This window comes from Megalobrama amblycephala, linkage group LG1 (genome assembly GCF_018812025.1).
Source record: "Megalobrama amblycephala isolate DHTTF-2021 linkage group LG1, ASM1881202v1, whole genome shotgun sequence".
NCBI classification, from domain to species: domain Eukaryota; kingdom Metazoa; phylum Chordata; class Actinopteri; order Cypriniformes; family Xenocyprididae; genus Megalobrama; species Megalobrama amblycephala.
Genome location: NC_063044.1, coordinates 36597264 through 36741442, shown reverse-complemented (window position 1 = coordinate 36741442; position 144179 = coordinate 36597264). Strand labels below are relative to the sequence as shown.

At 40.9% G+C, this 144179-nt stretch overlaps 1 protein-coding gene and 1 pseudogene across 1 annotated transcript; both read right to left on the bottom strand.

Moving 5' to 3' along the window:
* Nucleotides 1-38388: 38388 nt before the first annotated feature.
* LOC125245631 lies at nucleotides 38389-49327 on the bottom strand (annotated as a pseudogene).
* Nucleotides 49328-66341: 17014 nt separating this feature from the next.
* Nucleotides 66342-101495, bottom strand: LOC125245621 (GTPase IMAP family member 8-like). The gene is made up of 4 exons (XM_048156291.1): nucleotides 101470-101495; nucleotides 101274-101345; nucleotides 73344-73973; nucleotides 66342-67519 (listed from the first exon to the last, which is right to left on the bottom strand). Exons 2-4 carry the CDS (start codon nucleotides 101299-101301, stop codon nucleotides 66543-66545), a joined length of 1635 nt encoding a protein of 544 aa, XP_048012248.1. The 5' UTR covers nucleotides 101302-101345; nucleotides 101470-101495; the 3' UTR covers nucleotides 66342-66542.
* Nucleotides 101496-144179: the final 42684 nt, after the last annotated feature.

The following is a 144179-nucleotide window of genomic DNA, read 5'->3' as shown; positions in this document are numbered from 1 at the left end:
CCTCGCGCCATAACAAAAACAGAAACACCCAAAGAGGGAGGGAGGGAGGGTGTTGGGAGATGAGGATGTGGGGAGGGGTGGAGAAAGTCGAGGTGACGGGATGGCAGCAGCAGGCAGATTTGACCGTGGAGATGTATGCAGGTGGTGGTTCTGGAGGCGGATGGCCAACCTGAAGGGGGTGGAACAAAAGTCCAGGGTGGTGCAGGTGGCGTGATCCAAAGGACAGGCTGATGGTACCCCAGTGCACAACCAGAGCTGTGCTCCACGGCCACAGCTGGATGACATCATGGTGATGGCAAAAGGTGATGTCAACGTGGGATGTGGAGCCCACCGTGTAGCCAGAGAGCCGATGATGCATCAGGACACTAATGACCTTGACGACCGCGACAGAGCCGCAGCGACGACCCCCCGAGGTGGAAGCAGGGATCCGGAGGGCTGAGGTTGAGCTGGAGCGACCGAGGGCGGAGGTGGAGTCTGAGGGAGGGCGGAGCTAGCTGCAGCCAAAGGGGTGGAGGGCCGGAGGGCAGCGAACGGCCCGTAAGTCCATAGCGTAGGTAGAGCGAAGTCCGACCGAGGCCGAATGCCCGATGGTCACTGCTGCCATCAAGGGTGGAAGGAGCACAGGCGTGGGAGTCAGGACGTCGGGTCGAAGTGGAGTGGAGCATGCGGAGGCCGGACGCGGAGCCACGGGCTCCCGAAGCCCAGGAAGAGGTGACTCCCAGCAGTCCAGCGGTGTAACCGCGCCACTGAGAGGTGGTAGAGGTGGAACAGAGGGCCTGATGGGAGACAGCGAATACAGGGTAACAGAACTGGTTGGGGACTGAAGAGGCTCTTGAAGGGTAGTACATAAGTCCACATGAAATTAAACAGTCTCACAGTCATTTTGGAGAGGTGGTGGGAGAGGGAGGATGGGTGGGGACAGAGAATTAGGGACATGATTGACAGATTCCAAAGACAATAGTTCAAAAAGTTAAATTTCTCCAAAATGACAGTAGTCCAGTGTAGCATCACGTTGTTCAGCTCGGTCGCTCCAAAAGGCGCTGGCTCAAACGTCGCGGCGGAGTCACACATGTGGCCTGTGGTGGGCTCATGCTGCCGATCCTCGCTGTCTGGGTGGTCTTGGTTGTGCACTGGGTTGTGAATGGGGCTGGCGTCATCGTCGACAGGTCCAACGGTGAGTGGCGATCCACAGGACACCAGCACCCACTCCACGAATGTGGCCAAGCTCCCTTGAGGTCCCTCCCTGGATAACTGCACTCTTGTGGAGGTGTTGAGACCGGTGATCAGGAACGAGCACAGGGTGTAATCCGGAAAGGTGGTCAGTGGTACGAGGTACAAATAATCTGTTAAATGTTCCTCAAGGGAGCGATTTCCCTGTTCAAGGCACATGAGGTTAACGGGTGCAAAGTCCATCGTGCCAACAGGGGTAAGTTTGGCCCGGTCTTCTGTCAGGGTTGCTTGCGCAGGAACACACGACGAAGGAGATTAGATACAAAATAAGTCTTTACGTGAGAAATCCAACAGGTACAGGCAGAAACACAACACAACTCAGGAATGATGAGACCAGAACAATGAACACAGGGAAAACAGGAACTTAAATAAACAGATGAATTAACCAAAATGACATACAGCTGTGATGATATCGTTAGTGTCCATGGTGATAGATGATGGCGGGAAAACAGAACAAAAGAGAACATGTGACAGATGACAACCAAAACAAACAGAAAGTGACTGAGTCTGTGACAATTACACATTCATATTTTTACTCTTATTAAAAAGTTATTATTACAGTGCACAGACTAAATAAAAACACAGTACCAGTCATTGTAACAGTTGGACTAAAAGAAAACCTGAAGTAGATTGGTCTATTCAAATGGCTCAAAATGTATTAAAGGTGCCCTAGAATGTTCTTTCACAAGATGTAATACAAGTCTAAGGTGTCCCCTGAATGTGTCTGTGAAGTTTAACCCTCTGGAGTCTGAGGCTGATTTGGGGCTTGGAGAAGTTTTGACATGCCCTGACATTTGTGCATTTTTCAGTTTTTCATAAACATATAAATGACAAAAGTGTCATTACACTGTATTCAGCACAAACTAGGCTACAATAATATGTGAGGAACACGTATGTACATGTTTGTATTTTTGAAGGAATAACATTTATGCGTGGTTATTGAAAAAACAAAAAAACTTAAGTCACTGAAATAAGGCCAAAAAAAGTATAGTAAATCTGTGTTCACAAGACTTTTGGGTATTGGAGGTTGTAGACTAGAGTTTTTGCTTGAGAATTATGTAAAAATTATACTGCCTACTCCTTCATATAAAACAATATATTGATTTAGTTTTTGTAAGACACTTTTTGTCAAGAAACACAGTATGCGTGGAGGTGTGAATATGCATGAATAATGACTCATTTACACCTGAAAAGACAAAAGAATAACATAATAATGACCTGAAATGACTTGCATATTAATGAGGCCTTTCAGTCAGGTAGGCTGTGAAAAAAACCCTCTATAATAATGTCTCAGCTCATCATAAACAGCAATACTGTGAAATATTATTACAATTTAAAATAATAGTATTCTATTATATTCTTTAAAATAAAATGTTTTTCTGTGATGCAAGTGTCTGAACAATTATGTTACCTCTATGGCATTTCATATAGGCTTTTAGCTTAAAAGCATGCACATTTGGAGAAATATTTATGGATTCTTATATATTTATGTCAATTTTCTATACTGAGAAGTAATATTTATTGTCATCACTATGAGTGCTGGATACTTTGTTTTACACGAATGGATACAATTCATACTTGCAGCCGGAGGGCACTCTCTGTACACCTTTAGTCTACAAATTATTCTAAAGAAGAGGAGGACATTTCAGGAATGGTGTTTTTAATTCATACTTGCAGCCGGAGGGCGCTCTCTGTACACCTTTAGGCCACAAATTCATATAAAGAAGAAAAGAAAACAGGAACTAACTGCATGTCTTCTAGAGATCACTAACCATTGCTTTAACATCCAAATAAACACTTTTCAAGACAATAAATACACGATTGAGACGATGAATGCATGTATTGCCTCTGAATTTGTGTCTGAATAGCGCTGGCTCCGTGGGCGTGGCCGCATTAGTGGATAATGAGCTGAATGAGACTTCTGACATGGCTCTCTTTTCATACAGATTACATAAACACAGAATGTTTGTTTTCGATTTGACTTACACGATTTAAAACCTGACATTTCAATGTTTCCTTAGATGTAAGTGTCATTTTTTTTGTCATTAGTATTCATAAGTTACAGTTCATTTTCAATGTACAGTTTCAGTTTCAGATTGGACTTCGTTCAGAGGGAGAGGAGAGATCACGCATATAATTGATATATTACTTATGTCTCTATGACAAGAAATGACGGAGTAGGGTATATATCCAGAGAACTGTGTTTTTAGCTCCAGACAAATAAAACTGATTGACTTTGGACTCCTGCAGGCCAGACGGTTAATATCTTTGTACTGGAAGAAAATGGATGTACCCTCGAATCATATGTGGGTGAAGGAGATGGCATCATGTATTGTATTGGAACGACTCACTTATATTGTTAGAGGAAAGGGAGAAAATTTTGAAGAAATATGGTCACCATTAACTGAGTTTCTGAGACATTATGTAGGAAATTAAGAAAATAAGCTGACTGCCGAGGTTTTTTTTTTTTTTTTTTTTTTTTTAAATTATCATTGTCTTTGTTACTCTGTTATGTGTGATTTTTTTTTTTTTTTTTTTTTTATTATTATCATTTATTTCTATTTACTTTGGGGATTAGGTTGTGAAATATGAAGCTTATGTCAATGTATCACTTGTTTGTTTTGTTAAAATTCAATAAATATAATGTTCAAAAAAAAAGAAATGACGGAGTATTTTAAGTCTGTTTTACTGCAATGTGAAAAAAATCCTGCAAAACGCGCCGGCGCGTTTTCAGACCTCAGGGAGTTAAACTCAAAATACCCCATAGATTTTTTTTAAATTAACTTTTTTAACTGCCTATTTTGGGGCATCATTAACTATGCACCGATTCAGGCTGCGGCCCCTTTAAATCTCGCGCTCCCTGTCCCCCGAGCTCTCGACTATAATGCAGTGCATAAACAAAGTTCACACAGCTAATATAACCCTCAAATGGATCTTTACAAGATGTTCATCATGCATACTGCATGCATGCTTCGGATCATGTGAGTATTTATTTGGATGTTTACATTTGATTCTGAATGAGATTGATGGTGCTCCGTGGCTAAAGCTAACATTACACACTGTTGGAGAGATTTATAAAGAATGAAGTTGTGTTTATGAATTATACAGACTGCAAGTGTTTAAAAATGAAAATCGCGACGGCTCTTGTCTCCGTGAATACAGTAAGAAACGATGGTAACTTTAACCACATTTAACAGTACATTAGCAACATGCTTGCTTAACTAGTCTGATGATTCAGCTGTACACATCCAGACGTCCTGCCCTTGTCTAATGCCTTGAACATGGGCTGGCATATGCAAATATTGGGGGTGTACATATTAATGATCCCGACTGTTGCGTAACAGTCGGTGTTATGTTGAGATTCGCCTGTTTTTCAGAGGTCTTTTAAACAAATGAGATTTACATAAGAACGAGGAAACAATGGAGTTTGAAACTCAATGTATGTCTTTTCCATGTACCGAACTCTTGTTATTTAACTATGCCAAGGTGTGAAGAGGCGTGTTTGTAAACGCTCTGACACAAGAATGATGGCTCAACCACAATAGCACTTCAGTGCAGGGATTTTTATTTTCAGTTCAAACAGTCCCCAAAGTGTACAAACATCCAAAAACAAACAAACAAATATATATATATATATATATATATATTTACACTGAACTCTTGACCGAAACTCCTTCTACTGAAAAGGTTTTGTACAGTCCACAATTGCACTTCCAGTTATGAAAGAGTGCTGCTCTTATTTACTATAGGCCCCACCCACTTGGGTGAAACCATCACGGAAATACCAGGTAAGTATCAATTTGTCAATCTTCTATGAAAAAAGATACATTACTTATGCACACACATTTTGTACATGTCTACAATGTATACATTATACTTCATTAATAATATGCAATGTAAATATTTAATAAATAAACAACACATAGAACACTCCCCCTTAAGTGTTATGTGGTTGTATGTTCTAGTGGATTTCCATTTTTTTCCTGCATGTTCTTTGGTGGATTATCAAGTAAAGACTATTTATTCTACTTACCTTCATTGTGCGCTTCAGTACAGCCACCCTAATCCATGACAAAATGATGCAATGTAAAGAAAAGAAAAGATTCAAAACTTTGGGTAACACACTGTACAATAATTTTCTATTAGTTAACTACTTTAGTTAAAGGCGCTCTAAGCGATTCAGACCGGAGTAACTTCCTGTTGACGTTCGAAGTGTTGTCAAACAAAACAGAGGATAGCTAGACCCTCCCTCCTACTCCTCCTGGCCCTCCCCTCCGTGCTTCCTGAAACAGTCATGAACGCGCATTTAAAATGTAAGTAGCTTGCGTATTGACGCTGCTTTTCGGTTATTGGCTGGAGCATGTTTATTATGTTAAGTGGTCCAGGCTGCACCAGTTTGTTTTTGATGCCGTTTTCGGAGCTTGTGGCGACTACAGAGACCACGTTTTTTTACAGTGTGTTCAGGGGACAGGCAGCTAGCGGATAGTGAGGAGATGTTTGCTGTATGTGACAAAAAAAAATTGGGCCTAAAAACGCGTCAAATCGCTTAGAGCGCCTTTAACATGAACTATGAATGAAAAATACTTTAAGCATTTATAGTTAATATAAATTCATCCTAGTTAATATTACTTATGCATTATTAAAATCAAAAGTTGCATATGTTAATAGATAATGCATTGTAAACTAACATGAACAAGAACTATACATTTTATTAACTTGAAAAAAATATATTTTTATTGCCTAATGTTAACAAATATTGATTAATACTGTAAAAAAGTTAATGCACATAGTTAGATAATGTTGTCTAATATATTAATTGATGTTAACAAGCGAGACCTTTTGTAAAGTGTTACCTTTTGTAAACCTTTGTTACTTATAAGCTCTGCAACCTTTACTAGCACAAACATTAAACAGGACCAAAAGTTTTCTTCTAAAATCTTACTCCAGCATTACAGTGAATGTAATTTTGAAAAGAAAAAACAAAACAAACAAAAAAATGAATTCCAAAGGCACAAAAACAAGAAAACCAAAATTTTCTGTCACCACCTTTTTAAGTTGTATTAAAAAGTTCTGTTTATGTCAATGTCTCAGAAGCTCTTCATCGGCAGAAAACCTTAAATGTCCATGAAGCTGCGAACCACCTCTACACAGTATGCGTAAATGGACATGTTCCAAAGAGGCAAGAAAGTAAAAAAATAAATACCTGGAGGAAAAAAACAACAGAAGTAAAACAATTGTTTGTAAACAGAGTCAGTCCATTATTATAATTAATTGAATGAAATGCAATAGATATAGATATATACTTGAACTCCAAAGTTTATATACACCTTTGTAGTTGTATATAAACTTATATACACCTACTTATATTCTTATATACACCTTTGTAAGTGTTGTTTTGAAAATAATAAAAAATGAACAAAGACATTTCTGTCGTTTTCCACCACCCTTCTAGACCCATTTGGTATTCCCTAAAGGCAAAGAGTTGCTGATAGTGATTGAAGCCTGTGGCCAAGATGTTTACTGTGTACTGATAATTTCCTCCACTTTAATACTAGTTACAGTGTGAAACAAATATGAATGAATGTCTGAAGGTATGTTACAAGATACAGTACAACTGATCCATAACATGTCACACTCATGTGTTTCAACCGCTGAAAGACGTCAATAAAACAGCTTGTAAACAATGTCACGTAACGTCACATTTACTTCAGAAAAATCATATTCAGCATAAACTCATTAGTCAGCTATAGAGAAGAGCATTCTGCTAAATATATGCACCACGTTACATGTTCATTATAATTTAATTTTACTTTTTTTTTTATAATTCATTTATGTATTTAATGTTTGAATAAATCATTTATGACAGCTACAATTTAAATGTTTATATTAAAAAAAAAAATTAGAGTAGAAATATGATTATGTAATTCTAAAGTTTACATAATCATAACTTTATTATAAAAAAAACATTGAGTGTAATTTTAGTTTTGGATATGTAAATCAGTTAATTTCAACCTTCAATATTATAGTAATATAGTACCAAGTGACTCCCTCTTATAGTTGACAGCATTATTTGAGAGATTTTTTTCCCTCAAGAAAATTTGCCATTTACTGTATCTGATATACATCCAAAATAATCGATATTGAATCGAAATCGAATAGTAAGCTTGTGAATAGAAATTAAATCGAATCGTGAAAATTGTGTCAAAACCCAGCCCTACTGAATACTGTTAGACTTAGCTGAAAAATATAAAGCACTGTTTATTTAATTGGTTTCTTTGTTCGGGCGTAGGAGCCATTATACATGGGGGGGACACGTCTCCCCCACATTTCAAAATCTAAGTTTTGTCCTGCTCACTATTTCCCAATGTCAGATTTTGTTTTGCATTGCCTGCCTATTTCTGCCGATTTCAGAGTCTCCAAATTAATCCATTCTGCAACTTTTAAATGCATAATTAAATTTTTAAAAACGAAATTATAGGCTTAAGTGCAGGTCCGAAAGTTGGTCGTTTTGTCGCTATGGTTACACACAAACGCGCTCTTTTATATGGCAAAAGTGGGAGACATAGAGCAGGGCTCTCAAGTTTTGGAGACAGGCAAGAGTGACATCTCCAAATCCCCCCACCCCCCCCATTAAAAAAAAAAAAAAAAAAACTTTCGCCACCTTCTCTGGGCTAGTATCCTGTAACCTGGCCTCAGGGTGAATGAGATGATGCTTATTAGTTGCCTTTTACCTGACACCTTTGAAAGACAGGTGCAATGATGAATGCATCCACAGTGTTTCCCACAGGATTTTGTGAGACTGTAGTGGGTGGACATCGGTTCCTCTAGGGGGGTCCGGGGGCATGCCCCCCCGGAGGAAAATTTTGTACATTTTAAATTTAAATGCATGAATCTGGTGCATTCTAAGAGCAAAATTAAGTGACTAGATCAATGAACAAATTTGTTCTCTTGTAAACAATTTTGTGCTCTAAAAGTAATTTATTTATTGCTGATGGTTGGGCACATTATTCATGTACACAACATATAGTAGGCTAAATGAGAGTTCATAAGTGGTCAAACATGTAGAGTACACATTTAAACCATTAAAAATATGTAGCAAAAGAGGTTACCTTTGTTGAATTAATTTATTAGTGGGAGTCTGTGACTATATTTGTGGAACTGGTCACTCTTTGATTTGTTAACCAATCCAGAATGCACTAAACACACCACTTCATTATAGATAAAAATAAAAAATGAATAAAAATATATAATCATAAGCTGACCAATAAATAAATAAGTAAACTAGGTGAGTATTCAGCAGCAAAAAATATTCTAGCCTAATTCTTGGAAGAAAAAAAAAAGCTATTGAATGGCTTCAGATGACTTTTAATATAGTGCACGAAAACTTAATTGGTGCTAGTCTACTTATTTTGCTCTGACTCCCACTTTTGCCATATAAAGGAGCGCAATTATCAGATGGTAATTTAAATATCGCGTCATATCCGTATTCATATTTTGAGACTGTGGCGGGACCAATTAGAATGTGGCGGGCTGCCACAGTCTAGTCAATGTATGGGAAACACTGATCCATGGCCAGGATAAATGTGACATGATTTTAAAAGTGACCTATAACGTTGACAATGCAATACACTTTAATTTATTTAGTGCTAATAAAATTATTAAAACTATTTGGAGAGAGAGATGTTTAATGTAACAAAATGTCAGTCATCCTGTGATAGCAAAATATAACTAGGCCTAACGTTAGACTACTTGTTCTGAGCAGGTGTCAATGAACAGGCTGTAAAACTGTTCACACTCATGAAAAACTGAAGCTGATTATCTGATTATCTAACAGCAGTCAAGTTGTCATTGTTTGTGTCAAACAAGTTGTGAATTTGTTGTAACATTAAAACAGGAGATCATGACTTATTCTGTGCTCAAAGTGATGCTCGGAGCTCCAGTGGTTTCCTCTGTGGGTGAACGAGGATGATGGTGAACAATTCCAGGATATGCTTTTTTTTCATTGGTTGTTGCGTTAAATCTTACCAGATACAATAGTGCTATTTTCTCATTGGCTATTGTGTAGCCTCTTTCTTTTTTTTTTTTTGATTGGCTGATAAGTGGCAGGTTCGAGACGCGCTTGATTCCTGCCCGGTTCCATAGAGAGAGCAGCGCGGCCAGATACATTTTGGGCGCTGCGGCATATTAAATATATGATAATTAGTTTTTCTGCGTGAGTCAGAAATACAATGTGTGGCGGGAGTGCGTGACAAAAGACCGAAATGAGTGACTGTCACGCTCAATGCGTGATACTTGAGAGCCCTGAAGCAAAATAAGTAACTGTTAGACTAGCACCAATTAAGTTTTCGTGCACTATATTCAAAGTCATCTGAAGCCATTCCATAGCTTCATGTGAGGGACAGAAGAAATCGATAAGTTCACGGTCAGAAACTCGTCTTCCCTCCGCTGCAGCTGTCAATCATTCAGCATTTAAACAGCGCGTCGTGTTCGGTAACGACAGTCAGCACGGAAACTCTCCAATATTATATATTCCCATTATAATACTTGATATGTAGTAAAGAGCTGTGGATTTGCATAAAATGACTTTATCTTGGTGGAGTTTATTGTTGTTTCTGAACGATGTCATCATATTGGCTACAGGATGTATTAGATCGCACAACACAAGGACTATGAATTTGCGTCACATGCACAATAACTGGAATTTAAAAAAGTGAGAAGAAACATATGATTAATAAAATGTTAGATATAGTCAGATGTACACAGGGATTCTCTTTAAATCTAATTTCATAATACAAATAGTAATTTTAAACTTTTTATTAACATTAGGATTTATAAAATTACTGTGCAAAGTTTTTAGGCTAGAATAATTTTTGCTGCTTAATTATATACTCGCCTAGTTTACTTATTTATTTATTGGTCAGCTTATGAATATATTTTTATTCATTTGTTATTTTTCTCTATAATGAGGGCTGCGTTCAGCCCCGACAAAACGTTGCAAACCGTTTTTTAAACGGAAACGGTGGCGCGTTGAACACCCCGTTCTGACAAGTATAGGTCTCTGCGGAACAAAAGAGGGGCGTCTCCCAATTTTGGGGTGTTTTCTAACTGAGAGAGGTGTTTATAACGATCTAACCAAAAAAGTACGGAAGCCGGGATATGCGTTTTTTTAAAGTACGAAAGGCCATTCATTATTATTTTATTTTTTCCCCTTGTTTTCTTATTATTACAACTACTTTTTTAATGTTTAGATCCAACATTTATGTCGAGATAATGAAAAATAAATAAAATATTGCTGCATGCTTGACTTCCGTAACAGGGAATCTATGCGTTTTTCCCGAGTGCCTGCCTAGATATATGGAAACATTTTACTATTATACATTAATTTATTTTGAAGAGTATGAACTATTTTACAGGACCTGTAGCTTATAGCTCGAGAGGGCGAAATATATGATTTATGCAAGTTTTATTAGCCTACTCCGTTTTTTTAGTGCTAGTTATTTATTTATTTTATTATTATTATTTTGCATAAACTAGCCTACGAATTATAATGACACGGGATGTAATTTTGTCACAATGGCTATATATTTTACATAGACAAATAGTCGTTTGTCTGAACTTATCCGATCGGCGTCATTTGGTTGACATGGGGTGTAAAAATACTAGGCTATAGGCTAATTGATAGTAAATAGTGTTTTTGAACCAGTAAATTGTAGTATACACTGTATATTATAGTATTTACAACACTTTGTTAATTATTGCTACAGCATACTGTAGAAGTTTTTACTTAACTGCGTGTATTGTAGTATAGTTTAAAGAAAACTTAGTACAGTATTGGATAACGTAATTTGTTTATATTTGCCTACTATAGTTGTTATTACCACAGCAATAGCCTATAGAATTACCACAACAAATCAATTCAAGTATGGTTCAAAAACACTATAGTATTTACTATAAATTACTACGGTATTTTATCATCACCTTTACCTTCACCTTCACCTTTTTCACCTCAAATAGTTTCTTAAGCCTGGATCCTTCTTGTGCTACAAGTCTTGTTTAATAATTGATGCTCTTCAATATGAATAACGCAGAACAGGCTCGCGATCAACAGCCTATTTTATTTAATCTCTCGCATGCCAAATTTCACGTGCATAGTGTAAACCTTCGTCATAAAAGCTACAGTATATAGTATTATATATTATATTTATAATATTAAAATGACATAACCACTGCACTATATCAACAGACAAGCAGAGAGATTACGTAGGCTAGACAGTGCTTGTGATATAATTAACTTTAATTTTAAGTGTTTGTTATTTATAGGCTATCAACCACAGAAACACATGACTGCCTCAGCGTATATTGTATAAGTATAAGCTTTATATGCATTAATAAGACTACTGACCTTGTGTAAACTAAAAAAAAAAAAAAAAGTGTTAGGCTAACCTGAAATGATGACTCTGAAGACTTTAAACTTTATAATCATTTTATTGACCACAGACACTGTAGCCACAACCTAATGGCAAAACTAAAACAAATCAAGTGACTAACAGATACATCAAATAGAATAGCGAATGTTAGCTAATAATAGGCTAGTTATCACTAGAAGTGAGTGGAAGATTGCTTTGAGCTTTTTACAACGAGCTAGCAAGCATTTTCACAAACGTTAAACAACTTAAACAATACACTTACATTCATATACAATACGTATCTCTTATTGTTTTTCCGGAAATCTCCCAATCGATTTGAGCAAATCAGGTAAAGAGGTTGAAAAACACCTATTCCCGTGTGACAACACCCCAAAGTTGGGAACCGCCCCTTTTTGTTCCGCAGAGACCTCCTTCTCCGTTCTGATGACGCAAGAGTTGCAACTATGGCAGCTGAGAAGGCCATTCTTTGTGTTCTTTTTGAAGAATTTTCGGAGCCTGATGAAGTCGGTATAAATAGGTGTAATAGCTACTGCAAAATACGCTTGATGTTACAGTCACTGCCCTTGCCGTTCAGAATAAAAGAGAACATCCCAATCCAGTGAAAGGATTTGTGGAAACTTCTAATTATTGTGATACAACACTTGCCTTGCATTTCAGGATGAAAAGACAAACATTTCAGGTGAAGGATAATCCACTTCTTACCTTTAAGACTGTGTTGATCTATATTATTTTTATTGTTTGTATTAATTAGGCTTATCATTATTTCTGATCACTGTTGTTGTGCTTTAATATTGTAATTTTTTATCATTATATAATCAGAGGAGTATAGAAAAGTTTATTAAAGTGTAACTTCACAATGCAACAGCAAAATATATAAGTAAAGTATTTTTATGTTACATTAATACCCAGTGTGCAAGCTGTCTCTTTAATACCGCGTGGCTTATATACAGGTTGCCGCTGATTGGGCTGATATTTCTGACACGCCCACCAAACGAGAGAAAACGCATCTCAAACCCGTTGCACACCGTTTCCAGGAAACGTGTCGTTCAACCCGGAAAACGTAGCAAAACGTTGCGCACCGGTGTGAGCTTGAACGTGCCCGAGATGTTGTGTTTAGTGCATTCTGGATTGGTTAACAAATCAAAGATACAGGCTCCCACTAATAAATTAATTCAACAAAGGTAACCTCTTTTGCTACATATTTTTAATGGTTTAAATGTGTACTCTACATGTTTGACCACTTATGAACTCTCATTTAGCCTACTATATGTTGTGTACATGACTAATGTGCCCTACCATCAACAATAAATAAATTACTTTTAGAGCACAAAATTGTTTACAAGAGAACAAGTTTCTTTATTGATCTAGTCACGTAATTTTGCTCTCAGAATACACCAGATTTATGCATTTAAATTTAAAATGTACAAAATGTTCCTCCGGGGGGGCATGCCCCCGGACCCCCCTAGAGGAACCAATGTCCACCAACCACAGTCTCATAAAATCCTGTGGGAAACACTGCAATCCGTTCCCAAAAGTCATTAGAAATTAGCATTTAAGTGCTTATATATATATATATATATATATATATATATATATATATATATATATATATAATCCGGGGAATTTCCCCCGAACCCCCCTGGCATTTACTGTCCCCCCCAGGTTCAAAATCGCTCCTGCGCCCCTGTAGTTACTTCAACATGAACTCAAGATTAGTTAAGATATGAACTAATGAAGAGTGATCCTTAACTACGACAGGAGTCATAAGGATTCATGCATGAAAACAGAAGCCTTAACTACGCGTTAATACATGTTTGATAATTAATGCATTAATTAACATTTAGGGTAAACTAAATCAAACAGTCTCTATAAGAAGGAATAATACATATTTGGACATTGAAATAAATGTAAACAATTTATTATTGTCAGAATTTAAACTACTGACATCAGCAGCTTCATTATAAACATCACTGAAAGGCACAGGATTAGTTTGTCATTATTTTCACTGATCCTCCTTATCAAACATATAAAATACTAAATACACTAATAATTTATCTTAAAAGGTCTTAATATGTTTTGTGACATTCTTTCCTATCAAACTAAACTACTGTGACTTACATCAGTTCCTGAGGAATCGGTTACCAAAAAAATAACCGAACAGGAAACATGAACTAAGGTCAGGGAACGTTTGCTGGATTCAGATTCAGAAGATCACTCTCCATCCAGACGCAGATCATACTGTACCTCCATTCTCTGACTTTATGAAAAGTCACACAACATCACTTAACTGGGCTGAATACTTATATAGTTGTGTTAGTACAAGTGCATTTGAAAGTAAGTTAATGATAATCATGAGCTGAATTTAGTAAGTAGTTTACAGTGAATTAATTATGATTGTGCCCCCTCAAGTAAAGTCATGACATAAGTATACATTAACAAACCATTAGTTGATGTTAGTATATGCTTAGTTAATAATGAGTTAATTATGAGTTAATTATGATTGTGCCCCCTCAAGTAAAGTCATGACATGATGCACATATCACACATCATTAACTAATATATGAATAAACACTAAGAGTGCCATCCTTATTCCTTTATACCCCGGTACAAAAAAAAACTAAAATAAAAAGTATTTGTATTTTATTTTTATTTATATAATTAAACATATATGGATTTGAAAGCAAGCCATAAACATACCTGTAAAGACACACATAAGGCACATTTACATGTAAAATAGTGCGCGTCCACAAGCTAATGCTAATCAAAGCATATACATTTAAACGACAAAAATACAAATACAGTTAATAACTGCACATAACCTCCTGAAAACCCCAATAAAACATACATGTAAATATGTCTTTAATTATTAATTCGGCTAACCAAAGCAGTCAATATTTATTAGTTTAAAATGCCAGCAACACAACAAACGTGCCAAGAGAACACCTAGCGTGCGCCACTAATGAGTGTCCCGCCAGAAACAAACCCTACATACTTTAGTTCCGGGAATAAACTATGACTATTTAGCTATGACTAAATGTAAATGAACTATAAAAATCAGAAAACAGTTTAGATCAAATTAAATTTATTAGTGGTAGTTAGTCTATTTTCCACTTTTGTTTAGACAGATCTATGTAATTAATGGCTAAATAATCATGTGCCATTGCAATTATTTGTCACAAAGCTGCAGATGGCAGATTATGATATTACAGTGTAAATTATGACAGTATTAAATCACGTTTAATTCAAATTCAGAGTACTTCTTGTTTACTCTTATGGAGGCTGATTTATTTAGTTTACCCCTAAATGTTAATTAATGCATTAATTATCAAACATGTATTAACGCGTAGTTAAGGCTTCTGTTTTCATGCATGAATCCTTATGACTCCTGTCGTAGTTAAGGATCACTCTTCATTAGTTCATATCTTAACTAATCATGAGTTCATGTTGAAGTAACTATTAATTTAGCTATTAGTTCATGATTATTCAAGTACTGTTATTGTAAAGTGTTACCTCACTTGTAGTACACTATGGGTTCAAGTGTACTTGTAATTGTGAAATATTGTAACAACAAATGGGTTTAATTTTGCAACACAAACATTAGTGTCAAATCGGTCATCAAAACGTACAGCTGACAGAAAGTTGTGCCCAAACTGTGCCATCCTCCGACGAACTGTTCTCTCGCACACTCCAAATAAATGAGCTCCGTCTCCAGCGGTGTGTCCCAAAAGGAGCTGTGCCTTGATTACCTGTGAAGTTAAAGGTATGGTGGACGTCCCATCATGTTTGAATTTTCAATTTAACAACTTCAATAGATATTTCAATGAATTGATCACAAATAAATGAAAAACTAAATTCAAGTTGGATCTAAACTTATATAATTTCATTTGAACTATTGATGAAACTTCTTTAAGTCTTCTTTAAGACACTAATTAATGCAACATAAAAATACTATACTTATATATTTAGCTATTGTATTGTGGATACTTTCATAAACCACAAAAATCACAATAATTAGGAACCACAGTTTCCACAAATCCCTTCACACGATATACATACAAAAGCAAAAGTAAAGGCAGGAAAAGAGAGAAGACAAGTAGCAAAACTTAGGCCGGGTTCACACCGCAAGCGGAAGCAGCGCGTGAGCGTGAACTGCAGCTGCAGAGACGCGCGAGTATTCACACTGGAAGCGTTTGTACAGCGTCACAGCAGCGGCTCGAAGCTACATATAAAGTGAGCATTTCTTTACAAAGACAGCTATACATTTTTTATAATTGGTCATTGTTAAACTTGATAGTCTTGAAAGTTTGTTAACATGCAAGGTGTACAACACTCACATATTAAACATAAAATAGCCTAAATAAAAATAAATAAAAGCCTCGTGTCATCCATTGCTGCACACAAATGAGGTAAGCTTTGTGTTTTACATCATCTGACGCATTAACATGTTAACAAGACTGCAAACCCGGCGAAAAAGACAGCAAACTCGGGTTTGATTTGGGTATGCAAGAGCCTATATTGCTGTCTGTGTAATAACTAAAATAATGTTTATATATCATATTTTCTGGCTAGTTTAGTTTAGTTTTCTATAATATACCATACTTTAGCCCAAACTGAATAATTAAAAACAAGTTTAAATGAGTAAATCTTCTATAAATATGTTTTAATATTGATTTTCTTTCATGACATACTTCAGTTCTTGTTAAAACACACGCTATGCTTATTCTGTGCATTTTAAGCACTTTTTGTGTGAAATCATATTTATTTTGTCCATCAAAGGTGTACTTTCACTTTAATTGAGCGTTAGCAGCGCAGCAAAAATAGACCCAGTGCCGAAACGATCGCGGCACTGCTGCTTCTGCTCTGCTCCTGCTCCGCGCTGCCGCGCAGCCTCTGCGTACGGTGTGAACGCTCTCATCTGTTAACATGGGCGCCGAAAAAATACGCTCTGCTGCCGCTTGCGGTGTGAACCCGGCCTTACAGACAGTCTTTGTCAGCCAGCACAAAATCAGTATCACTTTGTCAAGTCAAGTCACCTTTATTTATATAGCGCTTTTTACAATGCAGATTGTGTCAAAGCAGCTTTACATTGATAACTGGTACATCATTTTGCTGCACAGCAGCTCTTAAAGAATAGTGTCAATGCAGGCAGATCAAAGCACTGTTGAATAAATGTCAAGAATACTGTTGAATATCAAATGTCAAGTCAAATGTCAAGTGTCCCCAACTAAGCAAGCCAAAGGCGACAGCGGCAAGGAACCCAAACTCCATCAGGTGACATCAGGTGGCAAACAAGTGGCAAATAGGTGTTAAAATGGAGAAAAAAACCTTGGGAGAAACCAGGCTTAGTCGGGGGGCCAGTTCTCCTCTGGCGAACAGTGCTTTGTTATGAATCAGGTTGCTATCATAAGTCTGATAGGATCACAACATTCAAAGTATTTATTTCAGTTCCATCCAGTTGAGGATCGTATTCATCACGCCGGTATGGATGGTCTGTTGAGGAACTGTGCTACTGGCTGTCGTGTTGATGATGTCTTCACAATGGATGATCTAGTCGACTCGATCTCTGCTGATACTTCAGGGCTGCGTTGTGGTCATGTTATTGCACTGGTCCTCGGTCTCATCTGGATACGGCCCAGATCCGGTTGACTACGGTAAACCTCGGGATAAACAGAAAGACTAATATTAGCGTAGATGCCATTCTTTTTCTGATGTAACGAGTACATCTGGTGTTATAGGAAGTGTTCCCGGTTCCGGCTGACCTAATTTATGCAGCCTAATAATCCTTTAACGGATTTGAAAATATAAATTTATAATGTGTTATGTGTATGCCAGATTAAAGAGATGTGTTTTTAGTCTAGATTTAAACTGACAGAGTGCGTCTGCTTCCCGAACAATGCTAGGAAGATTGTTCCAGAGTTTAGGTGCCAATAGGAGAAGGATCTACCACCTGTGGTTGATTTTGATATTCTAGGTATTATCAGCTGGCCTGAATTCTGAGATCGCAATAAATACTTAAATAATACTTTGTATTAGGTCGTATAACTTATCGCATCTAGGATAGAGAGAAGCGATATTTGCATGAGTTTGCGTGCAGAGTTTGGGTTCAGTGCTGCTGCAGTTCGTTGGCTTCTTCCGTATCCGCGGGAAGATTTGAACTGAGGACTTGACTGTTCATTTCGCTGGAGATGGTCGTCCCGAAAGAAGATGAGCACGTGATGGGAGCGCGGTCGCCGAGACGTCCAGGAGAGACGTGCACGAGAGGGCGAGGGACAGTTGAGAGACAATCGAGAGACAAAGGAAAAATGCTTGTTCTTGTCTTTTATGGACAAACAAGCCAACACGTCTCCTTGGGTGAAACATCCAATGATAGGGGTGCAATTTTGGCACAGTCATACAGGGCCGGCTCTAGCCCTTTGGTTGCCCTAGGCGACATTGCCCTAGCCAACTGTCACAACATTCTTGCTGTACAAAGACATTAACAAGCAGAGAACGGAACAAAATGGATGAGAAATTAATATTGCTGCTCTCCGAAAATACATAGCAAAGTAATTCCACATCCTACTTGGTGGTTGGGCTATGAAAGACCACCTGAAAAAAATAAAGTGATAATGTCTCTAATGCCCTAATAATTGTGAACTGTATTTGTACTCTCAGATGAGCTTGACTAGATGGATTGGGATGAGGAGCCGTGCTCTGTGATGCCCAAACACAGTGGTCAGACCCAGAGATAGAGGACCACACCTATTCAAGAGGGCCGTCCATCACCTGCAGAATTTGAGCTCCTCCACTGCCAGAATTATCAGGCCCTGTTGCAGATAGTATTTTGAAGAGTGATGCAGACCCTCTCTTGTATACAGGGATTCCACTCATTGAGTTTAAAACCCTTGTATCCTGCTGTAGTAAACTTAAGTTCGTAGTGAGGGAAGGAAGAGGTCAGGGACGACGAACAACTGCTGACTGAGTCTTTATTGAGTGTCAAACGGATCAACAGAAAGTCCGTGCAACGCACAACAACGAAAATAAACAATCCACAAAGGGCTTCACTCCAGGTTCGGCATACGTTATTCACAAGGGCTTCACTCCACATTGGGTTTACACCATCCACAAGGGCTTCACTCCACGATCCTCGACTCGACTCAGTCAACAGTTCCCCTCTCTCTCACACACTCCTGCTTCTCACGGCGTTTTATCCTGTCTCCGCGCCAATCACTGGAATGAGAAACAGGTGTTCGTGATTTGTATTCAACCCACTCACTTACCACGCGTCTCCCACTCTTCTCCCCGGTTGCAGACCTCGCTGAACCACGCCCCCCTCGCCACATACCCCCACCGCCCGACTCAGGCCGGGGAGATGTTTGGTATCCTTCATGCGGTGGAGCCACTGCAGGGGAGCGTGGTCCGAACAGAGAGTGAATTCCCGTCCCAGGAGATAATAGCGGAGGGTGAGGACGGCCCACCTGATAGCCAAACACTCTTTTTCTACGGTACTGTATTTAGCCTCTCTCTTAGAGAGCTTACGGCTAATATACAGTACCGGCCGCTCCTCACCCTCTATCTCCTGGGACAGGACAGCACCCAGCCCCCTGTCCGACGCGTCAGTCTGCAACAGAAAAGGGAGAGAAAAGTCAGGAGAGTGAAGCAATGGCCCGCCACATAGAGCAGCTTTTACCTGGGTGAAGGCCTGCTGGCACGGCTCCGTCCACTGGACCGTATCTGGAGCATCCTTTTTAGTTAGATCAGTCAACGAGCTGGTGAGGGCCGAATAATTAGGTACAAACCTTCTATAATATCCCGCCAGCCCGAGGAACTGTCTAACCTCCTTTTTGGTCTTGGGGCGCGGACAGGTCGCAATCGCTGCCGTCTTGTCAATTTGGGGACGCACCTGCCCATGCCCCAAGTGGAAGCCCAGATACCTTACTTCCACGCGCCCAATTGCACACTTCAAGGGGATCTGCCAGTACCCTTTCGTTAAGTCCAGTGTCGAATAAAATCGAGCCGCACCTAGCCGGTCAAGCAATTCGTCCACCCGCGGCATTGGATACGTGTCGAATTTCGACACTGCATTCACCCTGCGATAGTCCACGCAGAAACGAACCGAGCCGTCGGTCTTGGGAACCAAAACTATCGGGCTCGCCCAATTACTGCTGGACTCTTCTATTACTCCCATTTTCAGCATTGCCTCTAATTCGTCCTGAACTACCTTTTTTTTGTGTTCAGGCAACCTATACGGCCGGCTGCAAACAACCACGCCCGGCTCCGTCTCGACATGGTGCTGAATGAGGTTGGTACGTCCCGGCAGGGGAGAGAACACGTCTGCAAATTCTGTTTGCAACTTGGATAAATCAGTGAGCTGGGAGGGCGAGAGGTGATCTCCCCCCGGGACCAGAGCGAGAGATTGAGGTCTTATATTCGCCTCTGGTCCGAGATCATCCTCCCCGCTAATCACCGTCGCCAGCATCACGGATTCTGCCTCATTCCATTTTTTCAGGAGGTTGAGGTGATAGATTTGACGTGCCCCCCTCCTGTCGGTCCGTACCACCTCACATTCTCCCGGTGCAAATTTACGTAAATTAGACCGTCTGTTATACAGTTGGCTCTGTCTGTGCTGGGCTTGTAACAAATTCTCCATTGATAGCCGCCCCAAAGTGTGAAGTTTTGATCTCAAGTCCAGCACATACTGAATTTCATTTTTGGCCTGAGATGGTCCGTCCTCCCAAGTTTCCCTGAGGACATCCAGTACCCCACGGGGCTGGCGCCCAAAGAGAAGCTCGAAGGGGGAAAACCCTGTGGAGGCTTGCGGGACCTCTCGCACTGCGAATAACAGAGGTTCTAACCACTTATCCCAATTTTTGGCGTCCTCTTGAACGAACTTACGAATCATGGATTTAAGCGTGCGATTAAAACGTTCGACCAGCCCGTCCGTTTGTGGGTGAAAGACGCTGGTACGAACCGATTTAATGCCCAATAATTCGTACAGTTCGCGTAACGTGCGTGACATAAACGCCGTGCCTTGATCAGTGAGGATTTCTTTTGGAATCCCCACCCGGGAGATTAAGCGAAACAGTGCATCCGCAACACTCTTAGCAGAAATGTTGCGGAGAGCCACTGCTTCAGGATATCGTGTTGCATAATCAACAATGACTAATGCAAAGCGATGTCCCCTTGCTGATCGTTCTAATGGCCCGATGAGGTCCATACCAATTCTCTCGAAGGGGACCTGCATTAATGGAAGTGGGCGCAATGGCGCTTTTGGGGTGGCCGGTGGGTTCACCAACTGGCATTCACGACAAGACGCGCACCACCTGCGTACATTCTCGTGAATGCCCGGCCAGAAAAATCGGGTCATGAGACGATTTAGTGTCGTTGCCTGTCCCAAATGCCCCGCCATTGGATTAGAATGAGCCGCGTGGAAAAGCATTTCCCTGCGACTCTTTGGCACTAATAACTGGGTTGTATCCTCTTTTGTCTGAGTGTCTTGGGTCACTCGATACAACCTATCTTTTATAATCGCGAAATATGGGTAAGCAAGCGGACGTCCAGGCTGGAGAGGCTGACCATCAATCACACAGACCCTATCAAATGCATGTTTTAATGTCTCATCCTGAGACTGCTCCAAGGGAAAATCATCGCGTTCCGGAAGAATTAGTCTTCCGGCTTCACTCAGATCCCCTGCAGCAGAACCCTCCGGTCTCTGATCAGTCTCCCCCGCCTGTACACGCGCTTGCTCACCCCGCATTCTTTTTCCCCAAGAGGCATCCGAGCACAAACATCCCAATAATTGTTTAAATGCGGGCCAATCCGTCCCCAAAATTATCGGATGCCGGAGGTGCGGGTTAACTGCCACCTCAACACTATGCTTTTGTCCCCTAAATTTAATTATGACGGACATTATAGGATATTTTACCACATCCCCGTGCACGCACCGAACCCCAACCATGCGGCCTGTATCCAATGCCCCAGATGAAATCAGGCTTTGATGGACCGAGGTTTGGTTACAGCCCGAGTCCACCAAGGCCTGATAGGTACCCCCCTTGATACTCACAGGTATTTGGTACCCGCCAGCCTGACCAGGGGCGGCCTGTGGATCGTCTGGGACCCGGATCATCGTCCCGACCTCCATAACCGGACATTTATCCACAAAATGATCCGGGTCCCCACACCGCCAACAGGCCGGCCCAGACCTGCCCGCCGCTCCAGTGGCAGAGAGTGGGCCGAATAGATGGCGTGGAGAGAGGGGAGAAGCAGGAGCGGGGTCCGTCCCGGCAGCAGGGAGTCCCGCCCCCCTGGGCTCTGGGTCCGTATGAAGGTGCCCTCGGGGCGGAACACGAGGTGGGCCGGGCGGACGAGACCTGGGAAGAGGGACAGGTCTAGAGAGAGAGGGGGACAAAAGAGAGGGAGAGAGAGAGGCAGCTGGAAGGGGTTCGCCGTCCCCTTGGCACGCCACCAGATGATCCTCCGCCAGTTGGATGGCTGAGTCCAGCGACGTGGGGCGGTGGCACTGGACCCACTCGGCCGTCTTTTTCGGGAGCCGAGTGATGAATTGCTCCAGCACCACGCGATCGACGACCAGGTCCACGTCGCTTCCCTCAGCCAGCAACCATTTGCGGCACGAGTCCCGGAGCTGCTGGGCCGACGTGAAGGGCCGGCCGGACTCACCAAGGTCGAGGGAGCGGAAACGCTGTCGGTGCTGTTCTGGGGTCCGGCCAACCCGCTGGACGATGGCCCGCCGTAGGTCTTCATAGACCAGGAGGTTCGAAACGGGGAGCTGCTGTGCCGCCACCTGTGCTTCTCCTGAGAGGAGCGGGACCAGCCTCATCGACCACTGGTCCCGCGGCCATTTACACGCCTCCGCGGATCTCTCGAAGAGGTCTAAGAAAACTTCTGGGTCATCCAATGGGCCCATCTTATTTAATGGCAGGTGGACAGGCACAGCAGGCTGATCGATGGGCTCCCGGGGAACCTCCCGGTCAATCCAGCTCCGGAACGCCTCGCGGTCCTCCTGCTGGGTCTGCAGAATGGCCTGGAAACACCGCTCCTGGTCGCCTCTTAACTCCAGCAGGGCCTGGTGTTGTTCGCGGTGCAGGACCGCGAGGGACGCGACGATGTCCGCAAATGTGGCGGAGGACGAAGATTGCATGGCGACATGCTCCCGTCTTCCGGCACCAGTGTAGTAAACTTAAGTTCGTAGTGAGGAAAGGAAGAGGTCAGGGACGACGAACAACTGCTGACTGAGTCTTTATTGAGTGTCAAACGGATCAACAGAAAGTCCGTGCAACGCACAACAACGAAAATAAACAATCCACAAAGGGCTTCACTCCAGGTTCGGCATACGTTATCCACAAGGGCTTCACTCCACATTGGGTTTACACCATCCACAAGGGCTTCACTCCACGATCCTCGACTCGACTCAGTCAACAGTTCCCCTCTCTCTCACACACTCCTGCTTCTCACGGCGTTTTATCCTGTCTCCGCGCCAATCACTGGAATGAGAAACAGGTGTTCGTGATTTGTATTCAACCCACTCACTTACCACGCGTCTCCCGCTCTTCTCCCCGGTTGCAGACCTCGCTGAACCACGCCCCCCTCGCCACACCTGCCTGCAAGTATTTGCCCCTACTTCACCATTCATGTCGGTTGTGGACCGACTAAGGCAAAACTCTGTCATGGCTGATTTAGCACGACAATTTAAAACATCAGGTCAGGTCAGCAAGACTGGTGGAATCTGGACAGACATAATGTCTGAACACACCAAGGATCTTGTTATGTGGTTGCATGATATGTGGTCATGAAACAATCAAAGTGATGTCGCCCCAAGCATTTAAAGAACACTTTTTAAACACAACCTATGTAATTGATTGTCTTGCAGAAAGCCAAAAACCTGGACCCTAGAAGTGCATCATACAGTCACTACTATGCCAACAACACTGTCAAATATTTAGTGGCAGTTTCTCCCTCTGGAGTAAACATGTTTATTTCAGATGCGTATGGTGGCAAATGCAGTGATAGGTACATAAAGTTCCCGGGATACTTCAAACGAAATCGAAGAATGAACTGATGTGACGTAATTTCGAACAAAACATAATAAAAAACATATTTAAAGGTCCCGTTTTTCGTGTTTTTTTGAAGCTTTGATTGTGTTTATAGTGTGCAATATAACATGTGTTTATGTTTCGCGTGTAAAAAAACACATTATTTTTCACATAATTTACTTATCTGTATACCGCTGTTTCCACTGTCATAAAAACGGGCTGATGACTTCCTTGTTCTATGAAGTCCCTCCTTCAGAAATATGTAACGAGTTCTGATTGTGCCAGCGGTTCCTGTGTTGTGATTCGACAGCAGCTCTGAGCGCACCGTGCCCGGAAAAGTCACGCCTCTTACCATAACGTGGAGAGATGCACGCGCTCAGTGTTATTGTAAACATGTCTTTAATTTTACCCTATCAATTTGAGCCGGAATCAGACCCGGTGATTGGACTGCGGGATGAACATAACAGCGTTTCGACGACATGGCGACAAACACACTCTACAAACGCAACTCTTGTGTATTCCTGTGGGCGGAGGTTAGTCAAAAAACTGTTTTAGTGACGTCATTAAAGAAGGAAGTAGAGGGATGTAGTCCAAACTGGCCGTTCATTGTAGGTGACTTCTGTTAAATAAAATATCTCGCTTGGCATTGAACTTTGAGCTTTAAAATTTTACAGATTTTATTTATACTCTAACAACGACATTACACACTAACTAAAGTTTGAAACATGGGATCACGAAGAACGGGACCTTTAAATTAGTTCATGTGAGTACAGTGGTTCAATATTAATATTATAAAGCCATGAGAATATTTTTGGAGCGCCAAAAATAACGACTTATTAAGTGATGGCCGATTTCAAAACATTGCTTCAGGAAATGTCATTGCTCCTTATGAAGGCCTCACAGAGCCATTGGATTTCAACCTAAATATCTTAAGTTGTGTTCTGAAGATTGACGAAGGTCTTACGGGTGTGAAACGACATGAGGGTGAGACTAATTAATGACAGAATTTTTGGGTGAACTAACCCTTTAAGGTCAATCAGCTCTCACTATCACTTCAGTGTGTCATCAGATCTGCACTCGGTTGGTCAATGAAACATAAATTATCAAGTTATAAATTTTGTTTTGATCATTACTAATTTACATTTCAACCTCCCATTTCCACACAATCCACCGCTGCATGCCTATTTATCTAAATGTATAGTAAACAGACTTAACATTCACTGTTTCAGCAGATTCTTCTCAGAGTTATAAAAAGATTAAAATTCAGATCCCCAATCCCTGTGTAAAGAGCATAACTCACGAACACAAGAGGAATATTGCCTCTTCACTCAAGCTTAAGCTCTGTTCACACCGCCAGCGACTTTTTCTGCATGTCACTAGTCTCTGCACTGTGAAGTCGCTTGTGGGCGTTCCTAGTGCTGTCGCTCTAATGTCATTGGTAAAACGAAGAAATCATTCTAATTTGACTAGGAATTAGGTTTAAAATAATTAAAAGTAACTTAGGCTATTTTAGTCAGTTTATTCATATAACTTGTTGATATATTTTTACGTAATCTGTAATATGTTTGAACAAACCTGTCATGAAGCGTAATATCTTCGTTTTCCCCTTCGGTTTTCGAATGAATTAATAAATGAATGATAAATAGTTTCAGTTGTTCCTATAATTATTTTCATAAATTTAGAATACATTTTAGTTCGAGAGTTTTTGGAGAATATCAAGATTAGTGCGTTAAAAACAGTTGTGCGCAGCGTGTTGGATTTCACACACAAATTTATGCGGCTCTTATTGAGACAAAATGCTTTAGTCCCTGCATAATCAAGCAAGACCAGAACAATCGATAATAATAATGACATTTTTTTATTCTTCTTTTACAGACCCAAATTGGACAGGTACAGTTTCATATGTTGTTTCACAAATTAAATGAGGCGATGGACTAACTGTAGTAGGCTATTAGGACAAACAACTGATTTAATTGCAATGATTTGAATTTCAGTCTCCTCCTCTCTTCCAATCCGACAGCAAAGACTGTTAATGTGTCAATTAATTAGTCCTAGCTCTCAGTCGTCGCGCCACGCTAACGACAGATGCATCCCTCACAGGCTGGGGGGTGATCATGAGTGGTCGCTCGACACGGGGTCTGTGGCAGGACCATCATCTCTCTTGGCACATAAATTGTCTAGAAATGATGGTGGTATATCTAGCACTGAGATACTTCCTCCCAGACCTCAGAGACAAACATGTGTTAGTCAGAACAGACAACACATCAGTAGTCTCATACATCAATCACCAGGGGGGTCTGAGATCACGCCCGCTTTACAAGCTGGCGAATCAGATCCTCCTGTGGGCCCAAGGGAAACTGCTATCCCTCAGAGCAGTTTACATCCCAGGGTACCTGAATGTGGGAGCAGACATCCTGTCGAGGCAGGGGCCGAGGCCCGGGGAAAGGAGACTTCATCCCGAGGTGGTGAAGCTCCTTTGGGAGAACTAAGGCGAAGCCCAAGTGGATCTGTTTGCGTCTCGAGAGACGACTCACTGTCCACTGTGGTTCTCCATGACCAACCCAGCACCTCTTGGGCTGGATGCTATGGTACAGCCGTGGCCGAGGCTACCGCTGTACGCATTTCCCCCGATCGTTCTGCTCCCAGGAGTTCTGGAGAGAGTTCGCCGGGAAGGGGCTCAGCTATTATTGGTAGCCCCGTACTGGCCGGCCCGAGTGTGGTTCTCGGACCTGGTATCTCTCCTGGACGGATCTCCGATGGAGATACCGCTCAGGGAGGACCTTCTCTCACAAGCAGGCAGTCTAATACTGCACCCCCGACTGGAGTTATGGAAGCTGTGGGCGTGGCCTCTGAGGGGGCACGTCTCATAGATTCCGGTCTCTCAACTGAGGTTGTTGAGACCATACTCCAATCCAGAGCTCCCTCCACGAGGAAACTCTATGCTTTGAAGTGGAGATTATTCACTTCTTGGTGTGAGAATCATCAGTGGGATCCAGTTAACTGGCCGGTTAGCGCAGTGCTGGACTTCCTGCAGGAGAGGTTTTCCACAGAACCCATCGAAGAGGTTGCTGAAAAATTTCTGACACTTAAGACAGTGTTTCTCATCACCATTTCGTCTCTCAAGAGAATTGGAGACATTCAAGCTCTGTCGGTTGCTCCATCGTGTCTGGAATTTGCGCCTGGCAACGTAAAGGCATTTCTACATCCCAGACCGGGATACATCCCTAAGGTCCTCACTAATACTGCGAGACCTATCATGCTGCAGGCCCTCTGTCCTCCTCCATTTACGTCATCGGACCAGGAAAAGCTTAATCTGCTATGTCCAGTACGGGCGTTGGATGCTTATGTTCATAGAGCCGCCAACTGGAGAAAAGATGAACAACTGTTCGTCTGTTTCGGTGCACCGAGAAAAGGTCTACCGGCATCCAAGCAGAGAATGAGCAAGTGGGTGGTTGAGGCCATCTCACTTACTTATGAGGCGGTCGGTCAGCCTTCACCATTGGCTGTCCGAGCGCACTCTACATGGAGTATGGCTGCCTCCAAGGCATTTAATTCGGGGGTCTCCCTATCTGATATCTGTGATGCGGCAGGCTGGTCCTCACCGCACACATTTGTGAGATTCTACGAGCTAGACCTCGGCTCCGCTCCAGGGGCACAGGTGTTACTGTGAGTTGTGCGCTTCGGCTACACACAATCGGGCACTTGTTACTATGGCGACGTTGGTATGGCGTTCCCATAGCGGTTTTACGCAGCGCGAGTTCCCTTGAAAGGGAACGTCTCGGTTATGTATATAACCTTAGTTCCCTGATAGGGAACGAGACGCTGCGTAACTCTGCCATACTCCCTGCATGCCCAAGAGTGACTTGCTTCAGACTTTGAGAAGCTGAATGACAGTGTTTTCGGGCTGGCTTTATGGTTCCTGGTCAGTGACGTCACCCCGCCTATGACGTTCCGTCTCATGACTGGACAGATTGCACACGTGCTTCAGACGACATCACGCGGAGGCATTCCCATAGCGTTTTTACGCAGCGTCTCGGTCAACTTCCAGTCAACTTTCCATGAATATGCTTTGGCACAGCACTCTGCGAACAGCCAGCTCTTTCAGCAATGACCCTCTGTGGCTTACCTTCAATGTAGAGGGTCTTGATGATCGTCTTCTGGACAAATGTCAAGTCAGCAGACTTCCCCATGACTGTTGTTAATATATTAATTTGTGGGAAGGTGATAAGTTGTGGCCACGAGATCGTTTTGTTGAGGTAACAACATCCTTACGTCATGGCCACGACTTCATTACTTTGAGGGAACAACAATTATTTCTCATGGCCATGAGTTAAATGTGAAGAAAACCTTCATGACCATAGCAACCTGGAATTATCAGAAATGGATAAGATTATAATATTTATTTTTAATTAAGAAAAAGCGCAGAATTAAAAAATAACATTAAACAAAATTAACATGTTAGCATATTATATTGTATTGCATGAGTTGTTGCCTAGATAGCATTCAAATGCCTATAATAAAACATTTTTATCCATCCCATCTCACAGCCTTTATAATCCATTCAGTGTTTGTCTTTATCTATTTATTTATCTTTATTATTATTATTATTATTAAACCTAAATAAACTGAAATATATGTTAAATTCTCGTACATGAACTTCCCGTTCAATTCCCGTTTGCCTACAGATATATAAAAAAAAAAAATCAAAGCTTTTATATAGGCTATATACAAATAATAAACCAAATATTCTTTTAACATAGGCTATAGCTTTTTAATAGTAACGCATTTTTTGAACTTCATTCAAATGCTGTCACGGGCACGAGGGGCTACAAGTGAAAACAGATGCTCATTTAAGCTACTGTAGTCTATTGACTATATAGCTAGAATACAAAAATACAGTCAAAAATATATTGTCAAAACTTTATAGTCTTGATCGTGCATTTACAGTATTTACAAAATACAAAGTTTAAGTAACATACTGTTACAGTTCCCTTGTTCCCCTGGACTCCATTTCCCAAGATCCTCCTGTTCTCCACACCTGCACCCACTTCCCTCGTCATCTCCCCATCGTCACTCATCACCTGCACCTGGACTCTATTGTCAGCACTCCCTATATATTGCACTCACTCCCTTCACTCCCCGTCCGTTCTCTGTTTATGTTAAGTGTATGTTTGGTGCCTCCTGCCTTGTTTCAGTAAAGAAGTATATGTATTGTGGAAATCCGTATCTGCCTCGTCTCTCTACACCAGTACACGTAACAGAAGAACCGACCTTAAACCGACCGGATTTCCACAAGAGAAAAAAAAAAAAAGAAAAAAGGAAAGAACATGGACTCGTGGACTTTCCCCGGCTCCCTGGATCCAGCTCCTCCAACGCCTCTCACCCTAACAGCCAGCGATCGCCTTATCGGGCTCCTGCAGGTAGGTCGTTCGCTGGAGAGGTATGTGGAGGAGTTCGTTGAGCTCGCTTATTTGTCTGACTGGCCTGAAGCAGTTTTGATCTCCCTGTTTTTGGATGGATTGGATGACGACACTATCCGTTTTGATGAACCTGTTTTTTGTTTCTCCTTAAGCGAAACTATCAATTTAATTTTGTGGTTAAATGGCTCCAAATTCTATGTGGATAGGGTTCAGGATAAGTGTTGTCGTCCAGTCCATCCAGAAACACGGTTGGCCGGGCCAGTCAGTCAATCTCCGGCTTCCTCCGCATACCTTTCCAGCGAACTCCCTGCCTGCCCCATGCTGGACCCACATTCCTCTACTGGGCCCAGTAAGCGGAGGAGGAGGAAGAAAGCGGCTCCAGTCTCTCCAGAGCCCGCTCCGGTCTCCACAGAGCCAGCTCCAGTGCCTGTGGGGATTTTAATTGTATTTGAGGGGATGAACTGGCCCTCAGCCCCAGCCGCCGAGCCAAGTTCTCCAGTCTCCGCCGAGCCAAGTTCTCCAGTCTCCGCCGAGCCAAGTTCTCCAGTCTCCGCCGAGCCAAGTTCTCCAGTCCCCGCCGCCGAGCCCGCATCAGCCGCCGCCGAGCCCTCAGCTCCAGTCTCAGCCGCCGCCGAGCCCTCAGCTCCAGCCGCCGCCGAGCCCTCAGCTCCAGTCTCAGCCGCCGCCGAGCCCTCAGCTCCAGCCGCCGCCGAGCCCTCAGCTCCAGCCGCCGCCGAGCCCTCAGCTCCAGCCGCCGCCGAGCCCTCAGCTCCAGCCGCCGCCGAGCCCTCAGCTCCAGCCGCCGCCGAGCCCTCAGCTCCAGCCGCCGCCGAGCCCTCAGCTCCAGCCGCCGCCGAGCCCTCAGCTCCAGCCGCCGCCGAGCCCTCAGCTCCAGTCTCAGCCGCCGCCGAGCCCTCAGCTCCAGTCTCAGCCGCCGCCGAGCCCTCAGCTCCAGTCTCAGCCGCCGCCGAGCCCTCAGCTCCAGCCGCCGCCGAGCCCTCAGCTCCAGTCTCAGCCGCCGCCGAGCCCTCAGCTCCAGTCTCAGCCGCCGCCGAGCCCTCAGCTCCAGTCTCAGCCGCCGCCGAGCCCTCAGCTCCAGTCTCAGCCGCCGCCGAGCCCTCAGCTCCAGTCTCAGCCGCCGCCGAGCCCTCAGCTCCAGTCTCAGCCGCCGCCGAGCCCTCAGCTCCAGCCGCCGCCGAGCCCTCAGCTCCAGCCGCCGCCGAGCCCTCAGCTCCAGCCGCCGCCGAGCCCTCAGCTCCAGCCGCCGCCGAGCCCTCAGCTCCAGCCGCCGCCGAGCCCACAGCTCCAGCCGCCGCCGAGCCAGCCGCTCCAGCCGCCGCCGAGCCAACTACTCCTGTGAACTGTGTTTTTGAACCCTCCAGCCCAAAGACTGTTTCCCCTCCCTGCCTCCCTCTCCCGCCTCCATCCATTTGTCTTTACACTGAACCTCCACCTCAAGCCCCCTCGCCCAGATCTCCACCTCGGACCTCTGGGCGATTTCCTTCACCCCGGCTCCAACCTCCCTCTGCTCCACCGTTACCCATCAGTCCACCAGCTTCACCAGTATCCATCCTGCCTCCACTCACACCTTGTTCACTCGTCAGCCTGCCCTTCCCTCTGGACTTCACTCCTCCGTCTCCGCTCCGTCACTCCGTCCCTCGGTTTCTGTTGGCCTCCTCACTCCCCCCGGTGTTCGTTTTGTTGGCTGTCTTCCTGCTTCCGCTGCGGCCTTCTGGAGCTCCGGCTGCGCTTCGGTCGGCGGAGCCTACAGTTCCGCCATCACCCGCCAGTCCTTCAGCGCCGCCTGGGCTCAGCGGAAATTCGACTTCGGCTCCTGACCCGCCATGGCCGCCCACGGCTCCTGACCCGCCATGGCCGCCCACGGCCCCTGACCCGCCCTCGGCCGCCCTCGGCCCCTGACCCGCCCTCGGCCCCTGACCCGCCCTCGGCCGCCTTCGGCCCCTGACCCGCCATGGCTTTTGGGCCCGCCCTGGAGACCTCCACTCCAGTCTACTCATCCCCCTGCTCCGGTTTGAGGTCTCCAGGGCGCCCGCCCCCTCCCGGTTGTTACATCTACGGCGCGAGGACGCGCCTACCGGGAGGGGGAGGTACTGTTACAGTTCCCTTGTTCCCCTGGACTCCATTTCCCAAGATCCTCCTGTTCTCCACACCTGCACCCACTTCCCTCGTCATCTCCCCATCGTCACTCATCACCTGCACCTGGACTCTATTGTCAGCACTCCCTATATATTACACTAACTCCCTTCACTCCCCGTCCGTTCTCTGTTTATGTTAAGTGTATGTTTGGTGCCTCCTGCCTTGTTTCAGTAAAGAAGTATATGTATTGTGGAAATCCGTATCTGCCTCGTCTCTCTACACCAGTACACGTAACACATACGGTACAGACAAAGGGATATGGGAAATGAAGAGAACATAGAGCAAATATATTTTCAGCCTACAATGAATAGCTAAATGTAGCCTAACTAATAATAATATAAAAATATTAAAGCTGCTGTCCGTAATATTTTTTTGTGTGTGTGTTCAAAATGTACAAAAATTATGTCAATGTACAACATGAATCCACGTGTTTTCGTCCCTGAATCCCTGAATTACCCTGAATCATTATGATACACTTATAATAATTATATTCAGACTATTTTATACCGGTCTGGTACAAACCTCTGCAGAGTAGCACGTACAGTATCTGTGTGACTTTCCATAGACATAAACCGAGAGAAGTAGCTCCGGCTTCAATGTTCTTCCGCAAGACGCATGCAGTTCTGTTTATCAACCGCTAGCTTTATAAAAAAAAAAAAAAAAAAAAAAACGATTATTAAATGGATTTAAAAGACTGTTGGATGGGACTAAAGGTTGGATCACTGGTGGAAAGAGACCTCAATTCCAAAAGAGATTACTGGGCTAAGGTAAATCAAATAAAAGCTAATGAAAAAGGGAAGAAAAATCCAACAAGCCGTCATGTTAATACCTCCAAACCCCTGTCTGGACCAATTCAACATCTTGCACTAGTGCAATCGACCACTCCTCCATTGCTCCGAGTGGTTTTGGGAGTTCGTGGTAAGCAAGTGGAGGCTATTCTAGATACTGGATCCACGTTTACCTTGATGCAGTGCCAGCTGTGGGAGGCATTGGCTGGACCAGGTGAGCCCATGAGACATTTTAATAGGACCTTTGTGTTGGCTGATGGGAAGACACAGACCTCAGAAGGCCGAGTCCCCATTACCTATGAGTGGCATGGAATGATGTGGACAGTTGACACTTATGTGATGGCAGACAAACAACTTGCATTTCCCCTTATATTAGGCTTGGATTTCTTGGGTCAAACGGGAGTGCGATTACATGTGGGGGAGAGAAGTTATGAACTGTGTATCAATGGACGGAGGACTGTGTTTCCATTTCTCTGCCAGCCACTTGGGGAACCATTATGGAGCCAGCAGGAAGAGCAAGTTGTCAATGTGTATATGGCTTTGCCTCTAGAGTCTGGGATGCCTGAGCCATTAAATGCTGTGGAATCACCATCAAAGGATGATCTAATACAGTGTTATCCGAAAGTAGTGAAACAGCTATTGCATGCATGGCCTTCTGTTTGTTCGGACAAGTTGGGAAGGACAAACTTGACCACCCACCAGATTCTAACCACAGATGACACCCCAGTAAGGTGTAAAGCCTATCGAGTCTCACCGCTAAAGAAGGAAATCATTAGAGAAGAGATTAAAAAAATGATCCAAGATGGCATCATTGAGCCTTCGCAATCTCCTTGGGCATCCCCAGTAGTACTTGTGCCTAAACCTGATCAAAGCCTACGGTTCTGTGTTGACTATAGGCGTTTAAATGCTAAAACCCCTCAAGATGCTTATCCTATGCCCATCATTCATGACATTTTAGAATCTATGCATGGAGCACAATATTTCAGCACCCTTGATTTAAAATCAGGGTACTGGCAAGTGGAAATGGAGAAGAGTAGCCGGGAAAAGACTGCTTTTGTCACCCCCTTTGGCCTATATCATTTTTTGACTATGCCTTTTGGGCTGAAAAACGCAGGAGCTACTTTCCAGAGGCTCATGGAGAGAGTGTTGGGGGAGTTGATAGGCAGCATCTGTTTTGTGTATATTGATGATATCATTGTATACTCTCCATCTAAACAGCAGCATCTTCAAGATCTTGAAGTAGTCTTTGGTAGACTCCATAGGGCCAATTTGACCCTGAACTTGAAGAAATGTCACTTTCTCAAGACTGAGCTAAGATTCTTGGGCCATGTAGTCTCAGCAAAAGGGGTGGAAGTGGATCCAGAGAAGACGGCTGCTATTACTAACTATCCCGTTCCACATGATCTTCCTTCTTTGCAGAGGTTTTTGGGCCTTATTGGATGGTACCACAAATTCATCCCACATTTTGCTGAGCTTGCTGCCCCTTTGTATCATTTGCAGCGGAAAAATGTTGTGTGGGTATGGACTGAAGAGTGCCAGCAGAGTGTAGAGAGGTTGAAAGCAGCTCTGTGACAAGCTCCTGTGTTGACCCAACCAGATCCAGGTCATTCTTTTCAAGTACAAACCGATGCTAGTGCTACTGGCCTGGGAGCGATACTTACGCAGAAGATTGGTGAGGAAGAATTGGTTATTGCTTATGCCTCAAGGAGTCTAAGAGGAGCCGAATTAAACTATTCTACGTCTGAGAAAGAGTGCCTGGCTGTGGTGTGGGCGGTAGAAAAATGGCACCACTACCTTGAGGGGGTACCCTTTGTAGTATATACTGACCATGCAGCACTGTCCTGGGCCTTTAACGCTCCAAAGACTACCTCTCGACTCACCAGATGGACCTTGAGGCTACAACGGTTTCAATTCCAGGTTCAGTATAGAAAAGGGAGAATGAATGTGGTACCTGATGCTCTATCTAGGTCCAGCCAAGATCAAGCAATTGTGGCAGCATGTGTACCAAAAAGGACCTCCTCATGGATCTTTGAGTTGCCTACATCGTTGGCTGAAATAGCCGAAGCCCAAGGACAAGATGCGCATGTAAAGGAATTGATGGATAAAGTGGACATGAAGGATGAACAAAGTGATCGGATAAGATGGGAAATCCAGCAGGGTGTCTTATACAGAGTTGTGCCATACGCTGGTGGTGGAAAATATCAGTTAGTAGTTCCAAAGTCCCTTGTCCTCTGTTTCATCGACTACTTTCACAACAATCCTTTAGGAGCTCATCTCGGGAAGATGAAGACCCTATTGAAAATCTTGGAGGTGGCATGGTGGCCTGAAATTCGAAAGAATGTGTGGCAACATGTTAAAGAGTGTGTTGTGTGTCAACAATATAAACCTTCGAATATAAAACCTCTGGGTTTTCTCCAATCAACTGAGGTAAAAGAGCCAGGTTACATGCTTGGCGTGGACCTCATGGGACCCTTCCCGAAAAGTAAAAAGGGTAATATCTATCTTCTTGTGGTGGTTGACTACTTTACTAAATGGATTGAGCTTTTCCCTTTGAGAGACAGTAAGACTCTACGCATCTGTCAAATCTTAAAGGATGAAATTTTCAATCGGTGGGGGGTCCCGAAATACCTTCTATCAGAGCGAGGACCACAATTCCTCAGTCAGCTCTTGATTGATTTGTGTCGGAACTGGGGTGTTACTCAGAAATTAACTACCAGTTACCATCCACAGACAAACCTCACTGAAAGAGTTAACAGGACGTTGAGAACCATGATGGCTTCTTATGTGGGGAGAACCATAAAGAGTGGGACAGGTGGCTGGCAGAGTTTCGATTTGCAATAAATAATGCTAAACATGAAACTACTAACAGGACTCCTGCGGAGCTTACTCTGGGAAGACCCCTTAGAGGGCCACTGGAGAGACTGATTCACTATTCTCCAGACCCGTCTCAATCTTCATACTCCATAATAGAAAGACAACAGCAACTCACTGAAGAAGTCAAACAATCTGTAAGGAAGGCACAACTTAGACAAGCTAGGTACTATAATGCCCACAGGAGAGATGCACAATTTCAAGTGGGAGACCTGGTCTGGGTGAGGGCTCATCCTGTTTCCAAAGCTTCTGAATATTTCTCCTCTAAATTAGCTCCCCGCTGGTCAGGACCAGCCAGGGTGAAGACAAAGCTTGGGCCAGTGAATTACAAAGTTAGATGGATTCATCCAAATGACAAAGAAGACACAGTGAATGTTGTTAACTTGAAACCTTTCTGGGGAAGCATCCCTCAGTAGCCGCTGGCAGGGGGGGGGGGGACTCTGTGATACCTCCATAAAAAAGAAAACATTTTCCAATTAATGTTTTCATGTTTTGATGATTATGATTGTTATGATGATTATTTGTTTATATTTTTGGTAAACTATTTGTTTGTAACTATTTGACATTATCTGTGGGGCAGGGAATGTGATGGGGAAAGGAAGGACTCTTATTGTGAAAGGCCTCTGTGTAAGGGTGAGAGGCGGCCATTTTAAAGTCTGTGGTGGCTCATGAGGCGGCATGCATACTATGCACTTCTTCGCTCCATAGTAGATTACGGATGCATTGTATATGGGTCTGCATCTGCATCGTTGCTAAAGAAATTGGATGTTATTCAATATAGAGCATTAAGATGCATTCTAGGAGCTGCTAAAACAACACCAGTAGCAGCAATGCAGGTAGAGCTATCAGAAATGCCTTTAAATTTGCGCCGTCAAAAACTATCTATGGCATATTGGATAAGTTTAAAGGGCCATAATAATAGTCATTTAGCTAAGGAAGTATTAGAGGAAAGTTGGGAGATTAGACAATTACATGGTACAGGATTTGCATGGAAGGCTCAGGAATGGGCAAAAGAAATGAGGATAGAATCAAAAATATTTGGACCAACTATAACAATATCTCCAATACCACCTTGGTTGTTAAGTGAACCACAAATTGATTTGACAATACATGACAGAATTCAGAAAGGAGAAGTTGGAGGTGAAGTCAAATATAAAACAGTAGAATACATTAATACTGTTCATTCAGCATTTATTCAGGTATACACTGATGGTTCAAAAAATCCTGAGACAGGACGAACTGGTGCAGCATTTTATGTACCAGAATTTAAAAGTGGGAACAAAGCAAGACTAACTGACGCAACTTCAGTGTACACAGCTGAATTAGTGGCCATTCAGATGGCACTTGAATGGTTTGAAGAGGAAAGGTCAAACTCTAAAATGAAAGTTTTAATTTGTTCAGATTCATTGGCATCACTTTTAAGCTTGCAAACCTTTCAATCATGTAGGAAAGACATACTGATTGAAATTTTGATTATTTTATTTAGATTAAGACAATTGGGAATTGTAGTGCAGTTTTTATGGGTACCAGCACATGTGGGGATACAGGGAAATGAAACGGCAGATAAAATGGCCAAGGAAGCACTCAAAGTGGATAATATTGACAAAGCAGTCACTTTAAGTAGGGTAGAAGGGAAGTCATTGATTCAACAAGCTTGTGGGAGTAAATGGCAGAAATACTGGGACTCATGTAAGAAAGGAAGACATCTCTATAGAATACAAAATAATGTAAAACCAAGTCAAATTAGTCATAATATAAATAGAAAGGAATTTATTATTTTTACAAGATTAAGAATGGGGCACACCAATCTTAATGCAACACTACATATCATGGGCAAACACAACTCTGGTTTTTGTAATGTATGCCAGCAAATGGAAACTGTAGAACATGTTTTGATAAGATGTAAAAAATTTGAACAAGAAAGAATGGAGCTTATAAGAGAAATGCAAGCTTTGGGTATTACAGAATTCACAATATACAATATTTTAAAAACAGGAATAGAGTGTGGTAGACAAATTACAGCATTAATGAAGTTCTTAAGGAATAGTGGTTTGAAATACAGAATATAGAGAATCTTCCATGTATCAGCTTCTTTCATACTCCAGCACAGTAGGTGGCGGTATGCACCTTTTCAGTTGGTTTGCAACCCGCCAATAAATCCACAGAAGAAGAAGAAGAAGAAGAGGCGGCATGCATGGAAGACAGGCTAACAAAGGAGTGCCTGGGGTTTTTGAGGGTTTTTTCCCAGTGGATTATCTCCTTTTTCTCCTTTTGGGATCATTGGGGGACTGTTTTTCCTTTTCCTCAGAGGTATTGCCTTAGGAGCCCAGAAAATCCCTGAGAAGCTAACGTGGGTGAGACCGTTGGGGTTTGTTTTTACTTTTTATGCTTCATACAAATCTCCTTTTTTGCTTGGATTATCCTGTTTTTTTGACCGCTTTTTTGGACTACTTTTTTGGACTGCCTTTTTGAACTGCTTTTTTGGACTGTTTTTTTGAACTGCTTTTTTGGGTTGTCTTTTTTTGTTCAGGACTCTGATTGTTGGTGTTCTATGGGACTTTGTAGGTTCTGTTTAAGGCCCTTTTTGATTTAAGGACTCAATTCATGTTATCCTTGGAGTTATGAGGGGTGTATGTGTTTGGAAGGAAGTTTGTTAATACATGCATTGCACAGTGAATGTCTTATGCTTGTACATGTTTTATTAAATTGATAATGTTAAGATATACTGACCAACACTAACCTAATAATAGAACCCCGTGATAACAAGGAGACTTAAAGAAAGAAAAGTTTAACTTGTTACAAGATGTACAAGGCATATTCTTTTAACATTTATTGATAAAATGAATTCAAATGCCTTCTAGGCTGCTAGGCAACATCACACGCAATACAATAATATGCAATGTAATATATCATCATTTCTTAATTCTGCACTTTTTCTTGATTAAAAATACAACTTTACATTGTGGGGCCACGACATAAGGATGTCGTTAGCTTGACAAAATGATCTCATGGCCTCGGCTTATCACGTTCCCGTGAATTAATATCTCATGCCGACGACAAAACTAAGTGAACCAAATGTGTCCCCTCCCAGTCACCGTAGTATACATTACATTTCACAAATGTTGCGGTTTTTGACCAATTTAATTTTTTCCCCATTTTTGTTCCCGATATCCACCCTGTGGGACCAGGAAAGTCCTGTTTTGTTGGATCAAAAGACTGGGCCCAGCTGTTTAAAAAGCTGAATTTATCTCATTTTTATTCTTGTTTTATCAAAACAACATTGGATTGGGTCACCTTGATTCTACATAGGGCTGCATGCCCAACATCACAATGCCAACTACTAGGCATATTTGAAGATCAACAGGTATAACAGTCAGCAATGAGTCCCTTTAAGGGTTTTCATTTGAAGAGACAGCAAACAGCACAATAAAATGATTTTCTTTTTTTAAATTCTCTTTTATTGTCTTTTAAACAATCAGATAATTCATCTGACCTAATACAAAAAACAACAACAACAACAATTCAATTTAACAAGAAATTCAATTGTTAAAAACAGCAGACTGAAAGTATCACAAATCCGGATTTTTTATTTACTTCTACAAATCTACACATACTGAAGGTTTGATCTAGACCAAAAACAAGACTGGATTCCTTAATCCGTGATCTTCCGACAATTTCAAAATATTTCATTCAATCCGAAATCTAATCAAACTATTTTTGTATCAAACTGTACTTCATGTATCTTCATGGGTCATGAGAGAGTTCATGATTATCAATACTCAGAAAAAGTAAAATGCATCACCCTGAAGGGGTTTATTATGCAATAACAACTGTCTTAAATATACCTCAGATACCCAAGTATACATGAGTTTAGCATTATTAACTTTTTTGTTTTCTTACTGAATTACACACCTCTTGTGTTCTGTTAGTTTCTTCTCGACACTGTTTACAGGCTTAGTTGCCTTCACATGCCCACCCCTAGACAACGCTTTCTTCGGAAAATATACAGCGATTGCACATATTGGAGTAAAAATGAAGGTAAGAACGAGTAGACATAAGGACCATAGTGAACCCCAGTATCTTTTCGGCCATACTGTTTGATTTCCCTCTTTGTGTTTCTGTTTGTCTTTCACATCCAATTTCTGCTTCAGAATCTCCTGAATGTGTTTCTCATTTGTAAAGTGTCCTCCATTTTCTGCCACCATCTTCTCTATTTTACTGAGCAGATCTTTGATTTGTGGGAAACCTGCAGAGTTGTTGTCTAGAAAGAAGAATCGGTTTCCACAACTGCATACGAGCGTTTGAAGATTCGGATCACTTTCATGTAGAAACTGATCAATTGTTTTATTTTCCTTCTCTAACTGATCTTTATGGGTAAAGATGATCATGGTATATTTTTCTGTCTGTTCTCCAAACACTTCTTTCAGCTTCTTCATTGTATTTTTCTCCTCATCAGTGAATCGACCAAGATCAATGACAATTATAAAGGCATGTGGTCCAGGATAGGACAATGTAATGAATTTCATTATTTCAGTAATAGTTTCCTCTTCACTGAGTACATTATCAAAAAGTCCAGGTGTGTCGATCACTGTGATGTTTTTACCAAACCTCACTGCTGTTTCTAAATTGCACTGTTTTGTCAGAGACTTTGAACTGACTGTAGATTCAAACACATTTCTGCCAATGATGGTGTTTCCAGTGGCACTTTTCCCGACTCCAGTTTTTCCCAGCAGAACCAGCCTGAGATCTTTCATCTCAGGAATCACATCAATGGCAATTGGATCTTCTGCTGCAAACTCTCCTGAAACTACAAAAAAGCAGAGACTGCATTTATGTGCTGTTTATTTCACCCCAAAATCACACTTCTGGTATTAATTACACAACCTCCTGTCTTCTAAACCCTTTAGACTTTGGTTAATCTTTCAAATTAAGATATTTACAAATTTTTTTTTTTTTTTAGTCAATTTTAAGTCCAGTTAACCATAACTAAAAACATCTAAAAACATCAAAAAGGGCATCATAAAACAGGTATATGCCTGACGAAGGTCACGGGAATGAAACCTTGTGATAAATAAAATTTGATACTTTTGTAAACTTGGATAGGGTTTGGGACTTTCTTTTGATTATGAAAAATATATTAAAAAATCTCTTTTTACCATTCTCTTTGTTGTCACTCCAATTTATTTGTTCCATGAAAAATTTCCCTCTGTTTTCCAACACCATTCCTTCAATCTTCTGCAGTAGTTCTAGTTTCTGATCATCTGATTTACTCTTATTTAAACAGTGAAACTTTCCTTCACATTCTGTCACCAATCGTTGGAGATCCGCATGATCATTGCTTTGTAGATGTTGATCTATGGTCTCATCAAGATCCTCCAGTTCATCTCCACGTGTGAACAGAATCATGATGTACTTCTGAACTTCAGAACCAAATAAGCACTTGATATAATCCAGGATCTCTTCCTCATTTTCCACAGGTTCCTCTAGAGGAACGGTGAGCAGAACTGCGCTGAGACCTGCTGAACATCGAGAAACCAGCTGCTGCTTCATCATCTCCAGCTGCTCTTTATTCAGATCTGGATCCAGTAGGTCTGAACACTCAATCACATGCACCTGCTTCTCACTGGTCTGAGTTACTTCTTCACAAACTTTAGCTTCATTTATCTTCTTATGTTTTTGGACTTCTTTTCTCCCAGTATAGTGTTTCCAGATGAGCTTTTCCCAGAACCGTTTCTGCCCATTAGAAGAATTCGGATCACTGGATCATCTGGACTGAAGCTGCTCGCAGACATCACTGAAAGAGACAGAAAATAAAGAATACGACTGTAATAAGTCAAAAGCGCACAGCAAAAACCCCAGTGTTAAATGAACTTTCCTCAGTGTTTGTGTCCACACTACAGGGTGTTAAAAGTAACACTGAGGATATACTAAAAAAGGATCAAAACAATCTCCATTCACATGGATCCGTGAAAATAACTAAAAAGGCTCTATTTTGCTGCCAGACCAGTAGCTGGCGATGTCACTTTGTCAAGAAACAACCCGTGAACAGTTAAAGGGTTAGTTCACCCAAAAATTAAAATTGTAATTTATTACTCACGTCATTCCACAACCGTAAGACCTTCGTTCATCTTCGGAAAGCAAATTAAGATATTTTTGATAAAAACTGTTGGCTCAGTAATAGAGCTTAGATCGGGCCCAACAAATCAAGCCCGACCCTTCCCGAGCCCAGCCCGACACGTCCACTGTAATTATGAGCCCGAGCCCAATTTAAACCTGACCATGTTTAATGTGTGGGCCGTTATAACCAGGGGCGGCGCCAGATTTTTATTTTTTTTTTACGCAGGTGCTGCTGTGTTATATATCATTTAGGCTACATGGGGGAGCTGCGCAGTTATATATATATTATATAAATACTATTAATAAATGAGCAAAAATTGGCCACTCAATATTAAATATTCAATTACTTTAATTATCATAATTAAAGTTTTAATTTTATTAAATTGAACTAGCACAGCATTCAGCATTCAATCAAATATTCTTAAAGATTAATTATTATTAATAATGTTAATGTTAATAAACTTCAACCTATTGTTATTTCAACATAATATGTGTGTGAGCAACAAGCAAGATGTGCATTTGTAAATTCGGTGCACAGCGTGTGTTACGAGTTTAAAAAGGTGTAAGTGTGACCGCGGCGCGCCGGCGCCTCCATGTCATAATTACATTGTCTGCTATATTGCTTTTTATGTATTAAATCCAGGCAATTGGTTGATGAAAAATGTATTAAAATTAAGATACAATTTATACTAAACTCACTTCTCAAAATCTTTCTTCAAAACAAAACTTAACAAACTTGAAACTAAATGTGCTTATTTAATGGCTAAACACACGTAAGCTACTACAGACTTTTTTTGTACAAATCGCAGCACATTAATTTAATTCTGAATTTTGCACATGTAAGTTGAAAGGCATTTGTTTGTGCATAGTAAAACATATCTGTAACATTTATCAAGTTCATAATTGTGCGTGCATTTATTAATTATTATCTTAATGAATAATACGACAAGGAAGAAGCATGTAAACTGCGTTGTTTGTTTATTAAAATTAGTTTAAAATGTTTCCATACCTCCGATTTTCCTCCAAACTTGCTCAAAGTTAATTCTCCTGTTTTAATTTTTTTTTTTTTTGCTTCTTCAAGCTCCATGTTGCACTTAAGCTACTGAATAGTACAGTACACACAGCAGGTGTGAAGCGTCACGCGTGCGAGGCTGCGAGTGTGAGTGGACGAGACGCTGCGCATGACACGTGACGAGCTTTATCAAGGCACGACCCACGGGCCGGGTCGGGCCGATATTTCCCGCCACCGTCCTTGGGCCGGGTCGGGCCGGGCCGTGTCGAGTCCGGGCTCGGGCTTGGGCAGAGAATCTAAGCTCTACTCAGTAAGGCCTGCATCGCCAGCTATAACATTCCCTTTTTCAATGCCCAGAAAGCTACTAAAAACATATTTAAAACAGTTCATGTGACTACAGTGGTTCAACTTTCATATTATAAAATTACGAGAACGACGACTTTTTATGTGCCAAAAATAACAAAATAGCGAATTTATTCAACAATATCTAGTGATGGGCACTTTCAAAATAATGCTTCATGAAGCTTCAAAGCTTTACAAATCTTTTGTTCTGAATCAGTGGTTCGAAGCATGACTCAAACTGCCAAAGTCACGTGAACTATAGAAGTGTCAAAACTCTTGTGACGTAACGAAAACTGTTTACTGGAATCAAGTGATTTTGGTGCTCTGAACTAGGCAAAAATGTAATCTCGATAATTTTTCCCTTATTGATCGATAATGATATATTTCGATATATAAACCGTTAATGCTGCAAGCTTTAAACTATGACCGAAGCCACAAAAATTTGAGGGGTCATTAATTACATTTTAAAGTATAGTTTAATAACAAAAACATATTAAACATTTGGCCATAAAAAATTAAGACAACTTACTAACTTAGCATGTGACTTTTAATTATAAAACAAGCCCGAAATACACCGGGACTCTTATTTTGAAATGTACTTCAGATTCTTACAACTGTCTAAAACATTTTATATAAAGGCCATAAAGTAGACATTGTAATAATCCATCAACTTGTGTTCATTAGCAATCGCTTGGCATAAATCTGCCCTTTTCATTGATTGAGAATCACTTTGAAGCACTCTGAAGCGCTGTTGCGCGAGCCAGTAGAACGCGCAACAGCGCCGCCTTGTGACTTTGCACATGCAGCGCTCTTTATGAAATATCCACAATATGTGCAGTGCACGTGGGAATGTCAGCGGGAGTAAACAGTTCTGATGCACACATAACCAGCAGGTACGAAACACGTAGGGCGAAGGGAGGTTTTCCACTAGTTAATCGATCACGGGTGGTTTCGTTATCTTGGGCGGATACAAAAGAAAGGGAGGATAAAAATAATAAAAGCATAAATGTGTCTCCAAATATACTTGGGCAGCCGTTACACTTTACTTGGGTGGGCTGCACAGGTATATTATGTGTGGAAAGTTAGGGGTGTAAGAAAATATCGATACACGTGAATATCGCGATATTATGTTTGGTGATACTGTATCGGTTCTCAAAAACGCTGTATCGATATTTATTTATTTATTTATTTACATCCTAGGTTCGTGGGTTTGTGTTCGGTTTAAACCACAGACTGTATAAAACCCATAAAACCCAACCGCTAGATGTCAGTGTTCTCTTAGAATGTAAACTGACGCGTAGCCGGAGTCCGTAGAAGCACGAGGTGCATCAATAGCTTTAGCATTAGCAAACCCAGCTCACAAGACGACAGAATTATTCCGCTCCCGTGGCATACATAACTGAAGTGCGGACTCATTTTGGCTTCAGCTATAAAAAAACCCACTAAGGAGATCGACAAGAGTCAGTTGTTTGCAAAATATGACATGTTAAAATTGAATCTGAGCGCTCACTTTACATCCTGACGCGATCCACGCTGCTGAGAGGCATTTAGATAGAATATGTATGTTATGTACTGCACGTTTTCCTCTCAGTAACAAAATAAATACATAACAAAAATGACAGCGGTGACAGCATAAAGAAAGCATCTGATCATAGCGATATGGATATGTTTGCACCAGCTCTGTTCAGCACTTCAGTGAAGGCACGTTTATTTAAATAGCACTTTATACATTAGACTGCTTTAAAGCAAGCAGCTTTACAGTATTAAATATAAAACACACAGATATTTAGTCATGAAATATGGACTATGCACTAGTTGTTTAGAAATTAAAAACTTTTATACTGTGAACCTTTAAAACATATACACATAAAGAATCCTGCAGTCACTTCACTATTTTCCCTTAGATTGCACAAAATAGTGATTAGTGATATAAATGCAAATGATACTGTAATGATTAAATAAAACGGTTGTTTGTAAGGTTTTATGCATATGGTGGTGTGTTCTTTATGACCGTTTTTCCTAAAATTGCATCCTTTTTCTAAAAAAGCAATATCGCAATATATCGCAATACAGTACAATACATCACAATATATCACAATATATCATATCATAACCCCTGTATCGTGATGCGTATTGTATCGCCAGATTCTTGGCAATACACAGCCCTATGGAAAGTACTGTTATGGAAAAGGTCGGTTGTGTTGCCAGTCTTGTTTTTCACCTTCCGAAGCCATATTTTACAGATCGTTTTAATCTGCGCCTGGTCGCTTTTCAATTAACCAAACCACTGAATTCGTGCTACCTTTTTTGTCGATAATAATAACTTGAGGTCAGTTTCACTTTCGTTGTTGCTTCCACTCATTTTTGTCGTCCTTGTGTCGAGTTTGCTTTGCAAAGTGCCGTAGGAAATTGACTTTGTTCTTTGACGTGAATGTTAAAAGCTGCACACTGATTGGCTGTTGTCGCATTTGTCTGCTGTATGATTGGCTCTTATATTAATCCATATCGACTAAAAATGCCTAGAGCTTATCATCGTTATTGACATATATTTTATCGCGATTCAAAACAAGCACAGCCCTACTCTGAACCAATTCGAAACAAATGATTCTTAAAGCTTCGACGCTTCATGAAGCACTGTTTTGAAATCACCCATTACTAGACAAAAGCTTGCATTTAGACATCTACAGTTTAATATTACCTGTTGAAATATTCTTGCAATATATGTTGTATTTGGTTGGTAAACAAATTTTAAATACAACAATCAACACATTTCTATATTACAAATAAGCATAAAAATAAGTGAAAGTGTTTTGTGCAAATATTTAATATGTTGACAAGATACAAGATCCATTGCAATAATCAAGCAGTAACAGATTATTTTCAGAATCAATTTTATCAACTGGTTGTTACTTGCATCCCAAATTTATATATTTTTCAGGTGAGTGTGAAGGTGATCTGGATGGTTCTGCATTTGCTTCAACATCAGTCATTTATGATGATATTTAGAAAAAAACAAAACAAATGACTAACAAATTTAAGCCAAACAATCCAAACTAATCCAACTAAATGCTCTTGTTCTTTATTAAACAATGTAAACTAGTGTTTCTCAACGGGGGCGGTCAGAGAACATCGGGGGGCGTTGGAAGCAATATTTTTAAAAGGGGGGCGTTCAGGTGTTCTTGGGGGGCGTTCACGAGTTTACACCAAAGATCCAGGCAAGACAAGATTAAACGTGTAATACTTGCAAAAGAATTGCCGACAACATTCTAAAATCTGCCAGTTTAACGCAACATGTAAGCTAGGCTATGTATCGTTTCTTTTGCAACAATTATTTTTCCAGTCATACCAGCGCTCAAGCGCTGACAAGAATTCACGAGCACAAAAATGTGTTTCGCGCTGACAACAATCCGGTGGTGGCTTGAATCCAGCGCTGAACCACGAAGCGGAGGAATGGAAAGTTGACAAGCCAGTAAAAAAGTACTGACTTAAGAACCACTTATATTTTCAAATATTTTCAATAAATCATGTTCCCATTCACTCTGGTGACGAATTTTAAAATGAATGAAACTAAATTCTATTTGTAAGGTAAAACTTTTACATGTTTAATGCCTAATGCCAAAATGTTTTCTTTGTTCACAAAGTAATTTACTGGGCATTATTGTTAACTCGCAAGACTGTAAGGAGAAAATGATAATTTGATGGATAATTAATTTAAATATATTCTGTAATCACATGGTAATTTCGCCGTCACATCTGAGCGCAAAACGCTGCTTGGATAGTTTCAAGATAGGCTAGTTAAAAATAATTAATAATACATTCATAATTTAATAATTGTTCATATGTGTTTATTCTTGTTAGAAGATTTTTTAAATTTTTTTATTTTACTTATTATGGACACAAATTAATCATGACAAACCAAATAATTTTGAATTGAATTAATTATACCATTGATGATAACATAAGCTGATACCAAGGTATTTAAGCCTATAATTATAACATAATTTGTTATGAAAATCATGATTGCATTTTTTTTTTTTTTTCCAAAGTAAGATTAATGTAAGCAGCTTCTTGCAATACTCTCCTAAATGCGAAATAAATCCTAAGTGCACACATTAGCGCTGAAATGACCATATGGCAGCCTATGGTGGTTTTTACTGTCCAGAATTATCAAAGAAATTCAATAGGCAGACGCAGATTATCTTGAGTTTTGCGTTAGTTCAAATGTGCGTTAAGGTGATGGAAACCATTGGCATACTCATGGTGTGTAGTGACCATTTGTGCGTAAAACACCATGGCATTATGACAAACAGCCCTCGACATAGAAATCAGATGTTTAAACTCGTAGCTATTTTGTGCGCGAGCGCGTTCATGTGGAAACTGCCAGTGTGGGCATATACGCGTTTAACCAGTATTTCATCAGTTCTTCTGCGTCCTCACAGCATTTCAATAAAACGATATCCAACAACACAAATAGCTCTCTCTGTAGTCTCAAGTTCCCTTCATAATGCAAAACATGCGACTTGCACGCTTAAGTTTCAGAAAACATCGTCATCGAAGTTTATATGTCTATAATTTATGTAATTATATAATTGTATTCTTTATATCACAAGTTTTCAAACCCTGTGTCACGAGACTTAAAAAATGGGTTGGCATTTTCATAAAAGCATAGTCTAAAATGAATAAATAAACAAAACATTATTTGACTGAATTGACTAACAAAGCGAAAGAAAGAAACTGTGCCCAATAGTGGCCTATATACTGCTGAGTTTGATTCATTTTTGCGAGGCGCGGCGCTCCACAAACAAGTTCAAGGAAAGGAAACCGAGATGGCAAAAAGCGCATCCTGTTTTCTTTATTTTGCAAACGCATAATGTTCTGTTTTTAGTGTGAGTGTATAAAAGTAAACTTCGCAGTATCGAATAATGTCTTAGCCTACTCATATCTGTAAATTACGGAGTATTTAAGTTGTTTCTGCTGGTATAAGGAAACAGTTGAAGTGATCGCGACGGCGCCTTGCGTGCGCACTCAACATATTCATTGCAAACTGACATCACAGCCTGTTCATTGTTCACTGCTCATACATACTCCGTAGTATCCTATCTGTGCCGTTCAGCGTGACCACCGCTGAAACTGGTCCTGCCAAACACATTTTTTTCTGATTTGAAGAGGATGATTTTTTTCGTTGATATTGAAACGGGAGTGAAGTACAAATCCTATTTAACACAATAAATACAAGTTCAGCATCCAAATACATTGCTAATATGGAAACATTTGAATTCGTGCCGAACGAGAGGCTGCTTGAGAACACCGGTTTTTACTTTCAGTTTCTCTTCAGATTAATTCGTTTGGGCTTGTTTATAGCAACTTACAAGTTTTTATTCTTGTTCTGTATATGTATATTATATATTTTAGTATTCTTATGCTTGACTTGACTTGGTTTGGTCGCGTCAATTAAAAAAAACAAAAAAAACTAAACAAAAAGGTTGTTCTTTAAAAAAAAGTTTGACAGCCACCGCTTTAAATGTTGCTTATGTGTTGGAAAACACAAAACCTGGCATGGACCACTTTTGGTGTTATATGAGAGGGGGATCCCCCAAATGAGGTGCCGGATCAGATTTCGGAGGTTCCAGTTCCAGCTTGTCCCGGCTGCCTGCCACTGTTCAGTCAAATCAAATCAGTTATTTGGCTTTCAGTGACATGCTTTTTAATTATGAAAGCTGCAGTCCGTAACTTTTGGAGCTCTAGCGGTAAATAATCAAAATTGCAGGCATCTTGTTCTGTACTCCGCAGCGGTGCAGACTCGAACCAGTCTAATGGTCCCAATATAAATATAAAATACAAACTCTTATTATAGGTGTGTCATAGTGATTCAGGATAAGACAAAAACACGGTTTGGAAAATGGATTCATGATGTAGGCTAATGGTGCTTGGGGGGCGGTAAAGGACCTGGATAATGGACAGGGGGGCGTTGGCCCAAAAAAGGTTGAGAACCACTGATGTAAACAGTCTCTTACCAGGAAGTCTTTTAGGCCTAGTCGCCATCTTCACTGTATCTGAATACAGACTAATCACAACAAGATCAGTAAAATGGTTTCTAGAAAACAAGTACAATTCACAAAAATAAATACAATACAACACAATAACATTTTATTTATATAGCACATTACTGGTGATGACCAAAGTGCTTCACAAAAGCCAAAAGAAAACAAACAATAGAATAGAAACACATAAAACATTAAAGAGAATAAAAGACAATAAAATGGAAAACCTATGGACTAAGGTTAAATAGAAGAGAATACTTAAATCAAAAGATGATTAAATGCTAATGAAAATCAAGGAATATCAGAGTGGATACGAAAATTGACCAAGTTTGGGCGGATCTGCTGTAAGCCGGTAGGCCATTCCATAACTTAGAGCCGATGACAAAAGCACGGTCACCCCTATTTTTAAGTCTAGTTCTAGGAACAGATAGTAGATCAGAGTCCCACAATCTGAGTGATCTTGACTGTGGGGGTGGATGTAGTCATTCAGATAGGTACTGTGTAGGTACTGGTTCCATTAGACTTAAAAACAAATAACAAAACTTTAAAATCAATTCGTAAAGTCATGTATTTAACCGGTAACCAATGAAGCGAGATAAAAAACCAGTGTAATGTGTTCACTTTTACGCTTCCCTTTGAGGAGCCTTGCTGCGGCATTTTGAACTAATTCCAAACATGTGATACATGTCTGAGGAGCACCAATATATAAAGAATTACAATAATCTAACTGGGGTGGTCCAAAAGCATGCATAACAGTCTTGAATTACAAATCTCATTATGTTTGTAATGATATATAATGTAAATATATCACAACATTTACATAAAACACACTATTGCAGGAAATAAGAACTCACCAGGTATCAAGCTGTTGTTCAAAGTTGTTCGGATTTTCTTTCACTTTTGGTTATATAATGAAGATGCTCCTCCCTTCTGCAGTTGCATCATCTTGTTACCTGTAGAGGAGGTGCCTAGTTTCTGCATGTTCTTTTTCTGAATAATTTTGGTCATTTTAAATCTCAGATGAGGGTGATAATGACACTACATTCAAGAAACATAAGAAAGCTTGAATAAACGTAATTAATTTTGTCAATAATAATCTCCCACTGATGCTGTATAGATGTATTCCACTAACAGTCACATGAACAGATTGATAAAGCCTTTATTAATGCATCTCAGTTCAGCTCAAATCGACTTCAGTGCTGTTTGATTTTCACATGGAGAAACTGAAGAAAATCAGATCCGCATTTACATTGATATCAGTTTGATTTACAAGTCCCTGATCTGAGATGAGATTTTTAGATCATTAGCAATCATCCATCTCCCCTTCACACACACACACTCAAACATACACACATTCACACACACTTGTTTTTGTGAATTGTGGGTCATTCCATAGGCGTAATGGTTTTTATACTGTACAAACTGTATTTTCTCTCCCCCTAACCCTAAACCTACCCATCACAGGAAACTGTGCGCACTTTTACTTTCTCACAAAAACTCATTCTGTATGATTTATAAGCCTTTTGAAAAGTGGGGACATGCTGAATGTCCTCATATTTCACCTCTTTTTGTAATACCTATGTCATACCCATGTCATTATACACATTTGTGTCCTGATATTTCACAAAAACAAGTACACACACACACACACACACACACACACACACACACACAACTGGGTAACTATACAAATCTTCAATGAATACTAGATTATAAAAAAAGCTAAAACACTAATTACCAACAAATCTCTTATTACAGAATGAAGTATACCCAAATAAAGTATCAAAGTGCATTTACAGGAGTGGCAGTCATGATTACTTTTATAAATCTTTCTAAAATGTTTTAAACAGCACATACTGAAGGTTTGATCTAGATCAAAACCAAGACTGGATTCCTTGACTGTTCCTGTACATCACCCCCTTTTCAATATTTCATTCAATCTAATAGCTGAATCTAATCAAATTATTTTTGAACAGTTGGGCCCAGCAATTTACAACTGTACTTGTATCTTCATGGGTCATGGGAGAGTTCATGATTATTAATACTCAGAGAAAAGTAAAATGTCTTAAAAAAACAACTATCATCTTGCTTTAACAAAAAAAAAAAAAAAAAAAAAAAAAGGACTCTCCAAAAGTGTTTTAAAATCAAAAGAGTTGTTATTTCACTTCATTCATGCATACAAATAACAAAAGAACTCTTTTGGGGCATTCGTAGAAAACTATACATGTACAAAAATATATGTGTAAATATAGCAATTCGGGGCCAAGCCCCAGAAGGGGCAGTAGCGCAATACGGAGCAGGAAGAGCAAAAACAGCAGAAATTGAATGTACATGCAAAACAGCTGGTTCAGAAGGACAGGTGGAAATGAAATGAAAATCAATAGAAGTTCAGAGAATGAACAGGGAATGAACTAAAAACACTTGTATCTCATTCAAGAGGAATAAAGATTAGTACAATGCTTATTTGGATAAAAAAGGTATCAAAATGACTCATTACACACTATTGTATAAAGGAACCCCACACGGGATTCGAACCCACGACCTCCGAGTCCAGTGTCCATTTCTCATCTCATTGCACCACTGTGCAGGTGAATGTTGGCACACCTGCCGAAGTTCATTAGTTCATGAAAATGAACTCAAAATGAAGAATTTTTATAAAACTGCACTGAATGTTATATTTAATAACTACTTTAGATCATTCTGCAGCTCATCATGCTGTAGCGCAATACAGAGCAGGAAGAGGAAAAACAGCAGAAAATGAACAAACATGAAACAGCTGGTTCAGAATTACGGGCGAAAATGAACTCAGAATGTACATAAGCTTAGATGAAAATGAACACAGCATGAAACAAAAAGCATTTATTTCTAATCCAAGAGGCAGTAAAGGAATCAAAACACACTATTTCATAAAACCGCTCCACCTGGGATTCGAACCCACTATCTTGGGGTGCAGAGCTCATCAGGTAACTGGCTTTACACATTGAGCTACTTGAGGATGCACATTCAACAATCTGTGGAAGAGAACTTTTAGTGTAAGAAAGAATTTACAAAAAAGCATTACTTAGCATGCTAACCATATTAGCATGCTAAGCTAACTTAATGCTAATGAAGCTCATGGTTAACTTGATAGCTGAAGAGCCACATTAAAGAGAATGACAACTGGTTAGCATGCTAAGCAATTAGCATGCTAAGCTAACTAGCATAAGACAACAAACACAAGCAAGGTCACATTCAGAGATGAATATCTTGGGAATGGTAGCGAATATCAAAAATCCGTTCAGTCATTTCTGTGCGGCTCGGTCCAAAGATCACCTGAGCTGATTTTGGACAAAATTGGACAAAAATTGTAGGAGGAGTAGTGAAAAAATGGAATACTGTACTTTTCAAAATGGCCACTACTGTACTGGGTGGAGTCTTAATGTAAGATATTGAATGTGATCAGTATGAAGAGAGGAATCAGTTGTATTGACATTCATTTTTCTGGAACAAAGGGTTCAAAAGTTATAACCTTTACAAAAGTGAATATTTGAACTGGTGGTGGCGCTATAGACTTAGTCCTAGATACTCCAAAGTTGGTCAAATTACTTTTAATTACTATCACTACAAGCATGCCAAATTTGATAATTTTCCTTCTTATGGTTCATTGATTACCATACAGGGGGAAGAAGAATAACTACGAATTTGGACATAAAGGAATTGCATGTGATAGCTTCAGATTAGACCAGTTTTCGGCAGAATGCCTAGAACAGACACAAGTTCTGCATCTTTTCCTGCCACAGTACCTCATGCGGTCTGGGCATGTGTCACACTGAGTTTCGAACCCACGATGCAGAGCATTCGGGATCCGTGGCGTAACACATTGAGCTAATCAGCCATGCAAGTTCATCAGTATGCTAAGCAGAGGTTTCAGTGTGAGAAAGAGTTCACAAAAAAAAAAAGCTTCATAGCATGTTAACCATATTAGTATGCAAAGTTATTTAATGCCAACTAAGTTTTGGTTAACCTGTTGACTGAAGACCACATTAGAAAGAATAGCAATAGTTTAGCATGTTTACTGTGCTAGTCATTTCTGTGCGGAATGGTAGCTCGGTCATTTCTGTGCGGCTCGGTCCAAAGATCATCTGAGCTGATTTTGGACAAAATTGACCAAAATTTGTGGGAGGAGTAGCGAAAAAACTGTTTTTGATTTAATTCAATATGGCAGACAGGTACATTTAAGGAAAATGACAAATGACACATTGTCGGAATCGGCATAAACCAGGGAATAAAATGACATAAAGCAGACAAATTTTGGATAATGTTTTCAAAAGTTATAAGCAATTTTGCAAAAATCATTATATCTGTGGAACACTAGGTGGCGCTGTGCTGAAACTTCTCATGTACCTTCAGGACACTCTGATGGTCATATGTACCAAATTTTGTGATGATATGTCAAATTGTTTAAAAGTTATTGCAATTTATGACAAAATTCAAAATGGCGGACACGTGGTTCATCCGATGTTGACGAATTCGATATCCTCGGATTCGGCATGGCACAGGGAATCCATAGACACCAAGATCTTGATTTTCTAATAAAGTGTTCAAAAGTTATTGGCCAAAATAGCCATTTTTCAGATCTCATGACCTGTAGGTGGCGCTGTTCCCAAATTTGGCATGGAACCTCAGATCATGGTCTTGATCAAGTGTACCAATTTTAGTTTTGATTGCTCAAAGTTTGGCCGAGATACAGCCTCTATAGCAATTTTGGGTCAACCTCGTTAACTTCGTGACATCATAACTTTTGAACAAAGATGAATAAAAAAATCTGTTCAGTCATTTCTGTGCGGCTCAGACCAAAGATCACCTGATCAAAGTTTGGACAAATTGGACAAATTTTGAAGGAGGAGTAGCGAAAAAACGGAATACTGTACTTTTCAAAATGGCCACTACTGTACTGGGTGGAGACTTAATGTAAGATATTGAATGTGATCAGTATGAAGAGAGGAATCAGTTGTATTGACATTCATTTTTCTGGAACAAAGGGTTCAAAAGTTATAACCTTTACAAAAGTGAATATTTGAACTGGTGGTGGCGCTATAGACTTAGTCCTAGATACTCCAAAGTTGGTCAAATTACTTTTAATTACTATCACTACAAGCATGCCAAATTTGATAATTTTCCTTCTTATGGTTCATTGATTACCATACAGGGAAGAAGAATAACTACGAATTTGGACATAAAGGAATTGCATGTGATAGCTTCAGATTAGACCAGTTTTAGGCAGAATGCCTAGAACAGACACAAGTTCTGCATCTTTTCCTGCCACAGTACCTCATGCGGTCTGGGCATGTGTCACACTGAGTTTCGAACCCACGATGCAGAGCATTCGGGATCCGTGGCGTAACACATTGAGCTAATCAGCCATGCAAGTTCATCAGTATGCTAAGCAGAGGTTTCAGTGTGAGAAAGAGTTCACAAAAAAAAAAGCTTCATAGCATGTTAACCATATTAGTATGCAAAGTTATTTAATGCCAACTAAGTTTTGGTTAACCTGTTGACTGAAGACCACATTAGAAAGAATAGCAATAGTTTAGCATGCTAAGCAATTACTGTGCTAAGCTAACTAGTATAAGACAACAAACACAAGCAAGGTCACATTCAGAGATGAATATCTCGGAATGGTAGCGTTCAGTATTCTGTGCGGCTCGGTCCAAAGATCATTAGCTGATTTTGGACAAAATTGACTTTGTGGGATAGCGAAAAAACTGTTTTTGATTTAATTCAATATCAAAGTACATTTAAGGAAATGACAAATGACACATTGTCGGAATCGGCATAACCAGGGAATTGACATAAAGCAGACAAATTACAAAAGTATCAATTTTGCTACAACACTTGGCGCTGTGCTGATGACCTTCAAATTGATGATAATTTTGTGATATATGTCCTTCAAAATTATGGTTCATTGTTGACGAATTACCATTCACAGGGAATCCATAGACACCAAGATCTTGATTTTCTAATAAAGTGTTCAAAAGTTATTGGCCAAAATAGCCATTTTTCAGATCTCATGACCTGTAAAATTTGGCATGGAACATGGTCTTGAAAGTGTACCAATTTTAGTTTTGATTGCTCAAAGTTTGGCCGAGATACAGCCTCTATAGCAATTTTGGGTCAACCTCGTTAACTTCGTGACATCATAACTTTTGAACAAAGATGAATAAAAAAAATCTGTTCAGTCATTTCTGTGCGGCTCAGACCAAAGATCACCTGATCAAAGTTTGGACAAAATTGGACAAATTTTGAAGGAGGAGTAGCGAAAAAAACGGAATACTGTACTTTTCAAAATGGCCACTACTGTACTGGGTGGAGACTTAATGTAAGATATTGAATGTGATCAGTATGAAGAGAGGAATCAGTTGTATTGACATTCATTTTTCTGGAACAAAGGGTTCAAAAGTTATAAACCTTTACAAAAGTGAATATTTGAACTGGTGGTGGCGCTATAGACTTAGTCCTAGGATACTCCAAAGTTGGTCAAATTACTTTTAATTACTATCACTACAAGCATGCCAAATTTGATAATTTTCCTTCTTATGGTTCATTGATTACCATACAGGGGGAAGAAGAATAACTACGAATTTGGACATAAAGGAATTGCATGTGATAGCTTCAGATTAGACCAGTTTTAGGCAGAATGCCTAGAACAGACACAAGTTCTGCATCTTTTCCTGCCACAGTACCTCATGCGGTCTGGGCATGTGTCACACTGAGTTTCGAACCCACGATGCAGAGCATTCGGGATCCGTGGTGTAACACATTGAGCTAATCAGCCATGCAAGTTCATCAGTATGCTAAGCAGAGGTTTCAGTGTGAGAAAGAGTTCACAAAAAAAAAAAGCTTCATAGCATGTTAACCATATTAGTATGCAAAGTTATTTAATGCCAACTAAGTTTTGGTTAACCTGTTGACTGAAGACCACATTAGAAAGAATAGCAATAGTTTAGCATGCTAAGCAATTACTGTGCTAAGCTAACTAGCATAAGACAACAAACACAAGCAAGGTCACATTCAGAGATGAATATCTCGGAAATGGTAGTGAATATCAAAAATCTGTTCAGTCATTTCTGTGCGGCTCGGTCCAAAGATCATCTGAGCTGATTTTGGACAAAATTGACCAAAATTTGTAGGAGGAGTAGCGAAAAAACTGTTTTTCATTTACTTCAATATGGCAGACAGGTACATTTAAGGAAAATGACAAATGATACATTGTCGGAATCGGCATAAGCCAGGGAATAAAATGACATGAAGCATACACATTTTGGAAAGTGTTTTCAAAAGTTATAAGCGTTTTTGAAATAATCATTACATCTGTGGAACAGTAGGTGGCGCTGTGCTGAAACTTCTCAGGTACCTTCAGGACCTTCTAAAGGTCATACATACCAATTTTTGTGAAGATATGTCAAATTGTTTAAAAGATATCGCAATTTATGACAAAATTCAAAATGGCGGACACGTGATTCATCCAATATTGACAGAATCGGTATCGTCGGATTCGGCATGATCCAAGGAATCCATAGACACCAAGATCTTGATTTTCTGACAAACTGTTCAAAAGTTATTGGCCAAAATAGCCATTTTTCATATCTCATGACCTGTAGGTGGCGCTGTTCCCAAGTTTGGCATAGACCCTCAGACCATGGTTCTGATGAAGCGTACCAATTTTTGTTTCGATTGCTCAAAGTTTGGCCGAGATACAACCTCTATACTAATTTTGGGTCGACCTCGTTAACTTCGTGACATCATAACCTTTGAACAAAGATGAATAAAAAAAATCTGTTCAGTCATTTCTGTGCGGCTCAGTCCAAAGATAATCTGATCAAAGATTGGACAAAATTGGACAAATTTTGAAGGAGGAGAAGCGAAAAAAACAAATACTGTACTTTTCAAAATGGCCGCTACTGTAATGGGTGGAGACTTAATGTAAGAAGTTGAATAGCATCAGCATGAAGAGACGAATCAGATGAACTAAATTTAATTTTTCTATGACAAACAGTTCAAATGTTAAAACCGTTAGAATGTTGAAATTTTGAACTGGTGGTGGCGCTATAGAGTTGGTTCTAGAGACTCCAAATTTGGTCCAATCACTATTCATGAGCATCTCTACAACTGTGCCAAATTTCATCATTTTCTCATGTTCCGTTGATAGGGCTGCCATAGACTCCCATTCGGGAGGAAGAATAATAATAAATATAGCTGCAAGCAGCAATTCGGGGCCAAGCCCCAGAAGGGGCAGTAGCGCAATACGGAGCAGGTAGAGCAAAAACAGCAGAAATTGAATGTTCATGCAGAACAGCTGGTTCAGAAGGACAGGTGGAAATGAAATGAAAAATCAATAGAAGTTCAGATGAGTATGAACACAGAATGAACTAAAAATACTTGTATCTAATTCAAGAGGAATAAATATTAGTACAATGCTTATTTGGATAAAAAAGGAATCAAAATGACTCATTACACACAATTGAATAATGACCACCCAACACGGGATTCGAACCCACGACCTCCAGGTTCAGCGTCCATTGCACATCTCATTGCACCACTGTGAAGGTGAATATTGGCACAAATGCCGAAGTTCATTAGTTCATGTGAAAATGAACTTAAAATGAAGAATTTTAATAAAACTGCACTGAATGTTATATTTAATAACTTTACTTTAGATCATTCTGCAGCTCATCATGCTGTAGCGCAATACAGAGCAGGAAGAGGAAAAACAGCAGAAAATGAACAAACATGAAACAGCTGGTTCAGAATTATGGGCGAGAATGATCTCAGAATGTACAGAAGCTTAGATGAAAATGAACACAGCATGAAACAAAAAGCATTTATTTCTAATCCAAGAGGCAATAAAGGAATCAAAACACACTTTTTCATAAAACCCCTCCACACGGGATTCGAACCCGCTATCTTTGGGTACTGGGCTCTTCAGGTACCTGGCTTTACACATTGAGCTACTTCATGACACATATTCAACCTGCCGTGGAAGAAACCTTTTAGTGTAAGAAAGAATTTACAAAAAAAAGCATTACTTGGCATGCTAACCATATTAGCATGCTAAGCTAACTTAATGCTAATGAAGCTCATGGTTAACTTGATAGCTGAAGAGCCACATTAAAAAGAATGACAACTGGTTAGCATGCTAAGCAATTAGCATGCTAAGCTAACTAGCATAAGACAACAAACACAAGCAAGGTCACATTCAGAGACAAATATCTTGGGAACGGTAGTGAATATCAAAATTCCGTTCAGTCATTTCTATGCGGCTCGGCCCAAAGATCATCTGAGCTGATTTTGGACAAAATTGGACAAAATTTGTAGGAGGAGTAGCGAAAAAACTCTTTTTCATTTATTTCAATATGGCAGACAGGTACATTTAAGGAAAATGACAAATGACACATCGTTGGAATTGGCATTAGCCAGGGAATAAAATGACATAAAGTATACATGTTTTGGAAAGAGTTTTCAAAAGTTATAAGCATTTTTGCAAAAAAACTTATATCTGTGGAACAGTAGATGGCGCTGTATTGAAACTTCTCTGGTACCTTCAGGACCTACTAAAGGTCATACATACCAATTTTTGTGAAGATATGTCAAATAGTTTAAAAGATATTGCAATTTATGACAAAATTCAAAATGGCGGACATGCTTTTCATCCGATGTTGACAAATTCTATATCCTCAGATTCGGTATGGCCCAAGGAATCCATAGACACCAAGATCTTGATTTTCTAATAAAGTGTTCAAAAGTTATTGGCCAAAATAGCCATTTTTCAGATCTCATGACCTGTAGGTGGCGCTGTTCCCAAATTCGGCATGTAACCTCAGATCATGGTCTTGATCAAGTGTACCAATTTTTGTTTTGATTGCTCAAAGTTTGGCCGAGATACAGCCTCTATAGCAATTTTGGGTCGACCTCATTAACTTCATGACATCATAACTTTTATTTTACCCATAGGGAAAAAAATTCTGTTCAGTCATTTCTATGCGGTTCGGTCCAAAGATCATCTGATCAAAGATTGGACAAAATTGGACAAAATTTGAAGGAAGAGTAGCGAAAACACTGAATACTGTACTTTTCAAAATGGCCACTACTGTAAAGGGCGGAGACTTAATGTAAGAAGTTGAATAGCATCAATATGAAGAGACACATCAGATGTACTAAATTTTATTTTTCTAGGACAAATGGTTAAAATGTTATAACCTTTAGAATGTTGAATTTTTGAACTGGTGGTGGCGCTATAGAGTTGGATCTAGAGACTCCAAATTAGGTCCAATCACTATTCATGAGGATCTCTACAATTGTGCCAAATTTCAACATTTTCTCATGTTCCGTTGATAGGGCTGCCATAGACTCCCATTCGGGAGGAAGAATAATAATAATAAAAGGGAAAACGTACAATTACAATAGGGGCTACAGCCCCTTCGGGGCTTGGCCCCTAATAAAAGGGAAAACGTACAATTACAATAGGGGCTACAGCCCCTTCGGGGCTTGGCCCCTAAATATAGCTGCAAGCAGCAATTCGGGGCCAAGCCCCAGTAGGGGCAGTAGCGCAATACGGAGCAGGAAGAGCAAAAACAGCAGAAATTGAATGTACATGCAAAACATCTGGTTCAGAAGGACAGGTGGAAATGAAATGAAAATCAATAGAAGTTCAGAGAACGAACACGGAATGAACTAAAATACTTGTATCTCATTGAAGAGGAATAAAGATTAGCACAATCCTTATTTGGATAAAAAAGGTATCAAAATGACTCATTACACACAATTGTATAAAGGAACCCCACACGAGATTCGAATCCACGACCTCCGGGTCCAAGGTCCATTTCTCATCTCATTGCACCACTGTGCAAGTGAATGTTTCCACACCTGCCGAAGTTTATTAGTTCATGTGAAAATGAACTCAAAATGAAGAATTCTTATAAAGCTGCACTTTAGATCATTCTGCAGCTCATCATGCTGTGGTGCAATACAGAGCAGGAAGAGGAAAAACAGCAGAAAATGAACAAACATGAAACAGCTGGTTCAGAATTACGGGCAAGAATGAACTCAGAATGTACATAAGCTTAGATGAAAATGAACACAGCATGAAACAAAAAGCATTTATTTCTAATCCAAGAGGCAGTAAAGGAATCAAAACACACTATTTTATAAAACCGCTCCACCTGGGATTCGAACCCACTAACTTCGGATACAGGGCTCTTCAGATAACTGGCTTTACACATTGAGCTACTTGAGGATGCACATTCAACAGACTGTGGAAGAAACCTTTTAGTCTAACAAAGAATTCACAAAAAAAGCATTACTTAGCATGCTAACCATATTAGCATGCTAAGCTAACTTAATGCTAATGAAGCTCATGGTTAACTTGATAACTGAAGAGCCACATTAAAGAGAATGACAACTGGTTAGCATGCTAAGCAATTAGCATGCTAAGCTAACTAGCATAAGACAACAAACACAAGCAAGGTCACATTCAGAGATGAATATCTTGGGAATGGTAGCGAATATCAAAAATCCATTCAGTCATTTCTGTGCGGCTCGGTCCAAAGATCACCTGAGCTGATTTTGGACAAAATTGGACAAAATTGTAGGAGGAGTAGCGAAAAAACTGTTTTCCATTTATTTCAATATGGCGGACAGGTACATTTAAGGAAAATGACAAATGACACATCGTCGGAATCGGCATAAGCCAGGGAATAAAATGACATAAAGCATACACATTTTGGAAAGTGTTTTCAAAAGTTATAAGTGGTTTTGCAATAATCATTACATCTGTGGAACAGTAGGTGGCGCTGTGTTGAAACTTCTCAGGTACCTTCAGGACCTTCTAAAGGTCATACATACCAATTTGTGTGAAGATATGTCAAATTGTTTCAAAGTTATTGCAATTTATGACAAAATGCAAAATGGCGGACACGTGGTTCATCCGATGTTGACGAATTCGATATCCTCGGATTCGGCATGGTACAGGGAATCCATAGACACCAAGATCTTGATTTTCTAATAAAGTGTTCAAAAGTTATTGGCCAAAATAGCCATTTTTCAGATCTCATGACCTGTAGGTGGCGCTGTTCCCAAATTTGGCATGGAACCTCAGATCATGGTCTTGATCAAGTGTACCAATTTTAGTTTTGATTGCTCAAAGTTTGGCCGAGATACAGCCTCTATAGCAATTTTGGGTCAACCTCGTTAACTTCGTGACATCATAACTTTTGAACAAAGATGAATAAAAAAAACCTGTTCAGTCATTTCTGTGCGGCTCAGACCAAAGATCACCTGATCAAAGTTTGGACAAAATTGGACAAATTTTGAAGGAGGAGTAGCGAAAAAAACGGAATACTGTACTTTTCAAAATGGCCGCTACTGTAATGGGCGGAGACTTAATGTAAGAATTTGAATAGAATCAGCATGAAGAGACGAATCAGATGTACTAAATTGTATTTTTCTAGAGCAAATGGTTCAAAAGTTATAAACTTTAGAATGTTGAATTTTTGAACTGGTGGTGGCGCTATAGAGTTGGTCCTAGAGACTCCAAAATTGGTCAGATTTCTAGACATGACCATCACTACAAGTGTGCCAAATTTCATCATTTTCTCATGTTCCTTTGATAGGGCTGCCATAGACTCCCATTCGGGAGGAAGAATAATAATAATAAAAGGGAAAACGTACAATTACAATAGGGGCTACAGCCCCTTCGGGGCTTGGCCCCTAAATATATGTGTGTGTGTGTGTGTGTGTGTGTGTGTGTGTGTGTGTGTGTGTCATGATCATGAGTTGGAGTGCCCCGTTTAGCCACCAGAGGGCACTCCAACATGGACACCTCCTGGACTCATTATCCCATGTCATTGCACCCAGCTGTTTAGTGCTTGCTCATTAGTTCTGTCTATTTAGTCTCAGTTGTTTCTGTCTTTGTTTTTGGTTTGTTAATCTATGTTACATGCACTTTTGTACCTCTGGCTTTCTGTTTTTGTGGACTGCTTATGTGAGTTTGACCCTTGCCTGTTTTGGCATATACGACTTTGGATTACCCTACAATAAATGCTGCACTTGGATTTGAACATCTTGTCTGTGTGCTAACATAACGTGAGTGTGTGTGTGTATGTGTATATATATATTCTATTTAGATCATTTACCGCCCGCCCGCTCCACTTTCATCATTGATAAAGGTCTTTTATTCATCCAACAAAACAATAACATGAAATCAATAAGAAGATTTCAAGAAGAAGCCATTTCCCAAACCATCAGTTCTCAAAACAAAGACACATTTCTCAAAACTTTAACAATGACAACATTTGGTAGCAAAACTGATGACACACCAGTCAAAATCTGAGAGAGTTGAATGAATAAATTACAAGGAAGACCAATACACTGCTATAGTACTGTATATACTGTAATGAAATTTAGCCAAATGTGCAGAGGATGCTGAATTTACTTTTACTGCAATTGACAGTATACTGCATTGTGGTGCATACCAAGTTCATACTTATTTGTGCATCTGTACATTTCATTCTTAATGCATCTGTACATTTATTTTTGTGTAGTAGACACTGAGCTTCAAAATAATTCCTGAATCCCAGTAAGAGGTATTTTTGTTACAGTGTTATATGAATTGATCTCACTAGTGTTCACTGGGCAGTGCAGTAGTCTGTGTATTTGTTATGTTTTGTGTGTCAACTGAGGCCAAAGTTCGACTTTGTCAGACAAGAATAAGTTTTTGACTAGAACATTTTATTTTGACCTGGAAGTTTGAGCTTTGTGCAAGTTGGTGTTTAGTTTTGAGATTCTGTTTATACAAACCCGATTCCAAAAAAGTTGGGACACTGTACAAATTGTGAATAAAAACAGAATACAATGATGTGGAAGTTTCAAATTTCAATATTTTATTCAGAATACAACATAGATGACATATCAAATGTTTAAACTGAGAAAATATATCATTTTAAGGGAAAAATAAGTTGATTTTAAATTTCATGGCATCAACACATCTCAAAAAAGTTGGGACAAGGCCATGTTTACCACTGTGTGGCATCCCCTCTTCTTTTTATAACAGTCTGCAAACGTCTGGGGACTGAGGAGACAAGTTGCTCAAGTTTAGGAATAGGAATGTTGTCCCATTCTTGTCTAATACAGGCTTCTAGTTGCTCAACTGTCTTAGGTCTTCTTTGTCGCATCTTCCTCTTTATGATGAGCCAAATGTTTTCTATGGGTGAAAGATCTGGACTGGACTGATCTCCTTTAGTGATACAAGCTCAGACTCATTTAGAATCTTTTGATGTTTTTCATATAGTGCCTTTACTTGGTGCCATGACGGATACTGAAATCTTATTTCATTTTAAACAGTATATAGATGACTACTTTCTGGTAATGCAATATTTGTGTACACAATTGTGTATGTCAGGCCATAAATCTCCAAAAACTATGCATGGGCGCTTGCTTTGGTGTTGCCACCTCTCATAGACCTCATGCCACCCCTTTGCCACCCTATAAATAATTTTCTAGATCCGCCCCTGCATTGACCTTGTTTTTTTCTGTTATTTGTTTGCTTATTTATTGTTGCACTTTTATTTTCTTAAAGGTGCCCTAGAACATGTTTTTAAAAGATGTAATATAAGTCCCCTGAATGTGTGTGTGAAGTTTCAGCTCAAAATACCCCATAGATTTTTTTTAATTAATTTTCTTAACTTGAGCTCGCGCTTGCCTTGAACAATGCCTAAACTACGTTTACACAGCTAATATAACCCTCAAATGGATCTTTACAAAGTGTTCGGCATGCATGCGTCGGATTATGTGAGTATTGTATACTGTTATATTGTAACATCTGAATCTGAATGAGTTTGAGGCTGTGCTCCGTGGCTAACGGCTAATGCTACACTGTTGGAGAGATTTATAAAGAATGAAGTTGTGTTTATGAATTATACAGACTGCAAGTGTTTAAAAATGAAAACAGCGACGGCTCTTGTCTCCGTGAATACAGTAATAAACGATGGTAACTTTAACCTCATTTAACAGTGCATTAGCAACATGCAACATTTTGAAAGACAATTTACAAATATCACAAAAAATATCATGTCAGTTATTATTGCTCCATCTGCCATTTTTCGCTATTGTTCTTGCTTGCTTACCTAGTCTGATGATTCAGCTGTGCACAGATCCAGACGTTACTGGCTGCCCTTGTGTAATGCCTTGAACATGAGCTGGCATATGCAAATATTGGGGGCGTACATATTAATGATCCCGACTGTTACGTAACACTCTGTGTTATGTTGAGATTCGCCTGTTTTCCGGAAGTCTTTTAAACAAATGAGATTTATATAAGAAGGAGGAAACAATGGAGTTTGAGACTCACTGTATGTCATTTCCATGTACTGAACTCTTGTTATTCAACTATGCCGAGATAAATTAAATTTTTCATTCGAGGGCACCTTTAATAATTTAAACCCCTAGAGACTTAAAGAAATATTTTGTTTAATATATTTTTAGACTCCTTTTATTGCATCCTTGTGCTGGAATGTAACGTTTATAAAAGCTACTTAAATTTTCAAATTTAACTAAGATCTAGGGCCCTATAATACACCCGGCGCAATGCGACGCAAGGCGCAGCGCAAGTGTGTTTGCTAGTTTGCGTCCGGCGCCGTTCGCGTTTTCCCGTTCAGCGCCACGTCCTTAAATTAGTAAATGCATTTGCGCCAGTTAGTGCGCCCATGGGCGTGCTGGTCTAAAAAAGAGGTGTGTTCAGGCGCATTGCCGGCGCATTGCTATTTTAAGGAGCTGAAAACAGACTGCGCCATAGACCAACTCAAACCGGGTCTAAAGTCTAAAGTCAATGGCGCAATATTTTTTTGTTAGAGCGCGTTGGTAGAAACTGCGCCTCTGGGCGCGTCCACAGTGCGCGTTGACTTTGCTTATTACACACAGGGATGCGCATCACACAAACATGCCAAATATTAAAAACAAAAGGATTACAGTGTAAAAGAATATTATTGTGCAGGCTACATAAATATAAAAATGTAATGATGAATAGTCATTGCGTGTATTAGAATTAGGCTACCTATTTTCAATTCAGCCTATTACTACTTATAATGATGAACGAAATTGGCTAATTAATTGAACAATCGTACCAATACACACACATATATATTAACTGACTCATCGCGCGGAGCTATTTGAAAGCCTGCATCCAAGGCAGACGACTGAAAGATTGACTGGCCACTTAACAGGTAATTTCAGCTTTTCCGCCAACAAATTCCGCCATGTAAATATCAATCCGCCATGGCGCGAGCGCATCTCGCTCTTAAAGGGAATGGGAGATGACACTCTTATTGGTTTATTGAACATTACGCCCATTACTCATTAAGAGAATAGGGACAACCCATTTCAAAAATGCGCCCCGGCGCACAGACCGTTTTTCCGTCGTTAAAATAGCAAAAGTGGATTTGGACACGCCCTGAGTGCACCTGCGCTGTGCGCTTTACACTTTGCGTTTAGATCGTTAAAATAGGGCCCCTAGTCCTGGTTTAGTCTAAGCCGTGTCTGTGAAACTGGGCCTTAATGTTTTTGTTTAATTTGGTTCACTTGAAGAATTTTATTGTGGGCTCAAATGAAATAATTTCACAGTAATAATATTCAAACATTATTAGCATACTAAATATTAGTTTATAAACTTAAATGCCAATTTAAGGAAGTCGGATTCTGCAAATAAAATGAGTTAACCTGAGTTTAAATGTAGTGCAACTGTGCTGCCAATATTTTACCATTAATTTACGGGACAATTTTTACATAAAAAAACCTGTTAATTTTACAGTTACTGTTAATAAAACAATAATTTGCAGGTGATGCTGCTGCCAGTTAATTACTTCAAATTTACAGTGAATAGTTTTAAAGTGCAGGATATGATAGTTAAATGGTACAAAACAGTGTGAACAGTGTGATTAATAAGGCATATAATAAGTAAAAGGCATTAGTAGAGATGAGTTATTGTTAGACAAATGAAAATCACAACATTCTGAAAACTCAATTTATTTTGTGACAGTACAGTACAGAAGCAAATATAAAAAGCAATTGGGAAATCTTGTCTTAGCGAAGTCTTGCCTGAATCTCCTTTTATTGTATTACGAAAAGCAACTACAATTAAAGGTAAATCGGTGAGAAGTCATCTTCTCTCTAGAAAATCAAAAACCTGCCTGAATCACAGGCCATCCGAATAACCTAACCCTCAATATCCCATGGCCATACACTACAGAGAAAAAAAAATCATGGTAGTCCAAGTACACATTATGTATAGAACATATTCCTAAGTCAATAAGAGGAGATAGGATGAATAAGCTTATACAGAGAGAATTTGATTACATTGATTATTAATGTTTAAATGTTGTTGTTTTTTTTTTTGTTTGTTTTTTTGTAATTCTTTTCATTGTTTCAAATATATTGTTAATTTTTGGTTACAGATTGTTGCTGATTTTGGATATTTTATTTTAATATATTGTGATGTTATAGATTCTATTAATAATATTGATTATGATTATAATTTCCTCTCTTATCAGGTAACCTAATCAGGTAACCATGTCATATGACTAATTGATTGTAGAAGAGGAATTAGATCATGTCTGTTTCTCCACACCCTGATGAACTGCCGCAAAGACTTGAATTATTCCTTATTCAAAGGGCACTCGGATATAAGGATTTTCAGCCCAGCAGCACTCTTTGCATTTCTGGTTTTATGAACAAAAAGAAAACCGGTAACACTATAATACTTTATTTTAAGATTCAATTCTCACTTTTAACTAGTTGCCTATTAGCTTGCATATTACTTGGATATTGGCTGTTTATTAGTAATTATAAAACACATATAAATGCCTTATTCTGCATGGCCTTACTCTACATTCCTTAATCCTACCCAATACCTAAACTTAACAACTACCTTACTAACTATTAATAAGAAGTAAATTAGGACTTTGAGGCAAAAGTTGTAGTTCAGAGTGAATATGTGTTCCCTATACTTGTGTTCCTGAAAAAACATTAGAAAGAAATGCTCAAAAGTTTGAGTTTTAGTGTGTCTGATCATTAATGAGTTTCTCACTGAATCACACACAACTTCTGTCTTAATAGTGTCTGTGTCGCTCTGATTGCAAGCTGAATTGCCTTCGGATGTTTGATTCCTATGCTCACAGCATCATTCATGGCACTCTCTTTCTCCTCTCGGCTTATGAAAGGCTTTCCCAGGAATTGAACTACAGCTGCTTTGAGCACAAAAATCATATTCTGCTCAGATTCTTGTCGAGACTCCTCTACTAAACCCCAGAATATTTTCTGCCATTCTGTAAAAATGCCCCCTTTCTGCCGTTTTAACTGCTTCACTTTCTCACACAGTTTCTGCTTCTGAATCTCCTGAAGGCATTTCTCTGTTCCCTCAAACAGGTCATTTGTAAAGTGTCCTCCATTTTCTGCCACCATCTTCTCTATTTTACTGACCAAATCTCTGCTTTGTGGGAAACTGGCAGAGTTGTTGTTCAGACAGTGTAATCGGTTTCCACAACTCTCTACGAGTTTTTTGAGATCTGGATCGCTATCCTGTAGAAACTGATCAATTGTTTTATTTTCATTCTCTAACTGATCTTCATGGGTAAAGATGATAATGGTGTATTTTTCTGTCTGTTCTCCAAACACTTCTTTCAGCTTCTTTATTGTATTTTTCTCCTCATCAGTGAATGTAGCTAGTTTTATGACAATTATAAAGGCATGTGGTCCAGGAGAGGATAATATAATGCATTTACATATTTCAGTAATAATTTTCTCTTCACTGAGTTCATTATCATAAAGTCCAGGTGTGTCGATCACTGTGATCTTTTTACCAAACCTCACTGTAGTTTCTGAATGACAATGTTTCGTCTGAGACTTTGAACTGACCGTTGATCCAAACACTTTTTTTCCGATGATGGTATTTCCAGTGGCACTTTTTCCAGATCCAGTTTTTCCCAGCAGAACCAGCCTTAGATCTTTCTTCTCAGGAATCTGAAGGTCACCCTGATCTTCTGCTGTAGACTCATTCGGAGCTACAACACAACAGGAAACTAAAATCACTCATCACATCAGTGTAAAATTATAATTAAACATTCTCTAACTGCTCTTCTCTTTCAAAATCGGTGTTATATATAGGCCACATAAGGCTCTTGTAGATGCTCTGAACTCCAGCATGACAAATATTAGTGCTTTACATTTAACAGGCTTTTTTTTTCAGTTTAACGCATTAAAAATATATAACGCTATTCATTGATCCATATAAGGGTAATATTAACAGAAACCTGATTTCCAGGTTATATTTATGTTTACAGTTAGATAGGGGACTTTCAACAATGTATGTAAAAAAGAGGTGGGAAAAAGAAGCTAATATAAAGATGAGCGAAGATGACTGGTCGAATGCAGGACACTATCTACCACCTCTAACTCAGGTTTGTGGAGGGAATTCATATTTATAACCCCTAATATAAAAATGGCACAGAGTAACAATCCTGAACATGGTCAGTGTTGAAGAATGTGTGGTAATATGTCTGCTGGTCAATTCCATATCTTCTGGGAATGTCCTATTATTTCTTCGTATTGGATAGAGGTGGTGAAGGCAATTAGGCCAATATTCGGCTCAGAGCTCGAGTTTAATTTCAGTGTTATATATTTAGGAAATCTACCATCAGGGCTAAGAAAGACAGATAGATACTTGTTACAAATACTTTTAACAGGTAGCAAGAAAGCAATAACCAGAGTAAAGATTCCCCGACAATTGCTGAATGTATAGAAATAATTAAGGAAATTTACATTATGGAACATTTAACTTTCTCTCTGAGACATGCCCAAAAGAAATGTGAAGCATATTGGGAAAAATGGATATCTTATCTGAATACAAATTGAGATGTATATGTCTTTAGTTATATGTCTAAAGTATTTCCCCCCCTTTTCTTTTCCTTTTCTTATCCATTTTATATGATGTTGAGCACTTATGTTAACCTATGGTGATTTTGCCTGATGACCCTTGGTCTGTCTGTCTGGTTTTCTTTACCTTTTTTTCTTGTCAAAAAAAAAAAAAAAAAAAAAAAAAAAAAAAATATATATATATATATATATATAACACAATTAATGTAGCATCCGTTTTTCTCCGTCATAATTTGGCAAGCGTTACATCATATGATCACGCTCTAATTCGCGCAAATGCTTTTAAACCATTCAAGCACCACAAGACAAACAAGAACGCCCTGTCTGTGAAAGTTATATCATATAAGCACTCATGTGCATAGAAAGACGCGCACCAGTATCGAGATTATTTCTTCCACTCTTGAACGAACAATAACACACTGAATTATGCAAAAATGCCTAACAAATGGTACAAAGTTTATAAAGAAGACCTTGTCCCTCTATTTTTGGAATCTTTAAATTAGACACTCAAACATGCAAAATGTCCGCCCTAGAAAGAGGCCATGATAACAGTCATACCAAAGGAAGGTAAAAAATAAAGATGTTGTGAGATTATGTGAGTCTTATTGCCGAATTTCCATTTTGAATGTTGATTATAAATTATTCACATCTATAATCACTAGAAGATTAGAAACCTTCCTCCCAGACCTGATAGATGAGGACCAGACGGGTTTTATAAAAGGTCGCCAAACGCAAGATAACATCCGGCGCACATTACATATAATTAATGAAGTCAATAAACAGAGCATCCCTACAGCCTTAGTAAGTCTTGACACGGAAAAGGCTTCTGATAGAGTCAGCTGGAATTTTCTTTTTGCGGTTTTTAAAAGAATGGGTTTTGATAAAACTATCATTAAATGTAGACAGGCCCTGTACGATAAACCAGTGGCTAGAATTAAAATAAACGGCGACTTAACAGACAGATTCGAGCTCTTCAGAGGGACAAGGCAGGGATGCTGTCTGAGCCCCTCCCTATTTGCCTTGTTTATAGAGCCTTTGGCTCAATGTATAAGACAAAGTAATGAACTTAAAGGAATCACAGTCGCTAAGGATGATCATAAGTTAGGTCTCTTTGCAGATGATATCATCATATACCTCAGCAATCTGGATTATCCGTTTCCTAAACTTTTAACGTTACTGAAAGATTTTGGAGGGAAATCTGGGTATAAGTTAAACATTTCAAAGACCCAAGTCCTTTGTATAAAATATAGACCAGCTGACTCAATTAGACAAGCTTACCAATTAAAATGGTTTTCAGGAAAAATAAAATATTTAGGTGTTTATCTGACTAGAGAACTAAATACATTATATGAGGCTAATTATAGTAAGATTAATGAAGCTATACAAAAAGATCTGACAAAATGGGCAACACTAGTAATGGATCTAAGTTCAAGGATAGAGGTGATAAAAATGAATGTGTTGCCCAGATTATTCTACTTATTCATTTCACTGCCAATTTGTATACCAAATACTCAATTTGATAAATAGGATAAACAAGTGAGTAGATTTATTTGAAAGGGGGCAAGACCAAGGGTTAAGCTCAAAACTCTACAACTAGAGAAAAAAAGAGGAGGACTTGCTCTTCCAAATTTTAAAGAATATTTCCTAGCTGCCCAGTTGAGATATATACTTTATTGGTGTTCATCAGAATATTACTCCAAATGGAAACACATTGAGCTTAACTATGGAACATGCCAACCACAAACAAGACTGGGTGAGAAAACAATTAACCAACTTATAGAACCAAATGCTATAGTAGATACAACAATTAAGATCTGGTGGGATTTACAGAATGAATATAAAATGGAGGGTGATTGTAAATTGTTGATCTGGCCATTGTACTCTCCAAAATTCAGAAGTGGTCAGATGGATAGCACATTTACAAGATGGACTGACAAGGGAATCACTGCAGTGTGTACATTAACAGATGGAAAAATGTTTAAATCTTAAACACTTAAACAGTTAAAAAAAACCCCAAAGGTGTTGGAGACTCTGCGGGGATGTCAATGTCAATCATTCCCATGTATTTTGGACATGTACAAAAATTCGCCCATACTAGGAATCTATTGTAACAGAAATGGAGAAAATTTGGGGTTACAAAATACCGAATGATCCACAGACTCTGTATTTAGGCCTGTTAACTAAAGATGTTATTAGAGGGGAAGACATTTACCTATTCAAAGTGATGCTGATAACAAGTAAGAAAGTTATAACGAGGAACTGGTTGAAAAGTGAGCCTTTGAGTCTGGACCAATGGAGGAATATCATGGAGGAAATCTTTGCAATGGAAACAATGACTCATGACCTGAGATTGGAAGCACATAAATGTAAATTATGATGGTGGAAATGGACCAGCTATGTAACTCACTCAAATGTATGAAATGGGAGATTTGTATTTGTAGTACCCTACCAATTGTTATTTGGTTCATTGTGAAAATTCAAAAAAAGTAAAAAAAAAAAAAAAAAAAAAAAAAAAAAAAGACTGATAATCCTGAATTAACTTGAGTGGTAAGAAAATGAGATGCGCGTCAGATCCGCGTCATGTTAGAAGTCAACTGTTAGACAGGAAAGAAGGGCACAGGTAAATATGAAATTTATAATAATAGTAGGATTATGTGAAGATTCATTCAAGTTCTAATATAATCTAATATGATTTCACAATCCTCTTTTTCCCTTTTCAACACCCCATTTTCAATATCATTCAATCTGATTGCTGAAATCTGATCAAATTATTTTTGAACAATTGGACCCAGAACTTTTCAACTGTTCTTGGGTCATGGAAGAGTTTATACTTCATGCGTGTTCACTGATCGTGAGGTCTAAATACCCTTCGAAACGTATAAATCCGATCACTCAAACCACTTCAGGAGGTGGTCTGGGACGCATTCCAGTCAAAACTGAACAGGTCTAAATGTATCTGGTTGTTGAAACCACATATGTAAATTTAACTCCTCCCAAAAATAATAAAAAATAAACATGCGAGCGCGTGTTATAGGCTAAACATGATATGACAGTGCTACTGCATCACGATCACGCAACGCCGCATATGAGCAGCTGAGTATCAATTCAACTCGATGCGCAAACTGCCGCAAATGAAAATCACAGGCACTCAAAACACAATCATCTTCATTAAAGGCAATGAGACTGAATGATCTTACCAGTGCTGATGCCACTCTCTCTCCTATTGCGGCCTTTGATATTTAAATTAGCTCAATAAAATGCAGCTACTATATAGCTACGCTATATGCAGAACTCTATGAAATCTGCATATAGCGCGGGAATTGAAGATCGGATTTATATCCGTTTTGTAGAGACACATTTATGTAGCCAAGTGTAAATGCAATCGTTTTTTGAATCAAATATCTATCCGATCAGAGAAAACGCATTAAGTGACCAGGTGTGAACAGGCCCTATGACTGTCAATACTCAGAAAAAGTACTTTTTCTTAAGATTAGCATTTTTGTTTTGCATTATTCATGTTTTCTCACTGAATTACACATCCTCTGTTTTGCTACTTTCTTCTATGCCCTGTTTACAGGTTTTAAAGGTCCCATGGCATGAAAATTTCACTTTATGAGTTTTTTTAACATTAATATGAGTTTCCCTAGCCTGCATATGGTCCCCCAGTGGTTAGAAAAGGCGATGAGTGTAAACTGAATACCTGATACCTGATAACCGAATACCGAAAACCTAGGTATTTTGCTTTGCCTTTGAGAAAATGAAAGTCTGGATGTACAAATGAACACCGAAGTATCTTTTTAGTTCCTTCATCCGAGCCTATGAAGAAACAGTGGGTTAATTTTATTTTCTTTGGTAATGCACTGATACAACTTCCAAGTTTTGTATGTCTGTGCCACACATTTCACCGACGACCGTTTCCTCAACGTGGGCCAATACAGCCCAGTTACTGTCACTAATGTAAAGGTAGACAGCATCAAGTGTGTGTGTGAATACACACACTGTAACGCGAGTGTTGTACATTTCTTTGTTGTTTGGATAATCGTTCTGCTGTTGGTGTTATGGCACACACGAAATCCACATTTGATGCTTGATGTAATTGTAATAAGAAAGATTGTAAAGACTTTTAAGATTTATGAAATATAAAATATGTAAACAAATAAAAGATGTTGGCATGGTAGCACAATTTTTTTCACAACGGCACCAATCAAAAAAGGTATTTGTAACAATGTCAGAGGTCTGACTAATTTAGTTGTGCTGGTTAGTGTCTATAGATGATAATATATATATACAGCTCTGGAAAAAATTAAGAGACCACTTAACATTGATTTCTGAACTTGGAATGGTCTCTTAATTTTTTCCAGAGCTGTATATATATATATATATATATATATATATATATATATATATATATATATATATATATATATATATATATACACGATAGCAAATCAGATCACCATGAAAAGCCAACAATGTAGGCTAGCATTAGCTACATGATAATAACTGTAGCAGCATACATAAACAAACCAACTAAAGTGCTGTAGGCGCTTCTTCATCCGGATCAGATTCTGGGTCAAACTGAAACGCTTGAAGGACTGCGTGTCTACGAGCCATTGCAATACATCCACTTTAAACATTAGCGTGGTACATGGTACAGTGGCCGCAAGCTGGTTAAGGCCACACCCACCCTCCACCTTGCCCCACCTCTCTCCTCCTCATTAGCATTAGCATACAGACCCAGAAACGGCACGTTCTGAGGAAAGCTCATTGTGGGACTGGCTCATAGTGGCTGAAATTCTGCACCAAGGCTGAATTTCAGGAAAGAGACTTCAGATACAGTACTAGGGACCACTTAGGCCTATATAAATGATCCAAAAAGTAGCATGTCAAGGGACCTTTATGCCTGACCCATCATGTATCATTGAAGTAATTTACACCAACAAAACAACTTACAATTGATCATCTGTTTCATGATAAATTTCCCTCTGTTTTCCAACACCATTCCTTCAATCTTCTGCAGTAGTTCTAGTTTCTGATCATCTGATTTACTCTTGTTATTTAAACAGTGAAACTTTCCTTCACATTCTGTCACCAATCGTTGGAGATCCGCATGATCATTGCTTTGTAGATGTTGATCAATGGTCTCATCAAGATCCTCCAGTTCATCTCCACGTGTGAACAGAATCATGATGTACTTCTGAACTTCAGAACCAAATAAGCACTTGATATAATCCAGGATCTCTTCCTCATTTTCCACAGGTTCCTCTAGAGGAACGGTGAGCAGAACTGCGCTGAGACCTGCTGAACATCGAGAAACCAGCTGCTGCTTCATCATCTCCAGCTGCTCTTTATTCAGATCTGGATCCAGTAGGTCTGAACACTCAATCACATGCACCTGCTTCTCACTGGTCTGAGTTACTTCTTCACAAACTTTAGCTTCATTTATCTTCTTATGTTTTTGGACTTTAAACTTCTTTTCTCCCAGTATAGTGTTTCCAGATGAGCTTTTCCCAGAACCGTTTCTGCCCATTAGAAGAATTCGGATCACTGGATCATCTGGACTGAAGCTGCTCGCAGACATCTCTGAAAGACACAGAAAATAAAGAATACGACTGTAATAATAAGTCAAAAGTCAAAAACCCAGTGTTAAATTAACTCTCCTCAGTGTTTGTGTCCACACTACAGGGTGTTAAAACACTGATGGTAAAAACACTGATAAGATGTTTACATGACATTGATGTACTAAAAACAGGCAACAACATTGGTAAAATGATCCCCGTTCACACGGATCTGCGCAAATGACTAAAAGGGCTGTATTATGTATGCCAGGCCAGTCACTTTGTCAAGAAACATGTTTTTTGTTTATGTTTTTCTATTTTGTTATTTATGTTGTTGGACTATTGTTGTTTTTAAATGTACTATACAAATAAACTAAGCACCCCGCGAACACTTAATACATATGCGTGAACATGATACACATGCGCATGACATCACCGTTTTCAGAAAAAAACTTTTCTTTTGATTTGCAGTGGTTCTTTTTGAGTCAGACGTGCTACTTTGGCTTGTCCACACAACTAAAGTTCGATTCAGTTTGATTAGTGAACCGGCTCGACTGGTTATTCTGCTTACTGGTTTCAACCGGCTCAAAAGAACAATTTGTTCAAGAAATGAACATCACAAATAAGCAGTCACCTTCCACCTCACAATTGTAAGGTCACGTTGATGTATACCTCTCTACTTACCTGGCTCCTTATCTGTTGGTCTCGTGACTGAGATTCCTCACCTTCATCCAACTAAATTCATTAAACCTGTCATAATTCAATCTACTCACCTGTTTATTCTCCCACTTTCTGCCACCTGCAATAATACAACTTTTTGAACTGTATTACCTGTGTTGTCTCCTTCTGTCAGTGACAGAAGACCAGACCAAATAAGGATGGATTCAGCAAAGAATTTAGCAGAAGTGATTCTGTGCTCCATCTACCAGAGCAGCCGTAAAATGGAATTATATTTGGGGGAATTCTTGAAATATAACTTAAAGTGATAGTTCACCCAAAAATGAAAATTATCCCATGATTTACTCACCCTCAAGCCATCTTAGGTGTAAATGACATTCTTCTTTCAGATGAATACAATCGCATGTACGGTACAGTCCAAAAGTTTGGAACCACTAAGATTTTTAATGTTTTTAAAAGAAGTTTCGTCTGCTCACCAAGGCTACATTTATTTAATTAAAAATACAGTAAAAACAGTAATATTGTGAAATATTATTACAATTTAAAATTAACTGTGTACTATTTGAATATATTTCACAAATTTATTTATTACTGTGATGCAAAGCTGAATTTTCAGCATCGTTACTCCAGTCTTCAGTGTCACATGATCCTTCAGAAATCATTCTAATATGCTGATCTGCTGCTTAAGAAACATTTAATGTGTACAATTGTACAAAATATTTGTGTACAATATTTTTTTTCAGGATTATTTGATTAAATGCTGTTCTTTTGAACTTTCTATTCATCAAGGAATCCTGAAAAAAAAGTACACAACTGTTTTCAACATTGAAAATAATCATAAATGTTTCTTGAGCAGCAGATCAGCATATTAGAATGATTTCTGAAGGATCATGTGACACTGAAGACTGGAGTAACGATGCTGAAAGTTCAGCTTTGCCATCACAGGAATAAATTACTTTGTCAAATATATTTAAATAGTACACAGTTATTTTAAATTGTAATAATATTTCACAATATTACTGTTTTTTACTGTATTTTTAATTAAATAAATGTAGCCTTGGTGAGCAGACGAAACTTCTTTTAAAAACATTAAAAATCTTAGTGGTTCCAAACTTTTGGACTGTACTGTATATTAAACAATGTCCACGCTAATCCATGCTTTATGATGGGAGTGGATGGTGGCCCAAATTCTGAAGACAGAAAAAATGCACCCATCCATTATAAAATAAGTCCACATGGCTCTGGGGGTAATAAAGGCCTTCGGAGGTAAAGCGATGTGTTTGTGTAAGAAAAATATCCATATTTAAATCTTTATCAACAGTAATCTCCAGCTTCCACTAACTGTTGTGCGCACATTCACGAGAGAGTGGCGTCCCAGCTTATGATGTAGGACGCAGGCGCAGCATGAGTTCCGTTGAGAATATTCTAGTCACGCGAAAACCAAGCTAAGGAAATCCATGTGAAGAAGCAAATTGTTTGAGCTATACTCTACATTTTATTAGTGTTAAAATTGTGATTTCTTGCGAATATCCAGGTTGCTTCAACAAAGCTAAAGTCTTGGGGTTGTGCCGACATCAAAGGGAGATGCACCATTAACATTTCACAAATTCCCTGTAAAGGATCCTAAGTGATTGAAGCTATGGCTGCTCGCTATTTGCTTGGATGTAAATACACCAGTGGAGGATTACAAGGCAAAGAAGAGTGGAAGTACAAGACGACTTCTGAAATTGTGAGCTGTGCCTACAATACTGATGTTTTACATGGCTGTTTATAGAGGCACCTTTGTTTTAACACTCATTTAACATACACATTTTCACACAATATCAGTCTTTGCATTATCGCCAATGCATGCATCCTCATTTAAACTACCTTTCAGAGCTTGTGAGAGACGCTCGGGAAAGTAGATGGAACTGTAACTATCCTGATCAGACCAGTGCTAAATCTTCACAAAAGTTTATAATTTGCTCGTTTTTAAAGCCTTGCAATAAGCAGCGTGCACAAACCTCACAACACTGGAGAATAGAGTGCTATTAAGCGTTCTTCACACACACACAGTAAATGAAATTTAAACTGTTAAAAGAAAATGCTCAAACTGCTGCATAGGAGCGCTGCACGCTGTGACTCTGTGTTGATTAATGTGCATAAATGCTTTGTGCTGCTCTGTATTGAAGCCTTTATAATACTTTTGCACAAGGAAAGAATATTAATAGCCTGTCTTGTTTTGTCCAACATATAATATGTTGTTGCTTCATTAAAAATCTGCGTTATACATTTAAAAGAAATGTCTTTTAACAATGTGTGTGTGTGTGTACACGTTTTAGCACAGAACTAAAATACTTTCTTGACTGTTGTCATGTCATAAGCTGTCATTATATTACTGTGTGAATTTTTTATTTATTGATATCCCAATCAGGGTGCAGGATGTGAAATTTTGAAATAAATGTTTGTTAGGCTATATATTTTGGTTGCAGTTGTGAATTAATAAAAAATTATCTGGTTGTGTAAAATAGGCACATAATATCATAATATCAAAATATTGATAGATATACCCCTGAATCGAATTGTATCACAATCGTATCTGAGAACTTTTTGAGGTATCGGACAATATTGTATCGACGGTCACTTTGTCAAGAAACATGTTTTTTGTTTATGTTTTTCTATTTTGTTATTTATGTTGTTGGAATATTGTTGTTTTTAAATGTACTATACAAATAAACTAAGCACCCCGCGAACACTTAATACATATGCGTGAACATGATACACATGCGCATGACATCACCGTTTTCAGAAAAAAACTTTTCTTTTGATTTGCAGTGGTTCTTTTTGAGTCAGACGTGCTACTTTGGCTTGTCCACACAACTAAAGTTCGATTCAGTTTGATTAGTGAACCGGCTCGACTGGTTATTCTGCTTACTGGTTTCAACCGGCTCAAAAGAACAATTTGTTCAAGAAATGAACATCACAAATAAGCAGTCACCTTCCACCTCACAATTGTAAGGTCACGTTGATGTATACCTCTCTACTTACCTGGCTCCTTATCTGTTGGTACACGTTTTAGCACAGAACTAAAATACTTTCTTGACTGTTGTCATGTCATAAGCTGTCATTATATTACTGTGTGAATTTTTTATTTATTGATATCCCAATCAGGGTGCAGGATGTGAAATTTTGAAATAAATGTTTGTTATATATTTTGGTTGCAGTTGTGAATTAATAAAAAATTAACTGGTTGTGTAAAATAGGCACATAATATCATAATATCAAAATATTGATAGATATACCCCTGAATCGAATTGTATCACAATCGTATCTGAGAATATTGTATCGCTGGCTATGAGAATCGATATTGTATCGAATCGTGATGAAGTCTCTGATTTACACCCCTATTAATGTGGAGCTGCACAGTCGAATCATCAGATTTTCTGCAGGTAATGTGAAGCATGCAAGCAAGAACAATAGCAAAAATGGCAGATGGATCCATAATAACTGTTCATGATCCATGCTATCATGAGATATTTAGTGATATTTTTAAATAATTATAAATGTTCTGTTAGCATGTTGCTAATGTACTGTTAAATGTGCTTAAAGTTACCATAGTTTCTTACTGTATTCACAGAGACCAAAGCCATGTCGTTAATTTCATTTTAAAGTCGGCATGAAATCAAAATCGACCCTATTAACTGTACTGGTGCATATTACTAGTCTTGTGATAAACAATTAATCTGTGCAAGTTAAAACACAGAAAAAAATTGTTTGTCACGGTAATCTTTAATCAAAATCTGAAAAGTTACTTCTGGTCTGGAATGGTGTTCCTTCTCTGATAACGTCAGTTTGACAGCTTGGGTTGAAAACGCATAAACCACTCCCCCGCAACCGTTAGTCTGCTATGAGCGAGAGATGGAGAGGAGGAAACTCTGCCCTCTATTCAATATTCCGTTTCACGTGGAAATGCGTCACAACACTGGAGAAAAGTCGTTTGCAACTTCCAGTTCACGCAGCTTTTAACCTGAAAACGTGTTGTACATTTTTTTTAAATTATTATTTTCATTATTATTAATCTCTACATGCATTTAAAACTAGCACAACTTGGTATGCCACCAACCTGAGCTGACTGTAAAACAAATGCATAGAATGAATAGGCACTAAGATCCAGTAATACTAATAGAGAGATACAACCACGATCTGATGATAGGAGCAAATCATTGGTAACTCTAATGAGAGCAGTCTCAGTACTATGGTACGGTCTAAATCCTGACTAGAAATCCTCTCAGATACCATTTCTTTCTAAGAAGGAACATAGTTGTGATGATACTGCCTTTTCTAGTATTTTTAATAGAAAAGGAAGATTTGAGATCGGCCTGTAATTGACTAATTCTCTAGGATCAAGTTGTGGTTTTTAATAAGACGTTTAATAACAGCCAGTTTAAAGGTTTTTGGTACGTATCCTAGTGATAAAGATTAATTAACAATATTAAGAAGAGGATCTATGACCTCTGGAAGCATCTCTTTCAATAGCTTAGTCGGAATAGGGTTTAACATACATGTGGATGATTTTGATGATTTAACAAGTTTAGACAATTCTTCCTGTCCTAAAGCAGTAAATGAATTATTTTTTCCTCAGGGACACTACAATGCACTTTTTGACATGATACTGTAATAGACGGTTGCATTGTTATAATTTTCTATCTAATATAATAAATCTTGGAAGTAAAGAAGTTCATAAAGTCATTGCTGCTGTGCTCTTTGGAGACATCAGAAGTTGAAGCTTTATTTCTTGTTAATTTAGCCACTGTATCAAATAAATACCTAGGGTTGTGTTTATTTTCTTCTAAAATATTTGAAGAATAAGCAGATCTAGCAGTTTTTAAGGCCTTTCTGTATTAACTTTATTAAGATTTCCTCCACCAAAAATAAGGTGAGATCCAGACCCGCTATAAACCCAAATACACTCAAATTAATTACATTAATTGAAAAGCGTACTATCCAAGTAGTAATAAAGATATTTGCCATCATAATGATGACAGAAGCGCACACAAAAGCAGTAGCAGTAGTGTGCTCCGGTGTGGTTAGCGCTCATACTGCATGTGCACCAAGCCCAACTGAACCGTTGTTTGGCCCACCTTTTCCAAGCGGGCCAGGGACTGCAAAATGAAATAGCGCCCGGGCACGGTACAGAGTGATCACACTACTCAAACGAACTGTGCTTTGCTCTCTCCTCTGCGCTTCCATGTTCGTCACCGGAGCTCACACTGTGCATGCAACCTACATCTGGGACGTCACTCTATCGTGAACGCACATACAACAGTTAGCGGAAGCTAGAGATTACAGTTTATAAGTTTTAAATATGGATATTTTTCTTACACAAATGCATCGCTTCCCTTTAAAAGGCCTTTATTAACCCTCTGGAGTCTGAGGCTGATTTGTGGCCTGGAGAAGTTTTGACATGCCTTGACATTTGTGCTTTTATCAGTTGTTCATAAACATATTAATGGAAAAAGTGTCATTACACTGTATTCAGCACAAACTAGGCTACCATAATATGTGAGGAACATGTATGTACATTGTGACAGCCATAAGGAAGCATGTCATCTGCAGCACCTTGGAGAGCACCAGCAGAGCCACTCAGTGACATTCAGGACCAGGGATAGCACCAACACAGGTGTGCAGAGTTTCCCTTTTGACACGGGGCCTCAGCTGCAGGCTGTTGGGCCTAATCAGCAGCCACATAAAAAGAGAACAACAAAGTCACAGAGGAAAGAGCAGGGGAGGTGAACAGATGCAGTGTGCTGAGCGCGCCCCAATCCAGGCCTTGGACAAGTGCTAACCAGGACGAGCTTGTGAGGGTAGAAGGACGTGAGTAGTCTGCACTACAGAGACTAACCCTATATCTCTTCTGCCTTTTCCCCAGACATAATTTGGGACCACAAAGGAAAAAAAAGGAAGAAGAACTGCCTGAGTTACAGTTTCTCCACATACCCCTCTCCTACAACGTTTGTATAAATAAAGAAAGTTTAAGTTTGATGCATTGAAAGACTGCCTGGTGGACTCTTTGCTTTATCCTGTTGAGTTTAAATTCCCTATCTTGAATGTAAAGGGTACAACATGTTTGTGTTTTTGAATGAATAACGTTTATGCGTGGTTATTGAAAAAACAAAAAACTTAAGTCACTGAAATAAGGCCAAAAAATAATATTATATATGTGTTTACAAGACTTCTGGGTATTGGAGGTTGTAGACTAGAGGTTTTGCTTCAAAATTATGTAAAAATTATCCTACCTACTCTTTCATATAAAACAATAGAGAGATTTAAATTTTCTAAAACATCTTTGGTCAAGAAACACAGTATGTGTGGAGGCATGAATCATAATGAATAATGGGCGATTTACACCTGAGAAGACAAAAGATTCACATAATGAGTTGTAATGACCTGCATAAATAATGAGCTCTTTCAGTCAGGTAGGCTGTGAAAAAACCCTCTGTGATTATGTCTCAAGCTCATCATGGTGTATAGCAAACATACAGAAAAAAAAGCAATACTGTGAAATATTATTACAATTTAAAATAATGGTATTTTATTATATTCTTTAATGTAATAATGTATTTCTGTGATGCAAAGTGTCTGAACAATTATGTTTCCTCTATGGCATTTTAAAAGGATGCACATTTGGAGAAATATTAATGGATTCTCATATGTTTATGTCAATTTTCTATACAGAGGAGTAATATTTAGGGGCCAAGCCCCGAAGGGGCTGTAGCCCCTATTGTAATTGTACGTTTTCCCTTTTATTATTATTATTCTTCCTCCCGAATGGGAGTCTATGGCAGCCCTATCAACGGAACATGAGAAAATGATGAAATTTGGCACAGTTGTAGAGATGCTCATGAATAGTGATTGGACCAAATTTGGAGTCTCTAGAACCAACTCTATAGCGCCACCACCAGTTCAAAATTTCAACATTCTAACGGTTTTAACATTTGAACTCTTTGTCATAGAAAAATTAAATTTAGTTCATCTGATTCGTCTCTTCATGCTGATGCTATTCAACTTCTTACATTAAGTCTCCACCCATTACAGTAGCGGCCATTTTGAAAAGTACAGTATTTGTTTTTTTCGCTTCTCCTCCTTCAAAATTTGTCCAATTTTGTCCAGACTTTGATCAGGTGATCTTTGGTCTGAGCCGCACAGAAATGACTGAACAGATTTTTTTTATTCATCTTTGTTCAAAAGTTATGATGTCACGAAGTTAACGAGGTTGACCCGAAATTGCTATAGAGGCTGTATCTCGGCCAAACTTTGAGCAATCGAAACAAAAATTGGTACCCTTGATCAAGACCATGATCTAAGGTTCCATGCCGAATTTGGGAACAGCGCCACCTACAGGTCATGAGATATGAAAAATGGCTATTTTGGCCAATTACTTTTGAACACTTTATTACAAAATCAAGATCTTGGTGTCTATGGATTCCTTGGGCCATGCCGAATCCGGGGATATTGAATTTGTCAACATCGGATGAAAAGCATGTCCGCCATTTTGAATTTTGTCATAAATTGCAATAACTTTTAAACAATTTGACATATCATCACAAAATTTGGTACATATGACCATCAGAGTGTCCTGAAGGTACATGAGAAGTTTCAGCACAGCGCCACCTAGTGTTCCACAGATATAATGTTTTTTGCAAAATTGCTTATAACTTTTGAAAACATTATCCAAAATTTGTCTGCTTTATGTCATTTTATTCCCTGGCTTATGCCGATTCCGACAATGTGTCATTTGTCATTTTCCTTAAATGTACCTGTCTGCCATATTGAATTAAATCAAAAACAGTTTTTTCGCTACTCCTCCTGCAAATTTTGGTCAATTTTGTCCAAAATCAGCTCAGATGATCTTTGGACCGAGCCGCACAGAAATGACTGAACGGATTTTTGATATTCGCTACCATTCCCAAGATATTCATCTCTGAATGTGACCTTGCTTGTGTTTGTTGTCTTATACTAGTTAGCTTAGCACAGTAATTGCTTAGCATGCTAAACTATTGCTATTCTTTCTAATGTGGTCTTCAGTCAACAGGTTAACCAAAACTTAGTTGGCATTAAATAACTTTGCATACTAATATGGTTAACATGCTATGAAGCTTTTTTTTTGTGAACTCTTTCTCACACTGAAACCTCTGCTTAGCATACTGATGAACTTGCATGGCTGATTAGCTCAATGTGTTACGCCACGGATCCCGAATGCTCTGCATCGTGGGTTCGAAACTCAGTGTGACACATGCCCAGACCGCATGAGGTACTGTGGCAGGAAAAGATGCAGAACTTGTGTCTGTTCTAGGCATTCTGCCTAAAACTGGTCTAATCTGAAGCTATCACATGCAATTCCTTTATGTCCAAATTCGTAGTTATTCTTCTTCCCCCTGTATGGTAATCAATGAACCATAAGAAGGAAAATTATCAAATTTGGCATGCTTGTAGTGATAGTAATTAAAAGTAATTTGACCAACTTTGGAGTATCTAGGACTAAGTCTATAGCGCCACCACCAGTTCAAATATTCACTTTTGTAAAGGTTATAACTTTTGAACCCTTTGTTCCAGAAAAATGAATGTCAATACAACTGATTCCTCTCTTCATACTGATCACATTCAATATCTTACATTAAGTCTCCACCCAGTACAGTAGTGGCCATTTTGAAAAGTACAGTATTCCGTTTTTTCACTACTCCTCCTTCAAAATTTGTCCAATTTTGTCCAAACTTTGATCAGGTGATCTTTGGTCTGAGCCGCACAGAAATGACTGAACAGATTTTTTTTATTCATCTTTGTTCAAAAGTTATGATGTCACGAAGTTAACGAGGTTGACCCAAAATTGCTATAGAGGCTGTATCTCGGCCAAACTTTGAGCAATCAAAACTAAAATTGGTACACTTGATCAAGACCATGATCTGAGGTTCCATGCCAAATTTGGGAACAGCGCCACCTACAGGTCATGAGATCTGAAAAATGGCTATTTTGGCCAATAACTTTTGAACACTTTATTAGAAAATCAAGATCTTGGTGTCTATGGATTCCCTGTGCCATGCCGAATCCGAGGATATCGAATTCGTCAACATCGGATGAACCACGTGTCCGCCATTTTGAATTTTGTCATAAATTGCAATAACTTTTAAACAATTTGACATATCTTCACACAAATTGGTATGTATGACCTTTAGAAGGTCCTGAAGGTACCTGAGAAGTTTCAACACAGCGCCACCTACTGTTCCACAGATGTAATGATTATTGCAAAACCACTTATAACTTTTGAAAACACTTTCCAAAATGTGTATGCTTTATGTCATTTTATTCCCTGGTTTATGCCGATTCCGACGATGTGTCATTTGTCATTTTCCTTAAATGTACCTGTCCGCCATATTGAAATAAATGGAAAACAGTTTTTTCGCTACTCCTCCTACAATTTTTGTCCAATTTTGTCCAAAATCAGCTCAGGTGATCTTTGGACCGAGCCGCACAGAAATGACTGAATGGATTTTTGATATTCGCTACCATTCCCAAGATATTCATCTCTGAATGTGACCTTGCTTGTGTCTGTTGTCTTATGCTAGTTAGCTTAGCATGCTAATTGCTTAGCATGCTAACCAGTTGTCATTCTCTTTAATGTGGCTCTTCAGTTATCAAGTTAACCATGAGCTTCATTAGCATTAAGTTAGCTTAGCATGCTAATATGGTTAGCATGCTAAGTAATGCTTTTTTTGTGAATTCTTTGTTAGACTAAAAGGTTTCTTCCACAGTCTGTTGAATGTGCATCCTCAAGTAGCTCAATGTGTAAAGCCAGTTATCTGAAGAGCCCTGTATCCGAAGTTAGTGGGTTCGAATCCCAGGTGGAGCGGTTTTATAAAATAGTGTGTTTTGATTCCTTTACTGCCTCTTGGATTAGAAATAAATGCTTTTTGTTTCATGCTGTGTTCATTTTCATCTAAGCTTATGTACATTCTGAGTTCATTCTTGCCCGTAATTCTGAACCAGCTGTTTCATGTTTGTTCATTTTCTGCTGTTTTTCCTCTTCCTGCTCTGTATTGCACTACAGCATGATGAGCTGCAGAATGATCTAAAGTGCAGCTTTATAAGAATTCTTCATTTTGAGTTCATTTTCACATGAACTAATAAACTTCGGCAGGTGTGGAAACATTCACTTGCACAGTGGTGCAATGAGATGAGAAATGGACCTTGCACCCGGAGGTCGTGGATTCGAATCTTGTGTGGGGTTCCTTTATACAATTGTGTGTAATGAGTCATTTTGATACCTTTTTTATCCAAATAAGGATTGTGCTAATCTTTATTCCTCTTCAATGAGATACAAGTATTTTAGTTCATTCCGTGTTCGTTCTCTGAACTTCTATTGATTTTCATTTCATTTCCACCTGTCCTTCTGAACCAGATGTTTTGCATGTACATTCAATTTCTGCTGTTTTTGCTCTTCCTGCTCCGTATTGCGCTACTGCCCCTACTGGGGCTTGGCCCCGAATTGCTGCTTGCAGCTATATTTATTCAATATTTATTGTCATCACTATGAGCGCTGGATACTGTGTTTTCAATTCATACTTGCAGCCGGAGGGCGCTCTGTGCACCTTTAATCCACAAATTAATCTAAAGAAGAACAACCATGTGACTCTCCAGGAACTGAACTAACAGAGGCTTTCTGAGATCGCTAACTATGGCTATTCAAAACACTTATGAAGACAATAAATACACGATTGAGATGATGTATGCATGTATTGAGAATTTTCGTCTGAATAGCGCTGACTCCGTGGGCGTGGCCGCATTAGCGGATAATGAGCTGAATCACTGACTTCTGACATGGCTCTCTTTTCATTCAGATTACATAAACAGAGAATATTTGTTTTCGATTTGACTAACACAATTAAAACCTGACATTTCAATGTTTTTTTATACATAAGTCTAATTTTTTGTGATTAGTATTCACTAAGTTACAGTTCATTATCTGAGAACTATCAGATTGGAGTTCCTTCAGAGGGAGACGAGAGATCACACATCATGTTAGTTTTCTTTATTTTGCAAAAAGCACAACATTTTGTTTTTACTCTGAGTGTACACAAATAAAAGAAGATATTCAACAGATTAGAATGGTTTATAACTCTTAATTGTATGTGCAACATTGATGGAGTATGTTGAGTCTCTTTCACACTGGTAAGAAAAAATCCGCAGTGGTATCGCCGGCGATACCTCAGACCTCAGAGTGTTATAGGTGTTACAGAAGATGTTTTGTTTTATACATTTTTGCAATATTACTTGAAACTGTCTTTACTAACTGATAAAAGACTATTTATTAGGTGCACTGAAAGGAATAATATCAATATACATCATCTGTGCACGAGGTAGGGCCTTAAATCATCGCATAAACGATTGGCCCTCTAGCTTGTCAATCACTGCCATTACGTTCCTTGTGAGAGATGTGCGCAATCCAGTAGCTTTCTGTAGAGTCTGCACAGTTTCGAAAATGAGCAGATCCTGCCATAAACTGCGTTTAAGCCTCAATTCAGGAAACTTTGGTTTGTAAATCTCACATTGGCTCCGGCCTGGCGGACACTAATGGATCACAAGACTCTTTTTATGACTATTTCGATAGATTCCTGAACATTTCCTTCGCGGCTTCAAAGGGGATGCGGACACCACGGATCGGGTTACTACGAGCCAGGGCCACATTCCAAACAGTAATAAAAGAGAAAATACACGCACCCACAGACACACACACAAAGACCTGCATGAAGACTGTATGCACAAATATGATTGTACCTGCAAATATGAATGTATCTGCCATTGTAGTGCTGTCGTATTTATGTGTTACTAGTGTAGAAGTGTAGAAATGGCTGTAGTAGGTTAGTTTTCATGTTAAACGATAGTATTAGAGTATAAAGTGTATCTTCTTTAGATGATGTGGGACATGTACAAAAAGAAAGTACACCCGATATACCATAAATTATGCAAATCAAGCTGCGAGACAGGACAAAGGAAAGTGGAAAACCGCTAAAATTGCAACGCTATTATTGGCGGATGTTATCAAGGAGGCGTTCTGGTCTGTTGTCTTTAAAACACCATGACACGCGTCTCTTCGTTGCACAAGTTTTCCTGTCGCCAGTGTTGGGGTAGTTACTCAAAAAATTTAATTAGTTACTAGTTACTTCTGTAAATTGTAATGAGATTACTGCATTTGAAAAGTAACTTCACTACTTATTACTTTACTTTACTTTTTCTTAATTTACCGTGTAGATACAGGTCCTTCTCAAAAAATTAGCATATTGTGATAAAAGTTCATTATTTTCCATAATATAATGATAAAAATTAAACTTTCATATATTTTAGATTCATTGCACACCAACTGAAATATTTCAGGTCTTTTATTGTTTTAATACTGATGATTTTGGCATACAGCTCATGAAAATCCAAAATTCCTATCTCAAAAAATTAGCATATTTCATCCGACCAATAAAAGAAAAGTGTTTTTAATACAAAAAAAGTCAACCTTCAAATAATTATGTTCAGTTATGCACTCAATACTTGGTCGGGAATCCTTTTGCAGAAATGACTGCTTCAATGCGGTGTGGCATGGAGGCAATCAGCCTGTGGCACTGCTGAGGTGTTATGGAGGCCCAGGATGCTTCGATAGCGGCCTTAAGCTTATCCAGAGTGTTGGGTCTTGCGTCTCTCAACTTTCTCTTCAAAATATCCCACAGATTCTCTATGGGGTTCAGGTCAGGAGAGTTGGCAGGCCAATTGAGCACAGTAATACCATGGTCAGTAAACCATTTACCAGTGGTTTTGGCACTGTGAGCAGGTGCCAGGTCGTGCTGAAAAACGAAATCTTCATCTCCATAAAGCTTTTCAGCAGATGGAAGCATGAAGTGCTCCAAAATCTCCTGATAGCTAGCTGCATTGACCCTGCCCTTGATAAAACACAGTGGACCAACACCAGCAGCTGACATGGCACCCCAGACCATCACTGACTGTGGGTACTTGACACTGGACTTCAGGCATTTTGGCATTTCCTTCTCCCCAGTCTTCCTCCAGACTCTGGCACCTTGATTTCCGAATGACATGCAAAACTGAGCAACAGTCCAGTGCTGCTTCTCTGTAGCCCAGGTCAGGCGCTTCTGCCGCTGTTTCTGGTTCAAAAGTGGCTTGACCTGGGGAATGCGGCACCTGTAGCCCATTTCCTGCACACGCCTGTGCACGGTGGCTCTGGATGTTTCTACTCCAGACTCAGTCCACTGCTTCCGCAGGTCCCCCAAGGTCTGGAATCGGTCCTTCTCCACAATCTTCCTCAGGGTCCGGTCACCTCTTCTCGTTGTGCAGCGTTTTTTGCCACACTTTTTCCTTCCCACAGACTTCCCACTGAGGTGCCTTGATACAGCACTCTGGGAACAGCCTATTCGTTCAGAAATTTCTTTCTGTGTCTTACCCTCTCGCTTGAGGGTGTCAATGATGGCCTTCTGGTCGGCAGTCTTACCCATGATTGCGGTTTTGAGTAATGAACCAGGCTGGGAGTTTTTAAAAGCCTCAGGAATCTTTTGCAGGTGTTTAGAGTTAATTAGTTGATTCAGATGATTAGGTTAATAGCTCGTTTAGAGAACCTTTTCATGATATGCTAATTTTGGGTTTTCATGAGCTGTATGCCAAAATAATCAGTATTAAAACAATAAAAGACCTGAAATATTTCAGTTGGTGTGCAATGAATCTAAAATATATGAAAGTTTAATTTTTATCATTACATTATGGAAAATAATGAACTTTATCACAATATGCAAATTTTTTGAGAAGGACCTGTATATGGACAAACATCATAGCCCTATCATCACTTAACCTTTCTGCAGAGTTTATTGTATAAATATTGAACATATGAAAGAACAATAACCCAGTCTGCACAAAGAAATATGCCTCACCGTAAAATCCAGAAACAACAGGATAAAGAAGGGTGGGGTCATTTTAAAATGGTGTCAACACACAAGTTTCAAAACACAGGCTTTGAATCGCTAATTCAAAAGTGAAAGTATAATGCTCACGACCGCACGGGCATTCATAACGGCACTGCGACAGTGGACACGCACGGTTATGAACGCCCGTGAATGCATTTTAATGATGGGTTCATTAATGGTGAGTTTATTATTATTATTAATAAAAAACCTAACAACAAAACAATAAAATCAATGACAAACTCGCTTAAATAGGCGCTCAGTCAAAGGTGAGGCGAAATGGGCAAAGTGAGGTGCGACTCTCGTTCAGCCCACTTTGAATTGAGCAGACGCGTTCAGTTCTGTAAAACTGAATGGTCACATGCAAAATAAAGAAATAAAATATTAAGTTTTGTTGCCAAATTTAGATTTTTTTATTTGAATATTATTTAGTCTATTTGTTTGATTTGTAGCTAATGATTTAATTATAATTTAATTAATTGCTTGTCATCAACTTGCAATTCCCTCGCGAACCCCCCGTTTGGGAAACCCTGTTTTTTTTAGAACATTATTTACATTCATTCCTTGGTGACGCGTAATGCAGCCAAGCTACAGGTATCGCGTTTAGTTTAAAATATTCACAAACTTGTTAACTAGGCTATATCATGAATTATATGATATTTTCCGATTGTCATATATGTGGAAGTGAATGTGTTTTGTTTAAACACCTTTATAATGATCATGTTAGTTGATAAAACAGAGGATCTGTCGGATTTACATTACATAAATTCATCAATTTTTCCCGAAATAAACGTAAGTGGCTGGTGAACTGGGATAAGAGACTTTCTTTAAAGTCGCTGAGTAGAGGAGAAAATTTTCTGAAGAACGTAATCAAACCAGAGTTGTTCTTGGACAAACATTTCAACGCTGGAGAGCAATGAAGGAACAGAAATGTGTCAAGACAGATGCGCAATTCGCAAAAATTCTTCTTGACAGGTAACAGTGATTATCCTTTCTTTATGGAATAGTTATTGTAGTACTGTTATTCAGGTATATCGACGTTGTTCTTGTACTGTAGTACTGAAATGAATTCACTAACACCACACAGTGAATGCCCCTGGTAAACAAACACTCGTGTTCCAATACTTGTGCACAAGTTTTGGGAGGCGTTCCCTCGAAATGAGCCGTGAAGGAGGGGGGTTGTTCTTACGCATGCGCTCATTTATAAAACTCACTAACAGTCTTTGGTTTCTCAGCCATCAAAAACATCCTCTGTAACCCCTGGAGTTCTGTGGACTTCTTTTATAATGGATGGCTGCAATTTTTTGGACTTCAAATTTTAGGCCACCATCCACTCCTATTATAAAGCATGGATTAGCATGGACATTATTTAAAATAACTTGTAGATTGTATTCGTCTGAAAGAAGAATGTCATATACCACTAGGATGGCTTGAGAGTGAGTAAATCATGGGGTAACTATCCCTTTAAGATCCTGGGATGACAGGAGCCTCATGGATGTGTTCTGGAGTGGACTGAACAGTCATCTAGCACCTTTGATACCAGTAGGCAGTCCAACTCTCTCTTTGAAGCAGTACCTGGATTATGTACTGTGGATTAGTGTGGGCAAATGTCCGGAAGCTATTAAAACCTCACTGTCTTATTCCACCTCTGCCCAAAGGTGGCAGAGAAAGAAACTGTCCTCTGCGGGTCCAGCCTCTGACCACATACCAGTGTCTGTTCCAGCTTCTAATCACAACCCAATGTCTCTCATTCCAGTCCCTGACCTCAGCCCCTGAACAGAGCTCAGTGTTTGCTCCAGGCCCCGACCTTATTCTAGTGATGGCTCCAGCCCCTGATCTTAGTCAATTGATGGCTCCAGCCCCTGAGCATAGTACGGAGATGGTTCCAGTCCCTGAGTTCAGTCACGAGTCCACTCCAGCCCCAAAATTCAGTAATGAGTCCCCTGTAGTCTTTGAGCTCTATATTGAGCCTGTTCCAGCCACTGTTTACTTCAAAATAATAACCAATCCTCCCACTGGCTTAACACCGGTGAATATCAGGACCATCTATTCTCCCTGTCCAGGCATTTCCCAGGCCTGAAAAGGTGTCCTTAAGTGCAGACTTGATGGGTAAGTCAGTTGACCTCTCCATCATTTCGGTCAGAAAGGCACTAAGGAAATTCTCCATTGCTCAGTGAGTTAAAATCTGCCCCAGAGAGTGAAGTCGCCGAATCCGCTACAGAGAGTGAAATCTCCAAGTCTCCAAGATGTTCCAGTCTGTGAAGTCTCTGATTCTGTTCCAGTGAAAAAAATTCATGAAGCCATTCCTGCCCTAGATTCAGCCCCTGATTATTGACCAGTGAAGGCTCCAGTCCCTGACTATCATCCAGTAAAGGCTCCAGCCCCTGACAATCATCCTGTAAAGGCTCCAGCCCCTGACTATCATCCAGTGAAGGCTCCAGTCCCTGAATAGAGTCCAGTTGAGGGGCTTGCTGGGCTTCTTGCACGACCAGAGCTTCCTGCACCGCCATGGCTTCCTGAGCTGCCAGCACCTCCCTGGGTTGCCAGTGCCTTCCAGGTGTCATCAATATCACCTGACACAGCTCCAGGACACCCACTCTCCTACCCTAGATGGAAACCATTTTGCGCAGGGTCACATTTTCCAGGAGGTAAGGTAACAATTCCCAAGATTCTCTCCTCTCATCACCTGAATACACTTCATCATCACCCGCACCTGCCAGCATTTACCCTTGTTATCACTTGTCAGCACTTCCTATTATAAGAAGTCACCTTCCACCTCACAATTGTCTGGTCTTGTTGATGTATATCTCACTACTTACCTGGCTCCTTACCTTTTCATCTCAAAATAGAGATTCCTCACCTTCATCACCCATCGTCATCAGTTTAGATCATCTGCTCTTCTTCACCTTGTCAGTTACCATCATCTACAAACACAAAGAGACTGTTATCATCCAGCTAAGTTCATTCAAGGCATCAAACCATGACTGAACATTCAGCTTTCGAAAGTCAATGCAGAAACGTAATGTATCATCTTTCTTCTGGACGATAACTATGGGGCTGCTCCACTCGCTCTTAGAGGGCTCAATAACTCCCAACTCCAGCATCGTCCCAATCTCTGCTTTCAGAGGGGCCACCAGCCTCTCCGGAACACGATATGGTCGCTGTCGTGAAGGGTTCTAAATAAGCAGGTGGATCTAGTGTTGTACCAAATTGGTCCGCCCAGACCTCTGACGGAACAATGAGGGATATCGACCCAGAAGGTGGTGCAGCTCAGCCTGTTTATGCTCTCCCAGATGACGGAGATCAACTTCTCACCTTCGGCTCTGGCTGTTCATCCTCCTGATCCACCTCACAAATCAACAGCGATGTTTCTGGCTTGCTGGGTGGTTCTTTCCACTCCTTCAGGAGGCTGATGTGATAGGTTTGTACAGTCTTGCCCTTGTCAGGGTGATGATTTTCATACGTCACAGGTCCCATCTTATGAACTACACTTTCCCTTTCGAGGGAACTTGCGCTACGTACTATAGGATCGCTTTGGGAACGCCCTTAGCATGAAAGCCTCTGATGCACGTGTGTCAACTAGTCCAATGGTGAGAGTGAACGTCAGGTGACGTCATGACCAGGAAAGGATAAATACACATCCGGAAAGACTGGCTTCAGCTTTTTGTGCCTCAGCAAAGCGCTCTGTGTGAAACTGTCTCTGTCTATTTATTGTTGTTTGTCATCAAGCATTATATATTCTAGACAGGAGTTTATTGGCGAGCAAATAGCAACTTGAGTCGTGTGTGCTTCCCTGCCCTTGCTACTATACGACTGGGGATACACATGATTTATTTGTTGTTTGTTTGAGAGCAGAGCATGCACGTCAGCTCTTGTATTGGGATCTGACAGTGTTCATTTATAAATTTCCCGATGTGATGCACTATCGAGACTTTTAGCTCTGCTCCTCTTGGCGTTTTTCTCAAGGAAATAAAGAATCTATGGCTTAGATCTTGTATTTGCCGAGGCGATGCATTGATTACGGGTCTGCAAAACTGCAATAAAGAATCTACTGGCACAGATCTCGCGTCTGCCTAGGAGATGCATAGTTTTCGTGTCTGCAAACTGCAATAAAGAATTTAGTGTCACGGATCTCGCGTTGGCGTAGTTTTTGTGTTTACAAACACAAATAAAGATTCTAGTGGCTCTGATCTTGTGTTTGCCGAGGCAACGCGTAGATTAGGGTGTGCAGACGGCAGTTATAAATATTCAACATATCATTCAGACCGTGTACACTTATCTGGTGGTTCATTGATGCATTTAATTTGAGGAGTTAAATGGGACATTGCCTCTTATTTATATATAACTCTTTATTTAGCCTTTCATCCAGACCGTTTTTAACCTGTCTGGTTGATATGTGCCTGCATTTAATTTTAAGAGAATAAATGAAAGTTGATGTGTGTATGGCCTATATATATATATATATATATATATATATTTAGCATTTCTTTCAGACCGTATTAACTTATTAGTTCAGCCTTTCATGTAGATCCTGACACCAGTGGTGTTAGGCTTCTTAGGGCAGCCCTCTGCGGGGTGGAGCGGTGTACACCTCAGTATACGGTGCCCGTGCCACTTTGTTGCCCTCAGGGGACTGATCTGCTAACCCCATCACTCTCGGTGCTTTGGGGCGCAGCGGTTTCCAGCAAGCTTTGATTGCTCATAAAAAAAAATGGTGTTGTGGCTGAATGTCAAGAAGAGTGTGCTTTCTCCATTACAGAGAACCACCTTCCTGGGCGTGGTATGGATTCAGTGATGCTGCGGGCCGTTCTGTCACCCACTTGTATTGCTACAATCTTTTCAGTCACACAGGAGATATAACTAGGCCAGTCACTCACTATAAAACAGTTTTCTAAAACTGTTGGTTCTGATGGCAGCTGCATCCAATGGTGATACCTTTTGGCCTGCTGTTCATGAGACCCTTACAGTGGTGGCTCAGGACCAAGGGTTTTCCCTGAGGGGGAACCCACTTCGTATGATCAAGATCACACGGCGGTGTCTCTGCGCCTTGGTTATATGGAAGAAAAGTAGGTTCCTGTTCCAGGGCCCTATGTTTGGAGCTTAATATCATTGAGTCACTCTCATGATAGATGTTTCTTTCACAGGCTGGGGAGTAGTAATGGAAGGCCGCTCAGCTCAAGGGCTGTGGAGTCATCATCTTTCATGGCACATAATTGCCTGGAGATGATGGCGGTCTTCAATGCGTTGAAGTTCTTCCTCCCAGACCTGAGAGGTCATCGAGCTGTCTGGACAGACAATACATCAATGGTCTCTTATGTAAAACAACAGGGGGGTCTGCATTCGCGCCCACTATCTAGCGCACCAGATCCTCCTGTGGTCCCTGGGGAAGATGCTCTCCTTGAGAGAAATCTTATTCCAGGGACCTAGAATATAGAAGCAGACATCCTGTCGAGACAGGGACTGAGGCCAGGGGAATGGAGACTTCACCCCAAAGTGGTGAAGCTCATATGGGAGATTCATAGCCACATGGAAGTGGATCTCAGGATTAGACGCACTGTCCACTGTGGTTATCCCTTACGCATCCAGTTCCTCTAGGACTGGATGCCATGGTACAGACATGGCTGAGGCTACGTCTGTATGTTATTTTTCCCCCAATTGTTTTGCTCCTAGGAGTTCTGGAAAAAATTCGCCGGGAAGGGATATGTCTACTGCTAGTAGCCCCTTACTGGCCAAGTTGGATATGGTTCTTGGACCTTGTGTCTCTCCTCGACAGCTCTCCCTCTGAGATACTGATCAGGAGAGTCCTTCTATCTCAGGTGAAGGGCTTGAGTTTTCACCCCGCCTAGAAGTACTGAACCTGTGGATTTGGCTCCTGAGGGGGCCAAACTCATAGTATCTGGTCTCTCAACCAAGGTTGTGGAGACTATACTTTACTCCAGAACTCCAGCCACAAGGAAACTATCGTATTTATGCATACCATGTCGCTTGGATGGTACGATTGTGGGGTATAACCCTTTGAGGTATGGTTTCATTCATGGCACTCTGAGCCTGAGGCCTGCAACATGCACTAGGGTTCCTGCTTGGGAGTTGGCCTTTGTGTTGGAAGGATTATCTGCAGCTCCATTTGAGTGTCTTGATTCGGTCTCAGAAAAATTTCCGACGTTGAGAACTGTTTTCCCTCCATTTTTCCCCTAATAAGAGTAGGAGACCTTCAGGCCCTATCTGTATCCCCTACGTGCCTTGAGTGTGCACCAGGGATGGTCATGTGTGCACCAGGGATGGTAAAGTGTTCCTTTACCCTACCGGGTTATATACCTAAGGTTCTGACCAATATGCCATGGCCTATAGTGCTGCAAGCTTTCTGTCCTCTGTTCTCAGATCCAGACCAGGAAAAGTTGAATCTTGTGTGTCCAGTGTGAGCACTGGACACCTAATATCCACAGAGCTGCCCTGTGGAGGTCTTCAGATCAACTGTTTGTTTGTTTGTTTTGGACCGCGCAATTAGGGGTCTCCCTGCATCAATACAAATGGTTAGCAAGTGGATAGTTGAGACTATATCACTTGCGTATGAGGTCTCTGGTCAGCAGTTTCCACTGTCTGTTAGAGCTCACTCTACTAGGTGTATGGCAGCCTCCAAGGCCTTGTTGTTGGTGGTTTTCCTCAAGGAGGTCTGTGATGCGGCGGGCTGATCCTCGCCACTCATGTTTGTGAGATATTATATCTCGACCTGGACGCAACTCTAGGCTCATCTGGGAGGGGTTTTAAAGTTACTTTTCATTGGTTGAGAGCGCTGACTGCCACGGTGAGCGTTGATGTACTGCTGAGCCAGTTTAGCAGCATCCAGTCCAGTTGTCGACTCATGTCCCTTGACCCAGACTCGATTCTCATAGGGTAGAACATGCAGAAACTGTTCCAGGACTATTGTCTCACCGATCTCCTCCTTTGTGCACAGCTCAGGTCTCACCCAGTTTTGGTACAAGTTCCGCAGTCGATTGTACGTTTCCACTCTTCAGATGGAGTAGAAGTGGCCCAGAACCATGGGCGGTAAGTCTCTGGCGAGATATTGAATTTTTCCCACAGCACCTCCTTCAGATCATAAACGCTCTGTCCTCGTCCATGGCCAGGTAGGCTTTCCAGCGCTTGCTCAGACAGCAGTGGAACCAGAGGATAACTCCATTCATCCTCTGGCCACCTCCAGGTTCTGGCCAGAAGCTCGAAACGGCGTAGTACCCCGTAGTACCCCATGTCGGTCGGTGAGTCTTGATCTCTTTGACAAATAGTGCTTCTACGTTGAGCTGCTGTTGGAAGCTCCATCCGTGGACTTTCGGCCTAACTCGACACCTCAGCTGGCCGGACAGCTTGCATAATCGACTCCCGCAGACTCCGTAGCTCCATTACATACCGTTGCTCTCTCTGCTCCTGTGCACTCAGGAAGTCGTGCATCACTGCAAACATCCCACCACTAGATGTTGGAGCAGAAGAGATGGACTCGTGAGGCGATGTGGACTTGGGACGAACTGGTGGAGGATTCTCCTCTCTCCTCCTCCTCTGTCGACTCAGCATTGTCCCAGGTGACTCAGTGACAGCTTTGGTCTGGGACCGAAGCCCCACTCTAGGCTTCCTGCCTCTCTGCGCAGTTTTGCGAGTAGCCATCCCACTTCTGACACCATATGTGGGACAACGGGTCTTCACAAAAAATCCCCCCAAAAATATGGCAATACTCACAGCGATGTAAGGTGTAAAGTGATGTTTATTTACAGTGCTCGAGAGGTGAAACAGTCCCAGTAGACACACGACCAAAGCTATATACATAAGTAACAAACAAAAATCAAATAAACAAAACTGTGTAAAAGAACAAAGAAAAAAATATAAATACATACATGCAAACTACTTCAATGACAAATAAATTGCTCACGGCACCACACTTGCTCCCTCGCCAGGTTACATACTTCTTTGGGGCTCCTCTTTATAGTCCAAGCCCTGCCCCTTTTGTTAAAATCATTACAAACATGAGTGGGTAAGTATTCAGGTGAGTATATACATTTTCACAACAACACCACATAAATATATACACACATAAAATAATGAAATATTTATAGAAAGTGTCAAAACAAATGTAGACATAAATAATAATAAACACATAATAATGCCCCATTTCCATTATCCCCCCATATTAACAAGACAATGGACGAGCTGACTTCAGGTTGCTTCACGTCGGCGCGTCCACACACAGCAGTCCCGGCACTAGTTTTCCAGGCCACTGGGTGACACTCGGGTTCGGCCAACTGATGGTGGAGAAGCAACGTGAAAGACCAGCAAGGCGCTGACTAACACGGAACACAGGTATGTATTAACATGACATCATAACAACCATCATGCCCCCTTGGATCAAGACTGCTCGTCAAATTTCAAGTCGATCAGACTAATGGTTGTGTGGTTACAGCTGTTTTCATTTTTTGTCAAGTTATAGTGCCACCTAGTGTCCAATCAACGCAATTTTTTATCGCGACCACAGATTAAGCCCATACACACATGAACCAAGTTTGGTGCAAATATCTCATTTTGTTCTCGAGTTATAACATTTTAGTAAAAAAGTGGCTCCACCGACATCATACATTTTGGTGCCCCTTAGCGACCGTGAATCAAAATTTCAAGTTTTTTTTTTTTTTTTGATAATTATTGATATTCAGACACCAGAGAACATTTCTGCACTGGTTTGGTTTCTGATCGGTGAAAAACCTAGGACTAGTTCTCAAAAGTAGGTTTTTCAAAAACTCAAAATACCTGAACATTTTGGGGGTGACGAGTGAATCACAGACATGCGTCTTGTCTGCTGTAAGCCAAGGATTGCAACAATATAAGACACTTGAGCCTGGACCTAACGGTTCAGGAGTTATGAGCCATTTTGTACTTTTTATGAGCCATTTCGTACTTTTTTTACGGCTGCGCTGATTTAATAGACTGAGAATAAGCGTAGCGCTATAGAGTTGCATCAGCCATTGTCCAGTGTTATTTGAATATAAATGTTATATTCCAAGTATATTTGTTGCAGATGCTGTATCTAAGTTTATTTAATTATATAAATGCGACCTACTTACCGCACGTGAATGACCCGCTGTATTGTATGCCGTCAATCCTTTGAAGTTAAATATAGCAATCGATCACTGTGATTTGTATAAGAAGATACTTTATGTTGTTTATTATTTATATCTATGATGTAACACTTAATTGATTCATCTGTTAATTATTATTTTTATTTTATTGTTCTAGAAAACCTTGCATATGTCCATCTATATTGATGCCAGAGCAATCACTAAAAGGCTATCATTGAGACATGACTCTGTATTCTCTGACAAGAATACTGTAGCGGTCAGTGCACATTGATCCACCTATAAATCCTAATTCAGAACAGTAGTGTCAGCTCAATTGTGCTTGTTCTTGCAAAAAAACACTATCTATGAAAAATTTCAGTCAGGACTCAGGTCTCATCATAGCACAGAAACTGCGCTCGTTAAAATTACAAATGACTTACTTCTAGCTTCTGACCAAGGCTGTGTCTCAATACTAGTGTTACTTGATCTCAGTGCTGCGTTCCACACTATAGATCATAAAATACTCCTAGACCGACTACAAAATTACACTGGTATTCAGGGACGGGCATAACCATTTTGTATATTTAAACAAGGAAAAATCTAAAATAATGTCAGTAAATTATGGTGTGCCACAAGGATCAGTGTTAGGCCCTCTGCTATTTTCAATATATATGCTGCCACTCGGCAATATTATAAGAAAACATTGAATTAGCTTCCACTGCTATGCTGATGATACTCAGTTATATATTTTATCATGACCAGTTTAAAATTATATTTGTGTATGACTAACCTTTACTACTTCTTTACAACAAAACGCTTTGCAGGACTATTGTCACACACCAATCGTCATCAGTTAGCATGTGTCCCACCCCAACAACACACACCAGAGAAAAAACTTTGCAGGTCCTATAGCTGAGAAAGAGCCTACTCGGATGAAAACTGCTTCAGTGAACTCAGTTATAGTAACGTGGCATTTTTTAGTCGGTAATGGTAACAGCGTTGCAATGGGAGAAATAGTCATTTGTTTGATTACTCGTTACTGAAAAAAGTAACGCCGTTTATTTATAATGACGTTATTCCCATCACTGGTGCTCGGCTTGCTCTCATGCAGTTTAACCCTTTGACACATACGATCACACCGGTATGATCAGTCTCCTGGTCCCAGGAGCGTACGATCACACCAGTGTGATTAGAAAGTTCAGCGCATCACGTGATCAACTGCCAAATTCAAATGTGCGTGCGCGCTTTGGCTGCCGCTAAACCAGAGACGGACGCACGCAGCACTTTTCATTTATCACATTTATGCAGTGTTTTCAACCAAATAATGTTTATTTTAGGTTTCAGACATTTAAATACACATGAGTTCTAACAAAACAATATATTTAGAGTTTGTAAAATACACAATGATGTCTATAGAAGCAGAAATAACAACCCTTTCCATTCTAATTAGACGACATGTTTTATTTATATCAGATACACATTGTGAAAATAAATTTAAAGCTTACTCTATTCTTCCCCAGTTCACAGACTCACTAAGTTTCATGTATTTCGGGAGAAGTGGATAAATTCACGTGTTGTAAATCCAACAGATCCGATTCTCTGTGTGGCGCAAACTAACATGGCGGCGCCCATCGCGCATATAGCTCATCTAACATGATCATTATAAAAGTGTTTAAACAACAAAACACATCCACTTTTACATATTTGGCAATTGGAATATCAGATATTTCATGCTATAGTTAACAAATTTGTGAATATTTTGAATAAAAAATAAAATAAAAACAGATCATCAGTTATTCAGTGCTGCGGTGTGTCACGTGACAAGCAATGACGCATCACCATGGAAACAATAAAGTGATACGTTCTAAATAACGGTTGGCTTAAAAAACTCACGCTGGGGGGTCAGCCAGAATATTTTAAACTTATGTGCGAAAGGGTTAAAATATTACATAAGGTTCATTACTCCAATGCTCGGCTTTCTGCAATTTACTCTAATGTTGATGACAGTTGTGATAGATGTCACATATCGCCTGTAATATGTTTTTTTTCTGTCCAAAGCTACTTAATTATTTGAACAACTATTTTGAGACCATGTCCAAAATATTTAAAACCAAGGTTGATGTTTGCCCTAATACTGCAATCTTTGGGGTTCCGACAATTTGGACTTGGCTTACATCTAAACAGTTAGATGTACTTGCTTTTACATCTCTAGTGGCTAGATGACAGATTTTATTTCTTTGGAGGTCCACCAAGCCAATGGGTTTTTCACAGTGGCTTGTAGACTTTATGTATTTTTTGAAGCTGGAAAAGATGCTCTCGGTATCCCCATTATCCCCCATCGGTATCCCCCATCCTTTCATGATAAATGGCAACCTTTTATAACACATTTTCACTCTCTTCAAATTTTACCTGTTGACTGAATTTATTTGTGCCACTGCCATTCTGCCTATGTTTTAATTTTTCCTTCCTTGTGTTGTTTTCCTTAATGTAAATGTTTAAAAATGGAATGTCCTTATTACGTCTGTTGTTTCAATTATTACGGTTGTTGTTGTTTTTTTTTTATCTTCTGATAAAATATTTATCAATACAATTCTCTATAAATTTAATAAATGCTGGGTCTTGTAACAAATACGTTGGCAACCTTCATCTAGAACAATGCTGAAATTTACCCAAATGAATCTCCATTTATACTGCTGCATGATCACCAACTACTATACTGTTATACCAGCATTTTTTTAGACATCAGTTCCATAAAAATTATAAAATAGTCAATGCGTGAAGGAAGAAAGTCACCTATATCTTGGATGCACTAGGGGTAAGCAGATAAACATCAAATTTTCATTTCTGGGTGAACTATCCCTTTAAAATTTAGCACACACCGACTAAAGCATACTTTGAATTATTTAAACTCACTCCTACTTCATATCCCGATTGTCCACTGTTATCCACAGCTGTTCAAGCATCTTTACATGTTGGTTTAATACTGTAGATCACCCAACTGTAGATTGTACTTTGACTGTGGAATGCTTTTAAATATTTTATATATATATATATATATATATATATATATATATATATATTTCAGTGCTTCCATTGCAGGTTTGGTCTTAAATTTCATATAAGGTGGTATTAAAAAGGCCTTAAAAATTCTGCAGACACCCAGTTCCTGTTAAAATATTCTTGCAATATATGTTGCATTTAATTGGTAAACTGATTTTCGGATTTACATATCACATGTGATAATGTTTCATGTAAATGTATGATATTTTGACAAGATGCAATATCTAATACAAAAATCAATATTCAAACAATAAAAGATTATTTTCAAAATCAATTTTTTATTTTCAATCAGTTGACTGGTTTTTACTTGCATCCCTAATTTATAATATTTTTCAGGTGAATGTGAAGGTGATCTGGATGGTTCTGCATTTGCTAATCAGTCATTTATGATGACTTTCAGAAGAACTAAATGACTCACCAATTTAAGGCAAATAAATAAAACAATCCAAACTAATCCAACTGAATGCACTTTTTTTTTTTTTTTTTTATTAAACAATGTAAACAGTCTCTTACCAGGAAGTGTTTTAGGTCTAGTTGCCATCTTCACTGTATCTAAATACAGACTAATGACCAGTAAAATGGTTTCTACAAAACATGTACAATTCAGAAAAATAAAAACATACAATCTCATTATGTTTGTAATGATATATAATGTAAACATATCACAACATTTACATAAAACACACTGTTGCAGGAAATAAGAACTCACCAGGTATCAAGCTGTTGTTCAAAGTTGTTCGGATATTCTTTCACTTTTGGTTATATAATGAAGATGCTCCTCCCTTCTGCAGTTACATCATCTTGTTACCTGTAGAAGAGGTGCCTAGTTTCTGCATGTTCTTTTTCTGAATAATTTTGGTCATTTTGGGCCCTATTTACTAACAGTTTTTGCCATTGTAACTTATTGCAGTGAACTTATTGCATATACATTTGTAGGAGTTTCCCTTTCAGATGCTAAATTTATGGGATGAGAGTATTTAAATGAATCATGCAACGTGGTTTTTACCAAGTCAATTTAATGGTGTTTGACCCATTATTTAATGCCCAAAAAAAGCATGTCTTAACACAGATGGTAATTTGCGCTGTGCTAGGTAGATTGCATTTGTCATCATGGATATGAGATGTTGTGTCCAGAGTTTCTGCAGGTTTCATCAAATCTAATTTAATGCTTTTTAATACCATTATTTATTATTATTATTTATTATTATTTTTTATAAAATTTTTTTGAAGTAATTATGTTTACAGCTTTTTAAAAATGCTGGGGTTTCACATGCATTTGACCAATCAACGTTCAATCAAATCAAATCGTTCCTAGTTCCTGCTGTGCAAACATGGCAAAATCTGGGTACTTCAGCCAGTTGTTCTAAGAACTATGAAAAGGTTCCTCCGGTGCAAAAGCCCCTATTATAAAATAATAAAGGGGACATGTACTGCATTATATTAAGTCAACCGAGTGGATGAGTGGTGATGCATAATATAAAATTACTTACTTTACAAATCATTGCAATAAAACTCCAACTTCACATCCAATGCTAAGAAATAATAATAATAATAATAAAACATTTATAATCAATCAACAGATGTGTTTACAGTGTTTACTGTATTTTAAATGATGTTCCATAATGAAATATTACTTACAGTGCAAATTGTTGGAACAAAACTCTGGGTCTGGGTTACAAATGTGAACCTGGGAACTCCGTCTATAGTCACATGCATGTACAGAGAACACCTCAAATGAAAGCAAGCATACAATGATTATTGTTCGTTCTGGATACATTTACCACACTATTAAAGCTAGCAAAATTAAGAGTTTCAGTAGTATATATGCAGTAGTATATATATATAAGATATATGCAGGATCATAATTACAGGATCCCTGACGTGTATCACTAAAAACATTCAGAATTTCAACTTGTTGTGAATAGGAAATCTGTGGAAATTATCCACATATTATACAATATTACAGCACAAAAACACATAACAATTCGTTGACTGACAAAAGTACCAGGAAGCTCAAGCTCCCCCTCACTCAAACCCATAAATCGCAATTAAGGTTTTTTTTTTTTTTTGGTAAAATGCAGATGTAACAATTAGAGGCCTTTCACACAGAACGCGTTGTCCATTCAGTTTTTCTCTATCAACATACGCTAAATTGGCATGTTTTACCGTCTTAGGCCTTGTCACCGGTGTTTTTCAGCCACTAAATACAGCAGGCGCTTGGCTAATAATACCCAGCTGTACTGGTACTAACAGGGGTAACATTAAAGCTGTTCCCGGCGGAAACGGCCGATGACGGCTGGAGCTCAGAACCGTTGAAGCAATTTTTAAATAGAAGCTATCTTTATGAACAAACAGCATATTGGCATTTATATAGCAACATTCCTTCCAAAAAATATCTTAAAAGTACATTCCGTGACGTGACATAAAATCGTACTCGGTTACTAACGTAACCTCGGTTCCCTGAGATACGGAACGAGTACTGCGTATGGGGAAAGGTCTCCCTTTTTCCCCGCTGCTGAAGCCTTTTTCAATAACGCAGTGTAACTGCACCGTCATTGGTTCACTCATAGACAAGTTGTTGAACCAATGACGGCACGGCATAGCTGCACGGCCTATGGCGACAAAGCGCGTGAATATTCCCGCCGAAATGGGCGGGGTTAGGGGCTATATAAGCAGGCGTTTCGCCATAGGATTTCAGTGTCAATCGACTGAAGCGACGACCCTGAAGCCGCAGCCTCGTGGCACGGCAAGTGACGCAGTACTCGTTCCGTATCTCAGGGAACCGAGGTTACGTTAGTAACCGAGTACGTTCCCTTTCGATACTTCACTCGTACTGCGTATGGGGAACGAATTCAACCACGCCGTGCCACGGCTGGGAACGATATAGCTTGCATTTGGACACACGAGGGGGGGCCAAGAAGACAAGCAAGAAGGCAAAGCCTTTACCGAACCCTAGTTACACTTAAGGAAATAATTCCTGGGGTGGCGTGAGGCGGAACTCACCAGAGGCCGCTTAATCACATTGAAAGAACCCGAGCTTGCAAGGTTGGGACATCGAGATGATATAATCTGACAAAAGTGGATGGCGAAGACCAGCCGGCTGCCTCACAGATGTCTTGAATGGAAACTCCGTTGGACCAAGCCCACGAGGAAGCCATTCCTCTAGTGGAGTGGGCCCTGACTCCTATGGGGCAGTCGGCACCCAGTGAGGAGTAGCACAGGTTAATAGCGTCCACTATCCAACGGGAAAGGCGCTGTTTCGAGACCGGAGACCCTTTGGTGCGGCCACCAAAACAAACAAAGAGCTGATCCGACTGCCTGAAAGGCTGCGATCGCTCCACATAGGTCCTCAATGGCCTGACTGGGCAGAGTAGCTCCAGCTCTCGTTCATCCGCCGAGGGAGGAAGAGCAGAAAGCGAGATGACCTGAGCTCTAAACGGGGTTGAGAGCACCTTAGGAACGTAGCCATGCCTAGGTTTCAGAACGACCTTAGAGTCTCCAGGCCCAAATTCAAGGCATGCAGGGCTCACAGAGAGGGCCTGCAAATCGCCGACACGCTTAACCGATGCCAGTGCTAACAGCAGAGCGGTCTTTAGCGTTAGGGGCCTGAGGTCGGCTGAACACATTGGTTCAAAGGGGGTTCCTGAGGACCAGCGAGAGGTCCCAAGTGGGAACGGTGAGGGGGCGAGGAGGATTCAATCGCCTAGCACCCCTCAGAAAACGGATCACAAGGCCGTTACGTCCCACTGATTGGCCAGCAATAGGAGCATGGAACGCCGCAATGGCTGCTACGTAAACCTTAAGTGTAGAAGGGGTGCGCCCCATTTCCAAGCGTTCTTGGAGGAAAGACAGTATGAATGATACGTCACTCTCCACAGGGTCTATGTTGCGTGAGAGCGCATAAGCAGCTGGACGAGAGACCGCCCTGGTGGTTTAAATATGACACCACAGTCATACTGTCCAATCGTACTAGAACATGACGTCCTGTCAAGTGAGCCTGAAAAGACTGAAGGGCCTTCATCACTGCTAGCATCTCTAGACAGTTGATGTGTAGACGGCTTTCCTCGTGGTTCCACGAGCCGAAGGCCGGTCTGCCCTCGCACACAGCGCCCCAAACCGAGTTGGAAGCGTCTGTTGAGAGCACCGTCCTTCGTGAGACCGCCTGTAAGGGTACTCCACGCTTGAACCACACAGGGTCCATCCAAGGTTTCAGGGCTAGAAGACAGGCCTGATTGACCTTGAGACATAAGCGGCCGTGCTGCCAGGCGCTGGGAGGAACCCGGAACTTCAACCAGTACTGAAGAGTCCGCATCCGAAGAACGCCGAGCTGCAGCACCGGGGAGGCGGAAGCCATCAGCCCTAGCAGCCTCTGGAAAAACTTCAGAGGGAGACAGGCTTTGTTCTTGACTGAGTCCGTGAGTTGCTGAATTGCCAGAGCACGCTCCGGCGAGACTACTGCCGTCATACGGACTGAGTCAAAAACTGCTCCCAGAAACGAGATTCGCTGGGTGGGGCACAGCGAGCTCTTGGCTAAGTTGACCCTGAGACCCAGACATTGTAGATGGCTGAGGAGCACGGATCTGTGGTGTTCCAGCTCGGCTCGCGAACGGGCTAGAATGAGCCAGTCGTCGAGATAATTTAGAACCCGGATTCCCATTTGCCTCAGAGGGGAAAGTGCCGCGTCCATGCACTTGGTGAAAGTGCGAGGAGCCAGAGACAGCCCGAAGGGCAAGACCGTATATTGGTACGCCACCCCCTCGTATGCGAATCTCAAGAATCGTCTGTGACGGGGGGCTATCTGGATGTGAAAATACGCATCCTTCAGGTCTAGCGAGCAGAACCAGTCCTTGGGGCAAATGTGCACCAGGATCTGCTTCAGCGTCAGCATTTTGAACTTCCGTCTCATGAGGGAGTGATTCAAAAGTCTGAGGTCTAGAATGGGTCTGAGACCACCATCCTTCTTGGGGACCAGAAAGTAGCGGCTGTAACTTTTACTGTTACAGTTTTTTCAGTTTTTACTGACTCGCTCTCTGTCGGGGAAACTATTTCCACAGCTCCCTTTCTTAGCAACGTCATAACTTCAGCTCGGAAGACATGAGCGTCGTCCGGGTTGACCGAGGTTTGAAGCACCCCGCCGAAGCGAGGGGGCCGTCGTGCAAACTGGAGCGAGTAGCCCTGGGTTACGATCCCCATAACCCATTCTGACACATCGGGGATGGCCTGCCAGGCCTCGGCCCAAGTGGCAAGGGGTTGAATGATATTGGGTGACAGACCGCCGTTGAGGGGGTCGTACACCGAGAGGGGTGGAAGAGGAAATTTGCTCTTTTTTAGATGAGGTAAAATATTGTTCGCCGTGAAAACGGCGTTTGGAGTGGGCGCAACAGGTGTGGGCCCAGCTGTCACTTGGAGCATGTTTCCCACGCCCGGATTTAAACGAGGCGGAGGGGAAATTGCTCGTGGGAGCTTTTGGGGCGGTCCGGTCGCAACGGGACAATCCTCCATCCTCTTCCTTCCTGACGAATCAGGACGACTTCGGAGGCACCAGGTCCAGCACAATCTTGGGCTGGGGTCCCTGGCGTCTCGGGAAGGGAGGGCGCTTAGCAGGGCGCGAGCGCTGGCGATGCTCCTTGGGTGGCGCTGCCTGTGTTGCGGGTGGAGCTGGCTTGTTCTGCTGAGCCGGCGTAGTCCTGGGGCGGCTGGACGCAGAAGCAGAGCTGGAGCGCTTTGGCAGGAAATGTCTCAGCCTGAGACGATTTCTGTGTCGCGGTGAAGCGCTCAGTGAAGCCGTCCACTGCAGGCCCGAAGAGACCAGAGGGAGAGACCGGGGCGTCTAATAAGGCCGTCTTGTCCAGGTCCTTGCTCTCCGTTAGGTTGAGCCACAGGTGGCGCTCCAACACTACCAGGCTGGCCATGGAACGACCGATGGCCTGGGCCGTAGCCTTCGTGGCTCGCAGGGCAAGGTCAGTGGCGCTGCGAAGATCCTTGAAAGCTGGCGCGTCAATTCCAGACTCGTCCAGCGAGCGGAGGAGTTTGGCCTGGAAGACTTGAAATATGGCCATAGTATGGAGCGCAGAGGCAGCCTGGCCCGCCGAGGTGTAAGCCCGTCCAGCCAGGGTAGAAGTAGTCCGGCAGGGCTTGGAAGGAAGGGCCCTCTTCGTCTTCCATCCCACAGCCGCGGGAGGACAGAGGTGAGCAGCCACCGCTTCATCTAGGGGTGGCAGGTGCTCGTATCCCTTCTCTTCGGCGCCGTCGACGGTGGTGATGGCGGAGCGGTGCGTCGTGTGGAGGCGGGCGGAATACGGAGCGCGCCACGACTTCGTGAGCTCCTCGTGGACCTCTGGAAAAAAGGGCGCTGAGCGCTGGCGAGGCGCTTGGCGACGGCCTGGCAGGAGCCATTCGTCCAGGCGGCTGCGAGACGGCTCCTCTGGAGGGGCCCACTCGAGGTCCAGCTCTTCCACGGCTCTAGACAGGATGCGGAAAAGCTCGGCATCCATGCCCTGGCCGTGATCAATGGGCTCCAAGGGAGGCGGGGGAGCGGGGTCTTCCGGCTCGCCAGCCCATCCTTCCGCTTCGGAAGCCGCAAGTGACATGGAATCATCTCGTCGTCTGTTCCTCCGAATGAGACGAGGTCACTTGCTTCAGCAGAGGGACGCTGCTCAGGACGAGAGAACAAGACGGGAGAGAGTTCCCTCGGAGGAGAGGGCGAGGCACGCGGGGGCTGGGCCGGCATGAGCTCGCTCAACTCTGGGCACTGAGTCGCTCTACCCCGCTGTCTCTTCCTGGCCGGCTCGCGGGAGGAAGGAGACGGGAGGGTGCGAGCGGCGAGATCGCCCTCCGTGAAGAAGGCGACCCGCGAGCGCAGGGAACTGAGACTCATGCACTCGCAGTGCGGGCATGAGTCTCCAGCAAGCGCGCCGTCCGCATGGGGCTTGCCCAGGCAGGCGACGCACTCGCTGTGTCCGTCGCTGTCGTGCAGGGGGGCCCTGCACGTACCACATGAGTGACGGGGCATCTGTAAGACGCCGCTGCCGTGAAAACGGCAATTGGGTGGCTCTTTGTAGAGCGGCGAGGGCCGCGGAAGCTCTTTGGAGTGGTGAAAACTGCTGAAAACGCTCTTTTAGAGCGGCGTTAAGCCGTGGGGAAGCTCTCAAGGCGGTGTGCCGGATGGCGGCAGGGGACGCACATGAAGCGGCCGGAAGCGGGAGGCGGCGACTCGACGGCGGCGCTGTAGCTGCAGTCAGTGAGGGCGCCGGCGCTGTCCTCAACCGGCGAGTCCAGGCGAGTCCGCTGCGGAAGCCTCTTCAGACGGCGGCGAGAGCTGTCAGGAAGGCGGCGAGCTTCTTCGGCTTCAGGCGGAGATCAGCGAAGAGAAGTAGAGGTCGTCGCTGAAGGAGAAAACACTGAATTCCTATGGCGAAACGCCTGCTTATATAGCCCCTAACCCCGCCCATTTCGGCGGGAATATTCGCGCGCTTTGTCGCCATAGGCCGCGCAGCTATGCCGCGCCGTCATTGGTTCAACAACTTGTCTATGAGTGAACCAATGACGGTGCAGTTACACTGCGTTATTGAAAAAGGCTTCAGCAGCGGGGAAAAAGGGAGACCTTTCCCCATACGCAGTACGAGTGAAGTATCGAAAGGGAACTAGTTATTGCCAAAGCAACTGTGTGCGCAACTGCGCATGCGCAGGGAACCAACTTATTTTCAGCTCATCACTTAAAGCTGCAGTCCGCAACTTTTTTTGTGTTAAATATTTACAAAAAAATATATAATGAGAATATACAACATGAATCCATTTTCCAAACCATGTTTTTGTCTTACTCTGAATCATTATGGTACACTTATAATAAGTGTTTATATTCTGTCTATTTCAGATCGGACTGGTAGGACTCGCCGCAGAGTATCACAGTAACTGCGTGACTCACCATAGACACAGAAAAAAGTAGCTCCGGCTAGATTGTTCCTCCGCAAGACGGATGCAGTTCTGTTTATTAACCGCTAGAGGGCCAAAAATCGCGGACAGCAGCTTTAAAATAGTACTTGCCTTCCTGTACAACTGAGTTGTATAAATGTATTCTAGAGTCTGTTGATTTACTCCTATTATCATCAATTTAAATGATTTAAACAAGCAAAATGTAATTATGCTTAATTTAAGCATGGCCAAAATCATTTTTTTCAGTGATGTACTTCATGTCAGGGGCGTTTCCTCCGAGTAGGCAAGGGAGGCAGAGCCTCCTCAAAAAAAAATAGGATCAGAAAATTATCCATATTACATATAAAACAATACAAATATTACAAATTATGACATTAAAAAGAGCGCAAGTCACGCATATTTCTTAAGGAACACTGTCCAACAGCGACACCCGCAGGTAAAGGTACACAGAGGAGTCATGCTTTACAGTCTATGGAGTCATGCCCTTTCCTCTCATATTAACCATAAAAATCATCAGACCCCCGGCGTGCGGTGGGTTTAGTGGGGGGTAATTGAGAATGAATGGGGGAAAGTCACGTGAGAGGAGGCAATGTCTCCATCGCGCTATGATTGGATGTAATTGGTTGTGATTGGATATGATTGGATTGTGCGATAAATCCCACCTCTTGTTGACGTGTGCGTTCCACGCGTCAGTTTGACTGAACAAATGATGGCGTCAATGGGAAGACTAATTGAAAAGTAAGTAAACAGATCACAGTTAGATATCACTGCTTTATGTCACATCAAAATCAAACTTGAAATGGACTGAAAGCATGATGACTGTGGGGTTTTTAGTGCAATCAGCTTGGTGAAATAAAAAATATAATCAGTGTCTGTGACAGACGGTGTTTACGGAGCATGACTGATGATCCAAAATAAAAGATAAACCGAAATACACAAATAAAATATATTGTTTAAATTATTATTGCCTTTAGTTATTATTTTGGAATGAATGTAGAAATGCTTAAAACACTAACTTGATGAGATTGACTTGGTTTTGATAAATAGAACATTTATTACAATACATTTGTATTGAGGTAAGAGGTGGCTTGAGAAAATGCTACGGTCCCTTTAAGAGCAGGTCTCTGTAAGCGGAAGTGCATATGGTAGTAGATTTCCACACGCTTTATAAGAGCGAGAGGAGTAGTGGTTTGCATGGGCTACAAGCTATGCGCTCCGTTGAGACCTTTGTTCTTTGTCCGAATCAGGTAATTGTTAATATTATTTTGATTCCTTTTCTGTAGTAGTTAGTGCTTTCATGTAAAAAATGTAGATATTATTTTTTTTAAGGGTTTTCTTTCTCTTATTTGTAGGCAGTTTCCTCACTTGCTCTGTGTGCGGGTGTTGGGTATTGAGTACGAGGTAGGTTTGTCTGATTGTTTTAGTTTGTAATTTGTGACTAGTGTTTAACATTGTAGGGTTTATTTTAGGCTGAGTAGGTCTTCCTGTTGGGCCGGGGGCTGGTGGATGTATGGTTGGTAACCAGTGAAAATGGCGTTGTAGTGCCGTTCAACCCAATAAAGCATTGGTAGGATTTTATTTTATGAATGATTTTAAGCTGAGGGGTGGCAATATTTATTTGACATGTAACATTGTTTATTTTGTTTTCTTTAGGATTTGCTGTTTAGTTGCCACTGCTGTCTTTCCTTTCCTTATTTTTTTTCTTTTCTGGATATGTGTTTATTTTCTTTTGTTTGTGATGGTGGTTTGATTTAATTTGAGATTGTAACGCGTTTGGCAATGCTTCTGGTCGTACTGAAACTATACACGGTTGATTAACCCTTGAATGGTCAGTTTCCAAAGTATCTTTTCTTTACTTTGAGACCAAACTAATTTTATTCTTTCTTTGTTGTTTTAGCGGATCACTGAGAGGTGCTGGTTGGATCTCGGGTGTGGTCTCTTTGGTGGATAATCTATGATTGCACTGCATGTCCACTTGTGTTGTGCATATTTTCTCGCCTTTGTGTGTGTGAGTGTGTGTGCGCGTGTGTGTTTGCATCGTGTGTGGTTGTTCACAGGCACGGTTGCGGGTGAATTTACTGGGACCATAGCGTGGGCTCATACCGGTGGCTGGTCAGTACTCCTCTGGTGTCTGCTAGTTATATTTTTGGTTTGATTTTTTTTTTTTTTTTTTTTTTTTTTTTTTTTTTTTTTTTTTTGGTTTGTTTAGCTGCCATTCTCTTTTTTAAAAGATATAATATCATGTATTACATCAACCTGAATTATGTTTCATAATTAAGTGTTTTTTTCTATGTGTCTTTTTTAATGGTACTTTCTGGAAATAAATTGTGAGTTGATTGTATTTGAGAAATCCGTCTGTTTCCTTTTGGTTTTGCACACATTGGATCTGTGTCTTATAATTAAATACAACATTCCCTGAAGAGAGATCCAGGGTGGTGTAGTCAGGCTATATTTGATTGGGCTTAGGTTTTGTTGACCCCCACGCTACAAATTGGCGTAGTCGGCAGGATTTGTGTGTGACAGAGACGTTTTTCTCTTTTTTTTTTTTTTTTTGTGTAATTTTTTTTAAAAGGAAAGACAGCAGTTGGCTAGCTCATCCTTGGACAGCAGCTCTCCCAGACAACATGCGTCAACTCTTCCACCAATGGTCATTGGGAAAGACTGTTTCGTCGAGATGGATAACGAATTACAGGAACTGCGAGATATGGTGGTACAACTGAGGGCGGACAATGAGAGACTCCTGCAAGAACGAACTGAGGTTTCGGCGCCCCTAGTGGGGGCTTCTGTGGGTAATTCTGTTTTATCTGAGAGACCTGTTACTCCCACAGTTCCTGAGTGCCTGGTATATGTGCCACGAGAAAGAAAATGTCCATCATTTCGTGGGAACATGGCGTTTGATGTTGTGGAATGGATTGATGAGGTACGTGCAAGTATGCGGGCTAGGCATCTAGCTCCAGTAGATCAAGCATATTTTATTTATGATCATTTAGAGGGGGAAGCTAAGAATGAGATACGTTATCGATCCAGGGAAGAAAGGGAAGATCCCGAAAAGATTTTGTCCATTCTGCAGGAATTATATGGTTGTTCTCAATCTTATGTTGCCTTACAGGAGGATTTCTTCTCCAGAAAGCAGCTAGAGGGGGAGTCCCTCAGGGAATATTCCCATGCTCTGTTTAGTTTAATGGAACGGGTGGTCAAGTGTGCACCTAATGGACTGCCAAATTCTGCTGTTCTACTTGGGGACCAGTTTGTGGAACATGCTAATGACCCAAATCTTCGTAGGACTTTGAAGCAGGTAGTTCGGAATAAACCAAGTTGCACCTTACTTGATGTAAGGGCTGAAGCCATCCGTTGGGAGCAGGAAGGTAGGCCAGTAACTGATAGAACTAGGAGTTATTCAGTACCATCTATTTGTGCATTGCAGACCTCTAGGGTCTCTGATACTCGTGTGTGTGTTCCTTACCTCAGATGACAGAGATTGCTGAGTTAAAAGAGATGATGGTTAAACAACAGAAACAGCTTAATGAACTTTCTGAAGGATCTATGTCTTTACAACAACCTTTTAGGCGTAATTCTTCCTCTCATAATGGTCCTGTAGTGTGTAGGCGATGCCAACAACCAGGCCATTTTGCCAGTAGTTGCGATAATGAGCGTGTTGTTCCCCAGGTTTACCACCATCAGCCCCGCCATCAGCCTCGTCCCCCACGGACCTTGTCCCCTTCCAATCAGCCGACGGAAAACTAGCACCCTCTGTTTTGCAGAGCCACAGAGCAGGAGGGGATATTACTGGCTCAAGTGTACACATGCCTGTAAGTAAAGAAACAGTTTCTCACCTAGTGGGTGTATGTCCATCGATCACTGTGTCTATGGGAGGGGTGCAAGTGAAGTGCCTTTTAGATACCCGGTCCATGGTTTCTACCATTTCTGATCATTTTTTTCCCCAAAATTTTGCTGAAAGCCCCCATGCATGTCAATGGTTACAGCTTAAAGCTGCTAATGGCCTAGATATCCCTTATATTGGGTATGTGGAACTTGATGTTCAAGTTTTAGGTAAAGTTATTTCTAAGCGGGGGATTTTGGTGGTGCAGAGCTCCCAAACTCCCTCGTCCACTACGTGTGTGCCTGGGGTATTGGGTATGAACATTATAAGGGAATGTTATTCTGAACTGTTTGGACTGTATGGCTCTGATCTCTTTAATCTTCCTCAAGTCACCCAAGCTCCTGATGTCTTACAGCAAGCTCTGCAGTTTTGTCATCAGATCCAGTCTGAGCATACAGGAGGGTTGGCAAGAGTTAGGGGTAGATGTGCTGTCTCTGTTCCAGCTGAGTCAGTGAAGTTCATTGCAGTTACCTGTGCTCAGCAGGCATTTTCTTTATGTAATACTGCATTTTTTTGAACCTTCTATAGGATGTAGTCCCCTTCCGCCAGGTGTGTTACTTTACCCAGCTGCAGTTAAGGTGGTTAAGGGTACCACTTATGTTCCTATAGTGAATGTTAATAGAACTGCTACACAACTTCAACCCAGGTATCCAGTAGGTATTTTACACCAGGCACAAATTGTCAGTCTACCTGCAGGTGTTTCTGAAGTATTTGTTGAATCAGTTGGTTCAAATGTGGCTACAGTGAATTCTCAGGTAGGCCAAATTAGCCCAGTATGTGAGTTTATTCAGGCTATAGACTTGCAGGTCCTGTCTGAGTCAGAACAGCTAAAGGTGAGGGATTTGTTGTATAAATATTCTTCTGTATTTTCAGCCCACGAGGGGGACCTGGGGTGTACAGATCTTATAGCTCATGAAATTCCTTTGGTTGATGATGTTCCTATTCGACAAAGGTACAGGCGTATCCCTCCCTCAGATTATGATTCGGTTAAAGCCCATATAAACCAACTTTTAGAGGCCCAGGTGATTCGTGAGAGCTGCAGTCCCTATGCCTCCCCTATAGTTCTTGTAAAGAAGAAAGATGGCAGCTTACGGATGTGTGTGGACTACCGGCAGTTGAACAGCAAGACTCCTCGGGATGCTTTTCCCCTGCCCCACATCGAAGAATCCCTAGATGCACTGTCAGGAGCTTTGCGCTCCGTTGAGACCTTTGTTCTTTGTCCGAATCAGGTAATTGTTAATATTATTTTGATTCCTTTTCTGTAGTAGTTAGTGCTTTCATGTAAAAAATGTAGATATTATTTTTTTTTAAGGGTTTTCTTTCTCTTATTTGTAGGCAGTTTCCTCACTTGCTCTGTGTGCGGGTGTTGGGTATTGAGTACGAGGTAGGTTTGTCTGATTGTTTTAGTTTGTAATTTGTGACTAGTGTTTAACATTGTAGGGTTTATTTTAGGCTGAGTAGGTCTCCCTGTTGGGCCGGGGGCTGGTGGATGTATGGTTGGTAACCAGTGAAAATGGCGTTGTAGTGCCGTTCAACCCAATAAAGCATTGGTAGGATTTTATTTTATGAATGATTTTAAGCTGAGTGGTGGCAATATTTATTTGACATGTAACATTGTTTATTTTGTTTTCTTTAGGATTTGCTGTTTAGTTGCCACTGCTGTCTTTCCTTTCCTTATTTTTTTTTTTCTTTTCTGCATATGTGTTTATTTTCTTTTGTTTGTGATGGTGGTTTGATTTAATTTGAGATTGTAACGCGTTTAGCAATGCTTCTGGTCGTACTCAAACTATACACGGTTGATTAACCCTTGAATGGTCAGTTTCCAAAGTATCTTTTCTTTACTTTGAGACCAAACTAATTTTATTCTTTCTTTGTTGTTTTAGCGGATCACTGAGAGGTGCTGGTTGGATCTCGGGTGTGGTCTCTTTGGTGGATAATCTACGATTGCACTGCATGTCCACTTGTGTTGTGTATATTTTCTCCCCTTTGTGTGTGTGCGTGCGTGTGTTTGCATCGTGTGTGGTTGTTCACAGGCACGGTTGCGGGTGAATTTACTGGGACCATAGCGTGGGCTCATACCGGTGGCTGGTCAGTACTCCTCTGGTGTCCGCTAGTTATATTTTTGGTTTGTTTTTGTTTTTTTGTTTTTTTTTGGTTTGTTTAGCTGCCATTCTCTTTTTTAAAAGATATAATATCATGTATTACATCAACCTGAATTATGTTTCATAATTGAGTGTTTTTTCTATGTGTCTTTTTTAATGGTACTTTCTGGAAATAAATTGTGAGTTGATTGTATTTGAGAAATCCGTCTCTGTTTCCTTTTGGTTTTGCACACATTGGATCTGTGTCTTATAATTAAATACAACATTCCCTGAAGAGAGATCCAGGGTGGCATAGTCAGGCTATATTTGATTGGGCTTTGGTTTTGTTGCCCCCCACGCTACACATTGTTAAGGTAAAATTACAAAATAGAATTGTATTTGGTTTCTTTTTTGATGTACTGTAATGTAATGTTCATTTAACAAGGAAGATGTGCCAACTTTAAGAGTAATGCACATGAATTTACATTCATTAAAAAAAAAGTGCCTCCTCATTTCACAACACCACTGCACGCCACTGCTTTCATGTGTATCTATACTGCACCTAAATTTGATTTAATCCACAAGTACACATCTTAAATACATGTAATTACATTACATGTATTTTTTTTCTAATTACATTACAATTACAGAATATTACACAGGTATAAGCTACTTAAAATAAAGTGTATCAAGCTTGTACACTTAAGTACAATTAGCTGTGTAACAGACTCTGTCTGTTATGTAACAATAGCTGCCTATTACATGTACATAATTACAAACTGTAATTACAGGCTGTTCCATAATTTACATGGTAAGTACATTTTGTTTCATGTAAGTGCAATGCTACTACTAAGCACTTAATTAATTACTCTATTATGGACACCTTAAAATAAAGTGTTACCAAAAAATGCATCTATAATAGTTTACTGGCATATTAAAAGTGATCATGTCAATATATAATGTAATATTTTTGAGTAATAGGATTTTGTAATAACACAGCTCTGTCATAATTATTCAACCCTTATTCAACATTGCTGTTTTTAAGTCACTTATTTGTATGGTGGGGAACAAAATTGTCTTAACACAAAATTAAGCCTTTAGAAACTATAAAAAAAAAAGAAAAAAAAAAAAAGCAGAATTAGCTTGGGGTGTTACACATACATACATTTAACCCATGCATGTGCTGAAGTTTAGCAAAAATGGCAAAGTCAACAGAGCTCTCACAAAAGCTATTTAGAAGATAAGTTTTATTACATTAGAAAGTCAAAGGCTGCATTAAGTTCCAAGACATTAAAAGTTTGTATAGACATAGCTGGCAGCCTTATTCCTCAGCTTAAAATATGTTGTACCACAAAACTTTTGAGGGTGTTGAACAAAAAAAAAGCACAATATCATAAAAATTTGATCAAAGCAACTGAGAAAAACCTGCAATGTACAGCCAAAGACTTGCAAGATGACACGATAAAAAGAAGGAAAAACATTTCAATGCAGAGTATAAGAAAAACACAAGACACGTTGGTGGGCAGAGTTAGTGTAAACAGCCTCTGCCTATATGAAAACAAAATAAATATTAAAAATGCAAGAGAATAGCTTTTATGTTCATGAGTGGGCCATGTTCATTTGAATTTGCCGTTTATTTGAATTTGCCGTTCTCGCCATAGTCTGGAATTTAAATATTCATAAGGTACAGCACTCATCATTAAATTGTGGACATATCTAAAAAGGAATTAATTGGGGATAATACTAAAGGTGCTGGTTATATAATTAGAATATCATCAAAAAGTTCATTTTTTTTATTGTAAATTATTTTTAAAAATTAAACTTTCATATATTCTAGATTCCCGACATGTAAAGTAAAACTTTTTCAAAAGTTTTTTTTTTTTTTTTTTTTTTTTAAATTTTGATGATTAGAGCGTACAGCTCATGAAAGTCCAAAATCCAGTATCTCAAAATATTAGAATATTTCCTAAGATCAATAAAAAATGGATTTTCAAAACAGAAAAGTTCAAGTTCTTTAAAGTATGTTCATTTGTGCACTCAATACTTGGTCGGCAGCACATATTACAGCAAATGACTTGCTCTAGCACAAATTACAGCATCAGTGAAGTGTGGCATGGAAGTGATCGGCCTGTGGCACTGCTGAGGCACTATTGAGCCTTCAGATCATCTGTATATTGTTGGATCGACTGTTTTCTCATCTTTCTCTTGAAAATATCCCATAGATTCAGGGGTCAGGCATGTTGGCTGGCCAATAGAGCACAGTAATATCATGGTTAGCAAACCACTTGGAAGTGGTTTTTGCACTGTGGGCAGGTGCTAAAGTCCTGCTGGAAAAGGAATCAGCATCTCCATAAAGCTTGTCAGCAGATGGAAGCATAAAGTACTCCAAAATCTCCTGGAAGATGGCAGCATTGACTTTGCACTTGATAAAACACAATGGACCAACACCAGCAGATGTCACGCCCCCCCAAATCATTACTGACTTCAGAAACTTCCCACTAGACTTCAAGCAGCTTGGATTCTGTGCCTCTCCAGTCTTCCTTCAGACTCTGGGACCATGATTTCAACATGAAATGCAAAATTTACTTTTATCTGAAAAGAGGACTTTCGACCACTGTTCACTGTCCAGTTCTTTTTCTCCTTAGCCCAGGTAAGATGCTTCTGACGTTGTTTCTGTTTTAGAAGTGGCTTGGTAGTCCTTTTCCTGAAGATGTCTGAGTGTGGTGACTCTTGATGCGCTGACTCCGGCTTCATTTGACTCATTGTGAAGCTCTCCCAAGTGTTTGAATCGGCTTTACTTGACAGTATTCTCAAGCTTGCGGTCATCCCTGTTGCTTGTGCACCTTTGCCTACCCAATTTCTTCCTTCTAGTCAACTTTGCATTTAATATGCTTTGATACATCACTCTGTAAACAGCCACCCCATTCAGTAATGACCTTCTGTGACTTACTCTCTTTGTGGAGGCTGTCAATGATTGTCTCCTGGACCACTGCCAAGTCAGCAGTCTTCCCCATTAGTGTGGTTTCAAAGAACAAGAGATACCCAGAATTTATACTGTAGGGATGGTCATTTAATGAAACTCAATTGTAATATTTTGAGATACTTGATTTTGGACTTTCATTAGCTGACTAATCAACAAATTTAAAAAAAAACTTTTGAAATGTTTTACTTTACATGTAGGGAATCTAGAATGTATTAAAGTTTCATTTTTTTAAATAATTTACAATAAAAAATTAACCTTTTCACAATATTCTAATTATATGACCAGCACCTGTAGTATGATATATAATAAATAATAATAATAATAATAATCCTCAAATTTTCTGAGATGGCGCGGAACTGAGATTCTCAGTTTCATGATCAGCAGTGCATTTCTGGTAATGTCTTATTAATATTCATGCATGCTCCTGCCCACGGAAACTGAAAAAAAATCAAAAATCTCGTAATGATTGCAAACCAACGGGTTTAGGTGCATAGTGCCAACTTCTGTTCATTGGGGCTTTATGTACTTTTTGTCCCATAATTACGTATCTTTGAGATTAAGTAAACTGAGACTTACTATAGCCTAATTTTTTTTAGCTATCTCCAAGATTCCCAAACTCCATCCTAACTCCTGCTCACAACGTGTATGACACATACTTCAAACTTAACCCATTCAATACTAAATTTTTCACAGACATGAAAATATCGAAATAATTTGCCATTGGTAACCCCGTGAAATAATGATTTTTTATTTATTTTTTTATCTTCATGGAAAACTTCTTTTATGGTTGGTTGTGTAACAGACACGCCAGGTTCCAGCACCGTTCAATCACAGCGCACACCTTCCCCTGAGTATTGATCACCGTCACCTGCACCTCATCAGCGCACTCATCACCAGCACTATTTAAGACACACTCACACTCAGCCACATTGTCTGGTCTCATTTGCATCTAAGGACTTACCTGTATGCTTACCTCAAGGACTCTTCTGACTACTTACCTGTTCTCCGGGTTTCCTAAGCTCCTTCCCACGATTCCCAATTGGCGTGAAGTGTTGTCTGAAGTCATCAGCTCCATTCAGCAAGTATCATTCTCCATTGTCACTCTGCAACAACAAAGGACTGTGTCATTCTCTATATCACTCGTACATCACCAAATTTTGAAGCATATAATGATATTCTAGGGAATTGTGTGCTTCCAATTTTACAGGACCCTTTACTATTCTAACATGACAATGCCTCTGTGTATAAGTCACGGTTCAAAAAGAAATGATTCAAATCAGTCAGTGTGGAAGAACTTTACTGGTGTGCAGAAAGCAAATTCCTAATCCCAACTGAACACCTCTGGTATGACTTTAAATGCAAACTTTGAGACAAAAACTCATCACTGAACACCAGTGACTTGTGCATACACTACAGTAGGTGGCCATCCAAAACGGTGTTTCTACCGCCGCCGCCGTCGCCGTCGTCGCCGCATCGCTGCAAAGTGCATTTGCAGCTTTTGACCGCTGAGTGGAGCTTTAACCACGTTATCCAACAAATGCATCTAAGCACATTTATCTTTATGCAAAATGTCAATTTTCTCACATATTATGCCTATATTTATCACAAATACATTTATTTATATTTTAAACTCCTTTAATAAAACAGTATGGATTGTTGACACGCACATACTTTGTTATTCGTTACCTGTCCTTTATTTTGACAGATAACTACTTAGGAAAAATATAGCCTATCTGTTTGGACACTGATTAAGAAATTGTTGCGTGTTTCATGAATTATATCCTTTATTTTAAAACGTGAGTCACTGAATAATTTCGCTCCCATTATTAAGGCACGCTTTAGCTAAATCATTGAAACTAAAAAGAATGGACGGATTAATAAAGCGTCATAAAAAACTGCAACTCCTGCAGCCGCATTTAAATGCAGGAGTGTATTCTATTCCTTAAAATATCAAATACAAATTCAGAAACAACACATTCCAGCGCATAGATCGCCTCTTATTTAACACAGACCTATGAATTTATTATCGAATTGAGATATTTCTTTCTTTTTAGGTACAATTATTCGCTGAGTTATGTTAATTTTTGAGACGTTTCAGATTCTCGCAGAGAGCCAGCTAAAAGCTCACCGTGTTTTTTATTTATTTTATTTTATTTTTCAAAAGTACAAGGTTTTGTTGTTATTGTGAACGTACACAAATAAAAGTAGACCATTTGTAGTCTTGCATCAATCTGTAGGCTATCGCCAAAAATGACGGAAGGCCTGTTTTAAGTTGTTTCAGCTGTCATGAGAAGAAAATCCATCAGAACGTGCCGGCGCTTTCGTCGGCCAGAGGGATAAAAATGTAACCAATTTAGTTTCATATTTATATATAAATATTGGGCTATAGCCTAATATAATTTTTTTTAAGATTTCACCAATGTTGATTATGAAAAGTGAATAGCATGACGGATGCGCAATGTTGGGAGACATGCAGCGGGTCAGACATAAGTTTGACCACTTCATTAAGTTTTATTTTATAGTAAGTCTTTCTTTAAAGTGAATTTCGTTTTGTAGAAATTGTATCTTAATTTCAATCAATGTTTCATCAACCAATTGCCTATATTTAATAAATAGGAAGAAAACCATGAACGTCGGGTGTGGAATGGATTGAAGTTCGTAACAAACGAACTCATGTTTCCGCGGCCTTTGAATAAGGCTGAATCAATATATGTCTTTCTGTTTTTATTAAATTTCTTAAATACATGTCTTTATTACTTAATTAATTGATAAGATGTTTTGGTCTAACAATATATTTTAGCTGGTCTAAATTCTAAGTTAGACACAAATTTGCGTAATAGGCTATATAAGGTTCCCTTCTAGACAAGCGCGTAAATTGCTGTTTCGGCCGCAAATTTTCAGTAATTTCGATCGGTGCATCAAATGATATATAGGCCTAAACTAAATTCATGTATTTACAGTAAAAGAATAAAGAAATAGCCTAACTCTAGACTTATTGGCTAGGATATTTACGTTTGGGCAATATAATAATAATAATAATAATAATAATAATAATAATAATAATAATAATAATATCTCAGCAAAGACCGAACATAATTATTTGTCTCGGCACACGACCGCTAACAGTAACACAGTAACAGCGCATCAAAGCTTGCTGTTGTCTTGGCTACCTTACAAAAGGCGATGGAAACAAGAGTGAATTTCCCCCCTTTTGTGGTAATTTAGCACTATTTTCTATTGTATTCTGCTTGCATTTTCGACTAAACTCAATTGACTAAAGATAAAAATAAAGCATCCAACTGATTCACTTGGATGCTTTATTTTTATCTTTAGTCAATTGAGTTTAGTTCTAAAAAAAAGCAAAGGCTAGTAAATAATCTGCGACGGGGCCCATCATAGCGTGGGAGCTGCGGGGGTGTCCCGTATGGCCATGATGTAATGGTAATACATCGCTTACAAAGGGTTCATGTTAACTACTGTATGATTATCAGACGATTTTAATGTGTTAATGTTTCAACCATATCGTGCAATTATAGCTGTAACAATCTGATAAACTGCAATTGTGCAGTTTGTATCCATTAACACGCTCATAAACATTACAAAAAGAAATGTCATACCATAAGCTACACAATTACGAACAAAAAAACGTTGATATCCCAATAATCAACATTTTGTTATTCAACAAGTCTGTACACTGTACCTCTATAACATCATAACATAAATTATTAAATTATAGTTCAAATGAACCGTACAAACCCAATCTTGGTTTTTGCTATTTATTTAGGCCTATTTATTTATATCAGCAGATCTGTGTTGATTCAGTTTATTTCAATAACTGCTGATGTTGCAAACTGTGGTTAAGCTGTAAAGCAGCTCGAAAGAATTGACCAAGATATGTAACATTATGGCTCCGTATTATTAGAACAATAACTGTACAGAATCTTTACTGCCATCCAATGTTCCTTAAAGACAAAGAAATAAAATAAAAATGTTAAAGAAAAACAAACAAAAACAACAAACTGATTGTGTTCCATTTATAGGCTATATCAATGTATAGTAATTTTTACATTATCTTGTGTGTATAAAAAGCACTCACCCAACCTAACAGTGCTTGCTCTGCAACACTTGACAAGTTCGAGATGGGGGAAGGGCGCTTTGTTTAAAATGTTTGTCACCAAAGCCATTAATCCAGAGGGCGGGAGACTCAAAATATTAGCCTAAGCTATGCGCGTGACAGACCTTTTTGCAATCTTGGTGCTTTTTGTTAATTTAACATCCTGATCTGATCATATGAAATAAGCTGACGAAATACACAATTGTTAGACTCTATTATGAGTATTTGCAGTAAGTTTCTTTATTTGTTTGTGTTATGGGGATTTGCAGAAGTTCCGAATGGGATCAACCCTCCCCCGCGCGTTTGCCAGCGTCTGCTGCTGCCGAGCAGAGTATGTGCGAAGTTTTGAATGGAGTGAGGAGGGATTTTTTAAAAGTTGGAGCGTCGTGTTTTTTCTTTTTAAATCTGCAAGAAATGTTATGAGTTTGGCGTGTGGTAGGAAAAAAAAAGTTTGCACAATAAGCCACTATGCAAATTTGTGTCTAACTAGACCAGCTAAAATATATTGTTCGACCAAAAACATCTTATACATTATTTAAGTAATAAAGACATGTAATAAAATAATAAAAAAATTTAATAAAAACAGAAAGACGTATATTGATTGAGCCTTATTTAAAGGCCGCGGAAACATGGTTTCGTTTGTTACGCACTTCAATCCATTCCACACCCGACGTTCTTGGTTTTCTTCCTAATTATTAAATATAGGCAACTGGTTGATGAAACATTGATTGAAATTAAGATACAATTTCTACAAAACGAAATTAACTTTAAAGAAAGACTTACTATAAAACAAAACTTAATGAAGTGGTCAAACTTATGTCTGACCCGCTGCATGTCTCCCAACATTGCGCATCCGTCATGCAGCTATTCACTTTTCATAATCAACATTGGTGACATCTTAAAAAAAATTATATTAGGCTATAGCCCAATATTTAAATATAAATATGAAACTAAATTGGTTACATTTTTATCCCTCTGGCCGACGAAAGCGCCGGTGCGTTCTGATGGATTTTCTCCTCATGACAGCTGAAACAACTTAAAACAGGCCTTCCGTCATTTTTTGGCGATAGCCTACAGATTGATGCAAGACTACAAATGGTCTACTTTTATTTGTGTACACTCACAATAACAACAAAACCATGTAGGCTACTTTTGAAAAATAAAATAAAATAAAAAACAGGGTGCGCTTTCAGCTGACTCTCTGCGAGAATCTGAAACGTCCCAAAAGTGAACTTAAACTCAGCGAATAATTGTACCTAAAAAGAAAGAAATATCTCAATTCGATAAGATATAGGTGTGGCGAGGGGGGCGTGGTACAGCGAGGTCTGCAACTGGAGAGAGTGTCGGGAGACGCGTGGTAAACGAGTGGGTTAAATGTAAATTATGACCACCTGTTTCTCATTCCAGTAATTGGCGCGGAGACAGGATAAAACACCAGGAGAAGCAGGAGTGTGCGAGAGAGAGAGGGACTGCTGACTGAGACACTGAGCACGACAACAGCACTGGAGAGAAGCCCTATTGTGGATTGTTTATTTTTGTTGTTGTGCGGTGCACAGACTTTTGTTGGACATTTTTCATATACACTAAATAAAGCTCAGTCAGCAGTCAAAAGCCGACCCTTGTCCTCTTCCTTCCCACGAACTTTGAACATTACTACACTGGTGCCGAAACCCGGGAAGGAAGAAGGGAGCCGCCGCCATGCAAACGCCCTCCGCCGTGCCGTTTGCGGACATTATATCATCCCTCGCGGTCTTACACCAAGACCAACATCAAGCCCTGCTGGACCTCCGTTCGGATCAGGAGCGGCGTTTCCAGGCCATCCTTCAGGTCCAGCAGGAAGACCGCGAGAGGTTCCGGAGCTGGATCGACCGGGAGGTTCGTTCGGAGACCACCGGACAGCTGGCTGCGCCCACCCATCTTCCCCTCAACAAGATGGGCCCACTGGATGACCCGGAGGCCTTCCTGGACCTTTTCGAGAAGTCCGCAGAGGTTTCAGGTTGGCCCCGGGATCAGTGGCCCATGCGACTCATCCCACTACTCTCGGGTGAGTCGCAGGTGGCAGCGCAGCAGCTGCCTGTACAGAACCTTCTGGTCTTCGACGACCTGAAGAGGGCCATACTTCAGTGGGTCGGCCGGACCCCAGAACAGCATCGCCAACGGTTCCGCTCACTGGAGTTAGGCGAGTCCGGCCGGCCCTTCGTGATGGCCCAACAGCTCCGGGACTCCTGCCGCAAATGGCTCCTGGCAGAGGGAGGCGACGTGGAGCAAGTCATCGATCTGGTGGTGCTGGAGCAGTTCATAACTCGGCTGCCCGAAGAACAGCCGAGTGGGTCCAGTGCCACCGTCCCACGTCGCTGGACTCGGCCATCCACCTCGCGGAGGACCACATGGTGGCGTGCCCAGGGGTCGGCGAACCCCTTCCATCTGCCTCTCTCTCTCCTTCTCTTCCCACATCCTCCTCTCTCTCTAAGCCTGTCCCTCTCCCCAGGTCTCGTCCGGCCCGGCCCTCCTTGTATCTGAACAGGGATTCTTTTCCGGACCTCGGGTCCCGCCCAGGGGGGCGGGACCATCTGCTGCCGGGCTGGACCCCACTCCTGCTTCTCCCCTCTCTCCGCGCCAACCATTTAACCCCTCCATGCCACGAGAGCGGCGGGCAGGTCTGGGCCAGCCTGTTGGCGTTGCGGGGACCCGGAGCATTTCGTGGACAGGTGTCCGATTATGGAGGTCGGGACGTTGATCCGGGTGCCGGACGATCCGCAGGCAGCCCCTGGTCAAGCTGGCGGGTACCAAATTCCTGTGAGTATCAAGGGGGGTACCTATCAGGCTTTGGTGGACTCAGGATGTAACCAAACCTCGGTGCATCAAAGCCTGATTTCATCCGGGGCATTGGATACAAGCCGCATGGTTAGGGTTCGGTGTGTGCACGGGGATGTGGTGAAATATCCTATAGTGGCAGTCATTATACAATTTAGGGGACAAAAGCATAATGTTGAGGTGGCAGTTAATCCGCACCTCCGGCATCCGATAATTTTGGGGACGAATTGGCCTGCGTTTCATAATTTATTGGGTTGTTTGTGCTCGGATGCCTCTTGGAATAAAAATTCGCCGGGTAAGGATGTGCGCGTGCAGGTGGGGGAGACTGATCAGGGACCAATGAGTACTGCCTCAGGGGAACAGAGCGGAATCGGGAAACTAATTATTTCGGACCGCGATGACTTCCCCCTGGAGCAGTCTCAGGATGAGACATTAAAACACGCTTTTGAAAGGGTCAGCACTATCGATGGTCAGCCTCTCCAGCCTGGACGCCCACTCAATTATCCGTATTTTGCGATCATAAAGGATAGGTTGTATCGAGTGTCCCAAGACACTCAGACAAAGGAGGATACAACCCAGTTATTAGTTCCAAAGAGCCGCAGGGAAATGCTTTTCCACGTGGCTCATTCTAATCCAATGGCTGGTCACTTGGGACAAACGGCAACACTAAATCGCCTCATGACCCGATTTTTTTGGCCGGGCATTCACGAGAACGTGCGCAGGTGGTGTGCGTCTTGTCGTGAATGTCAGTTGGTGAATCCACCGGCCGCTCCAAAAGCGCCTTTGCGCCCCCTCCCATTAATGCAGGTCCCCTTTGAAAGAATTGGTATGGACCTCATCGGGCCATTAGAGCGATCAGCAAGGGGGCATCGCTTTGCATTAGTCATTGTGGATTATGCAACGCGATACCCTGAAGCAGTGGCTCTCCGCAACATTTCCGCTAAGAGTGTTGCGGACGCACTGTTTAGTTTAATCTCCCGAGTGGGGATTCCGAAAGAAATCCTCACTGATCAGGGCACGGAGTTTGTCACGCACGTTACGCGAACTTTACGAATTGTTGGGCGTTAAATCAATTCGTACCAGCGTCTTTCACCCACAAACGGACGGGCTGGTCGAACGTTTTAATCGCATGCTTAAATCCATGGTTCGTAAGTTCATTAGGGAAGACGCCAAAAATTGGGATAAGTGGCTAGAACCCCTGTTATTCGCAGTACGAGAAGTCCCGCAAGCCTCCACGGGGTTTTCCCCCTTTGAGCTTCTCTTCGGACGCCAGCCCCGCGGGGTGCTGGATGTCCTAAGAGAGACTTGGGAGGACGGACCGTCTCAGGCTAAAAACGAAATTCAGTATGTGATGGACTTGAGAGCAAAACTCCACACTTTGGGGCGGCTATCCATGGAGAATTTGTTACAAGCCCAGCACAAACAGAGCCAACTGTATGACAGGGGAACTAACTTATGCAAATTTTCACCGGGAGATAAAGTGCTTGTATTGCTCCCTACTTCAAGCTCAAAATTATGGCAAAGTGGCAAGGACCGTTTGAGGTTACACGGCAGTTGGGGATCTCGATTATGAGGTAATACGGTCGGATAGGAGAGGAGCACGTCAAATTTACCACCTCAATCTCCTTAAAAAATGGAATGAGGCAGAATCAGTGATGCTGGCGACGGTATTAGCGGGGAGGATGATCTCGGGCCAGAGGCGAATGTCAAAAAACAATCCCTCGCTCTGGCTCCAGGGGGAGATCACCTCTTGCCCTCCCAGCTCACTGATTTAACTAAGTTACAAGCAGAGTTTGCTGACGTGTTTTCTCCCCTACCGGGTCGTACTGACCTCATTCAGCACCACATCGAGGCCGGGCGTGGTGGTTCGCAGCCGGCCGTATAGGTTGCCTGAACACAAAAAAAAGGTAGTTCAGGCAGAATTAGGGGCAATGCTTGAAATGGGAGTAATAGAAGAGTCCAGCAGTACTGGGCGAGCCCGATAGTTTTGGTTCCCAAAACGGACGGCTCAGTTCGGTTCTGTGTGGACTATCGCAAGGTGAACGCAGTGTCGAAATTCGACGCGTATCCAATGCCACGGGTGGACGAACTGCTTGACCGGCTCGGTACGGCTCGATTTTATTCGACACTGGACTTAACAAAGGGATATTGGCAGATCCCTTGTCGCCATTATCCAAAGAAAAGACAGCTTTCACGACGCCGTTCGGATTGCACCAATTTGTTACACTTCCGTTCGGGCTGTTTGGGGCACCGGCTACCTTTCAGCGGCTCATGGATAAAATTTTGCGGCCCCATGGTGCATATGCTGCTGCCTATCTGGATGATATTATTATCTTCAATAATGACTGGCAGCGGCATATGCAGCATTTGAGGGCCGTCCTGAGATCGCTGAGGGGGGCCGGGCTCACGGCCAACCCGAAGAAGTGTGCAATTGGGCGCGTGGAAGTAAGGTATCTGGGCTTCCACTTGGGGCATGGACAGGTGCGTCCCCAAATTGATAAGACCGCAGCAATTGCGACTTGTCCGCGCCCCAAGACCAAAAAGGAGGTTAGACAGTTCCTCGGGCTGGCGGGATATTATAGAAGGTTTGTACCTAATTATTCGGACCTCACCAGCCGTTGACTGATCTAACTAAAAAGGATGCACCAGATACAGTCCAGTGGACGGAGCTGTGCCAGCAGGCCTTTACCCAAGTGAAGGCTGCTCTATGTGGCGGGCCACTGCTTCATTCTCCTGATTTTCTCTCCCCTTTTTGTTGCAGACTGACGCGTCGGACAGAGGGCTGGGTGCTGTCCTGTCCCAGGAGATAGAGGGGGAGGAACGGCCGGTGCTGTACATTAGCCGTAAGCTCTCCAAGAGAGAAGCGAAGTACAGCACCGTAGAAAAAGAATGTCTTGCCATTAGGTGGGCCGTCCTCACCCTCCGCTATTATCTCCTGGGATGGGAATTCACCCTCTGTTCGGACCACGCTCCTCTGCAGTGGCTCCACCGCATGAAGGATACCAACGCGTGGATCACCCGTTGGTATCTAGCTTTACAGCCCTTTAAGTTCAAGGTGGTCCACAGGCCGGGTGTTCAGATGGCTGTGGCCGATTTCCTCTCCAGAAATGGGGGGGGGCTGCAGACCGGATGGCTCCCCGGCCTGAGTCGGGCGGTGGGGGTATGTGGCGAGGGGGGCGTGGTTCAGCGAGGTCTGCAACTGGAGAGAGTGTCGGGAGACGCGTGGTAAACGAGTGGGTTAAATGTAAATTACGAACACCTGTTTCTCATTCCAGTAATTGGCGCGGAGACAGGATAAAACACCAGGAGAATCAGGAGTGTGTGAGAGAGAGAGGGACTGCTGACTGAGACACTGAGCACGACAACAGCACTGGAGAGAAGCCCTATTGTGGATTGTTTATACCGTTCTGGAGTGAAGCCCTGTTGTGGATTGTTTATTTTTGTTGTTGTGCGGTGCACAGACTTTTGTTGGACATTTTTCATATACACTAAATAAAGCTCAGTCAGCAGTCAAAAGCCGACCCTTGTCCTCTTCCTTCCCCACAAACTTTGAACATTACTACAATAGGTCTGTGTTAAATAAGAGGAGATCTATCCGCTTGAACGTGTTGTTTCTGAAATCATGGCCAGTGCTCGTTGCGGCTGTTATCAGTTCTCATGGCGCTCGTGCACACGAGTAGTTTTCACACAGACAATCGAGCGTTTCGTTCTGGTAAAAGCACAAAACAAAATGCACACAACGTGTCCTTGCTCTTGATGTACAATCACTGATGAACACCTTTGGTTTTAATGAGTAAATTAGCAAAAATATTTATTCCTGCCGGTATTTTAGTCTGCAATATCAAAATCACCAAACGTTACATAGCATATATAGCCTAACAATAACAACAATAAAAAAATCAAGAACAATAGCAGTTAATAATTATTGCTCTTAATGCGTCTTAATGCTGGACCGTTCTCATTTCGCTCCGCATATGGAATTTTTTTTTTTTTTTTTTTTTTGCTAAGAGCAAACCAGAATGAAAATATTACATTTTTAATCCGTGTGTGTGTGCTCCTAATATATATATATATATATATATATATATATATATATATATATAATATATATATATATATATATATATATATATATATATATATATATATGCCTAGTAATGACTGTTAATGACAATAGCATGCAGTAAGACTTTGTGTAAAGGACTTTCTTTTAATTTTTGATGCATAGACTGTAGCCAAAGACTTTCCCTTTTTGAAATTAACTCTCACTTTAAATTTTCTAATGGTTTTTAAGGATGTTAAAATGTTATATTATAATGTTATTGTTGTTTTACTTCGTCCTTTCATCTGCGTTTACAAACCGACATTTTATTATTACAGTCACTTTCCAATCCGTCCCTTTGCGCCACCTGGCGGTAGTTTTTTACACGCGACTGAATTTCAGTTAACGCAACGGCGGTATGCGCGGCGGTAATACCCATTTTGGTTGTCCACCTACTGTATATGGAAAAAAGTATTGGTACGCCCCCTAATTTAGAACAGAAAAGGCACTTCCAAAACTGTGGCAACAAAGATGGACACAGAGTTCATGTATTTACAATTTTTATTTCAATTTCTGTTGAAACAGTTTTGGAAGTGTCTAAAATGACTGTATCCATATGTACAAGTCATTGGTGTTTGATGATGTGTTTTTGGCACAAGGTCTGCATTTAAAAATCACACTGGAGGTGTTCAGTTGGAATTAGGACTTTTCTTTCTGCAGATCAGTCAAGTTTTTCCACACTGACTTAATTTCTTTTTGAACCTCGCCTTATTCAAGATGCATTGTCTCAGAATAGAAAAGGGTCCTGTCCAAACTGTTGCTATAAAATTAGAAGTACACAATCCCCTAGAATATCATTATATGCTTTAAGGAAATTACTTAAGTAGTCAAATCTGTTTATTAGAAGTGAGTGTCCTAATACTTGTCGTCAATATAGTGTACTTTACTAGTGTTTTGTTTTGGAGCTTTGATGCAGCCATCATCTTCTCATGGTGCAAACAGGAAGTATTTGCACTAACCATGTGACACATATTTAATTGAGACCCTTTATTTTTCTCCATATTGGCAGGAAATTCTCTAAAACAACAGTCAGTCACATTTTTAGAGCTTTATAAATGAAAACCTTTTTGGTCATTATTGTGAACGATGGGATTAAATGGGTTAATTGTATTAGCATAATAAAAAAACATGTAAAAAGAAAACAAGAACACAATACAACAGTCTATAAATATAAAATAGCTATACAATATGACTGATTTTTTAAAATAATTTTTAAAGCATGATTGAAATAGTATCTATTTCTGACAAAGTATTTGCTTAAAGTGATAGTTCACCCAAAAATAAAATTTCTGTCATCATTTACTCACCCCCGAGTTGTTCCTCTTTGAAAGAAAGATATTTTGAAGAATGCTTGTAACCAAACAGTTTTTGGGCACCACTGACCCCCATAGTAGGGGGGAGGGGGGGGAGGGGGATAACTAGTGAATGGTACCTGGAAGCATTCTTCAAAATACCTTTTTTTGTGTGTTCAGCAGAACAAAGAAATGTATACAGGTTTGAAACAACTCAGGGGTGAGTAAATGATGACAGAAATTTCATTTTTGGATGAACTAAGTTTTAAATACTAAAAATTGTAATACTTTTAAAATCTCCACATAATCAGAAGCATCAATTTGGGCATTCGCTAACCTTTTTGGAAACCCAGAAAGCTTGTTCCGATATGTTTAAACATAGTTGCAATAATAAAATAGACATTACTCATTTACTACCCTTTATTAATCACTGAAACCTGATTCAAAGAAAGTATATGGTGACAATTCTAACACTCTAATTCTATAATATTTCATAATATTTTTTATTTTATTATTCTATTTGTGATATTATATTATTCATGCTTGTACAGCACTTTGGCGAACACTTGTTTCTAAAAAAAATGCTTTATAAATAAACTGACTTGTGTTCAACAATACTGTATGTCCACCCATGCCCCATTGTTTTTTTTTGGCAGCCTCCATCACAGCCTCTGCAGTCTGATCTTTTCATAGCCTTTATCAAACTGCCTGACTTAGGTAAGTAAAACACACTTTAACAGTTAGAGCATTGTATTTATTGTAAGGGATTCAATTTACCATTAGGAACACATGATTGTATTGTTTTGTAATTTTAGACATTACACAATGAGTGAGGAAAAGAAAACGTACTCAGTTACTAACGTAACCTCGGTTCCCTGAGATACGGAACGAGTACTGCGTATGGGGGAAAAGTTTCCCTTTTTCCCCGCTACAGAAGCCTTTTTAATAACGCAGTGTAACTGCATCATCATTGGTTAACTCATAGACAAGTTGTTGAACCAATGACGGCGCGGCATAGCTGCGCTGCCTATGGCGACAAAGCGAACTTTCCCACCGAAAGGGGCGGGGTAAAGCCCTATAAGTGAGCATTTCGCCATAGGCAATAGAGACTGAAGCGATGACACTGAAGCCGCAGCCTTGTGGCATGGCAAGTAACGCAGTACTCGTTCCGTATCTCAGGGAACCGAGGTTACGTTAGTAACCGAGTACGTTCCCTTTCGATACTTCACTCGTACTGCGCATGGGGAACGAATTCAACCGCGCCATGCCACGGCAGGGAACGACTGGACTTGTCCGGGCGCCATAAAGGGCCCAGAGGACAAGTAAGAAGGCCGAAGCCGCCGAACCCTGTTACACTACAAGTGGAGAAAACTCCTGATTGTACGAGAAGCGGAGCTCTATGGAGGCCGTAAAGTCACACCGAAAGGACCCGAGCTTGCAAGGTCGGAACGTCCAACTGATAAAACCTGACAAAAGTGGACGGCGAGGACCAGCCGGCCGCCTCACAGATGTCTTTAATCGAAACTCCACTGGACCAGGCCCAAGATGAAGCCATTCCTCTAGTGGAGTGGGCTCTAACTTCAATGGGGCAATCCATGCTCACAGAGGAGTAGCAGAGAGTAATGGCATAGACTATCCAATGCGAGAGACGCTGTTTTGAGACCGAAGACCCCTTGGTGCGGCCGCTAAAACAAACAAAGAGTTGATCTGACTGACGAAAAGGCTGCGATCGCTCAACATAGGTCCGCAATGCCCTGATGGGGCATAGCAACTCCAGCTCTTGCTCATCCAATGAAGGAGGGAGCGCAGAGAGCGAAATGACCTGTGCTCTGAACGGAATCCAGAGCACCTTGGGAACATAGCCAAGCCTAGGTTTCAAAACACCTTAGAATCGCCGGGCCCAAACTCAAGGCAAGCAGGGCTCACCGAGAGGGCCTGCAAGTCACCAACACGCTTGACCAATGCTAACGCAAGTAGCAGAGCGGTTTTGAGTGTCAGGGGCCTGAGATCCGCTAAGCGCAGTGGCTCAAAGGGAGGTCCTTTGAGGGCTCTGAGGACCAGAGAAAGGTCCCAGGCGGGAACGGTGAGGGGACGAGGTGGATTCAATCGCCTAGAACCCCTCAGGAAATGCACTGTAAGGCTGTTTCTTCCCACTGACTGGCCAGCGATAGGAGAATGAAACACTGCAATGGCTGTTACGTAGACTTTAAGCGTGGAAGTGGCTCACCCTGAATCCAGACGCTCCTGGAGGAAAGACAGTATCGGAGACACGTCATACTCCACTGGGTCTATGTTGCATGTAGAACACCAGTCAACAAAGACCGACCACTTCTGAGCGTAGAGGCGTCTCGTGGACGGAGCTCTTGCTTGAGAAATGGTATCTAGCACGTCCCTGGGGAGGTCAACTGGCTCCCATCGAGGGACCACAGGTGCAGAGCCCAAAGCTCTGGCTGCAGGTGCCAGATTGTCCTGTTCGCCTGAGACAAGAGGTCCCGTCTCAGGGGAATGGGCCACGGAGCTTTCGTGGAAAGCCTGAACAGCTCTGAGGTCCAAACTTGGCTCCTCCAGAGCGGGCCACTACGAGGACTCTGTGTCTGTCTTCCCTGATTCGTCTGACGACCAGCGGGATCAGGGCGATTGGGGGAAAAGCGTAAAGGAGGGTGTTGGGCCAAACGTGGGCCAACGCATCATCCTCCTTCGAAAAATAAGTTGGGCAATGAGAGTTGTCTTCTGAGGCAAAGAGGTCTACCTCCGCCTTCCCGAAGGACTCCCATATCGTGAGAACCGTCTGGGGGTGGAGCATCCATCTATCCAAGGGGACATTGCTCCGAGTTTGCATATCTGCTCCCAGATTGTTCTTCCCAGGTATATGCGTCGCCCTGAGCAACTGAACCCTTGGTAATGCCCATTCCAGGAGACGCTTCACCAGAGCACACAAGCGGCTGGATGAAAGACCTCCCTGGCGATTTATGTACAACACCACTGTCATACTGTCCGATTGGAATAAGACGTGGCGTCCCGTCAGATAAGCCTGAAACGAGTGAAGGGCTCGTATCACTGCCAGCATTTCGAGGCAGTTGATGTGTAGATGGCTTTCCTCGTGGGACCACGAGCCGAAGGCCGGACTGCCCTCGCACAGAGCGCCCCAACCCGAGTTGGACGCATCTGTTGAAAGCACCATCCCCCGCAAAACCGCCTGTAGGGGTACCCCAAGACTGAACCAAGCAGGGTTCGTCCAAGGTTTCAGGGCTGAAAGGCAAGCCTGATAGACCTTGAGACGCAGAAGAGATGGCAGAAGCCATCAGCCCTAGTGGAGTGGGCTCTAACTCCAATGGGTACTGCAGTACTGCAGAGGCCGCATGCGAAGAAGGCCGAGCTGAAGAACTGGGGAGGCAGAAGCCATCAGCCCGAGCAACCTCTGGAAAAGCTTCAGAGGGAGATAGGCTTTGTTCCTGACGGAAGCCACAAGCTGCTGAATGGCCAGAGCGCGCTCTGGCAAGACTACTGCCGTCATGCGGACTGAATCGAAGACTGCACCCAGGAATGAGATACGCTGAGTGCGAAGCAGTGAGCTCTTGGCTAGGTTGACCCTGAGACCTAGGCACTCTAGGTGGCTGAGGAGCACGGATCTGTGGTGTTCCAGCTCTGTTTGCGAACTGGCGAGAATGAGCCAGTCGTTGAGATAATTCAGAACCCGGATTCCCATCTGTCTCAGAGGGAAAAGCTCATTGTTCATGCACTTGGTAAAAGTGCGAGGAGCCAGAGACAGCCCGAAGGGAAGGACCGTATATTGGTACGCCACACCCTCGAATGCGAATCTCAAGAATCTCCTGTGATGGGGGGCTATCTGGATGTGAAAGTATGCATCTTTCAGATCCAGTGAGCAAAACCAGTCCTCGTGACATATCTGTGCGAGGATCTGCTTCAGCGTTAGCATCTTGAAATTCCATTTCATGAGGGAACGGTTCAAGAGCCTGAGGTCCAGGATGGGTCTGAGACCGGCATCTTTCTTGGGGACCAGAAAGTAGCGGATGTAAAAGCCTGACTCGCTCTCTCCGGGAAGGGAACTATTTCTATAGCCCCTTTCCCCAACAAATTCATGACCTCGACTCGGAAGACGTGAGCGTCCTCCAAATTTACTGAGGTTTGAAGCACCCCACCGAAGTGCGGGGGACTTCAGGCAAACTGGAGCGAGTAGCCCCGAATTATGGTCCCTAGAATCCAACTTGACACCCCGGGGATGGCCTGCCAAGCCTTGGCCCGAGTGGCAAGGGGTAGAATGATGTCGGATGACGGGCCGCCGGGAAGGGAGCCATACACCGAGTTGAGTGGAAGATGAAATTTGCTCTTTTTTGGAGTAAGTAAGAAATTGGTCGCCGTGAAAACGGCGGTTTGTGAGGACGCAACATTTGTGGGCCCAGCTACAACACATTGCATTTCTCCCGTGCCCGGAATTTAACGTGGAGGAGGGGAGACTGCATGAAGGAGCTTTTGGGGTGGTCCGGCCGCAGCGAGACATTCCCCAATCCTCTTCCGTCCTGGTGGATCAGGATGACTTCGGAGTCACCGGATTCAGCACAATCCTGGGCCGGGGTCCCTGGCGTCTCAGGAAGGAAGAGCGCTTTGCGGGGCGTGAGCTCTGGCGGTGCTCCTTGGGTGGCGCTGCCTGAGAGGTAGAGGGGGCAGGCTTGGTCTGCTGAGCCGGTGCAGGCCTGGGGCGGCTTAAAGCAGACGCGGAGCTGGAGCATTTAGGCAGAAAGTGTCTCATCACCTGAGATGACTTCTGTGCCGCAGTAAACCGCTCAGTGAAACCCTCCGCTGCTGGCCCAATGAGACCTGACGGGGAGACCGGGGCGTCCAGGAAGTCTGTCTTATCCTGGTCTTTGATTTCAGTCAGGTTGAGCCACAGGTGGAGCTCAAGAACCACCAGGCTGGCCATGGATCTTCCAATCGCCTGGGCCGTGGCCTTCATGGCCCGCAGGGCTAGGTCGGTGGCGCTGCGGAGATCCCTGAAGGCAGGCGCATCAATGCCAGACTCGTCCAGGGTGGCCTCGTCCAAGTTTGGCCTGAAAAACCTGGAAGATCGCCATGGAGTGGAGCGCTGAAGCGGCTTGGCCCACTGCTTCATCCAGGGGCGGCAAGTGCTCATAACCCTTTTCTTCCGAGCCGTCTACAGTGGTGTGGGCTGAGCGGTGGGTCGTGTGAAGGCGGGCAGAGTAGGGGGCATGCCACAACTTAGTAAGCTCCTCATGGACCTCGGGAAAAAATGGGGCGGAGCGCTGGCGAGGGGCTTGACGACGACCTGGCAGGAACCATTCGTCCAAGCGGCTCCGCGATGGCTCCTCTGGCGGGGCCCACTCGAGGTCTAATTCCTCCACAGCTTTGGACAGGACGCGGAAAAGCTCGCCGTCCATGCCCGCGTCGTGATCGATGGGCTCCAGAAGAGGCAGGGGGCGGGGTCGTCCGACTCGCCAACCCATCCTTCCGTCTCAGAGGCCACGAGTCACATGGAGTCGTCGAGCGGCTCTTCATCCAATCCCCCGAAGGAAACAAGGTCACCTGCATCCGCAGAGGAACGTTGCTCCGGACGAGAGAACAAGACGGGGGACTGTTCTCTGGTGGGAGAAGGTGAGGCACGCGGGCGCTGGGCCGACGTGAGCTCACACGACTCCGGGTGCTGGACCGCTCTGCCCCGCTCTCTCTTCCTAACCGGCTCAGGAAAGGAAGGAGACGGGAGGGCGCGAGCGGCGGGGTGGCCTTCCCTGAAGAAGGCGGCCCGCGAGCACAGAGAAGCCAGACTCATGCGCTTGCAGTGCGGGCATGAGGCCCCGGCGAGCGCGCCTTCAGCATGGGACTTGCCCAGGCATCCAACGCACTCGTCGTGCCCATCATACTCGTGCAACGACGATTGAGGGGCTCTTTTAGAGCAGCGAGGGCTGCGGAAAGCTCTTTTAGAGCAGTAGAACCGCTGGAAATATGCTCTTAAAGCGGTTAAATAAACCGCGGGGAAAAGCGGGTGCTAGCTTGAACCGGCGGCTCAGCTGGGTCCGTTGCAGGAGCCTCTTCGACGGCGGCAAGCTTCTTCCTCGGCGGCGAGCTTCTTTCCAGGCGGCGAGCAGGCTTCAACGGGGATCAGCGAAGAGATGCGTAGTTCTCAGAAAATGAAGTGTGAAACTTAGTGAATACTAATCACAAAAAAATTACACTTATGTCTAAATAAACGTTGAGATGTCAGGTTTTAAATAGTGTCAAATTCGAAAACAAATATTCTGTTTATGTAATCTGTAAGAAAAGAGACACATGTCAGAATTCCGTGATTCAGCTCATTATATGCTAATGCGGCCACGCCCACACGAGCCAGCGCTATTCAGACGCAAATTCTGAGGCAATACATGCATACATCGTCTCAATCTTGTATTTATTGTCTTCAAAAGTGTTCTGAATAGCCATAGTTAGCGATCTCTGGCCTCTGTTAGTTCCTTGATTGTCACATGATATGCCTCTTCTTTTAATGAGGCATTTCTGGACTAAAGGGGCAGAGCGCCCTCCGGCTGCAAAAATAAATTGAAAAAACAGTAGGTTATCCATAGCTCACAGTGATAACAATAAATATAGAATAAATATTACTCCTCTGTATAGAAAATTTATATAAACATATGAGAATCCATCAATATTTCTAAATGTGCATGCTTTTAAGCATATTGCGGTCAATATAAGATTTTAAGAGTCAAAATGTGAAGCTTGAGTCTTAGATCTTTTTAATGATGTGTAGTTTGTCAACTGCACATCAACATTTAGGCTATATAATATAACAAATATAGTAGCCTATATGAAATGCCATAGAGGTAGGAATGTTCAGACGCTTTGCATCACAGAAACACATCATATTTTAAAGAATATTAAAGTAGAAAACCATTATTTGGGTAGAGACTTGAGACTTCTTTTAAAAACATTAGTAATGCGTCCAATCTTTTGACTGGTACTGTAATTTAACATAGGGCTATACAAAATTTTCTTCACATCATGTGCGATAATACGTGCATGCTTGAGATCACAAAAATCATGTTGTTTTTTTTTTGTCAAGAGTGGACATTAATCCTGTTAGCATGATCACAGAGGGTTTTTTCACAGCCTACCAGTCTGAAAGAGCTCATTAATATGCAAGTCATTACAGGTCATTATGCGATTCTTTTGTCTTCTCAGGTGTAAATGACCCATTATTCATGGTGATTCACGCCTCCACACATACTGTGTTTCTTGACAAAAAGTGTCTTAAAAAAACTAAATCAATATATTGTTATAAATGAATGAGTAGGCAGTATAAATTTTTACTTCATTCTGAAGTAAAAAGTAAAAACTCTACTCTACAACCACCAATACCCAGAAGTCTTAAGATTTAATATAGATTTTTTGGCTTTATTTCAGTGACTTAAGTTTTTTGTTTTTTCAATAACCACGCATAAACGTTATTCCTTCAAAAACACAAACATGTTCATTAGGGGTGCAACGGTTCTAGGTAAAAAAACGAACCGTACGGTTCTCCTCTTACAGTTCGGTACGCACTTAAACCGCGGTCCATCTCAAATGACGACGCATATATTGGTTAATATGGTTTGTTTAAAATAGCAACGTGGAAAACAGACAGACAGAGTTCAGATAATGTATGTGTCGATGGATGCGCAAAACACAAAGCGTGGACAAAACAGTCACTCTTTGTAGACTGTTAACTGCGAGAGCTGTATGCTCTAATGTCCAGTCATTTATGCCGTCATCACCCGGGTGTTGATAGCGCGCGAGCGCAGGTGAGACCTGAACAGCACACGTTGCTATCTGTGTTTAAACTAAACTCACTTAAGCTTTGCTGATTTAAAACTTCAAGAACAAGACCCAAAAGAAACACGCGCGCGATGTGAGAAGATCATCCGAAGCACGCACACGCTTATTCCAGTCAGCGCGCAAATACTGAGTTCTCTTTCAAGTCTTGCTCTTCAGTGGACTAATTCATACAAAAATGATGTCAACATGCCCGTCTTGGCGAGTATTCTAGCAAACATATTAATGACAAAAGTGTCATTACACTGTATTCAGCACAAACTAGGCTACCATAATATGTGAGGAACATGCATGTACATGTTTGTTTTTTTGAAGGAATAACGTTTATGCGTGGTTATTGAAAAAACAAAAAACTTAAGTCACTGAAATAAGGCCAAAAAAAGTATATTAAATCTGTGTTTACAATACTTTAGGGTATTGGAGGTTGTAGAGTAGAGTTTTTGCTTCAAAATTATGTAAAAATGATGCTGACTACTCTTTCATTTATAACAATATATTGATTTAGTTTTTGTAAGACACTTTTTGCCAAGAAACACAGTATGAGTGGAGGCGTGAATCACCATGAATAATGGGTCATTCTCAACAGAGAAGACAAAAGAATTGCATAGTAATTACCTGAAATGACTTGCATATTAATGAGGCCTTTCAGTCAGGTAGGCTGTGAAAAAAAACTTCTGTGATGTCTCAAGCTCATCATGGTATATGAAACATACAGAAAAATATTATTACAATATAAAATAATGGTTTTATATTATACTTTAAAATATAATGTATTTCTGTGATGCAAAGAGTCTGAATATAGGCTTTTAGTTTAAAAGCATGCACATTTGGAGAAATATTGGATTCCCATATATTTGTGTCAATTTTCTATACAGAGGAGTTATTTTTATTTAATATTCATTGTTATCTCTTTGAGCGCTGGTGTTTTCGATTCATACTGCAGCCGGAGGGCACTCTCAGTGCATTTTTAGTCCACAAATTCCTCTAAAGAAGAAGAGGCTATTCCATGAATGGTGTTTACAATTCATACTGCAGCCGGAGGGCGCTAAAGAAACAAAAACTCATCTAAAATACATCGATAGAAGAAAAGAAAACAGGAACTAACTGCATGTCTTCCAGAGGTCGCTAACCATGGCGTTTACATCCAGATAAACACTTTTCAAGACAATAAATACACGATTGAGACGATGTATGCATGTGTTGCCTCTGAATTTGCCTGTGAATAGCGCTGGCTCTGTGGGTGTGGCCGCATTAGTGGGTAATGAGCTGAATCACGGACTTCTGACATGGCTCTCTTTTCATACAGATTACATAAACACAGAATGTTTGTTTTCGATTTGACTTACACGATTTAAAACCTGACATTTCAAAGTTTTGTTAGACATAAGTATGATTTTTTTGTGATTAGTATTCACTAAGTTACAGTTCATTTTCTGAGAACTATCAGATTGGACTTCGTTCAGAGGGAGACGAGAGATCACACATCATATTTATTTTCTTTATTTTACAAAAAGCACAGCATTTTCTTTTTACTCTGAGTGTACACAAATAAAAGAAGATATTCCACAGATTAAAATGGTGTATAACTCTTAATTGTATGTGCAACATTGACGGAGTATTTTGAGTCTCTTTCACACTGATAAGAAAAAAAAACACGGTGATCACGCCGGCGTGACCGCCGACCCCAGAGTGTTAATGTTAAATCAAACAAAAAATAACAAAGAAATCACTCACTGCTCATGACTGAATAGTTTTTGTAACTTCAATAATGATTAATCTTTATTTATTTTATACAGTAAAGATAATATGCAGTGTTATTTTATATTTGATTAATTTATCCATTTTCTGTACCTGAAAACTACTGTTAGATACCTGAAAAACCTGAAAAGCACTGTTTATTTTATTTGAATATTTGCTTTAATGTACTTATTTGTGATGTTGCTTGTAGTTTGATTGTTTTTTCTTATTTTCTTTATTTTTATTTGACAGTAGTCCTATTTTCCCTAAACATAGCACATACCGAACCGTACCGAAACCGTGACCATAAAACCATGAACCGAACCGTGAGCAATTTGAACCGTTGCACCCCTAATGTTCATACATGTTCCTCACATATTATTGTAGCCTAGTTTGTGCTGAATACAGTGTAATGACACTTTTGTCATTAATATGTTTATGAACAACTGAAAAAAGCACAAATGTCAGGGCATGTCAAAACTTCTCCAGGGCCCCAAAAATCCTCAGACCTCTGAGGGTTAAATAAATTGTGAAGACATTTTGATTTCCTAATTCCATTAACATCTCATCCCAAGATGATTTCGAGAAGGCATTAAGGTGGAGTAAAAATGCTGAATTGAATTCCTCTGTAGAAAGTGACACTGGTAATAACTTTAAGAGGCCAACCAGAAAACCAAGCAGATTCGAAGACAGCAGCGATGGTATAAGACATTATAAGCCCAGATAAATGGCTAAAAATGAAAAACATGTCACATTAAAGGGACAGTTCACCCAAAAATTAAAATTCTGTCATCATTTATTCACCTTAAAGTTGTTCTACACCTGCATTAGTTACTTTGTTCTGGTGAACACAGAATATGATATTTTAGAGAATGCTGGTAATGAAACATTTGCTGGGTTTCACTGACTTTCTAAGTATGAAAAAAAATATATATACTATGGGAGTCAATGGGGACCAGAAACTGTTGCCAACATTCTTCAAAATATCTTCTTTTGTGTTCAGCAGAACAAAGAAACAAACTGGTTTGTAACAACTTGAAGGTGAGAAAACTATGACAGATTTTTTTTTAAATTTTGTGGGAACTACCCCTTTCTTTTCAATAAGTGAATAAAGTAATCATTTTTAATTAAATTTTTTTTTTATTGTTTTAGATGAGTGGGGAAATGCCACCTGGATGCCTAACTTAAAGAGAAAGCGACAAGGTACATCTGCAAATTTCAAATTATTAAATTCAGCTCCAGTATTAAAGTAATTAATATTGTGCTTACCGTTCAGATGAAGACTTTCCTCGCCTCAAGGCAACAGCTGTAAGAAAAAAGGCCAGACAAAGGTATAATATTTTTCCAATACTCACCTGTACTTGGAAAATATCATTGTTCATTGTGTGCTTAAACTTAGGCTGATCAAATTATAATTTCTTAACCCCTATTCAATAAATCACAAGTTATCAAAAAAAAAAGACATTTAATAAATAGTATTATAAATAGAATGTAGTTTAGATTATAGTAGTAGATTTGAAAGTTCATTTTAAAGAAATGTGTGTAAATCATTCGTAAAGCCGTTCTGACATTGTCACGATCAATAGTGTGAGTGCCCTATCTGCCACTTGAGGGCACTCCATCCTGGACTCTTTCACCCATTGACTACACTACCCATAACGCACTGCCGGACTCATTATCCCTTTATCACATCATTACAACCAGCTGTCATGTATTATGTAATCAGTGTCTGTCTATTTATACCCTGTCTGTTTCTGTTCACATCCTGGAGTTTTCAGTTCACATTCCCGGTCTGTGTTGTTTCCTGTTCCCGTGTTTTGTTATTGTTTTTGATGGACTGATTACCTGGCTTTTGACCCATGTTTGTTTGTGGACTACGAATTTGGATTTCCCAATAAAGATACCTGCACTTGGATCTGTCTCTCGTCTCCGTGTGTGAGTCACCGTGACAGACATAAATTCAGACTCATGAAAAGTTTTTTTTTTGTTAGTTTACATACTTTCAGCAAACTGATGACACTGTATTTTGATATCACTATTTAACAAGAAAAAAGTTACATGTAAAAATTGCATTAAAATGACTGAAAACAGTCCTAATTACTATTATGAGTGGTACCCCCCACAAGAGTTATTACTTTTTTTAAGTGTCTTAATTATGGAATTGTTTTACTTTACAAATGGCCAAATAAATACATAAACATTTACTATACCTCATAGCAAGTTTTTTCTTTATTGAGATTAAAGAACAAATACTGTTAAAACTAGAAAACAATAAGCTTTTACTTACCCCACTTTCAGGATTTAAGCATTAAGTATTTTGACTAGAAACAAGACAAAAATACTAGATAAGCCTTTAGTGCAACTGTTTTGAGAGGGAAACAAGATACATTCCTAGTTTAAATGTTATTTATTCTTCAGAAATTCCTCTTTAAATGCAAATTGATATCAGCTGTGTGGAAAATGAATAACATTTGGTTTTCAATCATTGAAAATGAGTAAAAGTCAACCTTTTGGACATGGAGCCGGTTTGAGACGACCATATCCATATAGTGCCACTTGAGGGCACTCCATCCCGGACTCTTGTTTTCACCCCTTGGACTACATTACCCATAACACACTTCCCGGACTCATTATCCCTTGTCATTGCACCCAGCTGTTTTGTGTTTGCTCATTAGTGGCTGCGTCCGAAAACCTAGGTAGCTGTCTTGCTGCCTCGCTATCTTATAAGAGAATGACTTGTACGGCAGTGTTTGTGCAAAGTCGGACAGACTTCTGAGGCAGTGTAACAGTTTAATGATCTACTAAGCTATTCATTAATGATTGCCACATTATCAACTAATAAAGAGTCTGTCTGGTTAATATATTAGTTCATATATGAATTGTTATCAATTAAATATGTCATTGTGGATTAATTACCTAGTAACTTATTTTATTAACTAATAGTGTTAATTAACTTGTTAATTACCACAGTGAGCCAAAGCCTTGCATTTCAACTTCAAGGCAAAACAGGTAAAGTAATATGCATTAATACATGATTAATTACTGCATTATTTGTGCAAATACATGTGCAAATAACTATAATTACTAAATGATGAGTTAATGATGTGCCTCAACAAGTAAAGTCACAACATCATGATATATTCACAAACCACTAACTAATAATTAATTAATGACCATCACTGTTTATAACAGTCATTTATTAAACGCAGATTATTAAACATTGAAGCACTTTCCAAACAAGTTTACATAACATTACATTAAAATATTTACAAAACATAAAATGTAATATATACTCCCCTTTCTATGATAACCATTAGCCTAATCATTTAAAAAAAAAAAAAAAAAAAAAAAAACTCATTAGTGTTACATATCTGTCTCGTCTAGGTTGTCTTTCACTGTCACGTGATCCTTTGTGTTCTGTTCCCGCCACTCATCACTCACCATGGACACTGATTACACCCTCAGCTGTTTGTTATTAGTCTGTGTATTTAAGTTCCTCCCTGTCTTCAGTCCAGCGTCCGGTATTGTTTGATGTTACGTGTATTGCTGTGTATCCTGACTCCTCTCTGAGATTAAACTACGTTATTGTTTCTTATCCTGCCTTCCTCGTCTTTGATAGTATACCACTGTAACAGAATACCGGACCAAATACTGAAAATGGATTTCGGCGGCATGTTCACGCTCGCTGCACGGAATAACCCTGATTTTTGTTCGTTCACCAAGGAATTCATCAGTGTTGCACTCGCCTGCCCCTACGACGACGAAACCCTGAAGTCGTTGTTCTGGATCGGGGCCAACTACCATCGTCCCGTGGACCTCCCAGACACCTCCGGACTCAGCTGGATGGAACATATCCTCAGGTGTCTGGAGAGTGTTCGTCCCCGATCCAGAGCACAGCCAGACCCAGAGCCCGTATCTTCCCCACGGACCGCGGAGCACTCGTGTGAGCCCCCCGCAGACGGAGAGTTACCACCGGCAGCTAAAGGTCGGCCAGATCCTGAGGACAGAGGTGACCTGCACCCAGGAAGTGGAACTCCAACTGACGTCTGACCAGGGGTGTGAGCCCACGACATCTGCGGACGAGGGAGAATCGACTACGGAGAGGGAGGTCTGGCTGATTGACTTCAGCGATGAGTCGACTCCCACCCAAACCCACCCGTCATGTTTACCTTCGTCATCTAACAGAGACATTACTATGGACTGTTTTACTTACAGTTTCCCTACTGACGCTGTCAACACATCGCTCAGCCAGTCCTCCTACAACATTGCTGCTGGATGTCATCTGCCCTGCGCCGTCTTCGGGGAACCCCTGTGACGTAGAGCCGCAGGTCACACTCCCACCAGCAGCACGTTGGCCAGAGGTTCCGGTGGCTTCGCCTCCAGCTGCCGTCCTCGTCGCTCCATCTCGGCCCGTCGACCTGCCGGCTCCGTCCAGGCTCCGCCCATCTACGGTTCCACCAGAGACCCTCCGTCTGACGGCTCCTCCGGTCTCCCTCATCCGGCCCTCTCCCCCTTGGTCAGTCGTCCCTCCTCCTCCGCTACGGACTTACGAGACTTCGTCTACACTCCGTCCCTCCACCCCTTCAGCTACTGAGGGCTCCTCCTTCCCCTCGGAGTCGCCTCTGTCCTCGGTCAAGCCGACGTCACCGCA

Bases quoted from the DNA above. Each gene is read 5' to 3' on its own strand.
- LOC125245621 (XM_048156291.1), bottom strand. From the start codon at position 101,301: ATGGCAACTAGACCTAAAACACTTCCTG. The intron at 73,974-101,273 runs GTAAGAGACTGT...TGTGTCTTTCAG, and splicing joins TAGACCTAAAACACTTCCTG to AGATGTCTGCGAGCAGCTTC. The intron at 67,520-73,343 runs GTAAGTTGTTTT...GTTGTGTTGTAG, and splicing joins CATGAAACAGATGATCAATT to CTCCGAATGAGTCTACAGCA.